Source organism: Alligator mississippiensis, chromosome 2, assembly GCF_030867095.1.
Source record: "Alligator mississippiensis isolate rAllMis1 chromosome 2, rAllMis1, whole genome shotgun sequence".
Lineage (NCBI taxonomy): Eukaryota > Metazoa > Chordata > Crocodylia > Alligatoridae > Alligator > Alligator mississippiensis.
Genome location: NC_081825.1, coordinates 86,452,158 through 86,596,336, shown reverse-complemented (window position 1 = coordinate 86,596,336; position 144,179 = coordinate 86,452,158). Strand labels below are relative to the sequence as shown.

Here is a 144,179-nt window from a genome sequence, read left to right as displayed (position 1 = left end):
CTCAAATGAGTCTAAGGAGGCAGTGGACACTGCCCAGTGAAACTGCTTGTATGGAACAGTGTCCAAGACGGCTGCTGATCTTGAGCCTGGCCCAGAGAGCAGAGGTGGATAGGTAGGCAGGCTTCTTCAGAACCAAGAGTAGGGGCAGCCACAAGCAAGCAAGAGGGGGTGGAGAGAGGGGGAGTGGACAGTGAGTGGGGATCTGGGGTGCTGGGGAGGGTTGGGGGAGCAATGGTCCTGATTTGGGCCAGCAGGGGAGGCAGATGGGGTGTTTACAGTAAGGTGTAGCTTGAAGTGGTTATACCTTTAGCCTGAGCTGGGTAACATGGATCAGAGATAATCCCGTCCTGGAGTCGTATTGTATTAAGCTGCCTGAGTGCTGAAAACTAGTTTTAGGTGTTAATTTGAGAACAATCCAGGATCCACCCAGAATTGCTGTGTAGCAAGTCCTTACATGCACTGAAAGGATTCGCACCAGCCGGTTACTTTCAGTACAGAGGTACCTAACAGGCCAACCCTTATGTAATAGAGAAGAAAGGAACATGTCTGAAACCCTTTCCCTTGGAATTGCAACTCTAAACTAACCCAAGCCCTTTCCTAGTTTAAGCATCAAAGTTGTTTTTGCCTTTTTCAGATGTTACTGGAGAAGAAATGGGTACAGCTCATTTTTTTTACATAATAGCTCAGTGCAGTGGTTTTCAAGCTGTGTTCTGTGGAACCCTGGTGTTCTGGAATAGGTTATCAGGGGTTCTGCAAAGAGATTGGGAGGCCTGGGTCACCTGCAGGCCTGGGTCACCCTCACAGTAAGGGCTGACTTGAAGCCATGGAGGTGCAGGGGTAGGGGTTCCATGGCAGAAGCGATACAAAAGGCTTCCAAACCTTTCAAAAGTTTGAAAACCACTGGCTTAGTGGCTAGAGCATTAACTTAAGAAGTGGGAGACCTGGTGTTAGTATCTTCCTCAGCTGAAGGAAGGATTTATATATGCCTCTTCCACTTCTCAGGAGAGTGTCCTAACCAGTAATCTAGAGCAAGGCTGGGGCAGGAACACAGCATTTCCTGTGAATAATAAGCAAGAAGGAGCATGACTGTAGCTAGTGGTCAGGGCAGTCTTTCAGAGAGGAGCAGTCCTCACTTTCCATCTCCAGTACAATTTATGCATATTTATTCAAAGATCATGTAGTGTAAAATATAGACATAAAATACATATTTCTGTAATGTATTTATATAATTGGAGCAGGAACACACCTCTTCAGAACCTGGGACACACCTCTTCACTTGAGTGACATCATCATCTGGAAATTATATTGTCTCTCTGGCCTTCTGACTCTTGCATTCCTTACTATACCGTAGCAGAGCTTCAACAGGAGGGAAGGAGAGTACCTCTGTTTTAGCCTTGGCTGTAATCTGGTAGTTAAGGCATTCAGAGACCAGGATGAGAGCCCTTCTTGGCCTTTGTGTGTTTTAACGTTTCCCTAGATTATTTTGAGGATGCTACTTGCTTTAAAAACAAATAATTTAACTATTTAAATCAAGAGGCCCTGAGTGCTGCATATTTTACTGAACCCACAAGCTGACAATGTTGGGCCAGCTTGGTTTCACTGAAGTCCTGCACTTGGGACAGAATAATTGCACGTGCAAATACAGACCAGGAAATTAACGACCAGGCTGCAGTACTGCAGACACGGACCAGGTTATAGTAGATCTTAAACTGAATATGAGCCAACAGTATGATCTTGGCAAAAAAAATAAAGCTAATTGTATACTGGCTTATATTAACAGAAATGTCACTTGCAAATCAAGAGAAGTGATTCTTCCTTTCTTTGGCTCCGTTGAGGCCTCACCGGGAGTACTGTGTCCTGTTTTGGGCCCTATGATTCAAGAAAGATGTGGGCAGATTGGAAAGAGTTCACCAGAGAACAACAAAAATGATTAGCAGCCTGGGAAGCACGGTGTATAAGGAAAGGCAGAAAGAATTAGGGTTATTTAGTCTGGAATACAAGACTGAGAGGGGATTTGATAAGTCTTCAAATACCTACAGAGTGATTATAGAAAGGATGGGGAGAGGTGTTGTTTTTTTTCCTCTGTGGGTGTAGGGGGCAGATCTAAGAACAATAACCTCAAGATGTAAATTTAGGTTGGACATTGGAAAGAGCTTTCTGACTACAAAGGTGGTGAAGCATTAGAAAAGGCTCCCTAGAGAAGTTATGGAATCTCCATCCTTGAAAATTTTCAAGAGCTTTGCTGGACTTGCCTTGAATGGGGGGGGTGGTCTAAATTACCTCATGAGGTCCCTTTTATGCCTATTTTAGTTCCTGTTGGCTTACTGAATTGGGTACCTTGAAGGACATAGGTATAGGGTTGCTGGCAACAACCTGCCATTTATGGGCATACAGAGCAGTAGCAGTCTAGATATGGGAAGGTCTTCACTGACAAAACCTGGGGTTGTTTGAAGTCTTTTATGTAGGTGCCTAAATTAGGCTTCAGGCCTATTTTTAGGTCTTGAATTTTCCTGAGGTTTTTAGAATTTGCCTCATAGAAGTTTTCATTAAGGATTCCCTGAAGTAATTTATAGCAATATCAGTTATAAGAAAATCATGGGCTGGGGTTTGTCCTTTTACCTTCTATTGCCTTTAGCTGACTTCAAGTTAAGTAGCCAGGGTGAATCTTCTGGCTCTATTTACTTCCTGGGTTTTGTATTTCCAAAAGCATATACATTTCTATAATTTCCTTTTAAGTGCTTAAATTTATTGAATGTGTCTGTTGAATAGATTAAATGACAACTTGATGCTATTCAAATAATTACTACCTTTTTCAAAATTTTGCAGGCTAATTATAGAATACAGCAGAGAAGCTGTGTGATGTTTGAGCAATGGCAGTGAATGAGGGTACTACTATCTTAAACTCTGCCTACCTGGCTGTGGAATACATAGACTCTTTCTTACCTGACAATCCGTTGCAGCAACCGTTTAAAGATGCTTGGAACTATATGTTGGATCATTATACCGAGTTCCAGATTGCAACCTGGGGATCACTTTTAGTTCATGAAATTTCATACTTTTTGCTCTGTCTACCTGGATTTGTCTTTCAGTTTATACCTTATATGCAAAAGTATAAAATTCAACAGGTAAGACAGATTTATGACTTTCTTCCCCCCCCCCCCCCCCCCGTGAGAACTTTACACACTAATTCCATATCTGAGAGGTGGCTAGGGTGGAAAGGGAAGAGAGAGAAATTGAAATCTGGTACAGCAGTGCATTGGGTAGATTATCCAATTTAAATCACAGCTAGTGCATTATTTTTATTTTCCAACAAAAGAATGGTTTAGAAATGTAATATTGTTCTTCCTGAAGAACACTCCCATCCTTATCAGAGCTTGCCTTTTTTCCCCTCCATTTATATACTCCAGCAAAGCCAGGGATTTCTTACAGAGTTCAGGAGCTTTTTCAGCCCTTAAATTCATAGAATGTTATACCTGAGGGCTTTTAAAAAAATATTTGTTTATGAAAGCAGCCTGGCAAGTCACTTTTCATCTGGAGCAGGCTTAGTGCTACCATGTCATCCTATTAGCTCACTAGTGTCCCATAAATTCCCAGGGTAGACAAGACCCAAACCTTTTTTTTTAAAGAAAAAAAAATCAGGAAAATTGCACATCCTTTTTAGAGAGATGCATTTATGTCACAAAACCATGAACAGGACATACCTCCCCACCCTGGCTCTAAACATGTTTTAAAGAAACAGGTGAACATGTATTCATGCAAGTAGGTGACTTATATGTATTAAAGCAGTGAAAATAGAAAAAGATCCTTCTTCATCCTAACATACATTCTTATTTTCTTATTGGTAAGTAGTGAGGGCACATGAGATGCAGTATGTTATGTAACAGATTGTGGCCACTCGTACTCTACAGAAACAGTCAACTTGAAACTTTGTCATGGCTAGAACTTTCTCCGAAAGCACAGATCTTTACTACTAAAAGAAATATCTATCAACTTTTAGTATAGCACCTGTCAAACAGTTGGGAAGCTTTATCCTGCAGAGGTCCGTCCTTGGGTAGAAACCAGTGGTGCACAGACACTCCAACACTACACCTCTGACAGTAGGTTAGGCCAGGGAACTTGCTCAAGGCTGACTTTTAAAATGGCATTGCATACTGATTATTGTTTCTTTTCCTAGGATAAACCAGAAACCTGGAAAAAGCAGTGGAAGTGTTTGAAAACACTTCTCTTCAACCACTTCTTCATTCAGCTGCCTCTCATATGTGGCACTTACTATTTCACAGAATATTTTAACATTCCTTATACTTGGGAAAAGATGCCAAGATGGTGGGTAGCTAGTTTTGTTTTTGTGTACTGCTATTTTAACAGTTCTAAAAGAATAGCTGATGATACCTTAAAATGCTATGATCTCATAAGGAACTTTTTGGTGCATACTGTCACTTTACCCTGGATTATGAATCACTAATGTATCTAATCATGCTCTTCTTAAATTGTAGCCATTGACTGCAGTGGGAGCAAGGTCCCTGTGTTTAGTAGCATTCCAAAAGCCTACAGTATTGTCTGAATCCTTGGAGGGAGCAGAGGCTTTGAATTAATTAAGGCCAAAAAAGAGAGGCCCAGTGTCTAGGAATAAATATTAACTTCTTTGGGTCCTTGAGATAATGACTTTTAAGTTCAGTGGTTTTGGCTCCTTTCTACAAGTAACACAAAGGAAAACATTAACAGCTTGTTGCAGCAGCATTGTGTTTCTTAGAGAATGTCACCTGCCTGCTCCTTAGTCTTTGACTCAACATAGTTTTAAGGAAAACCCCAGATGTTTTGAAAGTACCTTTTCATTACTTCACTTCAGGAGAAACGTAACAGTAATATTTTTACAGTAGTGGATGCGGCCTGACTTGCACAGTGTTAGGTGATTCTCTTTCTAATACCTCTCTGATGCTGCTTTCTCTTTTTAAAAAGCACTTATATGTTACAGTTAATGAAAAATTAAATATATTCTGTGTGTGTGTGTGTGTGAGAGAGAGACAGCAAGAGAGAGAATATTTTAAGAGTAAAACTAAAGCTTGAAGCTGTATATTAGCTCACTTCCATTTCTTTTATTGATGGACTGATTATAAATGACACTGATTATGTGTGCTGTTACCTAGTTACTAAAGAAAAACGTGTATCCCACATTTCTGGAACCTTTCTCTTAATGCAAGCACTTACTGGTGAATGCAAGAATGACTTGAAGGCTGTAGGGTTTGGCCTGCTGAAAAAATGTGCTGTTTTTCAGATGTAGCTTCATTGAACTGTAGCTAATTTGTAGTTTTACTTTCAAAGGTATGTTCTGCTTGCTCAGTGCCTTGGATGTGCGGTGATTGAGGATGCCTGGCACTATTTCCTGCATAGACTCTTGCATCACAAGAGAATATACAAGTACATCCATAAAGTGCATCATGAGTTTGTAGTATGTACTACTTGAATGTTTTCTAATATGTTTAATATAACAGTATTGGTACAACATAAATATAACGCATTTCACTTCAAAATGTTTCATTCTTTCAACATGGGGTTGGTGGGGAGGTTAGTCCAGTTTGTTGTCTTGGGCCATAGGCAAACAAACAATCTCCCCAGATATTTCATTTGTCTCATTTGGTCCCTTTTAAAAATGAAGGGACTGACTGGCCATTTTCAGTTCATTACCCACACCTGACACTTGATGATGTATTATTATTACAACATAACTGGTGTATTCAGAATAACTCTATTTTTCTGTATGAGATTACTCTCCAGCCCCACTGTTTTACTGGTGGGGGAATTAAATCCCATAGCTATCTAACTCGAGCAACGTAACTCCTAGAATTGGTTCACTGTCTTGCCAGCAAACCTATTCATAATTCTGTATGGGTATAAATAACATTGTGGATGCCTCTTATTTTGGACTATAATAGAAAATGGCACTTTCAATTGAGTGCATAATTGACTTTTCTTTTTTTCTTTCCCTAGTCTCCATTTGGGATGCAAGCAGAGTATGCACATCCCCTGGAAACACTGATCCTTGGAGCTGGCTTTTTCATTGGAATTTTAGTTTTCTGTAACCATGTGGTTTTTCTGTGGGCATGGGTAATATGTCGCTTGATGGAAACCATTGATGTACACAGGTGAAGAACATGCTACTGCATAGTGATGTCTATTCCTATGCTTTTATTATTTGCTTTTTCAGCCATATGTGTGCTAGTGTAGGAGGGCTTCTCCCAGTCTACAAAAACAAGCTAACATAGTTCAGGCCAGCTTGAGAAGAATTGTAGGCTTTTTTTCTTTCCAGTATTTTAGATTGCCTTTTTTTTTACCCAAAATGACTATTCTTCTTTTGTAGAGTTAATAGTAAAAGACACTGTTTTGAGAGAACCAAGAACTCCTCAAAGTTTAGGCTAAAAACTACATTTGTCAGATTTGGCAGAAATGTACCTCAACTCAGTCTCCATTTTTAAGGAAAGACTTGAATTTTTGGCATGTCACTTGGACAGCCACACATTCTGAATATATTACCTAATACTTGCTAGCATATGGGAGACTGGTGATTTTTTTTTTTTTTTTTTTTTTTTTTTTTAACAAAACATGAATGTTTAATTTTTTTTTTATGTTTCAAGTGACAATAACTTCAAGATGGCCAACATTGCTCCACAGGGAGCTTGCTCCAAGGAATACTACTTGTAGAGTGTTTTCATCATAGGTATCTAAATTTGCTTCTATAGCAAAAGTGCCGAAGTTCTTTCAGATCGGGCCTCTAAAATATTACTATGCAATTCAGCCACTTCACCCAGGCTGTCCAACAGAAATAAGGGTGTAGGGCCTTTTTTGATGCATGTTTATAGGGGAGAGCTGTAAATCTTGATGTGGGGTTGCTGAGTAAATAGTGTAATCTGATACCAAGCATAGTGACATTGGACTTAGAAACACTTCAGTGATATTAGGAGGAAAAAACCCATGCATTTAGAATCTGTCCATTCTAAAATAGTACCCATTCTTCAAGTGCTGAAATAACTCTGGGCATCCGTACATGCGCTCCAGGGTAGGGGAGGGAGGGTGGTTTAATTAGAGCAGCTCTTGTTCGGCGAGCTTTAGTTACAGCACCCCCGCCACCATTTTGAAACGCAGGGATGCTGAATGCATATGATGTGGAGGCTTCTGGAGCATGCTAATTAGCATTCTCCAGCAGACTCGATTAATTAAGTCTGTGGAGCAGAGCTCTGTCACGTGTATAGGTGCCCTCTGATATTACTTTTGTTGCATTCTAATAGCATCATTGTGAGCCTTTGTTATATGCAACTTACTTTAAACATAGCCAGAACTATACAAAAAGAATGCTTTATGTGAACAGCTTGACAGTCCACTGAAAGCTGTTTGTATCAGGGCAAAAATCTAGGTATCACATCTCCACTAGGTGGTGCACAGTGCATTTGGATATCAGTTCCATGAAGGAAGGAAAGTCCATCTTAAGAGGCATTTTCCTATTTTCTTTTTGTAGTAACTACTTCCATTATAGAATACTTTAAAACCCTTGGTTACCTTACAGCTTGATACTATGTACTAGATCAGATATGTACTGGATCAGATGCTGTGTATGATTCCACCCAGTTGTATTGGTGATTTGTATTTTGGTGTCAGATTGTCAGTCTGACTTTCTGAAAAAGCAACACTTTTAATAATAAATAATGGTATCTAAGATACAGAACTTCATAGTTCCATAGTTGGTAGGGTCGGAAGGGACCTGAGCAGATGATTAAGTCCACCCCCTGCCATGGCAGGAAAAAGTACTGGGGTCAAACGACCCCAGCAAGGTGTTCGTCTAACCTCCTCTTAAAGACCCTCAGGGTAGGAGCCAGCACCACTTCCCTTGGAAGTTGGTTCCAGATCCTAGCCGCTCTGACTGTGAAGTAGCGCCTCCTGATGTGTAGTCTGAATCTACCCTCTGCCAGCTTGTGACCTTTATTTCTAGTCACTGCTGGTAGTGCTCAGGGGAACAGGGACTCCCTCAATGCCTGCTGGTCCCCTCTGACTAGTTTGTAACAGGCCACTAGATCCCCCCCCTAGATCCTGCCTTCAAATGTTCCTACACACATTTTTATTCATAATCTCTTTTGAGGTTCTCTTGTTCTAATGAAGTCGTATTGCCCAGTGTTCAAGTAACTCTCAGTATTTTTAATTGAAGTTAATAGTATCTTAATTTTAGTGGTCTTCTAAAAATGTAGTAGTAATAGTAGAAAACTGGTGTTATAAATTGTATTTGAAACAAAATGTCAAAAGTATATATTAACGTTGTGATTTTTTTTTTTTCTTTCTCTAGTGGCTATGATCTACCTCTGAACCCTCTGCATCTAATACCCTTTTATGCTGGAGCTCGTTTTCATGATTTTCATCACATGAATTTTATTGGTAATTATGCTTCAACCTTCACATGGTGGGACAGAATCTTTGGTACAGACTCTCAGTATATTGCCTTCAAGGAAAAAGGGAAGCAGCAGTCAGACAAGAAGGTTGACTAAATCACTCACTCAAACTACCACAAATACAAACTGCTGCCATCTCTTTTGGGCTAAAACTGGTAATTTAACACTTGATCACAGAATAACGCAATATTTTGCTTTTCAAAAAGGAAAGCAAAATTTAAACATATATCTTGTACCTTGGCTATTAAGTGGTAAGGAAAGCCTTTAACTATCTTATGGTATCTTCCTAACTGGAATGCATTTCTATTTTATATGTGAGTATTGCATATATATTTTAATTACATATTTAAAGATGAAGCAAAAAAAGGCAAACTACTTGAAAACTTGTCATTTTTTGAAGGTTTTTACTACATTTCAAGAATGTCTATATAATGTTGCTCTATTTGGATTCATGTAGAACTCTATCTAATGCACTGAAATTGGACCTTTTATTTTTTTTAATTGCAATATCAAATACAGCAAACACTGAACTGGTTGGTACTAGCACTGTATTTATATCTTAAGCAAATGGATACACTTGTTTAGAAACTAGAACAACTCTTGATTTTAAAAAGCTTGGTCAGGACATTTTATAAACTGAAAATAATTCAACTGTTAATTCCAGAACAGTTAGGTATACCTGGACTTTTTGTAGGAACATTTCTGGTCTGACTTGGACAAGTAGAAAAGGATACAGATTTTTTTTTTTTTAACTTCAAGAGTCTTTCTTGCTGCTCTTTGAGGTTGCTCTGTCAGTGTACCTAGCATTTATATTACATTCCCCTCTGTATTTGTAACTGCTGAATGAATTGTTGCTATATTTGCACTGTGGCTGACAACAATAAATGTGATTTTGGTTTGATGTGTGTATTCTGTATCTTTTGTAATTATAATGTGAAACAAAGGACAAAGTATATATGAGGAAAAATTACCCCAGTTTGCTTAATATTAATAAAAAAGGATTATTCCTGAAATTTGCAGTACTTTCATGGCTGTGCTGTAAACATTACTGGGACGCTGGCATTAGAAGATATTATAAAGCAAAGATGTTTTCCCACCTTGTAGAAAAACTAGGGAATATGGGTTTAGGTTGTAGTCGTGTTGGTCTAAGGACATAGGCAGACAAGGTTCCTTGGGTGAATTTGATATCTTTTATTAGACCAACCCAAATGGTTGGAGAATAGTTATTAAGCAAGCTTTCGGGTTCAAAAGCCCTTCGTCAGGCTAAGGAAGCTTCAGCAGTTGGTGTGTGCTCTTCCTGGATGGAATATGGGAGAATTTATGGCCTTAAGACTGCATAGGGATACATAGGAGCAATTGCTAATGATTTTGGTTATACCATATATACATTTACCATCTTGCTGCACTCCCATTACAAATTAAGACATAACCCCAGTGAGAGCTAAAAGCTATATTCCCCAAAGGGACTTTGGTACTTAAAGTAGTAGTTAGGTTCCCAAGTTTAAAATGTAGTCCCTTAAAGCTCCTGCTCAGTTGCTACCTAATCCAGAAGTCTCCTGAACTTCTGCTCTATATGTGTAGAACTACCCAAATTCTGAGACCTGCTGAATTCCTCAGCCCCCCAAAATCTGGTAGGATTCTCAAAGTAGGCATTTCTGGATCTACTCTAGCCTGCAAGCTCTGAAATAATTTAGGAGGTTGTAGTTTGTACAGTTAGAGTTACGAAGAAGATAGGATAGCATTCACATTCCTAGGCTCAATAGGTTAGTGATCAAAACACTTACCTGGCATGTAAGACCAGACTATAAATACCACCTTTTGTCTTTGCTTACAAGGTGTGACACAAATCTATGACTTGTCACTTCCATACAAGAGTTCCAACCATGGCACCATAGGGATTGTTAAATGCATCTTTCAGCTGCTACAGTGGTTTTTATCTTGTGTAAAATGAATGAATATTTAAGTACTTTGAATAACATGCTATATTTACAGGTTAGAACAATCTTAAGACTTGAGACATAGGTTTTAAGATCCTGCTCCAAATATGAAATAAAGGGAATTGAGCATCTCTCACATCCAAGTAAGTGATATACCTGCCATTTTTTGCCTGAAACTACCAACCTAATTTAGGTCACTAACTGCAGAAGAGAATTCACAGTTGAGAATCCTGAGAAAGACAGACCCCTTCCTAGCTTGGAAGCCACCTAGCTTGCTGGCTTCTATGAATCTTTCCTAAATGTCTAGACTTCTATAATGTGTGAGGGGAAACTCATGCACCTACAGTGTAGAGGGCATTAAGTTCCCCTAGGTGCAAAAGCTCCTAAGAGTTGTATGTTGTGTTGTGATATCAAAATCATAACACTTTGTTTCAACCCTAAATTATACTGATTTTTAAGCTTTTCTACACTATGCAGACCTACCAAAAACTCCTCTAAATAATGAATGTCTATGTGTGCTGCCTCCCTGTGAATGTACCGTAAGTACCCTAACTCAAGAGAGGTTGTGGTCTTGGTAGTAGCCATAGCAGATGACCACTCTGTTCATCTGTGCTCTGTACTGAGGACATGCAAGGTGGTGTGTTTAAACTATGGCTTTGTACAGACATTCAGTTCCTCCTGGGAGAGTTGCTGCTCCCCCAGGACAAAGCATGTGTACACGGATGTTCAGGCTTTTTCTCCCAGAGTAAAAATGGCTGCTGCAGGAGAAAAATGTGTGTGGTTGTTCCCGGGTTAAATCATTCCCAGGGGAATTTCTGGGAAAGCAAATATCTGAAGTGCTGTGGCTTCTCTCGGAAGGCAGCATAGTCCTTCACCCTCCCTCCCCCTCCAGGGCTTCCACTGCTGCAAACGGTGTCACTTGCTGAACTCTGCTGCTCCATCAAGGAGGAGAACATGCCCCTTCACAACCCCACATTGTGCTGCAAGAAAACACGTGCAGACTATGGGCAGTCTGGGTTAGCCAGTCAGTGTTGCCCTAGGCCCTGCAGTCTCTGTTGCCAGACCAACTCAGGCAACTCTGTTGCCAGACCAACCTGCAAAGCCTGCTGAGAAGTGTGCACCTGCCTCAGCATTTGAATGTCTACACTCATCTCTAGGTAAGTTTCTCTACCAGGAGAACATACCTGGGAGACACTTCTCCCAGGTTATTTGAGTGTGTGTGTGTGTGTTGTCTAGGTGTACTATCCTTTGCTGATGTCATCAAGGGCCTCTAGTCTCTGCCATAGATTGAACAACTTGCCCAGGGCAGGAAGGGTGATTCATCCAGATCTGTACTCCCTGCATTTTTATTTTATGAAACTATCAACATGGGATTGCCTTCGGTAGTCAAAGTTCATTCTGCCAGAGCCCAGACAACTTCTATTTTCTCCCTGCATAATTCCTCCATAGTTGATACCTTCAGAGTGGCCACTAACAGTTCAGTATAGGTTTAAACACTAAGTAACTGCAGAAGCCTTCTAAGGAGATATTAAATTTGATAAGGTGGTCCTTTAGTTGTTGTTTGCCAAGAACTTTGAGATTATGGGTATGTGCTTTGGAGTTGGCCAGTGAGAATGTGGAGTGTTGCTCAAAGGAGGAGAACTTGAAGTTGTTTGTTTTTGCTTGTTGTTGTTGTCTTTAAAAAAAACCAACAAAAAAACATGCTGTTCACATGCACATTACTACCCTAAGAGGGAAGGAAGGATGCAAAGGCCTTACTGATACTGCTAAGGCAAAAAATCATGGAGCTTGAGCTGAAATGCTTGGTGCACAGATACCTGTAGTGAGGATGTAGGATACTATATTTCTAAGAGTTCTTGCAGCTGCTTATTTTTATTCCATAACAAGCTGGGCAGGCAAAATATTTATTTCTAAATATTTCAGAGATGCTGCTAGAATCAGAAAGAAAATAAGGCTAGGACAGATGTCAGTAGATTACCTCGGTCTAAACCTTTCCAGACAAGGGTTTGTGTAAGCTGCTGTTAAAACCTTCTAAGGGTGAAGATTTCTAGGTTAGGAAAAAGCCAGCAGCATAATGGTGTTATGTATTTATATGGCCCTATCTCAAAACAAATGCTGCCAACTCTTTTTCATTTTATAAACAGGAAGCAAATATTGTCAGTTGTATGACTGTGCACGAGGTGCCGAGTTAAGAAAAATGTTTAGAAGGCCTCTCTTTTTTTAGAGCCTGCCTACTTCTCAAAACCCAGTTCTCTCAATCTGAGCTACATGGATGAAGGTAGTGTGACCTGAAGATTCTTCCTCCTGAAAGGTGGACACTGCCAGGGGTGCTGGACACTGACCAACTATGGGAAATCTAGGGGGCAGAGGGTTGTTAGGCCTCCTCAGACAGCCAGGGCCTTTCGTGTGTTATCTCTGTTAGGGGTAGATTTTGGGGTCGGGGATATGCATAGAGCTACAGCCTGCCCTGGTACCCTATAAATACACCGATGCTCCAGTAAAGTTCAAAAGTATATTATAAACTTGTGTTCACAACAAAAACAAGATTAACAATAGGAAATATACATAACATCAAGCATTAACTACATACAGTGGTTAACTGCAATACACCATAAACAGAACTGCCCAGGAGCAGTGAAGGGCAGCATCAGGGCCTTCACAGGCTCACTGAGCTAGAGTGACAGTCAGGCCCTCAGTCTTTTCCCTCAGAGGGTACTCACTGAGACCGAGAGAGGGAAGGGTGATAATTACCGATCCAATGGATGATCGAGGTCCCGATCCAATAACGCTTTTACAGGTAACTATCCAATTATAATCCAATCTGATACGTCACCCCTCTCTCACTGCTACAGTCATTGCTCATATGCTTCAGACACACAGGTATCACCAACTAAGTAAGCTCACACACCATTCAAACCTCAGGTACTCTCAAGCCTCCATATTGCATTTGTGCGCCAAATCATGCCTCAGGATTTCTTAAATACTCAGCAAAATCACACCATGTGTCAGTCATTCCTACCAATTGTACGTGCACACGACAACCTACTATTGTGCTCTTGGCACTTAGGTGTAGCACACGGCTCTCTACTGCACCACACAAACTACTGCGCAGGCTCCCCAGATGTAAGTGGGTCACTGACATCATCAAGGTGGAAAGTCCAGCTATTCTAGAACCTGCCCACCTCTAATCAGTGTGCGCATGCTCAGGAGTGATCTCATGTTTGACTACACACAACACTCCCTCCTACCAACTACTGTATTTACTCCAATCTAAGACAAGTTCTCCCCAGGAAACTTGCATCTGGGATTGGGTTGGCAATGGTGGGGTGGGATGTGCAGCATTGCAGGTTGGGGGTTGGGAAGGAGCTGGGCAGAGGTACAGGTCAGGGATTGAGTTAGGGATGTGGCAGGGGATAAGGTGGCTGCGCAGGTTGGGAATCAGGCAAGGGATAGGGTGGCAGCATGGGTCAGGGATTCAGTGGCAGCACTGTCAAGGGATGGGGCAACAGCATGTGCACATGTGCTACTGCCCCATCCCTTGACCCATATTGTTGGATGGGCAGCAGTGTGCGCTGCTTCCCTATCTCCTGGTCTATACTACTGCTAAATCCCCTACTTGTGCTGATTCTGCATCTGACCTGCACTGCTGCTGATCAGCACAGGTCAGGAAGTGGGGAAGCAGCATGTGTTGGGAAGGGGAAGCAGCATGCACTGCTGTCCTGACCCATGTTTCTGCCAACTGGAAGTGTAGGTCAGAGGATGCTGCATCAGCAGGTGGAAGGATGGGAGGATTGAGCTGGGGATGGGTCAGCAGTACGAATGGGAAATCGGGTAGCAGCAAGGGTTGGGGATGGGGTGGGGGAGGCAGGCATCAGGGGTGTAGGCAGGAGTGATGGGGGACAGACAGCAGAGGTGCAGGGGCAGGGGAGCAAGGTGCAGGGATCAAACTGCCTCCCCTCCCTGTGGTTTGGGGAAAAAGGCCCTCCAATAATTTGCTTCCATGAATAGAAAAGTATAACAAATTTTCCATGTATAAAATCTAATTACTGGGGGGAGAGGGTGGGTATCTTAAATTCAAAGCTGACTTTAATTCAGGTAAATACATCATACCTTTACTGTCTCTGAAGTGCATGTTTTTGCTGGCTTCTGAAATGGTTTGTATTAAAACTATCCTGTAGGACTGACATGGCTTCATTTCTCTTGATATGAACAGTGGTCTCTTTTCATCGAAGGTGAATGTGCTTAAATATTCAGGATATTCAGTTAACTCACAGACTAAATCAATATTTAGTATGACATAAAAAGAAATGCAATTTTCACAAATCAGTTCACCTATGGGGCCAAAAAAATTAGTTCCTTGCTGCTTTTGTAAGCAAATCACTTCAAGAAAATTTAAATCTGAAATTGACATTTATTGCTTTCATGCTTCCACTTTCTGCTGCAAGGTTAGTTATTTCTCACACTCAGATTGGAATGCCTCATCATTTTCAGATATCCTGCCTTCCTCTCACTGAACATCACAAAATTGAGCTTGCTTTTGACGCTTTGTTTTTCAATGCATTTTAGTATGTTACTCTCTGAATTGCTAGTTTAGCATAGAAATAAATGGGCATCATGAGATCACAACTACTTGGTAATCCACAGATTTTACTTGGTAATCCACAGATTTGTTTATTCCAGAACAATGTAACAAAAGCAAGCTAAAGATCTATAACTCTGTATTTGGACTTTGTAAATGGTTTGACCAAATCTTAACCCAGTATTTCTCTCTGAATGATCTTGACCATCTTTGGAGTTTATCAGATTACTTTCATTCTATTTCCCCAGGATGAAACATATTTGTCTCTGATTAGAAGGTACTAAATTCTTTTTACAGGATAACTTGAACTAAACAGTGAGCCTGATGCAACAATGAGCCTCTTGTGTTTTGCCTGTAACAGAAAACAAACTAAGGCATTTCATTAAAATAATGTTTCCTGTTGCATGCAGCACATACTGAATAAGTAGTGGTGGGGCATGATATTTTTTTTATCAGCATCAGTTGGAAAGGGCCAGATTACTTGGGAAAGATGAGTCTGCAGCTCAATTATGACGATCACCTCAAACTAGAGCTTTATGATATGGTAATAATGAATACTATGGATAAAAACATATTAACAAAATAAGAATTGATGAATGCCAAAAGAAATATCAGTACCAAATGATTTTAAGTCATTGCCATGTACATGATCTTCAGGTGTGAATAGAGCTCTAGACTATTCTAGACTTCTAATTTGGCTTTATCTTAATTTATGACTATCAGTTTTCCCACAGATGGCATATTCGTGAAAGTTTCCCGTTTTCTATTTTGCAAATGATGTGTATGCGGGAACCTTGCACAAAATGCTGGATGTGGAAAACCTACCTGATATTTATGAAAAAAGGTGCTAAAAACTAAAGTTAAAAATTTTGGCTTGAATTTTTCAGACCCTTGCACCAGGATTCTTTTTGTAGTGTTGTTTTGATTGCAATTTGTGTGATATGGGGCTTTATATTTTGTTTTCAGAAAACTTTTTTCTTCTTTTCTATTTGACAAGTTTTTTTAATTACAGCCTGTCTTGTGTTTGTTCCTGGCAGTGATCTAGACTTATATATGATTCTGTGAGCTACTTTTATAGCGATATATAAATATGCTTTTATCAGTGAATTTATCATGTCATATGAAAATATTTTTTTTCATTTTTCAAATCTCTGCTTGTTTCTTAACGCTGTTTTGAAGCACTGTTCTGTTTCATTTCACTGAAACTGTTTCGAGACTGTTTTGACGCTTTTTGGCGTTTTGCCCATAAGCTATAACGGGGAATCATGAAAATGCCTATAACTTTGTCATTTCTTGCCTGATTCAGATGAAAACAGCAGGGATGGTAACTCCTGCTGAGGCCATGAAGCCTGCCAGCTTTCAAGAAGATAGGTGCTGGGGTTTCTGGGAAACTACACTTCGTGACAGAGTAGGGTTCCTAGAGATGGCCGTGATACTGCTAGGGCCCTGTGACCATGCCAGCTCTGCCCTGTGGGCACCTTCTCTTCTCACCTGCCCACCACGTCTTGTTGGAAAAGATAAAAGGGAGGCTGCCCTTGAGATTCAGCTCAGTCACAGTCCTAATGGACCCCACTAAACCCGGCAGGTTCTTGGGCACCTTGCTGGGACCTGTTCTAAGTAGGTGCCTCAAGTGGACACCCTAAGCCTTATGGACTAGATGCGTGGCTTCATCCATCCCTTACCATGCCCCGTGCCTTGCAGATAATATATTGATATAGTCCCTGTAATGAGTTCTCGGTTTCACTCTACCTTCTATTGTCACTGGGCTCTCTATGCCCCTGTCGCTGTGCCCTCATTGGTGCTGGGGCCTCTAAACAACATGGTAGTGTGCCCCAATGAGATCTCCTCCTTCCCTGTGGCCTCAGCCTGGTCCACCACTTTCAATAACAACAGGTAAGCAGCACAGTAGCACTAACAGGCAGCCAAACTATCACAGAACCTTTTTTTCCTTTCCTGAAGGAGCTTCTTCTTCAGCAGCTGCCAGATAATTTTCCCTGCCAGGCCCAGCTGTGGGGCTTAGATGTGCCCAGGGCTCTGCCTCCTTCCAATCAGCTGACCAGGTGCTAGTGGTGTAGGTTGTAGCTGTATTGGTTTAAGGACATGGCAATATAGACATTGGAATTATGACACACTACAACCTGCCAGACATCTGACTCCCCAGGTACCTCTCCACTTTTACTTGCTATATCCCCCTTCCCACCCAGCCTGTTCCTCACCCCTGATGCCTCCATTTCCATTTTCACTGACTAGCTTTCTTGCCTGTATTGCATGCCAGCCTCTGGCTTCTTTACTACTCTTTCCATCTAGGAAGAGCAAACACACCAACTTCAGGTGCTTCCTCAGCCTGTTGAAGGGTTTTTCAACCTGAAAGCTTGCTAAGATATATTTCTCCAACTATTTAGTTGGTCTACTAAAAGATATCGGATTGACCCACAGAACCTTGTCTGCCTGGTGTGTGATTCTGCAGCTCCGTACCTCCCCTACACTGTGGCCCATGCCTCACAGATGGCATCCCAGGCAGCTAAGTTGAGCTCACTTGGAGCCTCACAACTCCACTGCAACCAGTAAGCCTCAGGCCTCTCAAAGATCTTAGGGGTTTGGGCTTTCCCCAGCCAGAACTATGCATGTGTGTGGTGGCTGGAGGTTATAAGGTGCCTCCTACTCACCTTTCACCAGGGAGGTCCTCAGTCCTGGCATCTCCTGGGGGGCTGCCATACTGACAGCAGTCCCACCAGGCCTCCCAACCCTGGCAGGATGCAGTTTTAGGTCATGTCCAGGACCTGGGACCTTCTTCTTTCCTCATAGCCCCATCTCATACCTCTAAGTTTGTCCTGGCATGGGAGCTTGTTTTTCCCCTGCTGGCTGGTGATGCAGTGAGCGCTGCCTCCAGTTCTGAGAGTGGGGCATTAAGTGGTTCGGAAACCAGAAACCAAAAGGAAATAGATGTGGATGAAGTGAGGAGGGTGGCACTCTGTCTGCATCTGGAGCTTTGGGAACCTCAGCAGCAGGAAGTTCACCTTGAGGAACACCAGCTGCTCCACCAAACCAGGATCCAAAGAAGTGTGGTGGGGTGTCACAACGTCCCCAGCAATGCTGAACACCTGCTTGTTTGGAACACTGGTTGATGGACAGGACAGGTGCTTCCAGGCAACCGTGGCCAGATCCTGCCACATCTGTCTGCGGCTTGCCCAGTAGGCTAAAGTGTCGCACAGCAGTGGTTCCATGACCTCAGGATAGGCCGCCACCAAGGTCTGAGTGATACCTGCCTGATTGTGGGGTCTGGTGCCTCTAGAACCCACTATGGAAGCCATGCCCCTGGCCCACATTGGCAGCACCTGTGGTGAAGGACAGACTGGCTGGTGGATGGCATGCTGGCACAGGAAAGTGGATCCCCCTCTGCCACATCCTCCCACCTGTGCCCTTCTGCCTCCTGGACTCTTCACCAGGACCTCCATCCAGTGATCCAGGGTTTTGCTGCTGCATATGCTCCCCTTCACCCTTGGGTTGCACATAGCTGCCAGCACATGGACTGTACTGGACTGCAACGGATCTAGCTGTTTCTTGATGCTCTCCTTCAGCCACTTCACCAGTGTCTACACCTCTGGTGACAGCGGCTTGCCCCATCCAGGATCATCGATCCTCTGGAACTTGTGCATTTTGTTTTCAAGTTCCTTCACTACAGGGATCACCTGGCTCAGGAGGGCATCGCCACTGCTGAGGCTTTCGGTGGCCTCGAGGAAGGGCTTGAGGACCACTAAGATCTGGGAGATGCTATCCCACTCAACTTTAAGTGGACCACTGATTCCAATCTCTCCATGCAAGGCCATTTCATGGAAGACCTTCTGTTGTTTGACCAAACTGTTGAGCATCAGGTATATGGAGTTCCACCAATTCTCCACATCATGCATGATTTTGTGCTGTGGGACCCTCAGCTCTGCCTGTTTCCCCCACAGCATCTTGCCCGCTTTGATACTGCAGTGGAAGTAGCCTGCCACTTTTCTGCATTTTGAAATCAGGTGGCTGGTTGTGACAGCACCCTCACCATCAGCCCTGTCCCCCTCCAAGGCGTCCCTCACTATGAGGTGCAGCTTGCGTGCCACACAGCAGGTGCCAACAAAGTTGGCATCATGGATGGCCTTGACCATATTGGCCCCATTGTTGGTAATCATGAACCCACAGGTGAGCTCACCCTGCCCAATGAGCCACCCCTGCACCATACGGTTCATGGCCCCCATGATCTCTGTTGCCATGTGAGACTCTTCCATCACCTTGGCTTGCAGTAGAGCCCACTGACTGCCTGACTGGCTGCACCAGTGCTGTGTGAGGGAGAGGTATGCATGATCTCCACCCTGGCTGCTCCAGATGTCCAAGGTGAAGTGTAAGGCCACCTGCGAACCTGCCTTGCACAGCTTCTCCCTCAACTACTCCTTGCATACCTCATACAGGGAGGGCACCACCATCCTGCTGAAGGTGGTGCATGCAGACACTTGGTGGGATGGGGCCACGAGTGCCATGAGCTGCCTGAACCCTGGCCACTCAACAAAGGAGAAGGGCTGGCCATCCACAGCAAGCATCTCCCCAATGCGCTGGGTAACCTCGCTCACCTTGCAAACTTGCCCCCCTGTGAGCCTGCCTTTCTCCCACTGTTCCAGTGTGGCCTGCCTCTGCTTTGGGGGGATGCGGGCTTTTAAGCGAGAGGGGGACTTCTTTTTGGGCACGCTACCACTGGTGCCAGACTGAGGAGGAGCAAGAGCAAGGGGGTGGTGCCTGCGGAGATGCATCAGCATCCCCATGGTGCTCATGTGTTTCGCTCCCTTGCCCCTGCTGGTTTTGGCTCAGCAGTGGAGGCAGGTAGCATATGTGGGATCATCTGCCAGCATAATATGATCCCAGATCACACGACCCCCTCACTTCTGAGGTGCGGGTGCATGTGCAGATCTGCCTTTTCCCTCTCCTCAGCAGGCAGATGCATAGCAACAGGAGAAGTGGACTCAGCTGAGCCACTTGCCTCCACAACCTCTACCTCAGCCTCCTCCAAAGTGCCTTCTGGGGAAGGAGACCTGGCTCTAGGGGAAACTTGAGGGGTGTGGAGCACAAACTGAGATGATTCCCCCTCCTTCCCCAAAATTTCCTTTGCTATGGCACTCAGATCCAGCTCCAGATCTTCCTCTAGCTCTTCCTCTGGCACTGGAAGGCTCAGGCTGGAAAGCGAAATTGGGGTGGAGGAGACTGTCATGCTGGTGCTGCTTGTTGTTGTCGTGGTGGTGCTCGTGGTTGTTATTATGGCAGGTGTTATTGAAGGGGATGCAGACACTGCTCCCATCTCTTTGGTGCCACTAGCAGCAGAAAGTGGCATGGCTGCTAATAGTTGAAAAGAGGCTGCATCTAAGTTTTGGAGGGGTTGGGGGGACTTAGAACTCTCCCTCTGCCCCTTCTTCTGCCCCAGCCAGAAGAGCGGCCGCCTGCCTTTTCAGCATGCTTCATGTTTGGTGTGCTGGAAAATCTGTGTGTGTTTCTGTAATGTATGTATTTATGTAATATATAAATATATGTTCTGTAATATATGTTGTGCTTTCCTGCACAGTCTGCATTGACTGTCAGGGAAAACGCAGATTTCTTTTATGTGGAAAAAGAATTACAGATAATAACAAAAAGGGGATTTGCGGGGAGGAAAAAATTGAAAGGAATCGATTAGGAAAGGGTATTAGGTTATTTCAGAAAGGATTGGATCCCACTTGCTAGGAACATACTAGCAAGTAGGAAGTGAGAGCCTTTCTGATGCTCCTGGAGGACACAGCTCAGTAAGCTGACAAAGGCACAGCTGACAAAGCTCATTTCAAATAATGCTTTTATGCTCCTTCTCTGTCCCTCCCCCAGAGCACTGGGATTGGAAGGGACCTCAGGGAAGGATCAGTCACTGGCCAGCTACACGGTCAATATCAGGGAAGTCCTTTCCTCCTTTTCCCCCCTCTGTCCTTAGTTTGTATTTCTCTGCAAGCCCAGCTTCAGAACTCGAAACTCTGACATTTTTTAAATGTTTCAAGTGCTCTTGTTTCATTTTGAAGGTGTTTCAAAGCCTTGTGTTTCCTTTCTGTTTTGGTTTTTTGAGCCCGAAACGCGTCGAAACACCTTTGAAACGAAATGTCCGTTGACATTTTGCACAGCCCTAATGCACGCATAGCATGGGATGTCATGAAATAAAATGGTAGGTTATAGTACTTGCTCCCTCCAGGATCATTTTGGTCAGATTTCAGCCATTTTTAGAACATTTTATCAGGTGTACATGCCTGTACACTTTTCCTTTTGAAAGTCTTCAAAAGCATTTGGAATGTTTTTAATGTAATGTCTGGCCACAGCCTAGTATTTTAATGTACATCATTGTTTTATTTATACTTTATTTTGATGGTTGTATTCATCATTATTTATTCATCATTGTGAATCTGCATTCTTCTTTTACCCTCATGTAAACCCAGAACTTAATCCTCCACTGGAGCAATTCTGATACAAAGCCAGAATGAAAGCAAAATTTGATTATGCATTTTTTTTTTTAACATAATGTTTCTTCGGCTACTCTTACTTTTACAAGACCCAAGAGTGTTTAAAAAGCTGCAAATTTATTTACTACCTACGTGAACACATTTTAAACCAAAAATATAAGTGGTAGATAACTGGTAACTCCAAGATGGGACTTCCCTCCTCAAGATTAATCCATATATCATAACTGTCTCTACCATTTTCTTAGCTGTAGATTCAACAGTATTTAACCACAGCGAGTAAAATTCTGCCCTCATTAAATTAGCAGTAGTTTAACCACTCATTCCAGTGGGACCTGGATTTCACCAGTGCCTCTTATTCATATGGGGCTGTGTTTGTGCATGGTTGTCAGTATTTTAAACTGAACATACTGCTTGGTAGCAAATAGACCTATTGAAATTATATATGGAATGATCCTAGTATCTGTATAATCAGTAAAATAATAATTTTTAATAGCCTGATATTAAGCACTTTCCTTGGTAATTAAATATTTGAAAGACTTGGCCAGCTGCATGTGTAGCTGTTCCAGTTCTGTGGTTGCCATTATCAGATGGCACTGGACCGTCATGTGCATGTTATTCTTTAAATAAAGCGGTCCTGAGGGTTGATACATCAAGGAACATCCTTATTCCAGGATGTAAGTATTTTAATTTCATCCACACCACAAAAAAAATCCCTGGTTCTCCACAAAATGCTGTGGAGTCTACGTTAATGTCTCTTGCCCGTCAGCACAGGGTCCTGCAGACATTATTAGCTGAGTTTGGATCCAGGCAGTGTGTGGTCCTTCCGGGGAGTAGCAACTTTTCCTGTGGCCAAAGCCTTCCTTCAAAAGTCTGCTGCTTTAATGAGGCCCAGCTGTGAGAACTAACCATACAATCTTTTAGGGTGTGCTCTTGGAATATCGTTTAAGGCAGACTGTATTGCACTATATTCTGACTTGCCAAAAAATATTTCCCATGCTGTATACCTCAAGATAATATGTGCTTAAGAGGGGAAAACAATGAAGTGTAGCCGATTATGTTGTTATCCAAATACTTTCAGAGGAGACAATTTTAGATGTGTAAAGAAAAGTTGAAATGTACTCTTCTGTAAATAAATTTGTACATTCCAATAAATTAAGACAAATCTTCTATTAAATACCTAGATTTTATGAATTTAGGCTGAGTGCTTTATATCAACATACACTTTTAAAGTACTGAATGCTGGTAATTCAGATTTAGTAAAATGCTGTGAGAAACTTGGTGCTGAATAGTTTTAATGTGCAATCAAGATAGGTGTGTGATCTTCTACATGATCACAATTTTAATATATTAAACCACAAGCTACTACTGAGTGGTTAAGGGCCAAATTTAAACCCACAAAGCTTGAAATTCAGCAGCTTGGGGACAAAACTCTGACTAATAGCAGCCAGACACATAATCTTATATATGTTATTTGGAATTCCCACACTAGGAGCCTGCTGAATATTGGGCTTTTTTCTCAACATCAAGAAGACTAAACTTCTCTATTGGTCTTCCCCAGGCCATCAGTATGATCCCCCTCTTCAAATTACCATTGAGGGAAAGACCCTGGAGGTATTGGAGCGCTTCCCTTGCCTCAGTAGCCACTTTTCTTAGAGTGTGAGTATTGAAGAGAAGATCCAGTAACAGGATCCAGTGCACAAAAGCTTCCTTCAGGAAATGGCTTTGGCATGTTTTTATGGATCACAACCTTCAGAAATACACCGAGATCCAAGTCTACATTCAGTCATCATCCCCACTTGCCTCTCTGGATGTGAAATGTGGGTGACCTACTGCCATCATCTCAAGAGCCTGAGGCAGTATCAGCAAAGATGCCTCTGGAGAATCTTCCACATCATACGGGAAGATCACAGCATAAATACCAGCATCTTTGCTGGAGCCAATGTTACTAGCATTATGTCAGTGATCCTCAAGCACCAACTTTGCTGAACTGGACATTATGTGCAGATGCCCAGCTTGACTCCCAGGACAACTGCTCTACTTCCTTAGCTGCCTGAGATTTCACGGTGGCGAGAGGAAGCGCAACAAGGACAGATTGAAGGCATATCCTAAGAAAATGGACTGACATCAAGAGCTGGGAGGAGCTGGCTCCTAACCAACTCCAATGATGCTACAACCTCAACCAAGTGGCCACCCACTTCGTGGTAAAGGTTCTTGCCCTCAAAGTAGAGGAGAGAGAGCAGAGGAAGGCAAAGGAGAGAAATTCCAGCCTATGGTTTACTCTCCCCTGCAGAAACACCTGCAACTTCTGTGGATGGATCTGTGACTCAAGGACTGGACTTCTTAGTCAGCTCAAGACCCATCAACAAATCATGGTAGAGATCATGGTCAAATCAAGGGACTGCTAATGAGGACTAGACATTAGAAAAAAAGGTTTCTGTTTAACTCTGAGCTGAAGCCCACCTTTTGTCTCCATTGTGCCAATTCTACTGTTTCAACACTGTTTTAGTAGTCTGCGTCAACTAATTATAAACTGTTTTAAGTGCCTTAAAATCCTAAAACACAAACCCATTAACAGGATATCAGAATCCTATTCTGTGTTTAGCTCTGACAATTTTCTTTGCTAAAGATCTGTCAGCAATGATCTCCATGTCTAATAGTGAAAGTGGAAACAAAAAAGGAGTAGGCTGCGGCACAAGAATTACTGTCAGGAGGATCCTGGAGCTCACTCACAGTTTTGCCACAGACTGCCTGGAAGGTGCATAGGACACAATCTGAAAAAAAAGAAAAATATCACTGGGGTGCCTAAAGGTGGGACTTGGATGGAAAGTAGGCACTGATGTCTAAAATTTTGATCCTGAAAACTCCACTCAGCTGCTAACATCATAGCAGGAGGCTCCTTAACATTATAGAATTCTCAGGCTTTTACATTAAAGTTTCTCTGATTTTGTGCATACCTAGAATGCCCCACTTTTAACAGGACTGATCAGCCTGGTGCCTGATACTTAAACCCAAATAAGATCCAGAAATTAGGTGTAAATCCCCTGAGAGCTTGAGCTGGTAGATGTTCATAGAGCAGGCCTCCCTAAAGCCTGAGTGAGCCATCTGAGAGTGGGACTTAGGAGTTGTCCTTATCTTTAGCATTTCTCTGTTGGCTAGCTCTAGGCAGCTGTACACAAAGAATATTGACTTTAGGCTGCTCCCTGTTCAGTTTACTGTCTGCACGGCATTGCATCCTGTGGCACTTCACTGCCCCAAGCACTGCATAGGAAGTCTAGGCACCTAACAATAGTTGAGGCACCTAGCTTTTATGTACTCATGTGCTTATTGGATCCAATACTTCAGACTTAATTTCAAATTATGGATTTGAGGTGCCCAGTTTTAGACATCCAAGTCATTCTTTAGTTACCTAAACAAGTGATCAAATTTTTAGGTCAATCCAGTGCTCATGGAAAGATTCATACTGACTTCAGTAAGCTTTGAGTCTAGGCCTTCCAGAGATGATGAATACCTGCATTTCTCTCATAAGTAAGTGTAAGCTGAGTTCTCAACATCTCTGAAAACCAGTTCATCTTATTTAAGTATCTAAAGATTTATAGAGTTGAAGGCCAGAGGGAACTGTTACATTATCTAGGCTAATCTCCTTAAATTTTACTCAGTTACTCCTGTATCGACCCACAAACTTGAGTTTAATTGAAGCATAAGTATTTGCCTTTCTAGAAGATATCAAGAGATATCTTGATATCTTAATCCACCATTTCCCTTGTAGTTTGTTCTAATAGTTAATCATCTTCATCTTAAAAAATGATTCCTTTTTCTGCTGTGAATATGATTGGTATCAGTTTCCAGCCATTGTTTCTCCTTTGACCTCCGTACACAGAATTTCTCCCCTGTGAGGCAATTTGTAAATGGTAATTAAGGTGAACCAATTCGTTATGGTGAGCCAACTAGACTGGGCTCTTTCTGTCTCTGAAGCCCCTGCCACACCTGGCCACATGTTAAAGCAAATAATGGCATCATAAAACAAGGAATAAGCCACAGTTATTCTACAAAAATGTGCAAGCACTTTGTGGCTGATTCCTATCATGCCATTAATTGAACTTGTGTCTAGGTATGCCTCTTTGGCTGGGAGCCCAGATCAGCTGATGGGGATCCCAGCTGTGGGAATTCATAATCCTGGGCTCCCCCTGCAGTGGCAATAAGATGTGATGGGATCTAATGCTAATTCCCAGATTTAAGCCTCCTGCCATACACATGTGGCATCACTGTGTGGATCGCACATCAGATCCCATCATGCCTTTACCTGCATATCTGTCAGGGGCCTTATTGTATGGCATTTTGGGGGCTCTTTTTAAAATTCTTTCCCATTTTTCTGGATACTAGACCCTTATTTAGCATTTTGATATCTGACTCACCAAACTATAGAGGCAATATCAATTCCTCGTCTATGCATAAGCTCTTGTTTAAATAACCATGGTCATGTTTGCCCCAGCATTGCAATGGGAACTCTTGCTGAGCTGTCTATTATGATTTCTAGCTCCCAAATTCCTTGTTTCTAAATAAGTAATTATGTGTTTGGTTATATTAAATCAGAGCATTGAAATGGGTCTAAGGCTAACACCTATAGTAACCCAGAGCAATCTGTAATCTGTAGGTGTGCTGTTGTGCTCATCATTATTTACTACTCTGCTGATCTCTGCTTTTTCTGCACATTTTATCAGCTATGATTTTATATTTACTTGCACGTCATTGATGAAATGTTAAGCAGCATCAAGTCTAATGCCATCAATCTCTTCAGAACCTACCTGCAAACACCCCTATTCAATGGTTTCTCCCCACTAAAGGCTACTTTTCATTTCTCAGTTAGTTCTTAATACATTTAAAGTGTCCTTTCTTGATATTGTGAAGTTCAACTTATTGTGAAGGACAGGGACTACCTGTTCAGCTTAGCTTGGGGAATAACTAGAGGAGAGGGAGATGCAATTAAGAATGTTTTCTGACAAAATTCAGTAAGCCTGATAGGGGAGGAGGGACTTTTATAGGTCTGAGGTGGTAGAAACTTTTTTCTCTTAGTTTCTTTACTTTTCATTCCATCCAGAAAGAGCACACACCAACTGCAGAAACTTCCTCAGCCTGACAAACGGTTTTTAAACCCAAAAAGGTTGTTTAAATATTTTTATTCCAATATTTAAGTTGGTCAAATAAAAGATATCAGATTGATCCAAAGAACCTTGTCTGCCTTTTTTCTCTTAGGACATTTAAAATAAAATTGGGGGAAAAAGAAAGATTATTCTCTAAGAGGGATAAATTGCATGAATCAAGAGGCCCTGTAATTCCTGTGGACTCAATTTTGCCCCACTACTTACAGCAGGGAGCAATTACTCAGATGAGTAGCCTCCCAACCCTTTTGTGAGTAAATGCAGCTTGGTGCGAGTAAAGTCGTCACACTCCATCATCCAGTAAATAATGTGTCTTGAGATCATTAGCTATTTTCATTATTTATTACTGTGCTGTTATATTGAAAAGCTTGAAAGTTGGTGTCCAAAATCCATTTTGGGTCAACTGGAGCACTTTCTATATTTGTCTGCAGCCCTCTTACGGGGCTGACTTAAAATGGAATCAGAAGGCAGGGTAGGCGGATATATAGAGTGCAAACTTCTGCCAACCCAAGTTCACTTCATCAGATGCTGTGAAAAGATGCGCAGAAAACAGAGTATAAGAAGGAGAGAGAAAATAAAATAAGAAAGACAAAGTGGGGGGGCTGGGAGGGAGGAGAGAGTGGGGAGGGCAGCAGTGCTAGGAAAGAAAAGCAAATGAGCAATAAATCCATGGAGTTCCATAGGTGTCACAAAAGAGAAAATATGGTTCAGTATTTTTTCAAAGTTATATAACTTCCAAACATCAGGAACACAGCTGCTTTGAGTGACCAGAAAAGCTTAGTTTGCATGGTTAGTACAGGACCTCATCATCAGCAAAAAGACTGCCTGGGATACTGTTCAAGAACATGGAAACCCAGAAATATTCTATGGCTTCAAGCCCACAGACACTTATCTTTACTCGTGCAAGTAGTTCCGATACTGTGATTTGTAAAGTGCTTGAGGAAAGTATTTGCAAGAGTGGAGCCAAGATTATTTTGGTTCCATTTTGGTGTGTCAGAGAGGATAAAAACTGAACTCAATGACAGATGCATATCTCCCAGGGTGAATTTCTCTGGGGAGAGGTAAACTCAAGCAAAGGTTTATAACCAAATTGAAGATCCTTAGGTTTGGTGCAATATAATGGCTCTGGGATGCCCCCAGAACAGAGCTGCAGACTGTCTAAGGGGTCTGCAAAAGAGGACTATGATCAGTCAAAAGTATGTGAATATCCATAATTAGGATTCAAAGGGCTCCTCACATCCATTCAAAATTTTTTTGGGGTCCACAAATGAAAAAAGGTTGGAAGCCACTGGGCTAGAGCGAAGATCTACCTGTCTCTTCAGGGGTCTTGCTTTCCATCAGTCTGTTTTATTTCAGAGGCCATATCTGCTAATCTTATTCTACTGTCCCCATTTGTCACCCTTCCCGGAATAAACGTTTCTTAAAAGTCAAAGTCTTTCTTTCTTTTTATATATGTGTGTGTGCATGCATGTGTATGTGTGGGTGTGTATGCATATATGTGTGTGTCTATGCATGTATATAGGGGTGTATGCATGTGTGTGTGTGTGTATATATAGCTATATTCTATAGATATATAAAGGGCTTAGTCTGCTTGTCTGTGTGTTTGCCTGTCTGTCCATAATGCTCTTGGGGTGTGGTGCTCTGGGCGGGCCGGGGCGGGGCGGGGCTCCAGCCAATGCTGCCTGCGGGGAGAATTGCCCATCCAGAATGATGGCAGGGATGGAGGTGGGGATGGCCCAGCGCCTGATGTGGAGCTGGGTGGGGGGGAGAATGATGGTGGGGACAGAGGGGATGAAGGGGATGTGCAGGGCCAGTGCTGCTGGCCTGACTGCGCCCCCCCCCCCCCCCCTTTGCTCCTGGAGGCAGCAGTGGTGTGGTGCTGACCTTGCGTCCCCTCTGTCCCCACAGTCATTCTTGATGGGCAATTCTCTAGTGTATATAGATCTAGATATAAACTTAGATATCTCTAAAGATCTATCTATAGATCTATCTAGAGATATGTAGGTATCTATATAGATATCTATAGCTATATCTACAGATAGATAAATTATGTATGTATGTGCATGCGCGTGTGACTGTATGTGTTATAATACAGGCCCCAGTGTGCATGCCCATTATTATGGCTACACCAGCACAGCAGGGTAGAGGAGGACGAAGCCCCAGCACGGCTGCCTCCGCGCCCTGGCCCCGCCCGGCCCCGTGTCTCCGCAGCCCCTGGCAGCGCGGGGCGGGAGCGGTGCCGTAAGCGGCGCGCACGCTTGGTGCGGTGCCTCCTTCCCGCCCGCAGTGGTACGTCCTGCCTCTCCCCTTGGTGCTGCGGAGTAGTGCAGCCCGCCCTGCAGACACTCCGGCTTTGCCTCCTCCCTGCATGGCTCGGGCTTAGTCCGAGCCGGCGAAGGTGCGAGCGAGGGCGGAGAGCCGGCGGCGGCAGGTGCGGGATGGCGGCGGGCCGGGCGGCCGCGCTGCTGGCGCTGTGCGGGGCGCTGGGCGCCTGCGGGCTGCGGGGCTGCGCGGCGGAGGAGCCGGAGGGCGCAGCCGGGGCGAGCCGGCGGCGGCGGCTGAGCGCGGAGGACGGCATCTCCTTCGAGTACCACCGCTTCCCGGAGCTGCGCGAGGCGCTGGTGGCCGTGTGGCTGCAGTGCCCCTCCATCAGCCGCATCTACACCGTGGGCCACAGCTTCGAGAGCCGCGCGCTGCTGGTCATCGAGATCTCCGACAACCCCGGCGAGCACGAGCCCGGTAATGGCCCCGCGCCGGGCGGGGAGGGGGCCGGGGCCGGGGCGTCCCCAGCGCTTCCCCCGGGCGGCGAAGGGACGGGAGCTGCCCCCGCACCGCCCTCCGCTCCCGGCCACCGCACCGCACGGCGCGCGCGTGTTTTGGGTACACACACACACTGTGTGTGTGTGTGTGTGTTTTCGATATATATACATATATATAGTGTGCATGTGTATGTGGGTGTATACATATGTATGTGTCAGTATTTTGTGTATGCATATATATATGTGTATATATATGTGTGTGTGTGTGTGTATGTGTATGTACCCACCCAGCCACCCACATGGATTTACTTTATTTTCCTTCCATGACATATGAATTCTACAATTCTACATTTTTCAATTTACAATATATGTAGTGTGTGTATGTAGCATGTGTGTGTTTGTGGGTCTCTTTGTGGATATATATCTATATCTATATATACACACACACACATACACACCCCCTGCCCTGGAAACACACACACACACACACACACACACATATTGCATGTGCAGATGTATGTGCACATGTATGTTTGTTTGCATGTGCACATATAGGTATGTGTGTGCACTCATGTGTGCATGCATGCATGTATATGTGTGTGTATGTGCGCATGTATGTATGTGTGTGCGTGTATGTGTATGTGTGTGTGTGTGTGTGTGTGTACATGTGTACATAAATGTAAAAATCAGAATCCACTCCCAAAGCAGCATCACAATGCTAGTGTCCAGGAGAGTCTTAAAAGCATATTTGGTTCCAGGGTATAATTAGTAGTTGTAACAGTTATTTTTTGGGGGGTGAAGAAATGAACTCTGCTGTGTTACTGCCTGTACTAGCCCCTTTGATGTGGCTAAAGCTCAAGTGAGTGGAGTTGACCTGTGGGGTGAGCTGCTTTTATATGTGCAGGCAACACTGTTTTAGGCTGAAGATATTAATCCTGTTACTGCCTGCAATATGCCATTTCATATAGTTAAAGCTCAAGGGAGTGCAGCTGATGTAAAATCAGCCTACTTTACAGGTGCAGACAACATCTTCTAACCAATTTGGATTTACTCATTTGCATACGCTTTTATTTTTAAACATTATTTGAAAGGCCTTGTCTTGAGAGGTGCCTGAATCTGAGACCTGATCCAAAGCCTTTGAAGCAAGCTAGGAAGGTTTTTATTAGCTTCAGTAGGTTACAGATGAGGCCCACGCAAGCACTCATTTCAGTGGGTGCCAGGCATTGCTCAGGATCAGGTCCTCCATGACTTGGGGGTTACTTTTAATGGTCTTTTTGAACCTCAGGGTATTGTTTTTCCCTGCTTTGCATTCTGGGGAATTACATTGCTGGTGACATGCTGCAGCTACTAAAATCCATTAAAAATATGGCAATTTAGGATAGCTGGTATGAAGACAAAAGGCAAAATAAAGAGGAAAAAATATCAGGTAATATTAACATAGTTTTGGAATGTAAGTAAAATACTGAAATGGGAAAAGTGGTATATGTTTTAGTTCTGCTGCTGTGGCTATCTTGACAGTGAGTATGATGTTTAAAAAAAAAGGTAAGTGACATTTCATTATTACGTAGGTTGTGGCTGTGTTGGTTTAAGGACATAGGCAGACAAGGATCTTGGGGTAAATCTGATACATTTAAATCATTTACATCATTTACATTAGAGATGTACAGCATTTGGGTAAATCTGATACATCTAAAACATTTCATTATTATGCACTCATGTGCAGGTGTCATTGTATACTTATGAGAGTTACTGTTGATGTACTTTTTAGTATTATGTAGTTTTAAACTTCCCTTCTGTTTGTGCCAAAGAGGAAGAAAAAGGCTGTTTCGCATGTGGTGGTATGAGGGAATATGATTTTGCAGTTATGTCTGATCCTCTCCCATTGAACTCAGAGGGATTTACCACTAACATCAGAGAAAATAGGATCCAGCCTAAATCAAAAAATCAAATTCCTCTCTGTGTCTGGTAACAACAATGATGACAATAATAATAGTGGACTGTGGAAAAGAAACATTCCTAGGGTTAATTCTGGAAGAAATGCCTGCGGTAAATGTTAAGGGTGCTAAGCATCTCCTTGCGTAGGCCCTTATTTTTATTAAAAATGTAAGGAATAGTGGTTTACTGCACCATCATTTCTGACTCATAGCTATCCTCAGGTAAATACAAGGTATCACAAATGACTGTTTTCTCCTAAAGGTTAAACAGGATTGAAACCTGGCTGAATTAATTGTGTGGAAAAAGCTTTAATATAGTCAAAGAAGGTTCTGGGCACCTCTTGAAGGGGGCTTTGCTCTGTCAGCTTCCGTTACCTTCAGTTCACTCGAGACATCTTGGGTCTGGATATATGCAGGGACTACAGAGTTCATCCTAAACCCATTGACATTATTGCAGATGCTGTTAGTGATTTCAGTGAGTTTTGGATCAGGACCTTGCTTCCCAATGGCTATAGCAATAGGTATATTAGAAATATGCTCTATCATCTCTATAGTAAAAAAAGCTGAGTCCTGTATCAACCCTGTCAGAAATAAGGCTTGTGCTTCAACTCCTTATTTTACTTGTTCTCATCAGCAGTCCCCACATACTGGTAATTCTTTCAGAGGAAGGGAAGACTTGCATGAAAAAGGATTATTCACATTATTATAGTTTCTGGGCTTGCTTCATTTACTGAAACCTTCATTTAATGATAGATGATTTACAGATTTTTGTGGCAGGCCAAGGAGTGGTGACCCGCCCTATTCCTACAAAAAAAATCCTGAATCACTGGATTTCTTTAAAAAAAAAAAAGAAAGAAAAAACAGTGGCCAGTGGATTAGTGATCTGCAGAAAGCTGATAATCATAGAGCCTTGCTTAGAAAGCAAGACTGAGATTTGAATTATCCAGTCAATTGTTGAACAGTGCAAACATTTTGTATTTGACTGTACATTTTGGGAAGTTCACAGGTCTTATGGAAACACTGCTTATACCCTGGAGCTGCAAAAGTATCATTTTAAAAAAGTTTCTCTACATAGGCTTTTAATGATTTTGAAGGAATAAAGAAGTAAAATGCACCCTTATTGATTTATTGTGTGCAGCTGAACTGGCAAGCTGATTATAATCAAGTGTGTTCTTTGCCTTTGGCCTTGGATACACAAAGGGCTGCACTGATGTAATCAGTCTTTACACTGGTAAGAAAAGACATTGATACATGTCACCCAGCCATACACCAGTGTAGCTGACTTGTTTTTACTGTAGAACGATTCTGCCATAAATCAGAGGTAAAACTAGATTAATAAAGGAAAATAAAGTAAGTCCATGGATATTCTGGGGTTTCTCTTTGTAATAGACAAGAAGGCTATTGCCTATTCCCATGCCACCTATGGGTGAGATGCTAGAATAACACTTACTGTGGGCAACTATTCCTCTTAGCTCATTTCTCTTCCCTGATTACAGTGAAAATTACACCAGTGTACAAAACTTGTGTAAATGACAAAGGTGTAAGTGTGTCCAAGTTCTTGTCAGCATCTATACATATGCACACGCTGCAGCATCACGAACATAGCATATATTACAAATGTATCATGGTAAGTGCCCAGATCCATATGAATCCACAAGCACATGTATTGGCACATGCTTTTAAGGAAACTATTCATGAAAAGAAACAGCTTAATCTAGGCACAATATAAGAAAGCACATATGAGAAATGGAAATGATATTTATACAAGCAGATATCAAATTACCCATGCAGCTGGAATGATTCCTTAAGGATTAATCTTTTGCTAGGATAAATATAACTTAGGAGGGTATTTTTTAGAACCCATAATATTACATTAGAGAGAGGAATGGCTATGTAGAAGTCAGTCTTTTTTTGCATAAAATGTAAAAAGTATCTTGGCAAATCTTTGAAACACAGATTATTCATTTAGAAAACCAGAATGGCCTTTTCTGAGCTGTTCCCATACATCTGCTTAACGTCAAAGGTGGGAGAATGCCAGAAGTATCTGATCATACATTAAGTATTAGCACATTATGCTGCCTTTGTGCAAATGTGAGTACTGTACAATTAGAAGAAATGAGAGTGAAACTTTCCCCTATATGATTTGAGACCATGAGACTGGATTCTAATTAATATTATTTAAAAGTACCATTTGTGGTGGCCATTTCTCTTGATTAGTACAGCATTTGATTGGGAAAGCTGATCACACTGGCAGAAAAATGAGTGGCTGGGCAAACAGAAGTAAAACCAAGAGATGAAGACAGTTCAGGAAGCAGTTCAATGTAGAGAAGAGAGTCAGTGTTCATAACATTAAATCCACTGGCAGGCTCAAGAAAGGTGAGAGAGAGGAAGAGCCAGATTCAGGAAAGACAAATTCACTGACTATACCTAGCAGAGCAGTTTTATTGCTGTTAAGTCAAACCCAGGCAGGGAATGATCAAGGACATTGAAGAGAGGTGGTTAGGTGAGAAACATAATTTTCTCCAAGTTGCTGCTGAAAATGGTAACATTGATGTGAGACAATAGCTGGTGAGGTCAGATGAAGGAACACAGAATCTCAGGTCGGGGTTAGTAATGCAGTAGGTTTGAAAGTATAGGAGACAAATATAAGCTGACAATAAGTAGCTGATTATTTCTATGGTGGAGAAAATGCGACCCCACTAAAATCAATGGCAAAACTCCCATTGAGTTAAAAAGGGCTAGGTTTTCACCCAAAGAATCTTGCCTTCTTAGTAAAACAGGTTGGGATATTAAGGTGAAATGTACTGTACTGTAAAAGAAGGCTTTGGTTGACAGATTAAAGGGAAGACACTGAAGGAAAGGTATTATATTGCTTTTTTTCTAATAGCTACGTGTATTTTCTCCACTTTGTGTATAAAGAAATAATTTTGTTTATTAATTCAAGGATTTTTTTTGCTTAAGTTCATTTGCTGTATACTAGAAGGGAGCATGCCTCTGTAGCCCTGGCAGGGAGGACCTCTGCTCCTGCTGACAAGATTTTTACTATTTTTTTTAACCCATGACTCTAATATTAAATGCATAGAAAGTCCAGGGAGTAACTGAAACGGAGCATGCCTGCATAGCATAGTGGTTATAACATTACCCTGAAATAGGGGCACTTGGGTTCTGATGCATTTTGCTCCTGCTTGCTTGCTTTCTCCAACTTGAATGCAGTGGGTGGAAAGTATAGCTTAGTGATAGGCACTCTTTTGGGAAAGATGGTATGTAGGTCAAATTCCTTTAGTCTCAGGAAGGCCTATGACCTTGGTCTGGCCAAGTGTTAAACATTTTAAGGGTAAAAGTGGGCAGTGCTCCCTTCATGCAGCTGTTACGCTGTCATTTTTTAAATCAAATTCAGTGCTTCCAGTGCGAGTTAGTTTTGAAAGTATGTCTAATGGATTAGGTCCTTCTAGGTCTTAAGCATCTCCCCAGCACCAAAGTCAGTTGTAATGCAACTTAGGTTCACAGGTGCTCAAAATGGCACACTTCTGGGTTTACACAGAAGCCAAAACAGAATTACATATGAAGCTTTGGAATCCAAATTGCAGGCACCAAGCAAATGCACAAGACTGCATATTTATGTGCCTAAAAACTGCCCAACTCATATTTAGGTACGTGTGAGACCAAACTGGATCGCAACCTAGGAATCTAAATTCATACACTATTTTTTTTTTTGTCATTCTTGGCCTACATAACCAAACCCAGTGGTGATGCCATAATTATTTGCTCCTGCAAACTTGTAGGTACATTTTTAGTTAAAACTGGACAAAATTAGGCTTACAGTATCTGTTAAGGAACAGGATAAATGAAGTTACTGGAAGCCAAGGAAGAAGGCCCCTCCTGCTGCTGTTGATGTCATCAGACAGTTCTATTACCTGGTTGTGACATGTTTAATAGATGTTTGGGTCGGAAGGGACTTATTAGATCATCAAGTCTGACCCCCTGCCCTGGGCAGGAAAGAGTGCTGGCATCAAATGACCCCAGCCAGGTGTCTGTCCAATCTCCTTTTAAATACCTCCAAGGAAAGGGACAGCACCACCTCCCTTTGGAAGCTTATTCCATATTTTGGCAACCCTCACTGTAAATAATTTTTTCCTGATGTCCAGTCTGAACTTGCTCTCTTTCAGTTTGTTGCCATTATTTCTAGTTACCTGGACGGGCGCCCTGGTAAACATCGTATCCCCTATTTCTTGTTGACCCCCGCTCATGAGTTTGTAGATGGCCACAAGATCACCTCTCAGCCTCCTCTTGTGGAGGCTGAAGAGGTTCAGGTCCCCTGAAGTGCGGTGCCCAAAACTGGTCAGTACTCCAGCTGCAGCCTGACCAATGCTGCATAGAGGGGAAGTATCACCTCCCTGGACCTGCTTGTGATGCACCTACTTATTCAAGAAAGGGTGCGATTAGCTTTACTTATTACCTCATCACACTGGTGACTCATGTTCATTTTGGAGTTGACTATGACTCCGAGATCCCTTTCCACAGTTATGCTACTTAGCGTGGTGCCTCCCAGGCTATAGGAGTGTTGATGATTCTTCCTCCCCAGGTGCAACACATGACACTTAATGCTTGTTAAACTGCATCCTATTCTGTTCCACCCACTTCCCCAGCCTGTTTAAATCAGCCTGGATTCGCTCCCTGCCCTCTAGTTTGTTTACCTGCCCCCATAATTTGGTGTTGTCAGCAAACTTGGACAGGGTGCTTTTACTCCCTCGTCCAAGTCACTAATGAAGATATTGAATAGTACCGGTCCCAGGACAGAGCTTGTGGGACACCGCTGCCTACATTTCTCCAGGTAGGAACGGACCTGTCTACCACCACTCTCTGGGTACGTCCCATAAGCCAATGTTCTACCCACCAGACTGTGTAATAATCTACATTGCAACTGTTTAGTTTATTTATAAGAATTGGGTGTGACACTGTCACAGGCCTTTTTAAAAACTAAGTAAATAACATCTACCTCTATTCCTTCATCCAAGTATTTTGTGACCTGGTTGTAAAATGAAACCAGGTCAGCCAGGCAGGATCTGCCTGCTATGAACACATGCTGCTTGCCCCTTAGCATTATTTTACCCGCTGGTCCCCCACAAATATTAACAAGTTTCTCCAAGGTCTTGCTAAGGATAGAGGTGAGGCTAACTGGCCTGTAGTTATCTGGTTCCTCCTTCCTCCCCTTCTTGAAAATAGGGGCCACATTGGCCCTTTTCCAATCCTTTGGGACCTGTCCTGAGCCCCACGAGTGCTCAAGCAGTTGTGCCAGCGGATCTGCTATGACTCCAGCTAATTCCCTAAGTCCCCTAGGATGAAGATCATCAGAGCCTGTTGACTTAAATACCCCTCCAGGTTCCCCTTCACTAGGTCAACACGAACAGTTGGTGGGTTGGTATCTATCCTGGGCTTACCTAAAATCCCAGTGGGATGTGTATTTGTATTCATGTCCAGGAACATGGATGCAAAGAAATAATTTAGAAGCTCCGCTTTGGCCATCCTATCTGTTACCAGTTGCCCTCGTCTATCCTGAAGGGGCCCTAAATTACCCTGCACTTTCTTTTTGCTTCCTATGTACTTAAAGAATGACTTTTTGTTATCCTTAACTTTTGCTGCCAACCTAAGCTCCATTTTTGCTTTGGCTATCCTCACTGTTTCCCTGCAAGCTTGAACCAAGCAAGTATACTTCTCCCTGGTGGCTGCCCCCTGCTTCCACAGCCTGTATAAAGCCTACATCAGGCACAAAAACTTCTATCTTGTCCTATCATGTTGTAAAATTGATTGAATCCTAAATTAATTGGAAGAATGGCCTGTTAGAATTTCTGCATAACAGCTCACTTGATAATGTTTTAAAATCATTTAATAAGTTTAAATAATTCCATGCACAGATGTTAAAAAATGGTAATAAGTTTTATCTTACAAAAACAAATATCTTTGTGGGAGGACAGAATGACCTGTAGTGCCGTGTGTGGGCAAGATCCCATGCTGCATCTTCTGAGTGATGCAGCACAGGAGGCACAACACAGAAGTAGTGAGGGAAAGATAGTTTTATACCACCCTTGTACCATCTGTGCTGTAAAGGGGTTGAAATGCCCCCAAGTATAAATTAGAGCAACCTAAAGGCTGCTCTGACTTATGGCATCTTCTCCTAGGCTGCCTACAGGCTGTATTGCCATGCTACAAGCAAGCACTTCTTGCTTAAATGTCTCCCATTCAGATCCTTCCCTGTTCTTCACCCAGTGGGTGTGTCTAAATGTGTCCCTGTCTGTGCAGTTGGTACTGTGTAATTTAGTACGTACTTTAGTTTGATTAGTACTGTGCAGTCCTGGTGGCCCATGGGTTGTTTTTGACCCTACTGAGCAGTAGCAGCAGCACAACGGTTAGTGCCTGCTGATGCTACATTGCTATAGCTCATTGCTATGGCGACATAGCATCTGGTGTGGATGGGCCCAGTGAGTACAAGCAGCAAAGAGCTACTTCCATTAGCTTTATTCTGCTTTTATACCAAAGAAATTGTGGCCCATTTAACACACTAATGTGTGTATTAGAGTAGTGTCAGAGTAGACTATAGGGCATTTTTACGTGTGCTCCCGACACAACACCAGGCACTTTTAATTAGAGAGCCACACTAATTAAAAGCACCCACGCATCACATCTATCAGCAGGGCAGTGCATCCCCACGCTGAGAAAATGGTGGTGGGCACTTTGAACTTAAGCACATTGAATGTGTTTTATTTCAAAGTGCACAGCTGCCATTTTCTCAGCGTGAAGACGTATTGTGCCATGGATACATGTGATACACAAGGCTGCCAGAGCGCATCAATTTACTTGCTCCAGCAGACTTGATTAATCAAGTCTGTTCTGATGTGCTGGATTTGCAGCATGTCAGAACAGGCTCCCTGCATGTGTGTAAGTGCCCTAGGAGTCAGGGAAAGAAACAGGTTATAATGCAGCCTGTGAATTCAATTCACACACCTGTTAAATTATTGTGTGATTGATCATAGGTTGCAATATCCACCATCTCTCACAGGTGAAAGGATGCTAATACACTAGAGATATATATCTCTCTATAAAATATTGTATAGAGAAAGATGGCATCAGATGACCTGAACTACATTCTCTTTGTTACCATGATAGTATCAGAACATCAGTTACTAATATTTCTAATTTTGTTTACAGTTAATTGTGTTTCATTGGGCATGTTTATACATGCTATTAATGTGCTGTAAGCTTACTGCACAGTAAAATAAGGCACAGTAAGCTTTCCCTGGGAATGCATCTACACGTGCACCCATCAGGAGCAAATTTGCTCCTGACAGGAGCAGTTCAGTACATGGCTACTTCTGCTCTGCCCCGCACAGTACCCAAGGGGAGCTCCAGGCTCCCTCAGGTGCTGGCCCTGGGCTGGCAGGAGACACCTAGGCCAGATTTGTGCTCCAGGGGACAGGGGGAGCTATCCCTTCCCTTAAGCAGCTGCCCTGAATGCAGGGCTGGGATGCAGCTGCTCAGGAGAGGGATCATTTTCCAGCCCCATGCTCTGATCTGCCAGTCAGGACACAGGACTGGGAGGCAGCTGCTCAGGGGAAAAGACTGTTCCCTCACTCCCTGGTGCCTGTGCTGATGGGGAGCAATTTGCTCCTGGTCAGCTGTGTACATGTGTGCTATTACACAGTAGCTACTGTGCAGTTAATCACTGCACAGTAGACTAGTGCTGCACATGTGTAGACAGTGATGCTTTACTGCACAGTAGATTAGTCTGCTGTGCTATAAAGTGTCTCATGTAGACACGTCCACTGTGCAGTATTTTTTCCTCCTCTTTTTCCTTCTGTTCATCTAGATGTAGAAGTCCCATTTACTATTTGATAAGATCTATTTTAGTAAAGTACCTTTGAACCTAGACAGTAGAGAGAGGTTCATTTTATTGTATGTGTATTCATTTCAAGCAGACATCACTTTTTATTAATAGGTAGTATTTAGTATTATTGTCCTACCAAGAAGTAATGGAGGATATGGAGATGCGCCTTAATTAATATATGTTATGAGTCTGAGTTTATGCAAGTAGAAAGCTGAGAAATTCAAGAAAGTTATGGCAACACCAGTGGTGCTTCTGGAGCAGGTGAGTAGCTACAGGGTCACCAAGTTACACCGCACTTTCTTTGTAATTGCTTGATTCTGTCCTTGAGCAACTTATCATTAGCAATCTTAATTGTACACATATGCCAGCTCACCTCCCCCACAGTGACTTTGTTAATTTTTCTGTTTGTGAATTGTGATTTTTTTTTTTACATTGTTTCTACATAGGACCCAGTCTTTTCTTATTCATTCCTCCTTTTAATGAAAAAAAATCTAAGGTAAATGTGTTTCTTATCCTAATGAAACTCATTAAAAATATTGCCACTCACAAAAATATAACCCTTCTCATTCCTACTTAAAAGCTAAGCCCAGGGCAGTAACATTAAACATTTCCTAGGGAAATGAGAGCCCTATGGAAGAAATTTTGGGAAGGGCTAAGAACCTGTAGCTCCCAATGAAATCTGGGCTTTGGCCTAGGTAAATAAAGTGCTGCAAAATACAAAAGGGCTGGATCATACCTAATGATCTTCATGCTTATGTGATTCTTTCTCTATATGGGAATATCACATCTTCACCAGGATGAGGTAGGTGCTGATGCAGAGAGTGCCTGGGGCACTGCCTTAAACTCTCCTGCCATGCCTTGGTCTTAAAAAAAGAAAAGGAGAGTCCAGTGATGGCACCAGTACCTCCATGGGTACACTCTCGTTGGGATGGGTTCTTCTTGGGGCTTCTCCTCCCTTACACCCTGTTCACATGCCAACCACTGATATAAAGATGACAGTGGTCTGTAACTCTGGCTGCTATGGTTGGTTGCCCAAAGGTCCAGGGCTGGGTTTTTGATGACTATGAATCGCAGCTCAGTCACTTCTGCCATGCTCTCTGGTCAATTCTGGGTTCAGGTGGGAGATTTTAGTTCAGCTCTCACAAAAAGAGAGTAATCTCCCTAGTTAGTGTAAATCAATGGCATTTCCCTCCTGGAGTGGAGCAGGCTTTAAAGTATAGCACAGTTAAATAGTTCATAGCCCTTCAATCAGTTTTGTCAAAGTAACAGAGTACTCGTTCATTCATGACATCAGATGCATATCAGAGCATTATTAAGGCCCAGTACACAAAGTCCGGTCCCCTTGGCTGGGGTAATCCTCCCCCGGACTCAGGCTTGGTTTCATGCAACAAATCATCCCAAAAGAAATAGGCGCAGAAAAGCAAGAAAGCAACGAAAAAGAAGAAACAAAATTAACTAGTGGTAGCCCTTCTTCCGGACTCAAATCCTCAGGTTCTGGCAACTTACATCAGCTTCTGTGCACCCCCGGACCTGGAGATAGCAAGCGCTGATAAATTGCTGCGACATTGTGGCATACCACTCTTTTGGAACCACGAGAGAGAGCAGAGTATAACCTATGTCTTTACCTGTAGGTAAGTTAGGATTGCCTTCTGCCTTTACTGGGTTATGTTTGACTCTCCACCACTCTTGCTCCCAGGGCTTTCCTGGGAGGGATTGACTGGTCCACCTGGTCCCAGTGCTACAGGGAAGCAGAAGTTTACTGACTTTGAGGAAACCTTCTCTCTTTCCTCAGGCCATTCCAGAGGACTGTGCAGGTTCAGAGAATTTATTTTCTGTGAAGTAGCTGACAATAAGTGGGTGTAGGATAGGAATTAGGCTCACAGGGTTTAGTAAAATATCCTGTGACTGTATTAAGTGTAGAATCCCAGAGACAGAAACTGTCTAGGAAAGTTCCTCAAGTCACTAGATGATAACATCTGGTAAAGACATAGGTTATACTCTGCTTGGATCTGAGGGGACAGAACTTCTGTTTTTTTCATGGAGAACGACCTTCTTGCAGCAGAGAAGTGCAGAATTCACTCCAGCAGGGGAAATGCAGAATTTCCAGGTTCACACATGCATATTTTTACAGTCTCAATCTGGCCCACAAGAAACGCCTGTTGAGACTTAGTTATTCTAAGTGCTGCCAACTTTTTTGATGCATGGTACTTTACTTAGAGTGCCTGTTCCTGTAGACAGTTGACTATTTGAGGATCTTAGCTTTCATTTGGGGAGGGGAACAAAAAAGTAAGTTTCTAGTTCTGGTTATGATGATGGGGAGGAAACAAAATTGCGACCTGAGTCCTCTCAAAAGGTTCATAAATAAGTAAGGCACTCACTTTGTATTTTTTTATTTTTAAACTCATGGTTTTTAAGGCTTTCTCTTGATTTTGGGGGCGGGAAGTGGCTAATTCATGATGTTTGAATGGTTTGTGGCTGGGAACAGTTTATTCCTACTTCTTTGTAAGCAAGTTTTGGGAAGCCTTGTGTTAATATTTATGCAGATTATTCAATAAAAAAGCTGTGTAAATTAATTTCATTTGCATATCATAACTTCAGCTTATAGTCAGCCCAGTTATGGTGAGCCAGGCATTTATGAAAGTGGGATATGAAATAGCATAGCTGATCCTGGATAGTGGATGGGCCCTGTGAGTCTTTCCCTTTTGCTAGGGTTTTTCTTACTGCCTTTGCTTTCCTGGTTGCTTTTCCCAGCTCAGATCCACCTGAGAAAGGAGTGAGAAAGATGGTTGCCTTATTGCTTACTTGCTAGGTACCACTTTTGTCGCTGGCAGCAGTCATTCTAATCTATTCCTGGAGCACCAGATAGTGCCTGATATCTTAGCTGGTGCAAGAGAGTATGAGAAGGCCATCACATGCATGGCTGATGCCACAAAGCTTACTGTCAAAAGATGGGGAAGACACAGCTCTATAAGGGAGAAATAAGGTACTTTGAATATGACTACTCTTTTTAGGTAAGTTGGACTCTTTTGAAATATTTTTCTATATGTCTTTGCTTTTATTTTTTGTGTAAATAATGGTAGATAATGTTCAGATATATTAAAGCATATTTTCCCCTCACTCCAAGGGTTGGTGTTCCTTATTCCTGGTGCAGTTCAGTGTTGTCCATCACCCATGTTTGCTGCCTAAATTCTCCAGATCAAGCTTGTTTAGCTCATTCCAGAATTTGGGCATGTGCTTGTGCATGGGGTGGTAGCTGGATGCTGTTGCTGCTATTTTCATAGGGAGAATCTCAGGATGGTTAGGTTGGTGAAAGGGGGGCTGAAGCAGCAGAAGGAAACTCGAAGTGTGGTGGTGACTGCTGTTGGAAGGGTATTGGAGCTTCATATTATTGTGTATGACTTTTTAAATCCGTAGATACAGTCTGCTTCTGAAAACAAAATACAGTGGACAATAAGCTGAATATGAGCCAACAGTGTGCCCTTGTTGTGAAGAAGGCTAATGGCATACTGGACTGCATTGGTAGGAGTGTTGCGAGCAGATCAAGGGAAGTGATTGTTCCTCTCTATTTGGCACTGGTGAGGCCACATCTGGAGTACTGTGTCCAGTTTTGGGTCCCCCCACTACAGAAAAGATGTGGACAAGTTGGAGAGAGCCCAGTGGAGGGCAGTGAAACTGGTTAGAGGGCTGGGGAATGTGACTTATGATGAGAAGTTGAGGGATCTGGGCTTATTTAGTCTGGAGATGAGAAGACCGAGGGGAGATTTAATAGCTTTCAACTACCTGAAGGATTGACTGTACTTACTGGGGGCAGATAACAGAACAAGGAGCAATGGTTTCAAGTTTCAGCAAAGGAAGTTTAGGTTAGATATAAGGAAAAATGTCTCTCTAGGAAGTAATAATAGGCACTGGAACAGGCTACCCAGAGAAGTTGTAGAATCTGTCCTTGGAGGTTTTTAAGACGTGGGTAGACAAAGCCTTGGCTGGAATGAGATTAATGTGAACTTCAGAGACATGCATTTTATAAAGTGTGATGAATTTGTAAGCTACCACAAGGCATACTAAAGGAAGCTGACCAATGGAGTTGTGAGAGCCACCAAAAGTAATTTGGCTCTTGTGTTTATTTTTCTTGGGCAAGAAGCTTATAGTAAAAAAACTTAATTCCTTTCATCCAGGAGAATAATTTCTGGATCAATTTGTAACACTTAAAAAAGCATATACAAAAAATCCAGGTCCAATACATGAAAGTCTGCTCCTCATTTTTCTTAGGGTATTTTCCTGTGAAAGAGAAGATTATGTGAAGTCAGGCTAAAAATGTGGCAATACCTGTATTACCAAGTAACATATTTTGGGTGAGGAAAAGATGCATTATTTTGTTTTCTGTATTTAATTAGAACAACTTTTGAGCCTTGTATGGTCCTTTTTCTCTGGATTCATTATACTGTATGTTCTTGACTCAGCACATACTGGGTCTTCATTCTAGACAGGCCTTCAGTCACATAATTCTGGTCCAGAGTTTCTCTTTAAACAAAATGAGTATGTGCATGGTACCAACAGACCTCTTACAAGTTGCTGCTACAGGAAGTGAAATAATCTTCAAAATAAAATTTTAGCCAAAAGTATGTAGAATTGAAAAATAGAAATAGGAAGAAAGTGAATTAAGGTGTGGATAAATAAATGCCAGTGAGCTAAAAGGGGCCTAGGCTTACTATGTGCCGAAAGCTCTTTATATGGTTTTTGTCATGTGTGCCTGCTCTCACCCTGGGGTTAGTGGACTGTTAAATCACAGTAGCATAGCTCAGCTTCATTGAGGAATAAGTTGTCCTGTCTAAACTATTTTATCTATGGCTGCCTATATACGTGCTTGATGGTGTTCCACTTAGAACGTAGGAGCAGACTTGATAGAATGCTTTAGTGTCTCCACGGTATCACATGTATTAAACCCCCATGTGTTTTAAAATGGCTGTGGGGTGCTTTATCTAAACCTTGTCAAATGAGGTTTAGATAAAGTATCCCACAGCCATTTTTAAACATGCAGGGGCTTTATACACGTGACAGTGAAGCAGTTAAATTAGAGCAGCTATCTGGGAACCACTCTAATTAAAACGCCACCCCTACCCCTGAGCACATGTATTGGCAGCCCTATGTTTGTCTAACCTGCTCTTAAAAACTTCCAAGGATAGTGATTCCATAACTTTTAAAGTAATTTGTTCCAAAACTTAACCACCTTCATACTTAGGAAGCTGTTCTAGTATCAAGCCTGAATTTTCCTTGTTGCAGTTGAAGACCATTACTTCTTGTCCTGTCCCGTGATTGTAAAAAATAGTATATCACCATCTTATTTATAAGCACCCTTCTTGATGTGAAGATTATTAACAAATCCCCCATCAGTCTTCTCTACTCCACATGCCTATATAAAGAGACTGTAGGCTGGAAAAGCTAAAGGGCTCCAGAATGGTTTTGATGACTGGTTCAGGATTTGAGATCATGCCCATGATCCTCCATTTTAAGATATCTAATAATGGCAGGGACACTAGACTGTTGCCCTTGTTCCCATTTCTGCCATCAACTTGGGTAGGAAGGGCCATATTAAGCAAACAAGGCACATGCCTAGGGCCCTGAGCTATGGGAGGGCCCCGGTTCTTCCCTCTGCAGTAGCAGTCTGAATGGCCATGGCCACCTCCCTTCCCTTCCCTTCCCCCTGCTGCGGCAGTGGCTGATTCCTAGTGGAAGCTCCGAGCCCTGCTCCCTGTGGGCGGCAGCGCCGGGGTGGGGAGGGCGATCTCGACCAGCCTGGGGCCATGAGTTTGTCTAGGGCCTACTAAAGGATTAATCCAGTCCTGTGTGTGGGAAGCTTCTTATGCCCTGTGCTACCTTTTTGTACCTGCTTCAGGCCTGCCAAATCTTGCCATAACAGAGTCCAACAAAATATTTGTTGGCCTAAGGAGAAATTGTAGCTTCAATTTAGAGACATATGCATATACCTGAAAGATCAGAAGGGATCCCTGAATCATAAGCCCTATGGAAATGTGGTTCTAAGATCATAAGATTTCTTTTTAAATTATTGAACAAGTGTTGTTCAATTTTTTTCCAAGCCAGATGGACTTTTATACCAGTCCAAGCAATAACTACTTTTTGGAAGTCATTCATATTGAATCAAGCATAAGAGTTTGTTTACCCCAAAATGAAAACATCCAGTATCGGCTGAGAGAATCATCATTTTCCATGGGAGTTACGCTAATGTGTAATTGTATGACGATGAATAAGAAACCATCCTATGACAGAGGTGCAGAACTGTTTTAAGGCCAGGTAGAAAATAACTTTGTTTAGTTTGGCGAGTTATTTGTCAAGATTGTTTGGTTCTCTTTGGCAGGCATGTCCTGGGAGGAATATGAATTGTGTGACCAAATAGGTTGTTCAGTATCTAACAGCAGTGATTCTGTAACTCACCAACTATCAGCTTCCATAAAAGTAGAGATAAGATAACATGAATCAAATATAATTCAAGAGGTTTACTCTGAAACATAAAATTGATGTTAAGAAAAATCATTAAAAGTACAAAATATTTTCAGTGTGAAGAACTTAATTTACTTTCCCATACCCTACATCCCATTAGAGATGGATAGGTACCAGCTGTGAATTGGTGAGAGTTTCCTTCATGAAGCTTCTAGATAGAATGAATTTAATTAAAATGACACCCTCATAATGGAGAGGAAATGTACACAATGATCTCTACTGGATTTCTCAGACAAAAGTCTGAACTGCATGTTCCAAGCACATTTATCATTTGAAACAAGTATTGTAAATGACTTACAGGCAAACTGACAGGAAATTAACTGGTTTTGGTCAGCTCTAGTTTTTGGTTAGCATAGGAAGTAGCTCTGGGAATATAAGTAAAATTCAGGTGAGCTGAGATCCTCTATCTGCTACTCTATAAAGGCAAACATCCTTTACTTCAAAAGGAATTTTATCTAGGCGAGAAATACAGGATCAGGCCTTTTGAGGCAGACAAACACTAGTTAATCGTTTTTTTTTTCCAGAGCTGCTGAGGATTGTATGCTTTAGTTAGGTCAGTGGCACTGCACTTCAGAATATGAAGCCAGGGGCACAAAAATCCTCATGACAAGTAAATGGACCTGTGTGCTTGACTTGTAGGTATCCCTTTGAGAACGTGCCTGCACTGTACTATTACAAAAGGAAGATTTGGAGTGCTACATTGATTTATACAGTTTCTTCCAATTTTATATTAGATTTTTCCTTTTTCCTACATAAGGAATACACAGTTAATGCCTCGTCAGAATAACACCTTCATTTTTCCGTTGTTGGTAGATTCTACATACAGTATTGTTTGGATAGTGCTTTCGATAAAATAAGTTGTTGAGTTGGGTTTATTGTTCTCTGCTACAGAATTAGCAGAGAGAAATTGGACAGGAAGGCTGTGGTTGTCATTAAAGACATTTGGTTTTGTATCTTGACTCTGCCACAGCTGTCTTTATGGGTCCTTTGGCAAGAACACCATCTCTCTCTGTGCCTCTGCACAATGAGGAATAACATTAGTGGATTAGGCTGTGGCTTTGCTGTGAATTAAGCATATGATATATTGCTGCATAGCTTTGTCATCTCTGATATACAGTACAGTTCCCTCTTTGCTTCCATTTGTTGCATATTTACTCTTGCCCTATCCCCGCAACAAATTTATGATAGCAGCATTGGCAGACATATGGTAGGGAGGAGCTGCCACTTCGTGTCTCCCTGACTGCCTGTTCTTTGAGGGGGAGTACAAGGTATACAGCATGTTACTTGGTCAGGTAGCACGAGAGTAAGGGATGTCTTAATTCTCTTACAGGCTGCTGGATGGGCATCTAGTGTAAATCACAACCAAACCCTACGTATTTATGGTGTGCTTACCTGCTATAGTGATTAGTACCCCAGAAGAGCCTATAATTAAACAATAGGAAGACCAAAAACTATGTTTCAGTGCTTCATGTAATATGGTGTGTAAAATAAATGTATTGCTTTAGTGGTAGCCAATACAAAAAAAAAAATCACCTGCTTGCATCAAGCCCCTGGGAGGAGAAGTTTCAGAGCACACAGGCTCATTTGCCTTGAACATTGAAGAATTGTCTGAAATAGCTGTTGCCATAGTGACAGAGAGGCTTAGCAGTCTGAGACTGATTTCATTGGTCTGCTGCTAGCACAAGTTGCTTGTTTGAGTAGCATTAATAGGGTGTCTCCTGCTGCTTTCTATGCTGAGACCATCTGGCATTAGTAATAGTTAAAGGTGCATTTCTTTTACAAAAAAAAAAAGCCTAATGTGATGCGATTGGTGTTTTTAAAATACTACTTATAAGAATTAAGAGTCTTTAAAAATGGACTGGGGCTTTAAAAGGACCTAAAGAGTCACGGCATGTATAAGGGCAGAGAATAAAAGGGCTGGTTCTAGGCAGCACCACAGAGAATTTTGGAAGTTTAACATTCAGTCAATGCATGTTTTAAAATATTCATTGCAGAAACGTGCACTCTTGCACGTTTCTTTAAGTCCAGTTCTTGTAGAGCTACATATCTCCTTTCAAAAGAATCTTTGTCAGTGTTCATGGAAAATAGCTTGAGAAGTACACATCAAATGTCCCAAATAAATGCTGAACAGTGGCAGCATTATCAGATATTAGTAAACTGTAGCAGAAACCCATTACTTGCTTTTATTAAACTAAACTAAATGCTTTTAGGGACCACATTTAGTATTCAAAAACATGTATTTATTTATTTTTTTAAGTTGACTAAAGATAAATCCTTTTAATTTTTTTACCTTTAGTGATGTCAGCAAACTTTAATGTGGAAGATGTTATCATATTTCCCAATCTTATTGATTTTCATCAGCTGCTTTTGAATTTTTCCTGCTAATTTATATCATAATTCTTAATTTTTGTGTGGATTTACACTCACTGATGTCAGTAGGGTTGCAGGAAGAATAAATTAGCACAGAGTTCGGGTTTGGTTTTGTTTAAAACCAATTTCAGTTTACTTCTTGATGCTGAAAACATGAAAGCCATATGTAATATGAATAGAAACATTTTTCCCAACCCAAACTGATTATTAAGAATAATTGGCAATATTACTTTGCACTAATACAGATTTAAAAAATCTGCAGATCCAGGTGTGTTTTACAGTGGCTAATTGTAATCTGTTTGGTTTAGCGTGCAATACTTACATAATCAAAAAGGCCTGGGATCTGCTTCATAAATCCTTGTTTGCCTTTTTTCTGAAGCTTTGGCTTTAATTTCAAACACATTTTTTGATTAGAAAATACACTTGAAATGCAAGGCTTTACAGTTAAGTCTGCTGATACCTTGCACAGTCATTGCTGCTCTACTTCCTCATCAAGGGCTTTAATGGTGATCCCCTCTGATCCCCTTTTGTATTCACATGGCAGTTCTACTGATAATAATCCTACCACAATAAATATAATTGTTGATTCCCAGTGTATAACAACGAGAGGCTTTATTAATTATAGGTGGACTTAATTTATATTTTCAATTTGGAGAAACAGAAATCAGCACCTTAGATTGCTGTTTGAATTTATTTGAAAATAAATATGCTATAGATTTTTGATCGTTCACTGCAGGGTTCCTTGTAATTATATCTCCCAGGTTATTTGTTTCTAATCTCTAGAAATTGAACCCAGACATATTAATAAGTAGACTGTTAATTTTTATAAATGAACCATGGACTGTTAATTTTTAGCCAGTTGTCCAGTTTTGCCACCATATGCCTAATTCAGTTAACTCTTATTCCTCCAATAGTCCCATTGAAATCAATAGTACTATTCACAAATTAGGGTGCTAGGAAAAATGCTAGAATTGAGCTGGTTAAATAACAAGATCAAATAGTGGTTGGTAGTTTCCTATAGTATTAATTTGTTAAGCAATAAATAGGGCAGAAATAAGTAGAAATTTGCACAATCTCAGAGCCTGATTGGAGCTGCAGAGGGAAGTTTTTAAGTTCATTGCTAATATGGGATGAAGTAAAATAATTTATCATATTTGTATCTCCTTTTCTAATCTGTTAGAATAGTAAGAATGAAGATTTATGAGGCAGAAATTCCATTGTACTGATTCCATTCTATTACTTTAAGCTTATTTCACATGCTGTATTACAGATGTCTATATTTTAAAAATAAATCATGCATACCTATTCAGTGGATTATTCTGTCACATAATGTCACTCCATATTATGGACCTAACCCCACAAACGGACTCATGTAAAGTAAATTCTTACTTACTAGATCAGAAATTCTCCCTTGTGCAAAGGGTAAGCACAAGATCTGTGGGCCACTTATAATGTGTTTAAGTGGGACTTATACTTCGCAGGCTTTATGCTGGATAAATTACACCTTTATACAGTATGTATTGAGCTACCGTCAATAAAGTCGATGCGTAGAGCAGCTCATGGAAATGGGCAATTGAGCATAATACTGATCTTTATTTTAAAGCTAAAGAGCCCAGGCACAACTCCTAGCTGCACTATGAGCTTTCTTTGTAACCCTGAGTAAGTTATTTTGGTTTTTTTTGTACCTCAGGTCTCAATCTGTTGTTGTGAGGACCGCACAGAATTACTGGTCACATAAGCACCTTAGAGTAGCATAATCCGTGTGTCTTCCCCACACTTAGTATCAGGGTGATTCAGCATCCTTCAATCAGTTTTATGCAGCCTAGTGAGACTCCCTACACAGAAGGTCTTATAAGGCATCATTTTTTATCCCTTTCATACCTTTTCCATGCATCCAGAAATGTACATCCTTAGCGTAACTGAGAACCAGGCCTTTTGAATCTACATAAAGCAATATTACCTTCCTTTCTGTTTTATCTACTCTGTCATTATCTTCTCACATCAAGCACAGCATCTCACAGCCCTTTTTCACTTTATACCTGAATTTACTTTAAATTAACTGAAAGATGTTTCCCAAACCTTTGGGTCCTGAGCCTAAATTAGATTTATAGTACTATGCAATATACAAGACCTTGAATATTATTCCACCTGCCAAATGATATATTGAAACCAGTAATATTTTCTTCTGGTTATGGCAGCAGATAATTAAAGTCCGAAATGAGGGGCTTTATTTATTTGTTTTTTGCAGGGGGAAGGGAGGAGAATTTCTTCCTTGAACCTTACCTTATTTCTAGAAACAGAATCTTTATTTAAGCTTCTAACTAGTTAGATATGGGACTTCCTCATGTTTCCCTGAACAAGACATAAGACCCAGATGTGGGGGTGAGAGAAGGTAATAGACCAGTATGGCTCTTTTGAAATACCAAGACATGTGTGAGTATCTAAAAGTGGTGAGATGAGGGGGAGGATGAGGAGGGAAGATTTTATTTTATGAGGAGGTAGATGAACATCCAGATCTGAGCTGTTTGAAGTATGCTTCTCTCTGTCCCCTGAGAGCAACCCTCCAGACCACTAAAATGGGAGGGAGGGGTAAGTGGGTAAATACATGACCTTCTAGTTATCTACTTATTATAAACATTTGGGCTAGGGACAGACATTCAAAAAGCCTGAGCCTGAATTGATTCAATCTTTGTAGGCTAGTCTAACCTGGTTAGGCTGAACCAGATTGTAACTAGACATTCTCTCTGGAGTGAGGAAATTCAGGCATATGCCTGCAGTGGCTCAGGCTAGAAGTTGGGGGGCACTAGAGCAGCCCTCCCGTCCCTTGCATAGTGTTGAGCTGAGTGGGGGCATGGCCAGGCTCTGGCAGTACACTTTGATTAGGGAGGTCTGCCTGCACCATCCCAGGATTTTCCCCACTGGCTGCTGAAGGGGCAGGAGTGTTGCCAGCCCCCTGCTAGCACTCTGAGGCAAGGGGGGAGTGGGGTGCGGTGAATGCATCTGTTGATGATACGGAGCTTTTCAGTCTCCCTCCCTGGTTCTTTATATTGTCTGCAGTAAATTGACAGGTGAGCAAGCCAGCAGGGGGATGATAACTGTGTTTATTACCCCATCAGCAAAACAATAGCTTCTTTCCATTAGTTCAAACTCTTCTTAAATAGCTTACCAGCTGACCTGTTGATTAGCTCCAAAAAGCCCTAAGCGGTCACTATTTTGTCTGCCTGTCCCAGTGAAATTGGAGAACACACACACACACACACACACACACACACACACACACACACACACACACACACACACACACACACACACACACACGTCTTGGCATTAGCTAGCATACCATATGCCTAGGGTCCATGGGGCTGAGGGGGAAGAAGAGGGTAAATTCCTACTTGAGCAGTGAGGGAGATCTTGCTGTGCCTGCAGACCCTGCTGTGCCTGCAGTCTCTGCTGAGCTCCAGCCAGGAAGCAGTGGGGGGGGCCAGCCCTGCTGTGGAACAGAGAGCTCTGCCCAGCCCAGAGAGCATGCTGGGATCCTGACAGGATTTGTTTGATCTTAAACCAGCAAGGGGTCTGGGATAGACATTGCATAAACCAGTTTGAGCCAAATCAGTTAAGTCTAATACTACATTCAACCAGGTCTATCTCAAACCGGTTTCAGCCATTTTCAAACTGTTTTATGTGCACAGAGCATCTGTTCTATTACAGGTTTCAGCCAGTTTCTGATCACTTAAACTGGTTTATATGTAATGTCTGTCCCTAGCCTTGAGGTTGTGACCTTTCTGAACCTCCAATTCAATTTTTAAACTAAGAGCTACATGAAGTATTCTGCATGTATGTCTTCCTGGGATGGCTTAGTTTGAAAAAAAAAGAAATATAGTATTCTTTTTGCCTTCTCCTTCCATCTCTCTCTTCTATATGTCTCTCTCCTGTAACTCTGATTCATAAATAAATCTTTCCAAATTGTGGTAACCATGAAGCAGTGGAGAAGGACAAGAGATTGAACAGGAGGAGTTATAATCGTTACTGCGGATTCTGTAGAAGTTTTTAGAATAGGCCATGATTTCTGTTTCGGTCGGCCTTGAATGCTGCAATGTAAGATGTGGGATGGAAGTAAAACATGGGCCTCATGTCAAACTTTATAATATCTAGGAGGAAGCCATAGCTATAATTTAGAACAAAACAATTTGTAAGCTCATATATTATCTATTTTTAACATTGTGGTTCAAAGCAGCACTCACCCATTCTTTAAGGATACTCTTTATTGGAATCTGGAGAAAGTCAGAGCAGCTGCCAGTAAGTTTTCTGGAAGGAATCACAAATGAAAAATGTTGGAGAGGAAGATACTGTGATGTTACATCAGCAGTAGCCCTGTCATTAAACATTCTTTTCACAGCTCTGAGCAGAGCAAAATCGCACCTGCACATTTTAAGTACATAAAGGAAAGAGACAACTAACATCAGCTGTTCAGATGATCAGGTGATCACTGCAGTCTCTGTCATTCTGGTTAGTGTGCAAACAGCCCAGTGAGAGCAGTGATGAACCCAGGGCTTATGTAATATACACCCACTGAAACACTGAGTTGCCTAAGGATGATGTCACTTAGATTGCTCTTAGTTTCTTACAGGAAATGTTGGTATCAATGACTTCTAATTTATTAACTGAGAAGCTCATAGGCATTCTCGTCTGGGTTGGAGGATCCACTTTGATGTGCCATAAAGGAGTGATTTGATCTTGTAACCCCTGTCCTCCACTACCTCTTCTTTTTCCTGCCCTATTGTTATGCACTTTCACATCACGTCACAAATAAAATCGTAATCTCTTTCAGAATGTACCTTGCTCTTTTTAGCTATTATAAAAGGTGTTTATCACACTTTTTAACATAGGGCATATCAAGAAATGCACAGAGGTATCAAGAAATGCATATGAAGAGTTGTTTTTCCATTTCCTAATGTTGTTGTTCCCCCCTCCCCCCCTATTAGTTGCTATACAGTGATCAATATATCTTCCAGGAGAGCAGTTGAATGTTATTGTAATATTGTTAAAATAGAATCTTCTAGCATCATTTTTGGAATTTTCAAATCAACTGAGAAACCTCAAATCAAACTCATGCTTAAGATGAATAGAAGGTCTTTTCCACCTTCAAAATATAATGGCTAAACCAAGGGCTAAAAAAATTACAGTTACCTCTATCCTGCAGCTAGTTTTACTGCAAAACCTTAGATGAATGATGGGGACTGACATGAAAATTGCTAGCCTTTTTGAAACCTTTGTTCTCTTTAGCTTTCAAATCAGCTTTTAAAGAGCTGCTCATTGATTACCATATTGATCAGTACAGCCTTAATTTACAAGGTGACTAGCTTTTGCTTCTGCTCTAGTGTCAAAGCAGAAGACTTACATTTTTCTGGCAGGCTGATGGAATATTTTTATTTCCATTGTCAACTTTTATTTTTTTTTAAAGTTTCTGGTTGATCCTTCATCTTCTTATAAACTAGAATTGCTCAGATGAGTAAGGCTAAGCAGGAAAAGTAAGCACGTGAGTAAGGCTTTGCACTGTAGAATATGCAAAGTAGAGCTGTTGGGAAATGCTTTCCCTGTCCTAATGTTATATTTTTTTATTATTATTTCATTACGTCTGCCTGTACTGTATTTATTGATTACTTTTTTATTACTTTTTGATACTTTATTGTATTGATGTAAACCAAGCATTATGTACATGTGTGTGAGTGAGAGACAAATGCATTCACCCACACCAAAAAATTAGCCAATATCGTGATAGAACAGCTCTTATGTGGGAAATCTGTGTTGAGTTCCTGCTTTGCCTGATGCAGAGAATGGATATGAACTGCTGTACAGACCCTAAATCAGAGATTCCCAGTTTTTCTGGGCATATAACCCCACTTCTAGATAGTCTGCAATGGTACTTCCAGTGCAAATCCAAATTTTCCAGCTGAATTTTCCATGAGATTTGTGAACTCACTGGCAAGTGCTGTGACCCCCTTTAGGGTTGTGACCCTTAGTCTTGGAACTGCTGCCATAAATAGTGGACTGTAAAGTCAGTTTCTGTTCCTTAATCTCTCCTATTTGGTTTGTTCCATAGGCAGATCTAGGATTTACACTGCCCTTCAGACAATGCGGGGATAAGAGTGAGATGTGGCTAGAGCCCCTAGGCCAGCTGAGGACACTGGGCAGCCAGGTAGACAGCAGGTGCAGGAAGGAGGCTGGGGGTTGTTTCTGGCTCTGGGAGCGCCAGTCAGTCCTGCCCTGCTTTGGTTAGGCAGGCACTCAAGTTCTAGCCGGCAGGCAGCCTCCAGACTGAAGCACCCTTGTGCCCCAGCCAGCTCGGGCAGTGTCTATACATGCACTACTGCAAACTAAAAAATGACAGGAGTTACAAGTACTATCCTGTTGCAGAGTAAATTAATTTACTGCAGCCTTGTAGGGGTGCATGTGTAGATGCCAAGGTGTTTATGGTGCAGGTAATTAGTCTACTGTGCAGTAAATGTTTTGTGTAGCGGTGCCCCTCTGTGTGTATGTGAAAAAACAAACAAACAAAGCTTGTTAGGATTTTTTCCCCCTTTAATATTTTTTTTTCTGTAGCTAGAAGCTGATTCAAAATCCCAATGGGAGAGTTTGAATTAGACCAGTGGTTGTGCACCAGGATGCCCATGGCACCCTGTGGGGCCTTGGGATCCTTTCAAGGATGCCACAGCATGCCACACAATGGTAGTACTGTTAGGTGTGCAAACATGATTCACAAGATATGCCCAGAAATTTCAAACAGGATTCCGTAGTTTTGAGCTGTTGTGGGTCTTTCTGAGTTTTTTGCAACAGAAGAATTGCTCTGTTCTTTTTCTGTAGTCAAAAAATAAGAGAAAATGAGCTGGCATTTCCAAAGGGTTGCTTCTAGTTTAGCAAGGGGTACCTTGATTCTAAAAAGGTTGAGAACCACAGGGTTAGAAAAATAGGTGTTTAAAAGTTATATTATTTGGCTAAGACTGAGCACAGGTTGTGATTAAACACTGTATGGGCATGCATGGAAACTAAAGTCTTGGGTGTAATCCTGATCCCATTAAAATGAATGGCAAAACTCCCATTTACTTCCTGGGTACCCATTTGGATGAAGTTTGAATATCTACTTCTAGAGCTAAATACTTTACAACTTTGCTTCTAAGCTTTTAATAGGCACTTTTTATTTTTAAATCCTTACAAAGGCAGTCTTTTTATACACTAGATTTTCTTCATCAGCAAGGGTCTCTTTTTTCCCTTTTTTCTTTCAATGTCTTTTTAATGTGAAAAGAGAGGCTTGAAGGTTTGTTTGTTTAGGAATATCAAGTCTTCTCTCTCTCTCTATTTTGTTGGCCAGCTTCCTGGATTGCTCAGAACTTTATTGGAAACATTTTTTTCCACCCTCCATTGAAGAGGCTTAATCCTTTAGAAAGAGACATTTTCTCTGAAGTGTTTTGGTTAAATGAGTTTTAACAAAAACAAGCAAATAAGCAAAACCAGCCAACCAAGGAAAGCAAGTTTAAATCAATATAAATAAAAGCAATATTTCTCTTTTTAATAAATCAGGTTTCCCTATCTTGGTACATGAAATATTATTCTGCCAATGCTGTGGTTATTGTCAGAGGCTTTTTGAAGGTGGATTTCTTTTACATAAAATGTCCAACATTACTTTATAATGTTTTAGGCCCCTTTTACATAACACAAAGAAAGGGAAAGCCAGAAACCCAAAGGTTTTTGCTTTTCTTTTTCTTTCCCTGCTCTTTTGTAGGTCATATTTCAATTAGACTGGTACATACCAAATGTGTCCTGCCAGTATACTGTATGTGGAGATGAAAAGTACTGTCAACAGACTGATGGTGATCTGATTGTTCCACTGTTGACTTGGCTCTATGAGTAGGGACCTACAGAAATTACAATTTCACAGATTTTATGGAAATTGTGAAATCTGGCATTGCCCACGAATTAGGCAATGCCTGCAAAATCTGCGGAGGAAAAACAAAACTTACTGAAAATAAAATGCTGGCTCCCCAGAGGGAGGAGCCCAAGATGGCTGCTGCTCCTATTCCTAGCTGCTGATTGGCTGTGAGGGTTGCCCATCATAACATCCTACCCCTTTTCACCAATCAGTGGTGAGGAGCAGGGCCGCATGACAACCAGCCCTCACAACTAATCAATGAAGGGTGGGGCCACCAGGGCTCCTTGGCTAGCGAGAGGCATGGGGGGGGCTTGCTGCAATCAGCCCATGAAAATGGCAACTGGCCCTGCAATCTCTTGGAGAAATCAGCCGGCCGCCTTCTTGAGTTGGGTAGACCCCCTATTTTTGAGCACAACCTTTCCCCCTCTCTCCCACTGCTGGGAAATAAGGGCACTCGTCTGGTGGTTTCTCCACCTCTGAGCTACAAGCCTTCTTTACATCCGTCCACCTGGCTACTGTCTCCACGACTCCTCTCACCAAGCCTTCTTACAGCGTGTCGCAGTCATGAGGGTCTGAAACAGCATAAAGCCTTCACCTGTGACTTCTCTAAAACTGACCCAACTTTATGACATCACGATATTCCACAGATTTCTGGCATTGTACAGGTAACTTGTGACGAAACCCTTTAGGGTTGTGACATATTTAATGGCTATGCATTCTTGTTCCTGTCTGTGATTTCTTCTACTCAGCGGATACATCTACACAAGATGTTTACTACAGAGCTGCCTAATTAGTTCTGCAGTAAATGCCTCAGCATCTATATGTACAGCCCTATTAGGCGGCAGTAAACTTTAATTAATAAACTCTGCTGTGGGGTAGTACTTCCATTCTTGTTCCCATCTGTGATATTTTCTACTCAGTGGGTGCGTCTACACAAGCTGTTTACTGTGGAGCTGCCTAATTAGCTCTGCAGTAAACATCTCAGCATCTACACATGCAGCTCTATTGTAAATACAAGTGGTACCCAGCAGTGGAGGTTTTTAGCACACAGCAGCACCCATGTAGATGCTGACCTGGCTGTCTGGGGCACAGGGGCTTCAGTGCAGGGACTGCCTGCCAGCTAGCTTTGCACTGCAGCACCCTTGTGCCCCAGCCAGCCCCTCTGCAGCATGTTGAGCCAAATAGGAGCAGCCCCCGGGCTGGCAGGCTGGCCCTCAGGTTTCCTGCTGCTCTGTCCTGGCTCAACATGCTGCGGTCCTGGGCGCATGTTCAAATGGCGTACTTAGGAGCAATAAACTCTGGTGCGATATGTGCCAGAGTTTATTGCTGCATATTAATTGCATTTGTAGATGTGCCCAGCAAATGCTATGGTTCATACAGAGGCTGGATGACTCCAGGGTAACTACAGAGTAGAGTGGTCAAGGAACAAAGAGTCCAGAGGTGCTCTTTCCTGACTACTCAGGATGGACAGGCCAGAATAGGCAGTTTGCACAGACTGCCTCATCAGCTCAAGAGATTGCATGATAATATTGCCACCTTACAAATTATGCTAAGGTCTGGCTGTCAACAATAGGTAGTATGAAGCACCCTCAACCCTTCTATAAAAAAGGAAAGCTGCAGAGATTCAGAAGTCATCTGCGGAAATGGTGGAAGGATTGAATGGCACTCTTATGATAGTTCCGTACTTCTTTTTTAGTCCTGAATATATTGGGCATGTGCTTCAGTAGAGAAGTAGGTTGAGATGTAGGAAAAAAGGTCATATATTATAGTTATTATGCTCATTATGTTATATATTACCTCATCCCTAACCTATTACAGGAAGATTGTCCCAATAAAACTCATATATACTCCCTTCCTGAAATTAGCCTGTGTAGTTCAGTTTGCAGGTTCAAGGCCAGTGTATGCAGCATTAAAGTTAATGGTAATTAAAAGGGAATTATGTGTTTTTTTTCTAATAAAAAATACAGGATTTTGCACATTAAACTTTGGAATAATTGTATTGTCCAAAATTGCTTGTGTAGAGATTACTTGTGCACCATAGAAATTTCCAAATGCTAAATAGAGTAGAGCAGTTTGAGAAGTTCCCATTTCCTTTGGTTGTAGGAGTAACTATTTCTCTCATATGTGGCCAGCTCTGTTGATTGTGGATTTTTCTGTCCATTATGCCTAGACTGTCAGGGTACTGTTCCTTTTCTCCATAGCAACAGCAGCAGTGCTCAACAGAAGTAGGATTCCCCAGGCATGCAAGCAAAAACATCTCTGGTTACTGTAACAATTTCCATCTCAGTAACAATTTGAATTCAGCCTGGAATTCTCTTTCTAGGTTTGATACCTATTGTATTTTTCCATATACCCCAACACTTAGTGACTATTGCTGGCAGGGTGTGCTTTTTCCATAATGGGTAATTATTATTTATTTTGGAAAATTAATATACGTAATTCCTTTAGTAGTCATTCTTGACTCCCAAGCAAAATACTGCTATGAAGAATACGCACGCACACAAGATAGTTCACTTTACCCAGCATCTCATGCTTAGGAATGTAAGATTCACATTCATTTTGCACAAGGTTCTACTTAGAGAGAATTAAAAATAAAATTCTTAGATCTTCTTTTGAAACCTCAAATTTGACACCTGGGTGTACCTGTATAGATCATCTGAAATATATGACATAAGGGTTCTTTGTATGAATTATTAAGTACTAGCTTAAAAATGTAGAGGGATTGCAAGCCAAAAAAGAAAGAAAAGAAGGTAATGGGGGGATGATGGAAGACTTGATATGGCCAGGTGGTGTGCCTCTAAGTCTAGGTGAGGGATAAAGTAAAAAACAAAAAAAGGAACAGTACCTTTATATCACATGATTCCTAAAGGGGTGAAAGGGATTTGTATCTCTGAGAAATAGGTTCTGTTTCTGCACTGTGTATTAGATAATGAGGCTATAGCCTGTCTGAGGCTCTAGGCACTAGTGACACAGTGATTTCTACTAGTTCTGTACTGGAATAATTCTAGAAATTTCTTAGGACCAAAACCACATCTCTTATGGAAATATATGTCACCACAAGTAAATACAAACCATATTCCACAGCCAAAGTTTGGTTCTGAGTGGGCACGTCTACATGAGATGTTTACTGCACAGTTGCCTAATTAAATGTGCAGTAAATGTCTCAGTGTCTAAACGTGTGGCCCTATTAGGGCGAACAAAACTAATAAACTCCACAGCAGGGTAGGACTTATAAATACTGGCTAGCTGGGGCATGAGGCTGTTTCAGTGCTGGGGCTGCCTGCCAGCCAGCCCCACACTAAAGCATGCTCATGCCCCAGCCAGCCCCTCTGCAGCACACTGAGCCCAGTCGGAGCAGTCCTGGGCTGGCAGGCTGATCCCCAGGGCTTCCTGCCAGCCAGGACTGCTGTGTCTTGGCTCAATGTGCTGCACGCTGAATGTATGCACCCAGGAGCTTCCAGGGAGCAATAAATTGTGGAGCAATAAGCTCCAGTCTATTACTGTTCCCTAATGGCACATGTAGACATGCCCACTGAGGAACGAACAGAGGAGGAGGCACTGGCTGCACTTAGGTGGCAATGATAATATCATGAGTGACAGAAAATAGCTTGCTTGTTGAGATGATAGGATTCACTAGTGTGTAAGAACGTACGAACTGCCATTTGCCAGGTTACACCATAGGTCCATCTTGCTCAGTATCCTGTATCACACACTAGCAGAAAATGGATGCTGAAAAGGAAAAGCGAACAGGGTATGACTAGAACTTTCCCCTTGTTCGTCTCCTACATGCAGTCTCCAGCATTTAAAGTCTAGGGAGATCTGATTCAGAGTCTGTACCTCTGACTCCCATATCAGTAACTACTGATGCATATTCCTCCAACAATTTGTCCAATTCATTTTTGGATCTGGGTAAACTGTCAGCTTCCACAACATCTGGTAACACTCTTTAATGACATCCTGTGTGAAAAAGAACTTCATTTTGTTAGTTTTAAACTTACTACTTATTAGTTCATTTTATGACCCCTAGTTCTTGTAAACCCTTATCATGCCCCACAACAAGGAGAAATGCAAAGTGTTGCACCTAGGGAGGAAAAATGTCCAGCACACCTACAGCCTAGGGAATGACCTGCTGGGTGGCACGGAAGTGGAAAGGGACCTTGGAGTCCTAGTGGACTCTAAGATGAATATGAGTCTGCAGTGTGACGAAGCCATCAGAAAAGCCAATGGCACTTTATCGTGCATCAGCAGATGCATGACGAATAAGTCCAAGGAGGTGATAATTCCCCTCTATCGGGCGCTGGTCAGACCGCAGTTGGAGTACTGCGTGCAATTCTGGGCGCCGCAATTTAAGAGGGATGCGGATAACCTGGAGAGGGTCCAGAGAAGGGAAACTCGTATGGTTAAGGGCCTGCAGACCAAGCCCTAGGAGGAGAGACTAGAGAAACTGGACCTCTTCAACCTCCGCAAGAGAAGGTTGAGAGGCGACCTTATGGCTGCCTATAAGTTCATCACGGGGGCACAGAAGGGAATTGGTGAGTATTTATTCACCAAGGCACCCCCAGGGGTTACAAGAAATAATGGCCACAAGCTAGCAGAGAGCAGATTTAGACTGGACTTTAGGAAGAACTTCTTCACAGTTTGAGTGGCCAAGGTCTGGAACGGGCTCCCAAGGGAGGTGGTGCTCTCCCCTACCCTGGGGGTCTTCAAGAGGAGGTTAGATAAGCATCTAGCTGGGGTCATCTAGACCCAGCACTCTATCCTGCATATGCAGGGAGTCGGACTCGATGATCTATTGAGGTCCCTTCCGACCCTAACATCTATGTATGTATCTATGTATGTACCCCTACCCAGCATCTCTTTTCTAAACTGAATAGCTCTACCCTCTTTAGTCTCTCTTTCATACTGCTAATCATCCTTATTGCCCTTCTTTGGTTCTTCTACATCCTTTTTGAGGTGTGAGGACCAAAACTAGGCACAGTATTCCAGGTGTGGATACACCATGGATTTATAAAGGGGCATAATGATACTTATGTTTCACTATGTGTTTAAAATTGCCTTCTTAAAAATTCAGTTTTATTTGCACAGGGACAGCGAGGCTGATTCAAATCCTAGTGGGGTTAATGGGCATCCATTCTCTGATGTCAGTGGAATCTGGGTGAGCTATTCAAGAAGCAGAAATAAAAAAGAAAACAACTGGAAGGTGGCAGAGAGAGAGGGAGCAATTGGAAAGGGAATGCTAAATGCACTCAACAGGCTTTACGTTATACAAAACATAAACTGTAATAAAATAAAGAATTGGCCATTTGTATTCTATGTGGAAATTTCCAGTGGGAAAGCATATCTACATTGTGCAAAAATAAAAAGAGACCTTGAAGAATAGGAACATAAAACCAAAAGGTAATTTTCTAAAGTTTTCTCATATGCTGGGAGAATAAATAGAGATAGGGAAACAGGATAGAATGTTTCTTGACTAAGCAACATTATTTTTCCGTAACTGTTAGTGAAAGGAAATAAAAGAATCTACATATTTTAAGATCTGGGAAGACTCCGTAGATTAAAAAGAAACCAAAGAATTTTTCTGAGAATGAGTGTGTTGCTATGTGAACAGTTGTAATGCAACTGAAAGTGTTTGCCGAGTACACACCGTTCTAGGGAGGAATGTCTCAATGGAATATTAGAGGATGAGGACTAGTCCTTCCATTGTCCCTCTTGAAAATTACCTAGACTAGACATGACTTTTTTAAAGCTGCTGAAGGAACATTGGTGGTTTTATTATAATTGAAAGTGCTACAGGTTTTAATATTTAATTAAACTTTATTATAATGAGTAATACCCAGAATGATTGCTGGCATGGCTGTTTTCCTGAGGAAATCCAAGTGACAAATTTATTCAGAAAAAGGCTTGAATAATATGAGGCAAATCAGAGTTGTGACTTTGAATATATGTAGATCCCTGAAGTCAGAAATAGTTGTAATTATTTATTTCATTGAGTATGTGCAGTAATAACAGTAAGGCTAAGGATCTGTTAAGTCACTAATTCATCCCATGGTGACTGCTTTTATACCGCAATCCAAGGTGTAATTATATCATGGGCTGGTTTACCGTCACTGCTTTAATCTAGCTAGCTCAGGTAACAACAGCAGTGAAGATGTGGTGGAGTGGTTGACAGCATATAGTGTTGAATCCTCAGGCGATCCTGGGAACACACTCAGATTCATGTGATGTCCATGCATCACTGCTGTGGTTGCCCAAGCTATCCCTTCTGTTGATAGTACTGTACTTAGTCCAGATTTGTTTTAAATGATCCAAAGGCAAGTCTTCTATCTCTTAAGAGGTTCCTCCTACTTGAATAGAAAGGTGTTGTTAGACAATTTTCCTACATGTTCAGTCTCTATCATTATCTTGGTTAAGATCTTCTCTGCCCTTTACTACAGAATGGCATTTTTAAAGGAATATAAATGGTTTAGCATCCTAAATCACTTTTGAAAATGGAATTTAGGAGGAGTCTGCATTTAGGCTTCTGCAGTGGATGTGCATTGATTAACATCTTTGTGCTTTGGTTTTCCTTTCTATAAAATATACTTGAGTAGCTATTTATAGTTTGTAAATTGTGTAAGATTGCTTGTAACAGGCAGGTAGAATATTTGGATAGAAAACAGGAGTAAATAAACGTTTTGTGTTGGAAAGTGCCATGGCACTTTTTCTCAGGTCACCAGCTCGTCAGAAAGGTGGTACCTTCAGTAAACAAATGACCTCGATTGACACAGTATTGGTTTAGTATTGGCTCAGAGATGAATGCCATCTATTGAATAATCAACGCCTCTTCAGTCCTTGATATACCTGGGTATTCCCTCCAGTTTGAAAAAATGACCAGATCTATTGGTGTTTACCTTGGGAGAACTGATGAGATCATTTCTAGAGATGGTAGGACTAGACTATCTTTGGTTTAGTAATATTCCTGGGTAATATCTCTCAGATTCTATTTAAGAGCATCAATAACTTATTCATGTCACTGCATTGTAATACTGTTTACATTTTTTCATAGTGTATGCCAGTCTAAGTAAGTGTAATTAAATTTATTGTACGAAATGTATCACTTATATCCAAGTTTTCCTTCCTCTCACGAAAATCAAAATTTTGGACATTAGTAGAAATCTTACTCATAATTGTTCAGAGTTCTCCCCTCTCCTCTATTTTTTCCTTTCATTACTGAACTGGAAGGAAAGTCCTGTCCTTTTGATATTGCCCTGTAAGTGCTAAATTGCATTTGATGGCTCAACACATAATATATAGTCACATTTGTAGTTCCAAAGCCTTGTCTCTGTGGGATTTCCTGTGGAACCAAGACTCATAAGCTGTTTTTGCTGATAAACCCCATGGAATTGCATTTCACTGGCATGGGCTGTAAACAATGACTTAAGAAGTGTTTACAGTTAATTGTTAAGCATTATAATTTTTTGGCATGAACCAGAAAAGGAAGACCTTGGAAAAACTCTTTATTTAATTGTAATGAGGATGAAATTGTGAAGTATACAGTGTGTTGATTAATTTGACATTTGAATGTGCCCCAGTTAGTGAAATTCAATTGCTCCAGCTCTTTGTTTAAAGGGACATTTCTCATCATTTAAGAAATCATTTACCTTTATCTTTAAAGGACGATGATGTACCAAAATATCACTTGGAGAAAAAAAAAAGTTACCTTCTTAGCAAGTGCACACACTCCCTGTGCATATTTGAATCATATTTATGTACATACAACAAAAACTGCTTTTTTGCTCTTAGAACAGCTGGGAAGGTATAAGCTGGGTTTTATATTGCTTAGGGAGCAGCTACAAAATTAAACACTGAAATTTGATTACTAGATTTTTATGTGATGATGCCATGGTGGTGAACGTAATATGAAAACATAAAGAGGCAGAGAGAATATAACTTGTTTTTTACATGCCAGGTGGTCTGCAGGGAAAGCACTTAAACAAAAAAAATCGTCTTTCACTATGTAATTTAAGCAGTGCTGATGTCCTTACTGAGGTATGTATTATACCTCAGCAATCCTCATAGTGCTTGCAGTCCTGGGACTCCATTAGGCACTCTATCAGGGATATTAATAGGGATATGTGTTATCACTTGCGGAGAGCTCCACTATCAAATAAAGAGAGGATATATTTAATCATCAATAATATGTGAGCAAATGGAACAGTGTTACGAGAGACATCTTACATGTGTCTCTGGTGCACTAGAAACCAATGTGATTTTTTTCTTCACAAATTTTCTTTGTGGAAAAAATACATTAAAAATAAATTCCTTATCTATTATCAATTGCTCTCTAAAGGTGAATACAAGCATTCACTGCACCTGGTCTACATTTACCAAGCTTACTTTAAGCTGAGTGAACGTACACCGGGAGCAGCACATACAGCCATTTGCTGATGCCAGGAGCCATGGATGGGGGCATGGATGGGTTGGTTGGGTAGTGGGTTTGGGTGGGGTGGGGAGGGGAGTTAATAGGTCTGCAGGGTGGAGGGTCGGTGGGTCTGTAGGGGGTGGGAGGGTGTCCATCTGGGGATGGGAGGTTCAAGGGGCTAAAAATTTCCATCTCTGAGGTTGCACTTCAGACATGTACAGGCACTCAATAGATTGGGTTAACCTCTTCAGTTGAACTAATTTATATTAGGCCTGCCATTTTTTTGCCTGATTTTACCTCGCCAAATGCCTGCACAGTTGGGCATTTAGATTGACGTAATGCTTAATGTAACAGCTGTATGTACCCTAAGAAATGGAGCTATTAAAGTATCATTGAAAAGCATAGATGGTATTAGAAACATTTTTAAATAGGGTGGTCCAAATGCCTAGGTCTGAGCTACAGGGTGCATGCTATTCCAACACATACCTCCAGCAATTGTGCCAAGCTGAGCATATCCTGAAATCTGGAAAAATAATAACAAAATAACAGAGTTTAAAATGAGGCTGTGGTGTGACTACACCTGGATACCAATTTTCCTTCTGAATACTTCAAGAATTGAAAGAAGATGACAAATTTTTATAAATACAGAGAAGACAGATGATAGGGCAGGGAAGCACCTTTGAGACTAGCTGGTTCAGAGACACAGTAGCTTTTATAGGCAGCAACCTACTTCATTAGATGCTAGGAGTGTTTTTAATTTTTTTTTTCTGTGACCTGAAAACAGTAGTTAAAGTGCTTCTCTCTAGTTGGAGTCCAGTACATATCTGGATCACATGAAGAAAGTTAGTGTCATGGCTTGATGTGGATGGCAAGAGAAATGGCTATCAGACTAGTGGTGTTTGTGGAGTCTGCTTGTGGGACTGGTGGAGGTGCTGGTTACTGGGTTATGGTTAGGGCGTTTGGGGAATGTTGGATGGGTGCCTAATTCTCTATTTTTTGCCTTTTTTCTCTCTTCCATGTATATAATACGTAATACTTGAGGCAGTGCTACTTCAAGAGGCTCTGAAACTGGCTTCACAGGCTCATGAATCTGTTTCTCAAGTGCAGAATGTTTCAGTATAGAAGTAAAGGCAGAGGAAGTGTCAGTTATTACCAGACCCAGGGAAAACCATGGATTGAGCAGCAGCAGGAGGAAGTGAGCTGCACCTACCTGCCCTTGACTGCTGGGTCTTGTAGAACACAAGATTCTTCCTTGCCTCCTCTGCCCCTTTGCTCTTGGATCCCATTGTGTTTGTTCACTTACAAACCTTAAAGATGAATGTGATTTGTGCCTTTAGGAATTATTAGAATTTACTATTTCTTCTCCCTCAACACCTATTACTCTGTGCTAATATTCTTGTTCCTCTATAAAGCATTTCCTTCACTCCCATCTTAATTTTCTTCTCAGTTATTTTCTTATGAGTAGTTGGATCTACTCTCATGAAGTACAGAGCACCATCTGGGAGCCCTATGCCCTGAGTGGGGCAAAGTCAGGATTCCCCAAAGCTAAGAATGAATATCACTTTTTCATTGTCTTATTTTCAGGAAATCCTGACTGTGGACTCCTAAAAATGAGTGACGTGTAAAGACTACGGTAATATTGTGACTGCTGTATTTTTAAAGTGATTTAACAGAGGAAAATGATTAAGATAACACACATAATATTATAATCCAACTCTAGACAATTTCAATATATTTTCATTACTTTGAAAAGGGTCCTTGTTAAAGCAGTCATTTCTACTTTCCCCTAAGCTGTTAGTTTAATTGCCCCTTTTATATCTTCTCATTTTAAAACTGGGAGCTATTTATTTATTTATTTTTTAAAAAGGAAAATAAATTGAAAAGTGAGAAGTGCAGTTTTGTCCTGGGAGGTGCATGGATGAAACACCTTTTGTGTTAAATACAACAATGTGTAAATTGGAGTGATAATCCCACATTTTTAATTCATTAAAGAAGCAACATGCATTTTTTTTCATACCCTCATTGCTCACACTCTCTGATGTGAGTTGCTGCTCAACAAGGTAAAAGGGGCACTGTAGAGAAAGCATCAGCTTCTGTAAAGTACGAGGAATGGTTGAATTCACCCTTCATTGACCTGTGAATGATGTGTGTGAAATTCCTGCACAGCTTTGAATAATCCATCCCTCAGATGTGCAGATCTAGTGAGGTGGTGGTATCTTTAAGTTAAGATAAATTATGTACATTAGAGACCTTCACACTCTGCTGATCATACCTTCCCTCTAAAATTTTCCATGGTTTCTTGGTACATTACCAGCTGTACTGTGCAATATATGTGATTAAATCTTTTTTCTCACATCCATCCTCATACCATCAAAAACCCAAGCATGCTTATGTGTATGAAAGAAAAAGACTGGTCCTGATTTAACTGTTCTTATGTGGTGCAACTTTAGTGTGATATAGTGCTGCCTTCTACACTGAAGTGGGACTAGAGTCCATCCCAGGGAGAATTCATGATCTGGTTGCGTCTGTCTCAGCTTCCAACATAGTTATGGCTTCCCTATGCACCTTAATGAACATAGCCACAAAAGTGCTTCTGGGCAAAAAAGGTAATTAAGCATGGGAACAACCTGGGAAATATGGAGTTCACAAAATACTGCAGGATATTGCTGCATAATACACCTTTTGTATGCTCGTCTTGGGGTGGAGGGGAGGGGCTGATATATTCAACATAGAAAACATGTCTTGAGGGGAATCTGTCTTACTATGTTATTATTCTGAAATGAAAAAGTAACTGAAGTAACTTCCACTGTTTGTTTTACAAATCGATTATTTATAGAAAAAACATATGTATTATATAGTGAAATCAGTAGCATAATAGGGTTTGTACTTTATGGTGTGTTGCCATCTGAAATTGGTTAAGTATCTCTTCTTTATGCCTATTATCCCTTTAGATTTTATGTTTAATTACAGTCATGTCAGATGCAAAAAGGGAAAGAAGGAAATCACAAAATAAGAAAAAGAAAAGCCCACCAAAGCACAAACCAAACCACCAAAATGAACACAAACTGGACGCATTAACATGAGATGTTTACTGTGGAATTGCCTACTGAGCTTTGCAATAAATGTCTCGGCGTCTACACATGCAGATCTGTTAGGTGGCAGGAAACTAATAAACTCCACAGCAGGTTAGTATTTGTAAATACACGTACTGTCCAGCTGCAAAGTTTTTTTTGTGCACAGCAATGCATGTGTAGATGCTTTGCCAGCTGGCTGGGGCATGAGAGTGCTTCAGTGCAGGGGCTGCCTGCCAGCTAGCCCCATACGGGAGTATCCTTGTGCTCTAGCCAGGCCCTCTGCAGCACGTTGAGCCTGGCAGGAGCAGCCCCAGTTGGAAGGCTGACCTCCTGGGTCCCTGCCAGCTGGGGCTGCTCTGACCTGGCTCAATGTGCTCTGGTCCTGGGTGTACATGAAAACACGGTGCCCTGGAGCAGTAAACTCCAGTGTGATAAGTACTGGAGTTTATTGTGTTGCATTAATATACATGTATAATTGCATCCACAGACAAATAAAGGAAAGTTTTCTACATAGTGTAAAACTATGGCTACTATGACATGTAACAAAAATCGGTAAAGAATTGGGATATTTATTTTTGTGGGCTTTAATTCATTATAGCATTTAAATGTCATATTATCATTAGATCCATGATTTTAGGATTTTTGCATTTTTCTCTTAATATTTAGTACTGTTGAAAATGAAGTATTGGCATGGTGTTTTGGTCTTGGATAGTGACACCTTTGTAAGTAGTCAGGGAAAGACTTTTGTACAGTGTGACCTGGAGGTCCTAATACTTAACTGCACCATGAGCTTCTCCATCCTATAGAAAATTAGGATCAGGAGACCACAATGATACTTTAACAGTTACTCAACATACCGTCCTTCTGGGTAGGGCTGCACTTCTTTTAAGCTTATTACAGAACCTCACTTTTTATGTGTGCATTTTAGATTATTAAAACATCAAAGCAATATCACAATTTTATGTTTAGCTCCTTTGCTTATATTCACTCCCTATATATTCAGGCTTGTAGCCTGGGAGTGGGCCCTCTGGAATAATCTCTGTCTAACAACAGCGTTTTGTACAGCATTATTTCTGTCCCTCCTGCTTTCTCTCTCTGTAAGAGGGTTTAGACACTTTTGTCAACCATTAAGTTTTGAAAAGGAAAAGCACCAAGCCCAGCATTTGTTTGAAAGGATCTGATCATAACAGTATAACAGGGCAGCATGCTTGATTAGAATAGGAAGGGATTGCACACATATGTTAATATGAAACAGACTCTTTATCAGTAAGAATTATGCTTGGAGTTCAGATTCATAATAAATCAGACCTGCAGAGCAGTATGGAGCTGTAACACAGGAACTGCTTGTAGCATTGAACAGGATACAAGCAAAGGGCGACATTCTGATATACTTATTCACACTGAGTTGCTTTAATTTCCAGACCACAGGGTAGGCCAATGGTTCTCAACCTTTTTATCCTTGAGGCATCTCTTGAAAAATGCCAGCACTTAGTTTTTACTGTTTTTTTGACTGCAGAAAAGTAATAGAACATTATTGCTGTTGCAAAGAACTCAGGAAGACCACAACTATGGGTTCCTATTTGAAATCTCTGAATTTATCTTGTGGATCATGTTTGCAAAGCTAACAGTGTTAACATTTCATGGTACCCTGTGACACCCTGGAAAGGACCTGAAAGCATCCCAAATGAAGATCTCCAGGGATCTCTAGTCAAGAAAGGTTTAGCTCTGTATCTCGAGTGGCTCCAGTTAGCATATCAACCGCAGGGATCAAATCAAATTACTGGTTATTCAGGGTCCTTACCATCCCAGCAGCAAGGATGGTGAACTTTCTTCAATCTCTTGTAGTGGTGCAGTAATTGAACATGTAAAATCTGGCCACTTTGGTACATGAAAGATAATGGAAGATAGAATGGATTAGAGAAAGAGAAAAAATGATTTTAAGGGTTTGTATTTGGGTTAGGTAAATTACAACTAAATGAGAGTAAGAGATACACACACAAGTAGTAGAGTGAGAAGAATTGTTTAAGTTGGTCAAAGAATGGAGGATAATACCAGCAGGGGTATTACACAGTGTAATGTTCTCCAAGGAAACATAGAGGAGCTTTGCAGCTAGTCATTTAAAAATATACAGGAGAAATAATTTGGAAGTGCTTTAAGAAAGAATTCTTCTTTTTTAAGGGGTGGACACAGTGTCCTACTATGGCTTTTCTTTCTCCATTTTCTTTTATTTCTGTATTTTTCATTCACTGGGAAGAACTTGACTTGCTTTCACTTCTCCCTTCAGCAGTCAAGGGAAAGTTTCCAGGGGCTTATACAAATTTGTGCAGTGAGTCCTCAATGAATACACTGATTTCTCTGGTTTAGTTTGATTTACCCACAATATAGTGTATACAGTAACAGCTCTCTAGGTGTGTTATGTTAAAAAATAACTTGCTTTCTCACATCACTGACCTAGTGATGTGTAGGTGAACTTGTATAATCAGAGATCAGAAATTGTAAAATAAACTAGTCAAGCTAATACATTTTTCTACTTTCTCATAAAACACTGACAGTTCAGCATTGATCTGTCTGGGTCTGAATTCATTAACCTAATAAATAACTCCCTATTAACTATAAAGGCCAAAAAAGCAAACATCAGTGGAATATCACAAATTATCTTGCTTTCATCAGTGCCCATCAGTGTACTCAGGTGTAGTGAAAACCCATAAAAAGTAAACAGAAAATTGCTTAGCAGTACAGTTGGTGTTCAACCCTTCAAAATAACAGACTTAACTTGATGTTTTAGGGAGCTGTTTCAATTCCCATAGTTACAAACTGGGGAGTAATGTTATGTGAATGCAGATAGTTCTCCCCCAGTAGTCACCTAGTTTATCTCATGTTAATTACAGAAATGAACAAGAAATACTCTTTATTACTGTGCAATAGGAAGAGGGTTTAGACACTTTTGTCAACCATTAAGTTTTGAAAAGGAAAAGCACCAAGCCCAGCATTTGTTTGAAAGGATCTGATCATAACAGTATAATAGGGCAGCATGCTTGATTAGAATAGGAAGGGATTGCACACATATGTTAATATGAAACAGACTCTTTATCAGTATGAATTATGCTTGGAGTTCAGATTCATAATAAATCAGACCTGCAGAGCAGTATGGAGCTGTAACACAGGAACTGCTTGTAGCATTGAACAGGATACAAGCAAAGGGCGACATTCTGATATACTTATTCACACTGAGTTGCTTTAATTTCCAGACCACAGGGTAGGCCAATGGTTACTGTTTCCTTATGCAAAAGGAAACCCATCTCTGATTTCATAGGCCTCAGTGAAATTTTGCTTGAGCTTTGCAGTATGCCCCATGGCTTGTCCATTCAGTTCACTTTGATATGCATTTACACTTATCTTCTTTTCTATATTTGGGTTTTCTTTTGTATCCCCATTCCTAATTTTTATTCTTTCCTTGGGTCCCTATCTAAACATATGGCCCATCACTTGGTTTGGTACCACAGGCAGTTCCTGGTAAAAACTATTTCCCATTGTTGCCCTTAAAGGCAGTTCTGTAAAAAACTTAAACATAGACTTTGTGGACAAACTATTGCGAAGTAAAATGAGCTTGACTTGCAGTGAGTCAGTTCATCCCACTTTTAACTTTTTCAACTCAGTGAAGCCTACTCAAGGGATGGATTTGTCCCATGATATCATCATCTCAGTTGAAATGTCATAAATACCACATTCTCATTTTGAACTTGGACAGAGCACTTCTCAGCAGTCTCGTGTATTTAATTGCATTCTTGAGTTAACCACAACTATCCAATTTGCTTCAGTCATTATTGAAATATTTCTGCAGAAAATGCAAATATTAGTTTCTCTTCACTAAATGTATTCGTATCTTATTTCTAAATATGTTTTAAATAAATCCTTCTTTTTCTGTTTTTCATGTAACAAAGTTTTCCTGACCCAAAGCACAGACTAGTAGAACAGGAGTGAAAAAATATATAAAGTCAAATCAAGCATCCTTCCTTTCTCTGTTTCATCTGTTTACAATGAAAAATCTTTAGGCACTGTTTCTTGTTCTGCATTTGTACATCATTGAACACGATGTTTCAAATGACACCTATAGTGCTACCTTAGTACAAATAATTCATATTATTAATACTTATAAGAATACTATAATTTTTATTTGAACCATTTATCAAGATGAGCTGATAAACAGTTAAGAGTGGATGTGCTGGTAGCTAAGCTTAGTTATTTTACCTTTCACAGTAGCTGCTCTTTGGTCATTATGAAGTCATGTGTAATGTCAACATTAGTAAGAATGAATTTACATGTTCCTTGACCTGTCAAACCTTTGATGACTTTGGCCAGATTCTTCTTCTTAAACTGTGTTCTGTTGGTTTCTGTGACATTGGCTTCTGCTTATCTGTTTAATTACTCCCTCTGGGTGTCCTTGGAGGATCTTCCTCACCCCTCTCCATCTTTTGGTTGCAATTCCACAGAGCTCTGTCCACAGTGTCTCTCCCTTCACCCTCTAAATCTTTATTCTGGATAACCTTATCTTTAAATAGAAATTCACTTATCATCTGCCAACAATTGGCAAGACTACCTCTCTGGTCCAGATGCTGGATGTCTCCTCTCTGAATTAAATTCTTGGCTTTCCTTGCTTGTATCTTCTCACAGAGGTCTAGCTGTCAGCACATGACTAAAACTGTCCTCTTAATCTTCCCTCCAAACTCTCCCCCTTACTTTCTTAATCAGTATGGATAGTAGCACCATCCTACCCAGGACTTGGGCCAAGTTGCATTTAAAATCTTACAGATTCTTTTATTGCATAATATTCTATGACACAGCCTTTCCTATACACCTGTTCAGCTGGGGGTGGATGGGGGGAACTTCATCCCGTTTATCATCATTTTTCATCTTGGGTACTTTAGCATTGCATCCTAGGCTAGGGACAGATATTAGACATAAACTGGTTTAAGTGATCAGAAACTGGTTTAAACCTGTAACAGAACAGATTTCAGTGCACATAAACCAGTTTGAGAATAACTGAAACAAGTTTGAGATAAACCTGGTTGAATGTAGTATCAGACTTAACTGATTTGGCTCCAACTAGTTTATGCAATGTCTGTTCCAGACCCCATGCTAGTTTAAATTAAATCAGATTCCTCCAGCATCCTGGCATGCTGTCTGGACTGGGTGGGGCTCTCTGCTCCATAGCAGGGCTGGCCTTTCTCCTGTGCTCCTTGGCTGCAGCACTGGCAGTTTCTGCAGGCATCTGCCTAGCTTCTGCTCCCCCACTCCTCTCCCTACTCTCTGTTAGGCAGGCATTCCCCCTTCCCCTACAGACACCTCTCAGCATTAGCTAGCAGACAACATGCTGGCTACCTCTGAGGTGTGGCACATGGGACAAAGGCAGAATCAACAGATAGCTGATAATACCCCTGTGTTCTCTTAATGGGGTGATAAATATTCCTTGCTGGGCTGTTCAGGAGGGGGTGTACCCCTCCCTAATTGTAGCATCCTGCTGAGGCCTGGCCACACCTTCTGCTTAGCACTCTGGAAGGGACGGGATGGCTGCTCTAGCACCTCCTGGCTTCCAGCCTGAGCCACTGTAGGCATGTGCCTGCATTTCTGGGATGTCTGTCTGGTTACAAAACTCATTTAGCCTAGCCAGGTTAGACTAACCTGCAAAGACTGAATCAGTTCAGGCTCAGGCTTTTTGAATGTCTGTCCCTAGCCCTAGTGTTCATTCAGAAAGCAGCTGCAAGGATAGTTCCTTTATTCCAGTGCTTCCCAAAGATTTGTATATTTTTGCCCCACAGTAATTAAGTAATGAACTCTCATGCCTCTTACCTCAGCCCCCACCACAATTGCTGCTGTTTTTCCTGCTGGTGGGAATCAGTGGTGGGAGAAGCAGTGGTGGCAGCTGAAGTAGAGGGGCATGAGAATCACTGAAGTTGGGTAGGGAGTGATGGGAGAGGCACTGTTGATTGCTGCATGTGCCCCCCTCTAGTAACTCTTGCACTTTTCTAGGGGTGCACCCAAGTGGTTGGGAAATGCTACCCTAGTCCATTGTTTTGACTTAGTAACCTCTTTTTTGCATCCTTCCACTGACTCCTCCTCTTTAATTGCATGAAAAACAAGCTGGGTGCCTTTATTTTCAGGATCCCTTATGGTCCTTTCAGAGTCTCTATCCTACCTTTCTTCTCATTCACTATCAAAATGCTAACTTAGGATACCTGTCTCCATCACCTGTTGTTAAAGTTTCAAACAACCATTTGTGCTTTGTCCCAAGCACAACAGAAGCATCCGCAGAACTAATTATCCTCCATTAAATTTCCTTCAAGCACTACTTACAAAAAGCTTGATAATTGTGAGGCTGTTCTGGTGTGCTGTACCACTCTCTGACCACTAATGCTTATTTGTTTCCTTGTACTCCTCTACTCTATGACTAGGGATGTGATATGTGGTGGTAATAAATATACTAATAAACAACATAGAAAGCATCACCCTTTAGATCAGAAGTACTCAACCTTTTGGCCCCATGGACCAGATGAGTAGCTCACACACCTGTATCATCTAAAAATTTCAGATAGTGTGAAGTATTCATCTCTGCCACAATCCTGTAGAAATTGTACCAAGGAAATAATCAGAATAACCTGACCTTTTAAGTATGACTGTCATTTATTTTTTAGATTTCATTCATATATTGCTTCTTTTGGCATTAGAAACATTACTTTTTTGAAGATATTTAAGCATACTTGAAAAGATGTTTACAACTATCCTGTGAATAGGATAAGATTATATTGCAAAAGACAGACAATAAAGCTCTTCTTGAATGTGGAATTACAAAATGCTTATGGCATTCAAAGCAAGGCATGGGACTTGAACTCACGGTCTTTGTGAGTGAGGAACTTGCTGAGGAACAAATATGAAATGTTTGCAGCTATTAAACCATGTTCAAAATGAATACTTGTATTTGCTTAAATACAAGATGACCCCCCCTCCCCCATTCGTATGTGGGGGGGGAAGCCCCTCATCTTATAATTGCATACAGGGAAGTCCTACTAAATACATGGTCTGTCATTAAACCTCTGCCAAAAAACAGCATGTGCTTAGCAATGGAAACCATCTATGAAGCTGATTAAATGCAGCTGACACTGAGCACAACTATAAAGCATGTAGCCCACATTAGGCAAACATGCTGATGGGAACCTACTACAGTAGTAGGTTAGTACAGCCTATCTGAATTAGACATGTGGTAGTGATTATTAAGTGCAATCCCCATCACCACCAACTCTTTTTCAAGTCATGGTGAGTCATGACATTGCATACAGTTCACCCAGAATCCTTTTGCAGCCCCGCTCCCCAGTCTGGCACATATAATCAGTGTACCCCTTCCTTCCATGAGGTGAAGCTGGACCAGGTTACGCTGCATTTCATCTGCATATACATTTTTCTAGGGTCCCAGGACTCTTGACAAGAACACCTAGCTCCAGTCATGAATGGGGACTAATTAGTACACAGAGCCTTTGTGGCAGGTATCTGAGCAGTGTTGAGTGTGGTGTCACTGTGTCTTGAAATGCTGTTGACTCTGGTGGGGACCGGCCCAGTGAACTGTATGGTAAATCATGAGCCTTTGGCTTTGGACTAATATCATACATAGTTTGTACTATATATAAGTAGGTACCAAAGTGCTGCCCAAAAATTTGTGTATGAAGTACCTGTGCTAAACTTGTAGTAGTTTCAATAAAAGGTAACATGCATCAATTCTGGATGAACTAAGTATATGGGTGATCTATGCAAATTGCTACAGCCATGTTTAATTTCAAGGTTATTATTTTCAAGTTTTCTCCCTGCTACCAAGTGCTCAGGGAGAGCAGGGTCTGACAGTAAGAAGAGTAGAAAGGGACTGCTAAGGGAAAAAGTTGGGGGGAAGCAGAAGACAAAGGGCTACCTGATCCCTTAGATTTATATTCCCTCCCGTAGCAGTGGGAGGGGAACAAAATTTAAAGCAAATCTCTAATAATCAGATTCTATACCTGGAAAATTATAACAAATTTATATAGTTTCTATATATAGAATCTGTTTATTGTGGGGTTGTCTTATAATCAGAGACATCTTCTATTTGAGTAAAACCAGTGTTAAATAACATAATGCTGCTGCAGTGGAGTCAGTTGGATATTAGAAGAACAAATTGCTTCTGTAAATTCTCTAGCTGTCTGACCTATAGATGTTAAATTCAAGAAAAATTGCATAAGGCAGAATATGATGCTTAATTTAGAAAAAAATGAAAGTTAATTAAGAGCTCATGAGCTGACACACTGAACTTTAGTTTTGTAGCAATTGTATATGACACCCCATTGTTAAACAATACCATTATTGACATTTAAAATTAAATGTTAAATTTTAATTTTAACTCATGTAAGTCAGAGCTATACTTGAGGTTGTCACCATAAGACAGTGACTTTAGTGGTTTACTTTGTTCAGACTCATTAATATCATTGGGAGTTGTTGGTGTGATATAAAGGAAGAAACATTTATTTAGATTTATACTAACCTCTAATCCACTAACATGATATTATTATATTATTCTTCCCCACCATCACATAATAATAAGTGTCTACCAAGTAGTAATAGACCAAATTCTTAGACCAGCCCTTCCCCAGGAGCCTGATTAAAAATAATGGACTGTGTAATCTGCCGGGCTCTAGCAAACCGAATGAACTCTTGTACTCCTCAGGAGAGGAGAGAGGGGAGACCAAATGAAGTTGTTCCAAAATGAAGAAACTTTTCTGGAGAAAAACGACTCCTTCCTGTTTAGAGAATGGGAATGAGCCCATAAGTGTCCATCCTACCCTCAGATACATCTGTGCTATTTGTTTTAAATTTGGTTTGAGCTCATGGTACATTTCTGAGGTTAAAAATCGCCTCCTCAATAACTTGGAGTATAATTAACAGTATAACCAGCAATGTAAAATAGTCTCTGAGCCAACTCTGGCACTGCTTTAGTGATATTAGAGATTTACATTAGAGATAAATTTAGTTCATGTGCAATACAGTACTTTAGGAGACTAAAGTTAATACTAAGACTCCCACACGGCATGCCCATTGCTGGTGCATGTATATTGGCTTCTGTTGTGGGGTGTAGCACTGTCTGTGTTAGCCTTGCTGTGTGGGCTGCTTTGTCTCCTTAAATTTTATACCACATTTAATCGAATATGAGGTGACCCCCCCAATAATGAGATTCTGTGTATGGAAAGTTTATAAATTTGTTATAATTTTCCAGGCATAGGATTGAATTATTAGAGGTTTGCCTTGAATTTGTGCCCCTCCCACTGCTACAGCTGGGAAAATAAATCCAGGGATCAGGTAGCCCCCTTGGCCCCTGCCCCACTAGCTTCTTCCCCCTACAGTCCCTCCCCCCGCATCCCTTACTGTCAGACCCTGCTCTCCCTGAACACATGGAAGTGAGGAGAAAATATGAAAACACTGACCTTGAAATAAACATGCCTGTAGAAATTTGCATATAAGCAATTATTACAGGTACCCATAGACTTAGTTCATGCAGAGTCAGTGCAGTTTACTTTTTTTGAAACTGCCGCAGGTTTTGGCACAGGTACTCCATAAACAAACTTTTAAACAGCACTTTTGTATCTGCTTATATATAGTATACACTATGCATGATATTAGTCCAAAGCCAAAAGGCTTATGATTTATCATATAGTTTATTGGACTGTGCCCCAGCAGACTCAACAGTTTTTCAAGCCATGGTCCATAGCTCAGCACTGCTCAGTATGTGTGTGGTGTACTCCAGATACTTCCCCACCGCCCCTCTCCGCCCCCCCCAAAGGATCCATGTACTAATTAGTCCGCTACTCATGATTAGGACTACGAGTTCTGGAAACCTCCAAAAATTTATATGCAGATGGATGCAGGAAACCTGGTCCAGCTCTACCTCATAGGGCATGATCCTGGTGTAAAAAAATGACACTGCAAAAAAAAAAGTTGCATGGTGCATGCAGCAGCAGTGCACATCACCAGAAAGGGAGCCTGGCCAGCCAGAGCTATGCTTTGGTTGTCTGTTAGGCACTGAGCAGCTGGGTCAGCAATACTGCTGCCTTAGGAGGCCCCCAGAACCTCAGATAAAGCTGCTGAGGCCAGCCCAGGTGCTGGTTCCAGCCTCTCCTACCCCACCCAGGGCAATTTGCCACACACCATAATGCAGGTGCAGGAGCATGCCCAGGGACAAATAGCAGATGCACAAATATGTGCTGCTGATGTTTATCCCCCAGGAAACACATGCTCCCACTCATGGGGATGCGCCCATAGGCCACATCCAGATGAGCACAGCTGTGTGGTATGCGCCATATCTGTGGTGCCACATACCACATGTTCCATTGTTTTTTGCTCTGCAAGGGAGCAGTGTGATATCCAGGGGTCAAAAAAACCTGCTGAAAAAAAGGCAGAGTGGCTCACACAGCATCAGTGTGTGCCACCCAAAGCTGGAGCCTGGATGGCTGGAGTTGGACTCCACTGTTGGCCGGGCTCTGCGCAGCAGAAGCAATGCAGCTGCAGCCTTGGGAGGCCCCCAGGGCCCCAGGCAAGACTGCTGGGGCCAGCCCAGTGCTGGCCCTGGCCTCCTGTACCCGACCTTGGTATGGGACAACTTGCCATGCGCCAGAGTACACATGGCACGGGCATTCCCTGGGGACATGTAATGGCAATGCAAGGTGTGCTGCTACTAGTTGTCCCCAGGGAACCAAACATCCACACACATCTGGATGTCGCCATAGAGGGCAGGGTCATACTAATCATATGTGACAGGCTGAGAGAGCAGACAAGAAAGGGATTTTGAAGGAACTGTTTGGGGCCTTGTTTAGTGATGTTTGCCAGACATTTAAGGCTGGTGAAGAAACAGAAATCATTGGAAATGGGAAAGAAAGGAGCATCTTAGTTGTGAAAGTGAAGAAGTCAAAATGTATTCAATGTAGTGGCTCACCATGACTTGAAAATGAGTCAGCACTGCAAGGGACAGTAAAGGGCATGGTCATCTGTTCTATTCAGATGTGCTGTACTAAACTATCCTTGTGGTAGCTATGTGTTTCATACTCATGCTCAGTGTTGGCTGCATTTAGTTAGTTTCATAAATTGGCTTCTGTTACTGAGCATATGCTGCTTTTGGCAGCAGTTTAATAAACAATGTATTCAATGAGGTTTCCTTGTACACATATATAAAATGAGGGGCTTTAACCCCATGCTGACGGGGGTGGGGTGGGGTGGGGAATACTCATCTTGTATTTGAGTAAATATGGTATTTTCCAATTCTGGAAGGCTTAAAATAGTGCAACATTACTATGAGATATATTTATAAATGTAACTTACCATTGTTGAAGGGGCAGGAAGGGTGACCCATGGTTAGTTCCATGCTTTTCACTGATATTCTGCGTGACCTTGAGCAAGTCACTTTGTCTCCCTTTGTAGGACCCACTGAGGAAGTGTACTTTTTGAGGTGCATCCCAATTTTGTGTAACGTGTAGTTTCTTTAATACCATGGATGTATTAGTGTCAGTGGGGTGCTGGGATGAATTAATGATCATGGAATTAATTAATGGAATGGAATTAATTAATGATCATTTTTTTAAATAACGGAAGAAAAACAATTGTATTACGTTAATTTACATATTGATTTGCCTGTCACACCTCCACAACTAATTAAGTAAAAAATCTTCGCCACTATAAAGGTCTGTAGTAAAACTGCAACACAGAACTATACCTATGTAACTAGTACTGACATTTTTTCACTCAATTCCATAGTCCTATAAATAGTAACATGACTACATTTCATACCACATATGTACAAATTCCAATTTTCAATCTTGGATGCATCTGTATACATTCAATCCTGTATACATCTGTTATTGGTCAGAAATTAGTTCTCAGTGTGAGCAAGAAACCTGGAATATTTCAGCTCAGGACATGCATCTATTTTCTGAGTCGTATATGTTCAAAGAAAAAGTCTCAAAATCCTGTTTTTTAGTAGGAACTGTATTTGTTTATTCTCATACAAGTCAGAAACTGGCAAAAAGATTTTAATCAACCTTTGTCTTAAAAAATATCAAAATTGGATAGAAACCATTTATGGAAAATTTCAGCCAAAAAAGAAATCTTTGGAACGAGGTCTTGAATTTACTGTAGTTAGAGGAAAGATTCCTGTTATCTGTGATGGACTTTGCATGAAACCTCAAGACTCCCATTTAGCAAAATACTGAGCATGTGAATGCATCCCACTGAATTCAATATGTACGCTCCTGTCCTTTGGGTTTTTACTGTATCAGAGTCTAAAAATGAACCCAGGGCAATGAAACTATAAAGCAGTCTCAACATCATTTTAATTACACTTTTGGTTACCAGCAAATCTATTTTTAAAAAGGTGGTTTTACAGTATTTTCCTGTAATATTTTTCAGTTAGAAAAAAAAGGGTTAAGTTAGTTCAAGGAGTGGGGGTACTTTCTTTTCTTTTCTTTTTTTTCTTTTTTGGCTAAGGAGAAAGTTGAAAGACACTTTTTCTTTACTAAACTAATGTAAGAGCTATACTAATATACAGTATGGTAATCTTCAGTCCCCGAGCCTTAAAGTTCCTGTGCTTTTCATATTTTAAGACATTCTTTTCGATTATTTTTTATTTCTTATTTTGCAGCTAAGTTTCTTTTCCTTTAGTGACTTAGCAGACAGCTGGAAAAAATATACTGAAACTTGCTTGTGGTACTTGTTATAATTTCATCATGAAACTTAAGTTCAAGATGAAAGAGAAAGTTATGCATTTGAAAAAGGGGAAAATAAATAAAAGGCACATCAAGAACTAAATTGTCAACATATCATGAAATGATCTAAGCATTTCGAATTTATCATTTACTGAGACAATAGCTTCATTTGACATACGGGGATTTTTTTTAACATTGTACAGTTAAATAAAATGAATTGCGGTATCAGATGGCATAAATAGGTTAATAAAGATCAGTGACTATTGGGTTGTTTCCTATTTCTTCATTGGAATCATGTGGTTTGAATTTAGTTTGCAAAGTGTGCCAATTCTGGTTTTTTTTATGTGATTTTAAATATCTGTAAATGCTATTTCTTCAGTCAAGAGCAGGTGTGCTTTATATATAAGGAATACTTTGTGAACAGTGTAATATGGAAAAATATTTTCATGAACTTGACATGACCTTAATGCCTAAGTAGCAGAGTCGAGGACACTATGTGTGCATACTACACAAGACCAATATTACATAAATATACTTATATCAAAACATAGTAGGTCGAAAAAATGTGAAGTTTGGGTTCCCTTTGTGCCACAGTTTTTTCTTTGTTTAGCAAATTAGTAGCTTTGGTTTAAGAGTTAAATTGATTAGTTAAATGCATATTTTAACCATGCACCACACCTTTCCACTTTCTTGACTTAAGCAATCATTTCTGTAAACTTTCCTGTTGTCCTACAATATTTAATTTACTGCCTCTAAGTGGGTCATTGGCTCCCTAATACTCAGAGAGAAGTAAAATATGGGGAACAGAATATGACAGTGAGGGTGGAGCTAGCAATAGAGAGATAAAAAAAAATAAAAATGAAGGGGAGTACATCAAGAAGACAGCCAAGTCAGGAATGATCTTTAAGGTTATTCAGTACCTCCTCCTTCTCATGTGGGATCCGTCCTGACAGTAAACAAAATCTTGGCTCTACTGAAGTCAATGAGAGTTTTACTGCTGATAGCACTGGGTTTGATTTCACCCATGATATTATCTAGAATGCAGAGCTGGAATGGAAGGCGAGGTGGGAGAGAAGAGTGGAGAGGTACAGAGAAAGATAAGCAGCTAAGGAGAAAGATTCACTTCATCTAGCTATTATGAGAGGTACCAGGGTTGTTTTTCACAATACTTAAGATCAGTCTTAACATAAATTCAGCACTGCATGCAGGTTCCCTAGAGTGTCCTCAGAGGCTGCTAGAGTGCAAAGTGAGAGTCCAGAGCTCATGTCAAACCTTTTGGTGATTTTAGTATTAATTAAAATTTAATTAAGTATTAATTAAAATTTAATCTAGCAAGATTGTGTATGTGTGTATGCGTGTGTGCGTGTAATATATACTTGGGTTTGTAACACTGTACAAGTACTTTGGTAATTTTGCTTGGACCTTAAGCTGTCATTTCCAGATTGGATTTCTGCAGCTTTTTAAATTAGGCCTTTCTGTGAAGAAATTGTTCAGGCAGCTTTGTCATCTTTTTGATTTTCCTTACAGGGATTGTTTGGCCATCTGCACACTGTGTGTGCTTGTTTGTGCGTTAAAGTTGAGATAAGCTTACGCTTCTCTCTTTCCTGGTTCTGTTTGACATTTTCCACCCACACAGTCTCCAGAAATGCGTCATCTATAGTCTCATCTGCTGTTCTGACAAGGGTGCAGTTGGCAAAGCTGTTGAAGAGCATGAAAGGATAGTAAATAAAATTGATTTAAAGAGCTAGGGGTCCTAATGCTTCTCTTGTATCTACTCAAAGTATTGGCCTTTCTCATTTTCCATTTCCTAGGTACTAATTTAGAAAAAGACAAAGTAGCAAAAAAGACCAAGGTTGATTTTGATGAAATCTGCTTCCATGCTTGTCATGCATTTCCTGCCCAAGATTTGTATTAATCACACAGCTTTTCACTTCATCCAATTTCTGTTTTTATAAGGTAATTTACTGACACTGTTACCTCGTTGATAAAATATGCAGATCTGGATGTTGTTTGAGAGCAGGGGATACAGAAAATGCTATATCCATGGAGCGGTCATTTTTGATTTGCTATTCAGTACATTTGTAGAAACTTTATGAAAATTTTTATTTAATATGACTGGTAAAAATGTCTGCAATGCTTTTTCAGTGGGGAAATTGGGTTTTCTGTTAAATTAAATAGTTCATGAAAAGTATCTGCTTTCCATGGAAAATGTTGACTACTTGTCAGAAAGTTATGGTTTAGAAATGCTGCCAGGATACTTCACAACTTAGAATCATAGAATCATAGAAAATGAGGGTCAGGAGGTCATCTAATCCAACCCCTTGCTCAAAGCAGGGCCACCCCCAACTAGATCATCCCAGCCAAGGCTTTGTATAGCTGGGTCTTAAAAACTCCCAGGATCCCAGACTAAAAAATTGGCTAAAATTTGGCCTCTTCCATGTTTCAGGGGTGTACTTGGTAGGCATGTTGGTCTGAGACAAAAAGACATACAAAAAACTAGAACTCTTGGTTCCAAAATGATACCTTTTATTAGACTAACTGGAAAATGGCAAGAAAATTGTCCTTTTCTGCAAGCTTTTGGGATCAAAATCCTTTCGTCAGGCTCTTTTTTGCCTCCCTGCCTGCCATCTGACACCTCAAGGGGAGGAATTCTACCTGATCAACACATCAAAGAGCTACTCAGCACAGCTCACAAAGACACTCATATGGACCCAGAGGGACAGACTTCCATCTTCAGCTCCCTCTGTGCAAAAATGAAGTTTATTTCCTATCTTTGGGGACTTTTACCATCTTGTACCATCTACGCTTTTCCCAGAGCCTGACGAAGGGACTTTGATCACGAAAACTTGCAGAAAAGGACAATTTTCTTGCTATTTCCAGTTGGTCTAATAAAAGGTATTATTTTGGAACCAAGAGTTCTAGTTTTTTGTATGTCTTTCTGTCTCAGACCAACACAGCTACCAAGTACACCTCTTAAATGACTTAGGGCACAGCAAACTAAAACTCCTCTGAGGAGTTTTATTTTGCTGCCCTACAACTGCAGAGTGAAGCACTGGGCTCTGTGCAGCTCAGGGGCTCTGCAGGAAGCCCATGCACGCAGCCTGACAGCAGCCTGGGAAGGCAGGCTCCTCCCAAGAAAAGTGATGAGCCTGATCAATTTTTTTTTCCCCTGGAGCCTGCCTGCCTGCCTGAGCTGCGTTGGGGCCTGGTGCTTCCCTCCATGGCTGTCATGCCCCCTGAGACTGTCTGAGCCAGGTGCCTGCAGGCAGGTAGCACTATGGGGGGCCACCCCTGCTGCAGAGGGAAGCACCAGCCCCCGCCTGGAGCCCAGGGACTACTCTACCTACCAGCAGATTGTCCTCCCCTCCATGCCACCAGAGAGGCAGGTATGTTTGGGTGTATGCATGACATGGGGGTTTAAAGGGCCCTAAATTGAAGCAGTGTTTTTAAAAACCCATTGCTTCAATTTGGGGCCCCTGTTTTGTCTACCCCTTCCCCCCCCCCGAGAAAGTTTTCCCTAATATCCAAACTAAGCTTCCTTTGCTGCAACTTGAGACCATTGCTCCTTGTTCTGTTATCTGCCACCACTGACAGCAGTTTAGTTCCATCCTCTTTGTAACCATCCTTCAGGAAGTTGAAGGCTACTATTAAATCCCCCCTTAGTCTTCTGCCGACTAAATAAGCCCAGTTCTCTCATTAGTCAAATGCCATAGCTTCCTAACCATTTTTGTTGCCCTCCGCTTGCGCATGAAATAGTCCAACTTGTTGTTTGACTACCTAATGCCCTAGTCTCCTCTCTGGCCCCAGTTATTATTGCTCTTTAGGCAACAAACTGACATTATCAATGGAAAAAAAATCCTCAGCTCTTCTACTGAATAATATTCATTTATGCAGTCATGCATTACCCATTACAGACTCATAAAAAGACTTTGGACTTAATTTTCCACTGCTTTACACCACATACTCTCATTTGCACCTGTGTAAAATATTGTTTACAAATCGGAAAGCAAGTGTACTATGGCTTCTTGGTTCCACTGATTTTTTTAGGGGCGCAGCCTTTGTGGCTTCCTAACACCTCATTGTCACCAGTGGGACAGGAGAAGCAGGTTTCTAAGGCTCAAGTAAACTGCCACCATCTTGTACCTGAAAAGACACCCCAGCCATTCAATGGTGTTCTGCACACGCCAAATATTGGAAATAAGGTGATGTGGCTGCCTTAGGACGGAGCTGAAGACATACCAATAAGCACACTTAAGGCAGATGGCCTAAGAGTAGTGAGGGGATGCATACTCAGTGCTGCTTTAAGATGGCTCCATGACCCATTTCCTGGATTTGCAGCCAGGAGTGGGCTATGCTTATGGTGGCTCCCCTCCATGTGGCATGAAAGGGTTCAGACATGCCCATAGTGTTGTACAACTACTTTTAAGACAGAAACTGTTTTCACAGTGTGACAGAGCACCTTGCTGCCTGTCACTTTAAAGGCCAAAGAAGGCAGCAGGACATCCAGCAGGTGTAGGCCAGTCCTGATGAGGGGGTTACATGACCATAGGAGTGCCAGGTGATTGGAGAAGAGGGCTGAGTGGACTCCATCTTAGCTAAGGCCCTCAGGGCTGATCCAGCCATCTGCTCCTGGCAGCTGGAAAGGCACCACCCAGCTGAGTGGGTCCTCAGGAACGTCTTGAAGGCAAGGGCAGGAGCTATGAGGATGGTAGGAGGCTCCTGGTCCTCGGTCCTGGGTATGACTTGAAACTGCACCCTGCTAGGGAAGGATGGCCTGGTGGGGCTGCCTGTGGTAGGGTAGCTCCTCAGAAATGCCAGGCCAGTTGCCTCCCCAGTGAAAGGTGAGTAGGGGCACCTTATAACTCCAGCCCCACTACCTGGTGGTTATGAACAGACAGTGGGGCCAGGCACACCTAAGGAGAAGCACCTGAGCCTCTGGGGGGTGTAAGACCCCAAGCCCCAGGAAGGTGGCATAGTATTGGCCCCAGAGAGGGGGTAGAGAATCCCCACAGGTAGAGGGGCAGGAATAAGTAGAGTCCCACACAAAATAGGGTTTGTTGAGGTGGGCCTGAAGGATTGTGTGTAATGGGTGTAGGACAGGGCTTGCTGAGGCAAGCTTGAAGAACTGCTCCAAGGCGTGCAGAGTAGGGTCAGCTGAGGCAGACCTGAAGGGTTGCACATGGACCAGCCCCAAAAGAGTGTTAGTAAGAGCCAATTGCTCAGAGACGAGCTAGTAGCTAAAGTCAGCCTAGTGTTAGGCAGAAGGGCCGTTGCCATGTAGAGTAGGGTGCATGGTGGCACCTGAAGGGCTACATGGGATCACCCAGAATGTAAGTAGGCAAGCCTGATGGCCCAAAAAAGGCTGCTCATGGAGCAGGGTGGGTTGAATGAGGTCCTCTGAATGGGGGCAGAGTGAATGAGGCCCTGTGAGAGTGGGTGGAGTGAATGAGTTGACTACAAGAGACCCAGCAAGGGGCAGAGTTTGGCTCAGCCTGTGGCTGGAGCTACTACAATTTTTGATGCCATCTGTGAGGCATAGGACGTGGCAAGGGAAGGTCGGAGCCATGTGTATACCCCATGGCATTGGCGCATTAAATAGGCACCCTCCCACTTATTACATCTTGTATATCCCAACAAGTCATGGCAGGAAATACAGGGTAGACTGCCTGAGACAGAGGGGCAGCTGGTACAGTGACTGGCCACAGGTAGGCTCCTTTGTCACACACAGGTGTAAAGGACCTGTACTGTAACTGGGGCAGGGTGACCAGGGCAGCAGCCCCCAGGGCAAACTGGGAGTAGGGAAGGAAAGGGGCATGTAAAAATAACAGTTTTTGGCTATTGCTGCCCCATGCACTGCTGAGGCCCAGGAAACCAAGTTTCATAGATTTCATAGACATTAGGGCTGGAAGGGACCTCGGAAGATCATCGAGTCCAGCCCCCCGCCCAAAAGGCAGGACGTCAGCTGGGGTCATAGGATCCCAGCAAGATAAGCATCCAGTTTCATCTTGAAGGTGTTCAATGAAGGCGCTTGAACAACCTCCGGTGGCAGGCTGTTCCAGACCTTGGGGGCTCGGACAGTAAAGAAATTCTTCCTTATGTCCAGCCTGAAACGATCTTGTAGTAGTTTGTGACCATTCGTCCTCGTCATCCCTTGGGGCGCTCTGGTGAACAAACGTTCCCCCAGATACTGGTGGTCACCCCTGATAAACTTGTAGATGGCCATCAGATCACCCCTGAGCCTGCACTTTTCCAGGCTAAAGAGCCCCAGGGCTCTCAGCCTGTCATCGTAGGGTCTGCTTCCCTGACCTCTGATCATGCGCATGGCTCTTCTCTGGACTCTCTCAAGCTTCTCCACATCCTTTTTGAATTGTGGAGCCCAAAACTGGACGCAGTACTCCAGCTGTGGCCTCACTAAGGCCGAGTACAGGGGGAGAATGACGTCCCGGGATTTGCTTCAGAAGCATCTATGGATGCAAGCCAGTGTTTTGGTCGCTATACTAGCCGCAGCATCGCATTGCAGGCTCATGTTCATCTTGTGGTCAATGATGACCCCCAAGTCTCTTTCTTCCATAGTGCTAGCCAACATAGCACTGCCGAGCCTATAAGAATGCTGCGGGTTTTTTTTCCCAAGGTGGAGAACCTTGCATTTATCGGCGTTGAACACCATCAGATTCTCATCCGCCCACTTGCTGAGCCTGTCCAGGTCAGCCTGGATCATCTGCCTGTCTTCTGGTGTGGATGCTTTGCCCCAAAGTTTGGTGTCATCAGCGAACTTGGCCAGTCCGCTTCTGACTCCAGTGTCCACATCATTAATGAAGATGTTGAACAGTATGACTTCCATCAATTACTACCCTCTGGGTCCGACCCCGGAGCCAATTTTCCAGCCAGTGGATCGTGGGGGACCCAAGGCGACAATTGGCCAGTTTCTCCAAGAGACGATCATGGGACACCAGATCGAAGGCTTTTTTGAAGTCAAGATATATGACATCAATCTCATCTCCCTTGTCCAGGTGATAGGTCACCTGGTCGTAGAAGGAAATGAGATTGGTCAAGCAAGACCTACCCGCAACAAACCTGTGCTGGCTATCCCTTAAGATGTTGGCGTTGGCCAGTCCATTAAGGATGGCCTCCTTAATAAACTTTTCTAAGATCTTCCCCGGGATAGAAGTCAGGCTGATGGGCCTATAGTTAGCCGGATCCACTTTCCTCCCTTTCTTGAAGATAGGCACCACGTTGGCCTTCTTCCAGTCTTCGGGCACTACACCAGAGCGCCAAGAGTTTTCAAAGATCCACGCTAGAGGCTGGACTATGATGCTCGCCAGCTCCTTGAGTACCCTGGGGTGAAGATTGTCAGGGCCGGCTGACTTGAAGGTATCCAGCTTCTCAAGATGTTCCTTCACAAAGTCAGCATTAATGGAGGGCAGGGGATCACCCTCACCTGGACTTCCCGGCCCTGTAGCGGGCACGGGCGTCCCATGGGGCTGATGAAAGACCGACGCAAAGCTGCCTGTTATGCTTCTGTACAGGACCATATCAGATGCAAGGCAGTAGTCAGTCAAACCCAAATCTCTTATCCTGTTGCCAGTGAAGTCAATGGTAACATTTAATTGGTTCAATAATGTGCCTCTAGATAATAGAAAAGAAAATGTTCATTTTCATCAATATACCTTGTTTCTTTATGCATTAGCAGGAAGGAACCTCTGTGATTCACTGCCAATACCATAAAATGGATGGCAACATTTTAATGGGATGAAAAGACCACAAAATAAAGATGGATTTGCTGAGCTTTTAATGTTGCTCAAAGGAAGAAAAATAATCCGACTGCACTGAGCATAGCTGTTTGGTTTCTGATCCCACTGTTGCTTGTACTTTGATGTGCTTGATTTAATGGTGGCAGACTGGGTATAATTGTAGGAAATAGCTATTATTCATCCTTTTGTAAAGAATATGCCTTGTTATTTTTAACTAACCTTTCTGCCTGTCTGCATCTAGGGGGTAAAAATCAGGGAGCATTATATTATATCAAGTTGCACAAAACAGGATTGGCATATGGTGAGTTAATTATGCAGCTGCCTAGTTAAAAAACTTCAGGTTGTTCATACTGAAGTTACTTCCTACCCTTTAGGCCCTGTTCAGTGGCAGAAGCTGAACCTTCTGTTGTGCTTTTCTGGGTACTTCAACCATTACCCCACGTCTGACTTCTTTATTTTTTTTTAAACGTCTTTGACCAAATCAGCCAGATCAGTTCTGAATTCTATAGACAGAGCAGACCTCAATCATTCAAGTCTGTGTGTCACTACCACTGGCAAGTATCCTATCTCCCAGACTCTTTAACCTGGGGTTTCAGATACTCCCAAATCCATGGTAGACATCCTATGTGCAAGCCCCAAGCCTGGATGCCTTGGAGTTCAGATGTCCCCTAGTTTTGCTTACCCGTAGCCGAAAGGCGGAAGGAGCAAGCCAGAGGGAAAGCCCAAGAGCAATCCCCCATCACCGTACATTGTATAGCCAAATTCCTGACTTTGGAGGCATTAGAGAATCTCGCAGGGGTCAACCTGCTCGCACCGAATAGACCTACCTTCACCCTCAATTACACTGGGTCATTCAAGGCTGAGAAGAAGAGAATCTCCCCTGCCAGGTCGATAAAACCACCTGAGCAGAAACCATCATCATGGTATCTCCCCTGCCTTACTTCCTTCTCTGAGTTCAGAACCTGAGTGCTCCTCACAGGATGAACCCTACTGGCAATTCTGAGAGGGAACTCTGAGGCTGTTACCATTTCTTTATGGTTTGGCCCATATAAGGAACAAACAGGCTGTTAGCATTTGATATGTGGCCCAAAGCAGCCCCTGAAGCTATTACAGAATATAGGCTAAATAAAATGGAATTCATCTGCCTTTAAAAGTCTGTTTTGTGGCTTACAGCTGCATTGTTGTTTGCAGCTTCCAATATCAACGTCAAGGTCCATTTGGTATTCTCTATCTAACAGTCCCAAATGCAGATACAAACCCAAGAAACAAACTTTTTCCCCTCTGCTATTAGGACAAAGGATTTACCCAGCTTGGTGACCTGATATCATTATTCTTGAGTCAACAAACTGTAATATTATTAATCTTTTCCTCTTGCACACCAGACTTGATTTGCTTAGCTTTTACATCAAACTGGCTTCCTCTCCTTGGCTTACTCTAAATTATCATCTCTTTTCCTGTTTCAGTGTTTAACAGGATGCTGGAGACCATTTAATAAATGGTTTCTATGCTGGAGCTGATATGAAAGAGGAGACAGATTGGCTCAGGAACCTTAGTATGCTGAAAACATCCAGGCCCAGGCAGTTTTGGTTTGATGGATGAATAACTTAAAATGCAGGCTATCAAATTAAAGAACAGGTTAAAAATGAATATTATATATCGTAGGAAGGCTTGGAAATCTAGAGTGAAGTGATCTTCAGTAGAGGTTGCTTAGCAGTACCTTAAAATTACATCATTCTTAATACCAGCTTGCGTTTTCTCTCCTTCACTTCAGGTCTGACTTCACCTAATGGTTCCCATCTCAAAAATATTTGAAGCAAATATCAAAACTGTATCTTATGCTATTTTTTAGGCAGCTTAAAGCATTGGTCTTTTAACTCCTGAAGCTTGAGAAGAGATTGGCAGATAAAATCATGCAAGAGTTGAAACAGTGCATAATGGCAAGGGTTATCACAAAAGACCAGTTGAAAAGCAGGGATATCACCTAATTTATCAGAGTCCTTTGTTACTGTATATGTTTTTTCTCTCGATTCATCATCAGCCCACTTTTAAAGGTAGGGAGTTCTGATTTGGAAGACTCTTTACTTGAACCAAAAAATTGTACAACAGCAATTGCTAGTGATTTTTTTCCTTCTTCTCTTAAAAAAAATAATAAAATCCTGACACTGTAATGTGGCAATACATATTAATAGGGAAGCTAGGAAGAACAAACTTCTTTTCTGATTGGTATATGACATTGTATAGCACTTGGGAAAGAATGAAAGAGAGCTTTCTTACTAGGTCATCTCCTATCTTGAGTGACTAATCATAGACAAAAGAACCCCTAACAATATTGGATGTTTCAAGAAGATGACAATTTATTTCTCAGTCTTTTCTAGGCACTGTATACTAGTACTAGTACTGTGTACTAACAAAGGTGAAAAACTGAAAGCTAATGTTCTGATTCAGTTTGTTTCCTTAATTGGTCTTTACAGGTTGATGATTGTTTAAAGTCGTTCTTTTTAAAATAGGGTAACTTTGTCTTGCTGTAATTGATCAGAAAGGCTACTTTTCACTTTAAAAAACCCTTCTGTAGACTTTCTGATGAATAACATTCACTAGAAACAATAGTGAGTACTTACGTGTGTTTATGCAGGAAAAATTGGCTAAGTGTTCCAAAGAGTACTAAATTGGCTAAGAGTAAAAGCCATAATACAAGAGTGTCCACATGGGAGGCTTAGAGCAGCATAGCTGCAGTGGAACAATCAATTCCACTGTAGCTAGGCCAGGCATTTTACACATGTGCCTGAAAACAGATGTGCTTTTGTGGCACCGTAAAGAGTTTTATGGTGCCAAAAAAGCCAAGAGAATAGATGTTATGGCCCTTTGGCATGCCACAAGCACCCAAATTTGTGATCATATCTAAGAATAGTTTGTGCTGCCATTTTGTGGCTGATGTCTGTTTCCTATGGTGAGAGAGCAGTCAGCCCTGAGCAAGTGCTGTCAGGGCTTCAGGGGCCCAATCCTGTATGCCCTTTCAGTCCCTCTGCAAGGGATTCCCTAGGCACATGTATTATGCTGCCACTCCCCAACACGTACCTTGACTTGGGAGTTATAGCATGATACACATGCTTTGTTTTTTCTGGTTGCAGAGGTGTGCCCCTAGTTGGGGTGTAACACCCAAGGCTGTTGTCCTACAGAACAGGGCTCCCAAAGCCCCAGGAGGGCAGAGGTCCCAGCAACATTTTTAGACGGCACTGAAATGAAGCAACTGTGTCAGGATTCATCCAGGGGCAACTGATTCTGCTCCAAAGATTACATGTATTTATATTCGTATAGACAAGCCATTAGTTACTGAGGCTAAGTACAGACATTCAAAAAGCCCCTGGTGGACGTGCTCTAATTATTGTACTTTACTTAAAGTGCTATAAGTTACAGGGGGAATTAACCAAACAGACATTTGCCAGTTGGTGGAGGGGGCTCAGTGCCTGCCTACACTGGCCAAGATCAGCAGGTGGGGGGCACTCCCACATACCTCCCAGGAGGCTGCTGGAGCAGCTCCTCTGCCCAGCCCCACCTCTCTGCCAGCTGGCAACTATCAGCAGTGGCTGGTGGGGAGATGGAGGGGAAGGGACCCCCCCTGCCATGAGACTCCCCCACAGCTTGCTGGTTGGGGTCTCAGAGGGACTGGGCATGGGAATCCTTTCCCCCAGCCTTGACAGCTGCACCTAGGAGCTGCAGCACAGGGCTGCCTGGCCTGGCTTTTCATTGTGCTAGGAACTGGGGCTTGAGGCAGAGGGAGCCCCCTTGCCACACAGACCTGGCGTGGCTCCCCCCCAGATCCTAGCCAGCAAGCTGTTGGGGGGGGGCGGGCAGGGCTCATGGTGGGAGGGGTCCTTTTCTCCACCCATCCCCCACCCGAACCTTTTGACAATGGCAGCCAGAAACTGCAGCATGGGGCTGCTTGGCCTGGCTTTTCATCATACCGGAAACTAGGATATCTGCGGTTGGAAACAGCCTCTTTTTTTCTCCATGAAATCTACAATGGTGATTTATTCTCCCAACTCTGATCAATGCAAAGTGATAGAAGAATAGTTTTGAATGTATCTCCTGCTGCTATAATATAGGACAGAAGTAGGCAAAGTTTGGCCTGCGGGCCAGATCTGGCCCACCAGCTGATTAGATCCACTCTGCAGACAGGCACCCACCAATTAATTGGATCCAGCCCGGGCAGCAACTACTCCATGTGGGATCAAGTCCTGAGCCTGGGGCAGTGCATGTTGTATTCCCAAAAATAATTGTTTACCTCTGATATAGGATTTAAACTTCAATTTAGCTTACAATTTTTTCTTGTTTTTCCTATGCATTTATTCCCTGCATAAGGAACGACATGTTAGTCCCAATACCTTTGAAGTACTTTGGCTGTCAGATATTTTTGTAGTTCAAGTGAAATCACAAATTCCTTCGTCTGCTGAAGAATAAAGCTTGTCAAGAGAACTTGAAAATGAATTATCTTAAATACACGTCTAGACTTGGCATATGTATGAATTTCCTCTTCATCAAAACTTTTTTTGATAATGATAAACTGACTGATTGGTGTTTGGAATGTCTATGTAGAACTAAATGGCCACAAAGTAGATGGTGCTACCAAAAGAACGGCTTACCACAAGACAGTGTGCTCAACCCACTTTTATTCAACACCTACATTAATGATCAGGGACTTCCTACTGAATATCAGTGTTTCATCTATGTTGATGATCTCTGCATTATCGCACAGCAGAAAAATTTTGGGGACACAGAGAAGATCCTGGAGAGGGCACTGAATGAGAAGCCAGATTACTGCCTCAACAATTATCTCAAACCCAGCCCTAGCAAAACTCAAATCTGTGCTTTTCATCTGAGAAACCGTGATATGAAACGACACATAAATGTCACTTGGGGTGACCAGAGGTTCGAACATCAGAAATACTTGGCTTACTTAAGGGTAACACTGGATTGTACACTTAGATACAAAGAGCACATATTAAATACCAAAGCCAAGGCCAACACATGAAACAACATTCTGCATAAGCTCACAAATTCCAAGTGGGGAGCACATCCAGCCTACACATTACTCCCTTAGCACTTTGTTTTTCTGGGGCTGAATATACCTGTACCACCTGAGGACACTCAAGTCACAGTTACATATTGACACTACCCTAAATGATACATGCAGACTTAAAGCAGGCTGCCTAAAACCCTCCCCTCTTCCCTGCCTGGGGAAGCACCCCCATGCAGAAGGAAAGTAGCAGGTAACATTGACTGCTAGGTACAAGAGTGAGATGGACATCAACCAGCGCACAGTCATCTCTCATTGAGAAATAGCTGCACACCAAGCAAAGATATTTGTTCAGTCGGTCAGTTGTCATCGTCATGTGTCCAGTCCACCCTTTCTATATGGTCTGCTCCCAATATTCTGCACAGGACACTACTTCTGGTGTTGGTGTTGCCAAATTTTGTGGGCAGCATTGTGATGCTACAGGGCATCTCAGGAGATGAGTCATGGTTTGCTTCTCCTGACAAACACACTGGCCGGTTGTTTAGAGGTCCCATGATTTCATGAGAAAGTTGTATTTGCTGAGACCCACTCTCAATCTGTTCAGGCTCTACCATGTATGCCATTTATAATTGGAGTCAGATGCTAACTCCTCACTTTGGGTAATTGCTCTCTGGCTCCATTCAACAGCTTTGTAACCTAGTTTCTCCCATTCTTTTTGCCAGAGGATAGTTCTGGCTAATTCTGGTGATGAGGTGAATGGTATGGTAGAGGATAAAAAGCTATTTCTCGATGAGAGATGATGGTGGGCTGGTTTGGTCTGTCAAACTTCTGCACCCGATCCCCTCCTGACTCAAGAAGGTTACAGTCTGCTGACATCCCAGGTGCCTTTGCAGCCCTCTGCTCTCCCTTTCCCACCTCTCGCATATTCAGCTACTCTGAGCTGTCAGCCACATGCAGGCAGGGAGCAGGGCGGGGGCAGGGAGGGGTGGGCTGGGGAGGGAGCATCTGTAGCTCTGTATTTTCCTATCTTTATACAATGTTCCTAGGCAGGATGTGTGTGTGTGTGTGTGTGTGTCCAGCCTGGCCCTGACCAGGGGCATGGCATGGTGAGGCAGGAAGCAGGGCGGCTGGGCAGTGGGGGGGGGAGGTGCTGGCAGAGACCCCAGCCAGTTGCTAGAGGGGTGTGGGGCTGAGGTGGGGGACTGTGCTGGCCAATCAGGGATGGCCTGGCTGCTGGGAGCCATGTGAGTACCACCAACCTGCTGGCCTTGGTCTGTGCATGTAGCCTGCATGCCTCTCTCCCCACAAGAGCAAAAATATGTTCTGTTTGCTCCTAGCTGAACCTGGGACTTTTAGAGTAAAGCGTAGAACTTAGACCACTTCTTTCTTGGGCTTTTTGAATGTCTGTAGCTAGCCCTAATCTCTTTTTTGCCTGAAGATCTAGTAATACCACCACTCTAATGCCACTCCAAACTAAAATGGATAAAAGGTATTACAAAAAGACAAGACATTTTTTGGAATTTCTAAATAACTAAGGCAAGAACTTAAACATGAAAAAATACTGTGCAAATATTAACCTAGTTTCTTGGGTTATTTATCACTTTTTTAGATTTTGTTGAATTATTTTTTTACTCACTTATCTCAAAATTTTATTACGTAGTTTGAATATGATAATCACCACACTTCTGTATTTTTAGGAAACTGGAACTTTGTATTTCTTGGTTATATTTTTCCCATTTAAACAAAGGCTTCCATTAAATCAAGACAGTTAGAAATGGTTTCATATGACTTGTTATAGTTTGAAGTGTCCTTATTCATGTATTTGCATGGCCCTATCTATGTGAAAAAAGCTTGAGTCTATCATCTACTGACATCATTGAACCTACTCTAAATATCTGATGATGTAGTTCAAGTAAGTAAACATCAGATAACATTGACCATTTTGCCAACTAAAACATTTTCAGACACATCTCCCTTAATCAGTTATCAGGTTCTGATATACAGTTCAGGACTGATACAAAGCTCTCTAAGAGCTGTTTCAGTTGGAGGGGTCGTGCCTCCCAAGAGAAAGAGATGGCACAGATGGCATCTATGGAGAGAGCCATGTTTATGAGACTTAACTGCTTTGAAAAGTTTATTGTAGTTTGGGAGGAGGAATTTTTAGAATATTTTTGGTACTTAAAATAATCCTTACATATTTCTCTTTCCTTCTTCTGTTCTGTTCAACCCCTCTTCCTGCCTCTTTTTTTTCTTTTCCCCTTTATTATTTATTTTGTGAAAGATATGTACATAGTTCATATGTGTGTACACACACACACACACACACACACACACACACACAAAAGTGTGTATATTATATATAAACTATGTACATATATAGGCAGACAAGGTTCTTTGGGTGAATCTGATATCTTTTATTAGACCAACTTAAATAATTAGAAAAAAAATATTTAAGCAAGCTTTTGGGGTTTAGAACCCTTCATCAGGCTGAGGAAGTTTCTGCAGTTGGTGTGGGCTCTTCCTGGATGGAATGAAAAGCACATTTTCATTCCATCTAGGAAGAGCCCACACCAACTGCAGAAACTTCCTCAGCCTGACGAAGACCCGAAAACCTGAAAGCTTGCTTAAATATTTTTTTTCCAACTATTTAAGTTGGTTTAATAAAAGATATCAGAGTCACCCAAATAACCTTGTCTGCCTATGTCCTTAGACCAACACGGCTACAACCTACACCCATGTATATATATAGAATTTCTGATTTTTGTATTGCATACAAAACTATGCATTTAAGGATCTTAGGACACAGGTAATCAGCAAAGCACCTATTTGTGGTTGTCTAATCTGAGATATCAAAAGGCTTGGCTGTTTCTCAGAGCACCCAGGCTACCTGACAACTAGAAGCGGTAGGAAGTGTAAAATGAATACTGGAAATTATTCAAGGAAATTACAAAGATTCACAGTTTCTCTGACCAAGTAGAAGAAGATGGTAAAGCACTATTAAAACTTGGAAAAAGAGGAGAAAAGAGAAGAAAGATTGGACTAAATGACAAGGAACAGGTGCTACAAAACTCCATCGTAGGCAGTTTATCAGGGAAGCTAACAAAATCAATGCATTTCAATGGTCAATTGGGTAAATAGAATAATAAGGCATCTTCTGAAAAATATTAAGAATAAAACATCTTTGGGTAACTGAGGTCTAAATAGACTGAATTGTGATGAAGAAATAGTCAACAGATATTAAAGTTCATGAGCAAAGCAGGAGGATCCATCTGTTCTGATGTGTTGGATGGAATAGGAAGTTAAAGATCTATTTTTTTTATAAAGAGAGGCTTTGAAGCAGCACCTTTTTAAATTAAGCACCTTTTTTTCAAATCAATGGGCCCCAATAATTTCTACCTAAAAGCCTTAATGGCACTAGATAGGGATCTATCTGAAAAATTAACGGGAATTTTAACAAATCTTTATATAAAAAAATGCAAAAATTCTAATGGATTGGAAGGCTGCAAATGAAGTCCAGTGTTAAAAAAAGCAGAAGGGGGAACCAAAACAATACAGACTACCTAGCTTAATGCAAATCTAAAATAACTGAATGGTGAATTTTGAACTTTAGCCTCTAACTCTTTGCTAATAAATGTGTAATTGATACCAGATGTACGGTTTCATAGAAATTAGATCTTATTCCCTACCCTTCCCTGCCAGATAAAAAGGACAATAGCTTAGTTTAATAGTATGAGAAGTCTTATTGATAAAGGCAATTGTGGTGACAGGGTACCCTTGCATTTATCTAAATATTTGACTTAGTATCCCGTAACACTTTAATTAAAAAACAAGCTAGCATTATGTGGAATTAATAGAGCATTAATTAGATAGATTAAAAATTGTCTCTTTGACTGATCTCAGTATATCTCTGTGAATGTCCCCTTGTTCTCATGAAGGTTTGGGAAAATTTATTCCCAGTCTGTCTTCTGTATAAGGTGCTTTCTAAGGTAAATAATCCTCATTTCTTCAATCTCTCCTCCTATGTGTGATGTTCCATGAGAGATTTCCATGAAATCCATTGTAGTTTCCTTTTTGAAATGGAGCAATTATGAGTGCAGATGGTGTTCTAGTAAATCATTATTCACCATAATTACTGTGCATGTTTACTTTGATGCCACTGCCAGCCTTCTTGGTGCTTAAGTGGTTAGGAGTGCTTGGTGGCCATTTTGTTTTTTCTGTTTCTCTGGATACTCATACCCTGGAGTGAACAAGACTTGTGTGACTTGTATGACTTACAAGACTTGTATGACTTGGTAAAGCACTGGAACAGGTTACCCAGAGAAGTTGTGGACTCTCCATCCTTGGAGGTTTTTAATACCTGGCTAGACAAAGCCTTGGCTATTATGATATAGTTGGGGATAGTGCTGCTTTGAGCAGGGAGATGACCTCCTAGATGACCTCCTGAGGTCCCTTGCAACCCTAACTTTCTATGATTCTGTGATAAACTGTGGAAGGAAGTCATGCTGGTATTTAAAGTACAGACCTAGGAAATGGAGCAGTTGGTTTCTACTTCTGGCTTTGCAAGTCACCTGCAGTTGTATTCGATGAGTCTGTTCTCCTTGGCTAGGGACAGACATTACACATAAACTGGTTTAAGTGATCAGAAACTAGTTTAAAACTATAACAGAACAGACTTTCAGTGCATATAAACCAGTTTGAAAATGGCTGAAACCTGTTTGAGATAAACCTGGTTGAATGCAGTATCAGACTTACCTGACTTGGGTCAAACCAGTTTATGCAATGTGTGTCCCAAAGCGCTTGCTGATTTAAGTTAAATCAGACTCCCCCAGCATCCCATCATGCTCTCTGGGCTTGGCAGGGCTCTGCTCCACAGCAAGGCTGGCCCCACCCCTCTGCTCCCTGGCTGGAGCTCTGGCAGAAACTCGTAGGCACAGCAGGGTCTGCTGGCTTCCCCATGCCCACCTTCTCCCCCCTCACCACTTGCTGCTTAAGCAGAGATCCCTTCTGCCCATCTCCCACAGAAGGGACCATAGCCAGCATGTAGTATGCTAGCTAATGCTGTGTAAGGCAGATAAAACAGTGTCCACTTAGGGCTTTTTGAAGGTAATCAACAGCTCAGCTGGTAATGTCCCTGCATTCCTTCCTTTGGAAAAAGCTGTTTAAGAAGAGCTTGAACTAATGAACGACGCTTTGTTTTTTGATGGTGTGCTAAATGCTGATAACAGAGCTAATAAATACACTGTTATCAAGGGCAGGGTTCCCTAATCAGAGCACCCTGCTGGTGCCTGGCCACACTCCCTTCAGATCAGTCCTGTGGAAAGGAAGGGAAGGCTACTTTAGCACCCCCCAGCTTCTAGCCTGAGCCACTGCAGGCGTGTGCCAGCATTTTTTCAGTCTAGAGTGGATGTCTGTATGGTTACAAAGTGATTCAGCCTATCCATGTTAGACTAACCTGCAAAGATTGAATCAATTCAATCTTTTAGAATGTCTGTCCCTAGCCTTTTACCCCCAGTTTGAGATGATTTACACCAGATGAGAATATGACTTCTGTAGTTTTGCTGGAGTAAAACTGCCAGCCTTATTATTGACTAAAAGATCTTATGAAGAGGTTATAAAGCAAAACAGCTAACTGGGGGAATGGGTCAATGTGTGTGTGGGGAGGGGGGATAGGGATTCACATTGGATATTTTGAATAAAATGAAGCATCTTCATTTAGAAGCAAAACCCCTTAGACTTTTCTTCAAATTTAAGCATGTGACACAAGAAATCTCAAGGAACAATTTGTATATACAGAAATGTCTTATCTGGTATGCAAGAGGTCATGGTATAAATAGCTCCATGCTTGCTAACATGCTGTTGATGGATTAAGATTAAGCACAGGCCAGAGTCATAAAAGGACACCACTGTGCTCTCTTTTAGTAATTCCTAGGCCTTGCTTATGAAACCATTTCTCTTGACAAGTATTTAGTCCCATGAGCAGACCCTAAATCACGTATTCAGAGCATATAATTAGGTGAGCTTTTGATCAATTTGAACAGTTATAGCAGAATAACAAATTAGTCCCCATTACTGAGCTGAATAAAGATGAAAATGCCCCTATCCTGAAACACTTAGAAATGTATTTTACTAATAGGAATTGGGGAGGGGTTAGTTAGTTTTTAAACATATGCCTAAAAGTTTGCAGGCATGGGCAACTGGTGTCTCCCAAGTCTGGGGGGGCACCAGATCACTGATGGGGAAGGGGGGTGTCCCCCAGCGGCTGATTGCCGGCCAGGAGGGTACCCTAGTGGCTGATCACCAAGTCAGCGGCAAAACCGGAAGTATGCTTCCAGTTTTGCGGCTGGTGCTTCCAGGGGATGCATGACTGATCTCAGGGGGTTCACGTGCATCCGCATGCACCCCCTACGCATCGCCACTGTTTGCAGGCGTAGGATCCAAGATTCTCCTTTTAAAAAATATAATAAATGAATATAAATTCTTCATGTGTCTTGGGCTATAAGGCATCTCCTGTATATTCCTTATGTATCAAGAGATGCTGAGATATTGACTAACAAACACTATTAGGAAATACTATTGTTCTTGTATTTAATGAAATATTTATCCCATATTTTACCAGTCATAATGCACTCATTCTTTAAACTCTGAACCAAATACTGCATAGTATTACAACTCACTAGGAGCAGTAGCTATTTATTGAGAGCGGTATTGAAAAAATATTGCAAAATTAAAATAACTGTCCATAGGGTATGCCTATCCCTAGCATATAGTGAATTTCAGGAATTTAAATGCTTTTTAGACACACTTTTAAAACCATCATAAGCAAGATCTCTATGGGGCATATTCAGATTTCTGTTTTACCAGTTTAAATGAAGAGTAACATAATGTTTATGTTAAGATTCTGTATTACATTGACACACTTCATTCAAATCTGGTGTCTTTTCTCAGTGCTTAGAACAATTACTGAGTAAAGATCTCTGTTTAATTTGTTTTCATCCTTTGATCATTTAAATCTACTATTCTAAGAGAAATCTACAATTTAGGACTTCAGGATTAAATGTGGGGTCTTTGGCTAGCTACAGTAAAATAGCATGTTATATTTGTAGTTAACACTTACCTAACCTGACCCACACCTTGTTCATCCATGGACTTTGAAGAATATTCTATGCACATGTATAAGGGATGTTCCTTTTTGTGTTGCAGGGGAGCCTGAATTTAAATATGTTGGAAATATGCATGGGAATGAAGCTGTTGGAAGGGAGCTGCTCATCTTCTTGGCTCAGTACCTGTGTAATGAATACCAGAAAGGAAATGAGACTATTATCAACTTGATCCACAGTACGCGGATCCACATCATGCCATCCTTGAATCCTGATGGGTTTGAGAAGGCTGCATCCCAGGTTTGTAAGGAAATGTATATGAGAAGTATGGTAATTATGTAGATCAGTCTGAGACCCTTATTAATTTATCAGTTCTGCAGTGACATTGGAAAGTGCAGTTTAACTACATGTTTAGTGATACAGTACCCTTAATAAGTTGAATGATAGACACAGGCAAATAGTACAGTTTTACAAGTATGAATTTTAATTTTTAAACTGTTTTACTCTATTTGTGCCCTATAGTATGGGATCCTGCTCCTCCCTTACAACAAAAACTCTACCAAACAAGTTCTGTGCTCAAGATGTTTTCATAAAACAGCCAATTTAAGTGAAATATTGGAAAATTAGAAAGGGGAAGTTTAATTTATGGGCATTCTCTCTGGAAACATAAGTTCTAAGAATTATACCCAGCAGAGTATTTTATTTCCAGCAGAAATCCCTCATGTAGGCTTTGTGTCTAACCATGGCAACTCTAAATTAAAATGGTGGGTATCATATACTCTAAAGAAGCTTCATCTGAACAAACATTTAGCCAGAAATGACTCCACAATAACTTAGATTAGTAGATCAATTGCTCATCAGTATATGCATAATAAGGAACAGAGCCTGTATATTGTGGGGCTGGGGTTCTTGTGAATGGTCATACCTAGGTAGAGGTAGGTAAGAAATGTTTTTTTTGCCCTCTGAAAAAAAGCGTCTGATTTCCTGAATGAGATAACATTAAAAATCTTTGTGTACTGAGAAAATAATAAAACAGTTTGAGTCACTCAAAGCTTATTGTTTCAGTTTTTTAAAGTATTTTATTTTTCATTTTGGCCTTTTAACTATTTTCCTTTTTTTGTTTAAATTTTTGGAAACAGAAGTCCATTTTGAGCAAGAAAAATGGATTTTTGTGTTTTGACTGTGTAAAAAAATATTTCCACAATTTGGAAACTTAAAAAAGTCTAACAATTTTTTACAAGACTGACACTTTCTTAGAAAAAATTCTGATAGAACAGCATTTTCCCATGAAAAAATATTTTATGCAAAATACTCAAACAATTTTACTATGACTGCACCTTTAATGAACAGTATGATTTCTGGTATAAAAAAAATGTGTATCAAAAACCTCAATTTAGGTCATCAATAAAATGTTTCCATTATATATTAAATGTCTTACTAATTTTGAGATTAGTTAAGTGAAATTATATAAAATAAGCATGTCTCAGTTCCTTTTCAATCTTATTAAACTGATTCTCATGGAAATGAACTACTCATGGCTTTTAATGTTGCCTTTAAAATATTTTTGATATTACACCTCCCTCTAGTGGCAGCAAAGAGGGAACACCAATTTCCACAACAGTGACAGTGTTTCTTACAGTTCAAAGAATAGATAGTCCGCTTTCTCTCTGATAGCTTGCCCTCCGCATGCCTTTTCACAGCATCTGATGAAGTGAGCTTTTGCTCATGAAAGATAATGCATCTCAGATTCAGTTTGTCTATAAGGTGCTTCTTCTACCCTGCCTTCTGTCGAGTCCTATTAAAGTTTTATTGTTTGAAAGCACTGGTTTAAATAGGAAAGAAAGTTTCCCATCCGTAACTTCAAAATGAGTCAATATTTTTACATAATAGCGTATGTATTTTATTTTAGTGGTATAATGCTACTGTGCCCAGCATGCTATGGAGGGGTTGATACAGACCCTAAATTAAAAGAAAAAAGAAGCTTTGCTTTGACTTGTTCACTAGGTAACATCACAATAAGAAGTTGTCACAATAATCACCAAAGAGCAATTATCACTGGTCATCTTCATGGAGCACTTATGCTTTTTGCCCAGGATGCAAATCCTGCTCATTATACCCTTCCTCCTTGCTTAGAGCAGGTTTGAATCTGCATCTCTATGACTTCTCAGTATTGCTTTAACCACCAAGTTTCAGGCTAGACATTGTCTAGGCCTCCTTTTGAAGCTAGATTCAGCTGGGAGAGGAATATATGAGGAGTAGGGCTGTGCTAAGCTTTGATCCCAGATTTGATTCTGCAGAGATTTGGCCCCATTCAGTGGCCAAATCTCCAAATCAAATCAGAAGACCCTTTAATCTCTCCAAATCGAATCAGAACCTTCCAAATTGATTTGGAGAGATTCGGCAATTTGGATATAGACACAGCTTTGAATGTTTTTTCTTCATACCTCAAGGTACCAGGCGGCTTGTGAATGCTGCAATGGTGGTGCAGATGGAGCGTCCCACAGGAGCACAGGGAGCTCCCCAGTGCACTTGACAGTTGACCTGAAGCATTTCTGGGTCTGCTGGGGAGCACACTGGTAGGTCCCCCGTGCCTCCTCGGCTTGGTGACTGGTGCCTCCTGGGTCCGGGATGGAACCTGGGTTCCCTCCGTTCCCTCTGCAGCCAATTGCCAAGCCTGGGAGGGAGGGAGGGAGGCGCAGGGGGGCCCCCAGCGTGCTTGGCAGTGGACCTGGAAGTGGACCAGAAGTACTTCCAGTCCACTGCCAGGTTCACCGCCAAGCACACGGTGGGGTATGGGGGTGGGGGGGCACACTCCTGTGGGATGCTCCATCCATCCCAGCATCACATCATTCATGAGCCGCACCTGGTACCTTGAGGTATGTAGAAAAAACATTTAAAGCTGTGTCTATGGCTGAATTGCTATTCTCCGAATCAGCATCAAATCTTCAGATTCGGATTTGGCCGAATCGAATCAGGGCCAGTGATCCGAATCAACAAATCGAATCGCTATCCCCAGTTCAGGCCGAATCTGAATCCAAGTCGAATACGGCCTGTTTTGCACACCCCTAATGGGGAGCCAGGAAGAAGAGAACAAGCCAGAGGCTTTGTGGCTCAGTGCGATGGATGCCCCTCAGAAAAGGGAAAAGATTCTACCCTAATCCCTTGCTCTACATGAGTCTGAAACATATCCACTAGTCTCCATCTATTTTAGCCAATAAATTTTAAATGCAAGGTACAGTGATTGAACTTCCGGACTGGCCAGGCAATAAAATGACAAACAGTGTAAGTGGTATTTTTGGCATCTATGTGTCTGGAAAACTGTTTTTGGAGAATAAAATTAAATAGAATTTTCTAATGTCAGCTACAGAAAATATGAGGTGATTATTACTTGATTGGAGCAGTAATTTCAATGTCTTTGCTAGGCTGAGTTTCAGTGGGTGAGTGGCTTTGAGATTTTATCTGAATATACCCACTCAGATTCTCATGCCCATTGTCAAAATCTACATTAAATGCATGGTTTACACTGTGCTGTAAAGGACAGCTGTGCATGCTGTTGTACCAATTGGAGAATTCCATAATCAGGCCCTCTGTGATAAAATTACTTTACTTCCTACCCTCAGACATTCTAATCTATGGACTTTAAATGAGAGGATGCCAACTGATCTCATCTGTTGCAATGAAGCATCAGTAAAAATGGGTACTTTTAAACAGCTAGGCCTCCATCTTTTCCGGGCTTTAAATAGATACCTTAAAATAGTCTGTTTTGTCTATATGAGCAGTTCAATCCTTGAGTTTTGACATGATTTGCTTTTTGCATATGGACTAACAAGTGCAGTAGAGTTCCTAATACCAATAATGCATTGGTACTATAACATAGCACCCTATTCACCTTAACATGCACTTTGTATCTTCATATTTGAAGACTGATTTTCCAGGATATCTGATTTAGACAGAAAAAAAAATGTGTTCAAAAGTGGGCATATTCAAAATGCCACACAAGGACTTTACAGCACTGGTCAAAAATAAGGGGATGGTTATGCAAAAACTGTTATTGAAATGTTATTGAATTTCAGTTGACTGAAATGTCAATAATATTTCTGTATAATGCCCCCACCCTCATTTTGGGGTAACCAACCAACCTGCACATGGCAGCCTGGGTAGGGAGGAGGCGGCGAAGTGGCATGTAGGGCAGGGAGCAGAAAGCAAAGCAGCATATCAGGAAGAGAAGGGGAGGCTGTGGACTTAATTAGTGGCACACCTGCCAAAAAGGCTGCCCCTCACTGCTTTAGTAGGTCAGTGATAACATTAAGATAAATAATAAAAGGTTGCTGAAGAAAGAAAGATGAAGAGTCTGATTTTTGTTTAACACTAAGGGCCCATAAAAGGGCCTTAAAGTGGGTCTTTGTGACTTTTAGTCTACTTTAGTTACCTTTGCTTCACTTCACCAGTGGATATAGGCTGGCGTGAGAATGGCCACTCCTGGATATCAGAACAATAGTTGCTGCTTTTGCTCCCACAGAGCTCCAACTATAATCTGGCAGAGTCAGAATTCCTTCGGTCTTCTGCAATTCTGCTCCTTAGGACCAATGATACAACAGTGCCATGAATTTTATGCTGTGCTTCCATGAAGCTTGTACTGTTGAATGATCAACATGCAGCAATCTCTGCTGATGATTTAAGACCTCTTGTTTCCCTTTATTATTTCTTTTTCTTTTCGTTGCAGCCTGGTGAACTTAAAGACTGGTTTGTTGGTCGAAGTAATGCTCAAGGAATAGACCTGAACAGAAATTTCCCTGACCTAGATAGAATAGTCTATGTTAATGAGAGAGAAGGTGGTCCAAACAATCACCTAATGAAAAACATGAAGAAGGCTGTGGACCAGAATCCTAAGGTACTTTCTACCAAAATCATTAGAATGCCTAGCTCATCTGTTGGGTTTTCTTTAAGGGAAACTTCTTGCAAGGTCTTAGATCCAGAAGCCGTACGTTCTTAAATAAATCAAGATATGGTCAGCATTTACATTATTTTGTTTCTTTCTATGTTCTGGTTTACATTTACATTTACATTATTTTGTTTCTATCTTCTGGTTTTAAATTTCTTGGTTTTGGTGCACCATAATTTCTTTTGTTTGGATGTTACTGGATGTTGTTGGATTTCTTTTCTTGAGTGGCGTGTCCACGTCTGATAACCCACAGATGCTTCTTTAACTCCAAGCTTAATCTCTTTCCAAAGGTAGAGGTCATGGAGTCCTTTTTGATATCTATGTCTCCTGTATCTCTCTTTTTTATAAGTTGACCTTAAGTGCATTCTGCATGCTGACAATTCTGCAATGCTACCAGAATTCACTTGTATATTGAAGTTTATTGCATTCTTGGCTATGCATGCATCTAATTTGTGTTTAACAGATAATGTAATATGTAACTGTATATTGTTTAAAATCTCTGGAGGGATTCTCCCTCCATGTGATATTTGCTTGCAGAATGTATTCAGGAGCTGCTACTAATGTGGTGGCGTTCATGTTTTTGGGGCCAGAAAATGGCTTTTAAAATCTGTTGATGAAAAGTGATTACAAACTCTGCAGGTGTGATTTTACTTTGTTAGAGACAACGTTCAGTGGACAGAGTGCAGTGAGTGCTATTGAAATCAACATTTATTTTCTTTTTTTTTCATTTTGCCATTATAATTCCCATCCCAAATGGAGTAGGGCAACGTCAAATACAAACATGCAGTAATATGTGCTCTGATTCTGATGTAAATGTATTACATTTCACATTGATGTAAAATCCATTGAAGTCAATGGAGTTACTTCAGACTGATGACTATGCAGTGATCTGGCTCCCAGTAAAGCCAATGAAAAATTTCTGTTAATTTAAATGGATTGGATCACAGATTAATTCAGAAAAAAACATGTAGTATGTGTGTAAGTTGTTAGACAGCTGAATATGTTATTACATTGAATATCAAGAGAGAATTGATGCAAATTACTTTTTTTTTTTTTAATTATAGCTTGCTCCTGAAACAAAGGGTATCATTCACTGGATTATGGATATTCCCTTTGTTCTCTCAGCCAATCTCCATGGAGGAGACCTTGTTGCAAACTATCCATATGATGAGACTCGTAGTGGTATGTGTTATGTACATTGATATATCAAAAGATACAAATGACATGTAGTTGTCTCTCCTTAAATGGGTACCTATAATTCAATTGGTAAATATCATGTAATTATATAGTAATGACCCATTAATTCCCTTTAGTTTTTTCCCAGATATAATTACAATGTAACTTTGAACTCATGTTTTGAAATAGAGGGGATGAGTTCAGTGGAGATTCATAGCAAAACTAATATAATGCAGTGGAAAATAAGATGCATAAAATTTCCACTGTTTGCACTATAATTTTAGTGAAAATATATAAAGGATTAATTGGAAAAAACCTGAAATGGTCCCTCCAACAGGATCTCCTTTCTCAAAAGGGAATGCCAGGCTTTGGATACCTATAAGTGAAGATGTACTAGAAACTGTAGACTAAGTCTAGAAGCCCAGTGACTTCCTACATGGTACAATACCACAAATTGGTTGCATGAAATTTGAACTCTATTGAAATCACAGGGATTTGTTTGTTGATTCCTGTGGATCCAGGGTTGCATTGCTTGCGTCCCTGACGTTTGACTCTTTTTATCTTCAACAAATAATAGAATTTAAGTACACCATGTTTGGCAATTACCTTTTAATACATTGCCACCTGTTGATGAGGCAATGTCTCCCCGAGCGAGGCAAAAGAGGGAAAGGGGCCAGGAGGCTTCCATGGCTGACCAGAGAAATCCAGGGCAGCCTAAGAGCCAAAAGGGGAGCACATAAAAAGTGGAAACAGGGTGAGATCACTAAAGATGAATATACCTCCTCTGCTTGTGCTTGTAGGGAGGCAGTTAGGCGGGCCAAAGCTACCATGGAGCTGAGGATGGCAACCCAAGTAAAGGACAACAAGAAATTGTTTTTTAGACATATAGGGAGTAAAAGGAAGGCCCAGGGAGGAATAGGACCACTGCTAAATGGGCAGAAACAGTTGGTGACAGATAGGGGGGACAAGGCTGAACTCCTCAACGAGTTCTTTGCCTCAGTGTTCCTAAGTGAAGGGCACGACAAGTCTCTCACTGGGGTTGTAGAGAGGCAGCAGCAAAGCGCCAGACTTCCATATGTAGATCCTGAGGTGGTGCAGAGTCACTTGGAAGAACTGGATGCCTTTAAGTCGGCAGGCCCGGATGGGCTCCATCCGAGGGTGCTGAAGGCACTTGCCGACATCATTGCAGAGCCACTGGCGGGAATATTTGAATGCTCGTGGAGCATGGGCCAAGTCCCGGAGGACTGGAAAAGGGCTAACGTGGTCCCCATTTTCAAAAAGGGGAGGAAGGAGGACCCGGGCAACTATAGGCCGGTCAGTCTCACCTCCATCCTTGGTAAAGTCTTTGAAAAAATTATCAAGGCTCACATTTGTGAGAGCCCGGCAGGGCAAATTATGCTGAGGGGAAACCAGCATGGGTTTGTGGCAGGCAGATCGTGCCTGACCAACCTAGTCTCTTTCTATGACCAGGTTACGAAACGCCTGGACACAGGAGGAGGGGTGGATGTCGTATACTTAGACTTCAGAAAGGCCTTCGATACGGTATCCCACCCCATACTGGTGAACAAGTTAAGAGGCTGTGATGTGGATGACTGCACAGTCCGGTGGGTGGCGAATTGGCTAGAGGGTCGCACCCAAAGAGTCGTGGTAGATGGGTCGGTCTCGACCTGGAAGGGTGTGGGCAGTGGGGTCCCGCAGGGTTCGGTCCTTGGACCGATACTCTTTAATGTCTTCATCAGCGACTTGGACGAGGGAGTGAAATGTACTCTGTCCAAGTTTGCAGATGACACAAAGCTATGGGGAGAAGTGGACACGCCAGAGGGCAGGGAACAGCTGCAGGCAGACCTGGATAGGTTGGACAAGTGGGCTGAAAACAACAGGATGCAGTTCAACAAGGAGAAATGCAAAGTGCTGCACCTAGGGAGGAAAAATGTCCAGCACACCTACAGCCTAGGGAATGACCTGCTGGGTGGCACAGAGGTGGAGAGGGATCTTGGAGTCCTAGTGGACTCCAAGATGAACATGAGCCGGCAGTGTGACGAAGCCATCAGAAAAGCCAATGGCACTTTATCGTGCATCAGCAGATGCATGACGAATAGGTCCAGGGAGGTGATACTTCCCCTCTATAGGGCGTTGGTCAGACCGCAGTTGGAGTACTGTGTGCAATTCTGGGCGCCACACTTCAAGAAGGATGCGGATAACCTGGAGAGGGTACAGAGAAGGGAAACTTGTATGGTCAAGGGCCTGCAGACCAAGCCCTACGAGGAGAGACTAGAGAAACTGGACCTTTTCAGCCTCCGCAAGAGAAGGTTGAGAGGCGACCTTGTGGCTGCCTATAAGTTCATCACGGGGGCACAGAAGGGAATTGGTGAGGATTTATTCACCAAGGCGCCCCCGGGGGTTACAAGAAACAATGGCCACAAGCTAGCAGAGAGCAGATTTAGATTGGACATTAGGAAGAACTTCTTCACAGTTCGAGTGGCCAAGGTCTGGAACGGGCTCCCAAGGGAGGTGGTGCTCTCCCCTACCCTGGGGGTCTTCAAGAGGAGGTTAGACGAGTATCTAGCTGGGGTCATCTAGACCCAGCACTCTTTCCTGCATATGCAGGGGGTCGGACTTGATGATTTATTGAGGTCCCTTCCGACCCTAACATCTATGAATCTATGACTAACAAGTAATCAAAGATACAACAGTTGACATAAGTATATAAGTAATCATAGGCTGTTTGTGTCCTGTAAAGTAAAGCAATACATGTAGGGAATACTTTCTTTTTATTAAAGATTTGACTGATATATTTAAAAAAAATACAGTTCTGAAAATAAAAGTAAGGCAAAATAACTATATTATAGTTTTTCTTGCCTGAGCATCTGTAGACTGGAGCAGTTTCAGTTAAACAAATGGAGCACACTGCTATAGAATAATTCAGTCAGTTATCATACAATGTTGTTAAGATATTAATTAATGCCATGCTAGTATTGATATTAATAGAAATGGGAATTATTATTATGAAAATGATATAAGTAGCCACAATCAGTTGCAGTAAGTAATATATGAATTTCACAGTGTATAGTTATAGCTGGTACCTTATAGAAAAGTTTTGGACAAATTCCGTGCACTTAAAGTTTAATCTCAGCTATAGTTCCAGTCAGTCTGACTTCTGTACTAATCCATGTATCTTCTGGGTTTTTTTCTAGGAAGTGCTCATGAATACAGCACCTGCCCTGATGATACTATTTTTCAAAGCTTGGCTCGGAGTTATTCATCTTATAACCCTGCCATGTCTGATCCAAACAGGCCACCGTGTCGTAAAAATGATGATGACAGTAGCTTTGTAGATGGAACAACCAATGGTGGCGCTTGGTACAGTGTTCCTGGAGGTCAGTTCTACTTCACTGTGTAGTACAGATACTGTTACTCTCTGAGAAGCATCAGCAACTATGGTCCCTTTAAAATCAGGTAGTTGGTGATTGATAGATTATGGACTAAAATTGTAAATTAAAAAAAAAGAAAAAAGATCTTCCAAGATCATCCATAAAAGGCTCAGAGTACAAAATATTCTCCTGGACACATTTGCTATGGTAGATGCAAAACTCCTAAAAGCTACTGGATGGCAAACATGGAATTCCCCATGCTTTGAGCTTGAAACATACAATAAGAAAAGAGAGGAGGTAGGCAGCATGCCTCATAATAATATTTCATAGTTTCATAGTTGGTAGGGTCAGAAGGGACCTGAGCAGATCATCAAGTCTGACCCCCTGCCATGGGCAGGAAAGAATGCTGGGGTCAAATGCCCCAGCAAGGTGTTGATGTAGCCTCCTCTTAAAGACCCCCAGGGTAGGAGCCAGCACCACTTCTCTTGGAAGTTGGTTCCAGATCCTAGCCACCCTGACTGTGAAGTAGTGCCTCCTGATGTCTAGTCTGAATCTACCCTCTGCCAGCTTGTGACCATTATTTCTAGTCACTCCTGGTAGTGCTCAGGGGAACAGGGACTCCCCCAATGCCTGCTGGGCCCCCCTGACTAGTTAGTAAATGGCCACTAGATCCCCCCTTGGCCTTCTCTTGTGGAGGCTGAACAGGTTCAGGTCCCTTAGCCTCTCCTTGTAGGGCCTGCCCTGCTGCCCCCGGATCATGCGAGTGGCCCTCCTCTGGACCCTCTCCATGTTGTCCACATCCCTCCTGAAGTGCAGCGCCCAGAACTGGATGCAGTACTCCAACTGCAGCCTGACCAGTGTCACATAGAGGGGGAGGATCACCTCCTTGGACCTGCTTGAGATGCATCTGTGGATGCATGATAAGGTACGGTTAGCCTTCCTGACCGCATCCCCACACTGTCAACCCATGTTCATTTTGGCATCAATAATGACTCCAAGATCCTTTTCTGCCTCTGCACTGATGAGAAGGGAGTTCCCCAGCCTGTAGGTATGCTGCTGGTTCTTCCTCCCCAGGTGCAGCACCTTGCACTTGTCCGTGTTGAAACCCATCCTGTTTTCATCTGCCCACCCCTGTAACCTGTCTAGGTTTGATTGCAGCCTATTCCTCCTTCTAGCATGCCCACTTCCCCTCCACAACTTAGTGTCGTCTCTGAATTTGAACAGGGTGCTTTTTACCCCCTCGTGAAAGTTGCTGATGAAGATGTTGAACAGTGCGGACCCGAGAACCGAGCCCTGGGGGACCCCACTGCCCACATCCCTCCAGGTCAAAAAAGACCCGTCCACCACCACTCTCTGGGTGTGGCCCTCCAGCCAGTTAGTGGCCCATTTGACTGTGATATTGATCTTTTACCCAGCATAACTGGCAGTCTCGGAATAGTTCAGCAATTCCATTCTCCAGAAACAGTTTTAGACCATTTTGTGGCAAATAAAAAAACTCTCCCATACTTTTGATGAAAAAAAGCAAAATATTTTAATCTCCTAAGAAATACATAAGTTATAACGACTCAGAGAATGAATGTAAAAAACTGGATTTATAAATAATTAAACAATTAACTCTGATATAACCCTTGGAAAAACACATGCTCAATAGTGATTTATTAGATTTTAACAGGTAAAATCTCTGAAGAGTCTTATATTCAAGCTTTAGTTACGTTCAAGCTATGGCCTTTCTCTGCAATTGCAGGTATGAGGGGCTGCAGGTTGTGTTGTGTCTGAGCAACTGACCAGAAAGTCTCTTTAACGGCTGCAATGTTCTGCTGAGCCCAGGCAGAATAAAGGAGGAAGTTGCCTAATTTGAATGAAAATAAAATGAAGAACTCGACCTGTGCAAGTGGGCAAAATTGACTGGAACAAGGAGATGGGAAGGGACTTCAGTTTCTCCTCTCCCTCCTTCCCTTCCCTCTCCTCCTTCTCCCCTCCCCTCAGCCCCAAGGCTGAGAAGAGGAACTCTCTCCTCTCTTGTGCTGAGAAGTCAGGCTGCTGCCCTTGTACTGGCAGCTGCCGCTTGGTCTGCGCTTGGGTCAGCCCCTTCCCGGCAGGAGGGGGCTTATTCCTCCAGGCACTGTCCCAAGCGCAGAGGGAGGGGAGGCTGCCCAGCAGCCTGACTTCTCAGCACAGAAGGGGAGAGAGTTACTTTTCTCAGCTTCGGGCTGGCTGGGAGGATCAAGGAGCCTGTATTGGGGCTTGGCTTCCCCCACACCAGAGCTGGGAGCAGGGCTGGAGTCCACTGCCATGTCCCCTTCTGTCTCTGGGCCAGCTGAGGGGAGGCGAGGAAGGAGGGAGAGGAGAAGCTGAAGTCCCCTGCCACGTCCCCTTCTCATCCTCTGGGCCAGCTGAGAGGGGGGCATGGCTCCCAGATCTGGGGGTAGAGCCAAGTCTGGCTGCGGGCTTCTGCCCCCGTACCCCCTGCCAGCCTCAGCCAGCCCACAGGCTGAGAAGGGGATGTGGCAGGGGACTCCAGCCCGATAGCAGTGGGGCAGGGCCATGGCTAGCAGCTGGGGGCACGGCAGGGGAGGTGGGCTGGGCCGGGGTTATTTGTCCTCCCTCTAGTGGAGGGGACAGCACGGGGCCTATTCCCCCACAGGGTGTGAGTGCGGCGGCAATGTTGGGCAGATCTGGCTGCCAGTGGGGGTAGAGGGGAGACTAACTCTCCTCCCTGCCTGCTTCTGCATCAGGGGCCATGGTGCCTGAATTGCTGCTGCAGCAAGGAGAGAGAGCGCTTGGCAGATCCGGCTTGGGTCCTTACTGGTGAGATAGAGAGGGGGAATTAAACCCCTCCCTGGCCTGAGAAACTGCAGGCATATGCTCACAGTTCCTCAGTCCAGAGAGAATGTTTGTCCTGTTACAAACTGGTTTAACCTAGGCAGGTTAGACTAACCTGCAGAGGTTGAATCAATTAAGGCTCCAGCTTTTTGAATGTCTGTCCCTAGCCCTTCTGTTTCGTCTGGGGTAATGTTGTAACTCAGAACGCTTTGCAGAAAAGGTTTGAGTTACAGCCGGAAGCTGCACTTCTGTCTGCACCCTAAGGCTGCCATAGAAGCTGGAAGGGACATGTTTGCTATCGCTGTTACAGCTGAGGACAGGAGGTGAGGGCATTGCCCTGATTCAGAGTCAAGAAACAGCTTCTCCCATGCCTTCCCCAGATTAGATGACTGTGGTGTGGGGAAGGTGGGAGGGGAAGCACTTCCATGAAGGTTGACTTCTTCCATGGACAAATTGAATTGCCCTGGCCCTCTCCAGTTTCCCTGAGACTGGGGGCACCCCAGTCTGGAGAAGGCATGTACATCATTGCCCAGCTTTTCCTCACCTGTTCTCCAGACCAACTGGTCATGATCTGGTTCACTGCCACAGTCCTCTCCCCATCTGGTGTGCGGCTGTAGGCTTCTAGCTCTTAGAGCTGTACATGGAGGAGCTCCCCTGACACTGTACTGTAAGAGCTGTGCCCACAGCCTGCTGCCTTTCCTTGCTATGGAGAAGCAGCTGCCCACTCCCTAGATTGGGAGACCCCAGACTATGGAGTTGGTGGGGGGCATGCCCCACTGCTCCCATCCTCTCCTCAACCAGTCCAGGAGGGGACTGGAGCAGTTAACAGATCTTCTCACCCTCTGCCTAGCCATTTGAGGTCTGGGTCTGGGAGGAACGGAGCAACTCTTGTTCCCCATGTCTTCCCCAGGCCAGGATCACCCTAGTCTGGGGAAGGCGCACAGACTAGGGGAGAGGTTTAGCTGAAGACTGAACACCTAGGGCATGTCCTAATATGCAGAGGCGTGCATTTCCAGGGGCACAAAAAGCAGCAGTACACATTTGTGCTGCTGCTTTGCGTCCCAGGGCATATTCCAGCATGCACCAAATTGTCTCAAGTGGGGTAGAGGAGACCAGGCCCAGAAGCCTTACCTAGGGTCCTGGGGGCCTCCTGGGGTAGCAGTGGCACCAATCTGGCTGCACAGAGCCTGGCTGGCAGCCAGAGCATGGCTCTGGATGTCCAGGCTCTGTTTCTGGTGGTGCACACTACTGCCACGTTGCTTTTTGTGGCTTTTTTTTTTTTGCTAACAGGGCATTCCAGTATCAAATTTGGGCATTGTGCTGCAAATGTGCAACTGTGTGCTACACTGGAAATTCTCCACATGCGATTTGTTGTACCACAAACCACACATTCGTGCTTGTCTGGACATCCCCCTATAGTGCTACATTCCCAGAAAGATGTCTACTGGTAGAAATGCCTTAGAAGTCTCCACTGCTAGAAATGAATGCTGGTTTGAGGCCATAGGCAAGAACAAGAGGAATAATAGTGGATCACTAACAAGCTGCATGCCTGCTGTTCTTGTTCAGTTTTAGTTTAACTCCGATTATCATTTACAACACAGTATACCAAGGAGTCTTGCAATGGCACTTTATCAAGTGAGTCTATTAAGATTCTTGTATTATCATACAGATAGTTCAAAGGAGCTCACACTGCTCTATAATTAGGCTACTATTTGAGAGTCTTTCTATTTTTTCACAGACATGGTAAGTTGTGCCAATTTTCTTAGGTTGCCATTTGCCTTATCAATGCTAAAGACATTAGGCTTTAGCATGAGAACTCTAGGAGGTTCATGTTTTGCATATTGCAAATAATTCTGTATACTGACTTATATAAATAAGTATTCACATAGAATCAGTATTCATATACTGACATTAACATTAAACTAACTCCTAAGCTAATTTGTTACACAGAATCTCAGCAGTGCTAACATCTGGCTGATGGTATCTATTTATAAAATAAAAAAATGGAAGATACAGTCTTTGTTCAGATTCTGAATTTGTTTGCTCCAGTGTAAAGCTTGGTTAACCCTATTAACTATTTGTGGGGGTAAAATAAAATAAAGGAGCATTTTTTGTTTATTTTGTAGAAAAACTCCATGGCAGAAAGACATGGCCATATATAAGCAATAGGTGTAGTCTGAAATGTATAGAACTGCTTCAGCAGAGGCACAACTAGTTTACAACATGGATCGGTCTATGTCAAAAGTGTCCTGCCATTGGGAATAGCCAGGGTTGAATCCAAAGTGGGGTACAGTGGCACAAATGCAGCCCCCCTTTCAGTCAGTCGTGCTGTGGGAGCATCAGCTGGGGACTTAATTTTAAGTCCCCAAAGTGAGTGAGAGTCCCCCTGTCTTCTCCATGCTTACTGGCACATCTGCCCCCCTCCACTGCTTACCACTGCCACTGTCTCTGGCTGCTTTGGTGGGGGCAAATGAAGGAGCTCCAGAGTTTCTCCTGCCTGCTCCACTTAGGCTCTTTGGGGAGCCAGGCTTAGCCAGGGACAGCAGCAGCAGTCCCTGCAGTGTTCTCTGAAAGCCTGGGACTAGGCGCAGGAGAAGAGAACCCTCCTGCTACCGCAGCTGTCTAACCAAGCCTAGCTCCACATGCAGCCTGGCTGGAGCAGGACAGAAGCAGCTCTGGAGCCTGTTCCCAGGTGAGCTGGAGACAACAGCAGTGGTGGGCAGGGGAGGGAAGTAGAGACTACTGTGCACAGATGGGAAGGGAGGGGGAGGAAATATTTTTACCTGCTTGAGGGACTTAAAAAAAGTCCCCTCTGCTACCCCCTGCTGTTCCTCCAGTGCAAACTGCATGCTCTGGTGTGGGAAGGGGAGCCTGGATGCAAGGGTACAGCCATTCCTGTAGTGCAGGTCATTGCTCTTGCACCCTCCTTTCTGCCATTCTGGATCCTGGAATGTGTCAGCAGATCCAGCACCCAGGGGATTAAGGAAGCAGCCACCTGGTATAAAGACCTCCTCATGCTCCTCTTCTTGAACCCCTGTTGCTGAATGCTGCTGTTTTTCTTCACCAGTGGCAACTGGAAACAGTAAATTTGGCAGGAAGAAAAGACCTGGGAAAAGGGTTAGAGGGAAGTGTGCCTACCTCTGGCAGCTACTCCGTAAACCCATTGCATGGTGGCTATGTCAGTATCCCCTCCATAGCAGCTATTCCCAAATGCCGGGCACCTCTCCCAGAGGACACTTCTGGTAAATACCAGCCTTGAGCCCTGCCATTCTGGCACCTCCTCTAAGTCTGTGCCTGGCATTTGTGCCCTGCTTGCCCAACCCTAGTTCTGCTGCTTGCAGACCTTCAGAGAATGGAATCTCCTGAAACCCAAGGAGAGAGGGCATCATGCTCTCCTCTCCTTGAGTTGGTTGTTTTGCTTTGGCAGAATCTCAGGGCAGCAAGGAGGAAGAAATATGTCATGTAGAGCATGTGGCCACGTTCACTGAGGCAGCCTTAGTACCAAATGTATCCTTTGAAAAATATTGTCACCTATATCCAGCAAATATATCCTGATTTCATCCTCCCTCATATCCTGCCCCAGTTATGACTATAAAGGGACACTGTTTGAAATCAGGTCTCCTTTGGAACCCCTTCCTCTCTCCTGTCTTTGAAAACCAGGGCAGAAATGGCAGCCTGTAGTGCTCTTTCAGTTTTGGAATGGCCCATTTACCCCCCAAAGAAGCTCCCTGAGCCGAGGAAAAAATACAAACCTAGAACATGTAGGACACAAGCAGCAGGGAACCTTTTCTTTGTTTCTTGAGTAAATTTTCACTGGCTTTCTGAGGACCACCTTGGCTGTCTTCTTTTGGTAGTCATAATGTTTGGGGACTACAGGCAGCAGCTGGTTGTGCGTTGGTGACATTATGACTCAATTGCATTGTCTCTTGCAGCTCCTAGGCTCTCCTTCACAGATTATTTATTTCAGAACAAGAAAGAAAAGAATTAAATAGCACCATTCTCTAATTCAGGGACTGCCAGGCCTAATCTTGACTGCAGGGTGCCTTGCCTTCTGGATCCAGATCCAGATCCAGCAGTTGTAGGGTGAGTGGTGGTGGTGGTGGCAGAGCGGGATTAACTGAGCCATCACTTGTCCTGCTCCAACCACTGCTCATACACATCCCTAACAGGGCTCCATAGCTGGGAAATCAGCAGTGGGCCCCATGTCCACTCCCCCACGTCCAACTTCCCAGCCCCTCTAGGCAGTATCTTTGACACCCATCACTTAGTGTATATAGCGGTCCTGACTATGAGGACTCTTGGATTCTATTGCTCTTTCCACTGTCTTTTCTCTCACTATCATGATTTACCCACTTGTAAAATGGGGATAATACTAACCTTTAAGTCAGGAGAGCCGTATCAAAATGTCTTGAACTCTTGATATAGGAAGCAGGGCTAGGATATATCTGACTACAAAAGGCCCAACTCTCATGGCTTTGCATGCTGAAGTGTTATTTGCTGTCTAAACATTCTTCTTCGTGATGACTGTACCATTAGTGCACAGTGTAAGTACTGCGCTCTTTGCAAAATAGCCTGGTATCTCTTCCCCTCATTTGGCTGGGGCCAAACAAAACAAGTGGGGTAGTAGAGGCTACCTATTCAGTATTTTAGTTACATAGGCAGCATTCAGTATTTAACTTTTTACTTATGTGTGTCTCTGTGAGCAGGGTGGAATCAGGCTGGATTATTTGGTCAGTAGTGGTGATACAGATAGCAAGAGGGAGATGGATAAGGAACAATTTGCTTTTAGAAAGTGTAGCACCCAGGTGTATGCCATTTGCCACTTAGGAGCTTCTGGTTAAGGGTAGTACTGGGATGGAGGAGAGCTGACATCAAATCTGACTGTGCTATAGCCTTCCTTGGGCAAGTCATTTTCTTCCGTTAGATCTAGATTGGGCTTATAAGAAAGGCCTTGGCCTGTAGATTTCAACATGTCAAAAAATTGGACCTATACCCAAGAAGGCTGGTCCCAATAGACAAGGTCATAAAGCCTGGGAATAGAGAGAGTTGGGTGGAATGGCACTGCCTACCTTTTGCATAATAGCCCAGTGGTTAGAGTACTTCTCCAGAAAGCAGGAGATCTGGATTCTAGGCCTTCCTCAGCCTGAATTGATTAAATCCACATGCAAACAGAAAGACTAGGGACAGACATTCAAAAAGCCTGAGCCTGAATTGATTCAATCTTTGCATATTAGTTTAACCTGCCTAGGTTTAACCGGTTTATGACTGCACAGACATTCTCTCTGGACTAAAGAAATGCAGGCATATGCCTGCAGCAGCTAAGGCTAGAAGCCAGGGGTGCTAGAACAGCCCCTTCCCCGCCCCCCCTTCCACAGTCCTGAGCTGAGGGGGGGCATGGCCAGGCCCTGGCAGGACACCCTGATTAGGAAGGGGTGTAAACCCCCACTCTGCCTGCACTATCTCAGGCTTTTCCCCACTCACTACTCAAAGGGTAGGAGTGTTGCCAGACCCCAGACCCTGGATAGCACTCTGAGGCAAAGGGGGTCAGGTGCAGTGCATGCATCTGCTGATTATATGATGATACTGAGCTTTTCAATATCTCTTACCCTGCCTCTTCATACTGTCTGCAAACGTGGCAGGTGAGGGAACCTGCTTTTATCAGCCCATCAACAAAACAAAAGCCCCTCTCATTAGTTTAATCAGCTCCATTAGTTTAAGCAGCTTCTTAAACAGCTTTTTCCAGGACCTAATGCAGTCCTCTTTCACAATATTTTTTTATTATGTTTTCATTTAATTTATCATTAACTGCTGTTCACTATAGATTACATAATAGTCAGCTTTTACTTTAACAATAACTGCACCACACCTAGAAACTGTTCTCAGTTTCTTTTTTTTCAAAAAAAAAATGCTTTCTGCCAAGTATGCAGCAGTCAATATGTCCCATCAGAATACAGAGGTCAAATGTTCAGATGCAATGTTCCAAGGACTTTCCCCCCTAACTTTCTTCTTCCTCTCAAGAAAAATTGTGGGCCTGGCTTTATTTGTTTATTTTTTCTCTCTTGCTTTGGTTTAACTGCACTAATTACTTCAGTTATGCTGTTGGGAAAGAGGAATCAGTCCCATTGTGTTCAATGAAGACTTCCTTTAATTCCTGCATTACTAGGAATTTCCTTTTCTTGAAAACTGTGCACTCAGAGCAATGCAAATCTTCTGAACACACCTCTCTGCTGATATTGCAGGAATGCAGGACTTCAATTACCTCAGCAGCAACTGCTTTGAAATCACTGTGGAACTGAGCTGTGAGAAATTCCCACCAGAGGAAACTCTGAAGAGATACTGGGAGGACAACAAGAACTCACTTGTCAATTACATTGAGCAGGTAGGAGAAAGGAAGTTTATAAAACTCTAAGGCTAGGGACAGAAATTACACATAAACCAGTATAAGTGATTTGAAACTGGTCTAAACTTGTAACGGAATAGAGGTTCAGCCCACATAGACCTGTTCCAAAATGACAGAACCTGATTTAATATAGATCTTGATGGATGTAATATCTGATTTAATCAGTTTAGGTTAGAACAGTCTATTGAACTTCTGTGTCAGATCTCCTCCTGACTCATTACCGCACAGTCCCACTTACACACCTACCCCACTAACCTTGCCTTGCAGGGCAGGCAGGCTAGCCTTGGCCTGTGCTCCCGCTTATCTGCCCCTGGGCTGTCACAGAGCCAAAGCAGCAAAATCTCTATTCCCCAGCCCTATGTCGTGCCTGCATCTGTCAGCCAAGCCGTGCAGTGTGGTAGGGGAGTGAAGGTCCCTCACTCTGCCAGAATTGCTGGGGGGGGGGGGCACGCTGCAGGGGCTTTCTCTGCTTCCTCTGACTGCCCTGGTGTGACTGCACTCTCTAGCCTCACCCCCTGCTAGCTGTTAGGGGCATCGGTGATGCGTAGGGGGTGCACGCGGGTGCACGTGCACTCCCTGAGATTGGCAGTGCACCCCCTAAGAAAAGCACCATCAATACTGCCTGGCAGTGCCTGTGGGTGGTCATCAATTGCCACCCCCTCCCCCCTGGCTGCCGACAATGCTGATGGCATCTGTGGGTGGTCGCTGACCACTGGTTGGCACTTGCCACCCTCTCCCCCACTGCTGATACCGCTGTGGCCACCTGCAGGAGCTCCCCACTCGGCCCACCCCTACCACTGACACTGCTGTGGCTGCCTGTGGGAGCTTGCTGCTGTCATGCTCTCGTTGCCAACACCACCACCACTGCCTGCGTGCGGTCACCGTGCCCCCCACCCTCTGGGGACATGCATCGTTCATGGTTAGGGGGCAGAGGGGAAGCGGATATGAGGGGAAAAGTGAAGGTCTTCTCTCCTGCCCTAGCCCCCCTGACCCACCCAGAACCACTGAGGAGGGGCACACCTCAGGGGCTTTCTCCACTCCCCCACTGACTACCCTCCCTTTTTGTTTGTCTGTACTTAGCCTTAATGTTTTCTTTTGACAGATAGGGATAAACAGTGGTAACTGTCTACTGTATTAATCTGATCATATACCATAATTGTGATTAATTTATAATCACCGTTTAACCCATAATTTGCTTATGGGTTAAACCCCAGCTGATGCTTTCATACAGCTGAAGCAAAGTTGGTCACAAGAGGGAAGACAGTAACTATTGTATCCTAGTTCTGTGGCTAGACGTGCATAAGGGTGCTATGGCTGCCAAAGCTGCTGACATTAACTCTAGACACATCTATTATGATTACAACTTTATTTTAAATTCATAGACTCTGATTACAGGTGAGCCTGAACCACAATCCTGAATCCAGATACCTTAGAGCAGTGGTGCCCAACCTATCTGGCCTTGTGGGTTGGGTGAGTGGTGTTGGGCTCGGTTACAGACTGAATGCCTTGCGCCGGGTCAGACTGTGTACAAGATCCAGTGAGGGCTCAGTTTGGCCACAGAATGATCCTGCATGCTTGATTTGGCTCCGGAGCAATCCTGTGCACTAGCCTAACCCTGCATGCCAGATCTGGTCATGCAGTGACCAGAGGTCCTAACAGTCTTGACTTCAGAGTCTTTTGAAATCTTTTTGTGAACACAGAACAGCAGCAGAGTTTCCCAGTGCCTGAAGAAGAATGTTTGTGCCTGAAATCTTGCAAATAACTTTTTTCCAACTATTTAGTGGATCTAATAAAAGATACCACATCTACCAAAGAACCTTGCCTGTTTGTGAATATTGTACTTAAAGCTTGTTAATATTTATGACTAAAATTTAGAGATGTATGCCTGGAGTTATGACAGCAGAGATATAACTAGCCAAAATAACTGGTTTGCATAATAGAGACATTTATTGTAGAATAATTTACATAAGGAAAAATGCTGACATTTGCCAGATAAAATATTTACAGTGAATAAAATTAATCTGAGTCTGTATGTAAGTTTTGTGTGTAATGAAGCAGCAAGGTATTTGTATTTTAGGGTTTTTCCCCATTGCTACAGGATCCCACTGTTGACTGTCTGGGAACTCTGCACATTACTCTGCATGAGACTTAATTTTTCAAAACGCATTGGAATGTAGTCTGTCATGGAGCCTTCCTGGTTGTATATATGTATCAGGTCTTGAATTGCCATCTTTCCTTGCTGCTGTGGAGTTTCAAGCTTGATCACTGAAGCTCAGTTGTTCTCATAATTTACCCTTCTGCTGGCCTTTTCTGCAGTGACTCCAGATTGTCAGAAGCCAGGGTAGAGATATGCCTTACAGATTAACTGAATCAGAGATGCATATGCTGATATACATCATGACTGAGTTATTGCTCACAAAAACTGATGCTTATCTGATTCAGTTAGTCTATAAGGTGCATTTCTACCCTGGCTTTTGCCTGATTTAAGATTTGCATTGCTAGCTACCTCTGTCTAGATTCTCAGTGATGGCAAAGGAGTGCAAGTTCTATTCAGTAGCTTAACAAGAGGTGGGCAACTGGGACATCAGCCCTGGGTACCCACTTCGAGCATGTGCAAAAATGGCGGCGGCTGCTGCTGCTGCTGTTAGTTCAGCCACTGCCACTGCCATAGCCAGCCCAGCCTGCCTCCTGTTGCCACTACTGCTATCCATGGCACAGACCCTGGTAGTTGTACCTCTGCTAGAGAAGATGTAGATCTGGCTTTTCTGTTCTTCTTACCTGCTCTGCGACAAACTATATAAATTAGACATAAGTTATAAGTACCGATAGTGGCCAAAAAAGTGGATGTTGGATGTTAAGCCACTTGCTTCTCTACACCCATCAGAACTAGAAGTAGGTATGTGTTCCCTTTACCACAGGAGGACTTCTCTTCACTGGCCAGTTATATTTCTTTTGATGTGCATCATCTTATGTATATCTGATTCAGTTAGTGTATAGGATGTATATCTACCTTGTCTTCTGACAATCTGGAGTTATTGCAGAAAAGTCCAGCAACACGGTAAAGACATAGTTCAGTACAAAAATGGCTATGCTGCACCAGACAACCTGGGTCACAATTTTTGAATGAGGTTACTCCATCACCAAGGTCAATGTGAGTTTTACCATTACGTAAATGGAAGCAGGACTGATTATTGTTAAGGATTTACTCCTATATGGGGCTGAGCGACTAATGGAAAAGAGTCAATGAAAGTGGGAGTTGAAGCTGCCTACATTTTACATAAAATTCTTCCTTCTTTGCAAGACCAGACTTAAGGGGTAGATCCAGTAAGAGACTTAGACATCTAGAGTAAGACTTTGAATGATTTAGGAGCATAGTCCAGGATTACAATTCTAAAACCTCCCAGTTAGTGCCCATCTGAACCTGGATGCTCCTTTTAGTTTCACTGACTGCTTTCCAGGCACCTAGGAGTAGGCCCTTGTGCATGTCCAGAACTGTTCCAGACTTGACAGGGCTGATCAACTCAGAACCTAGGTCATGGCTAAGCCTGACTAGGGTCCAGAAGCTAGGTGTTCTGTTGCCTAAGTCCAGTGAGAACCTTAGTCTCACAGGTGTTGTCAGAGTATGCCTAGCATGCTTACATGATTGGACTCCCTAACAAATACAGTGGTGGTTGCCCTTACTTTAAAAGATGGCAGGAAGAGGAGAAACAACTGGTAATAGTACTAAATTTCTCCTTATAGAAGAACAAAATGGCTAGAGTGCTCATTCACCAAGCAAGAAACCTGGATTAAGTTGTTACCTTGGCCTGAAGTGTGTAGATCCCGTATTTCCCACAAGCATGCCTTTGGATGATTACTCTTAACTGGGGCATTCTCCGTACCTCCTGTTGAAGCTGTGCTACTGTACAGCAAAAAATTCAAGATTCACTGCATTAGATAGAGACAGTTTTGTTGTCTAGTGATTAGGATATAATTGGTCTAGGGTAAGGGATCTTGAGTTATGGTCTCTACTCCTTACTGACTTAACCACTGTTGGGTGAATTCTCTCACTACTTGGCCCTTATATAAAAGGTCTCACTACCTCATCTTCCTCTTCTGTTTTAAAGAAAAAAGTAAGTTCCCCTCAGTCCTTGGAATGGTGTCTAGGCACCTATATATATATATATACACACACAGACACACACACACACACACATCTATAAGAGAGGGTAAAAAGTTATGGATCTCAAGGCTAAGTACAGATAGTCAAAAAGTCTGAGGCTGAATTGATTCAATCTTCACAAGTTAGGGCATAGACAGAAGAGTAGCTCTCTGCTATAACTCAAAACACTTTGCAGGAAGTGTTCTTAGTTGCAATGATTTCCTGGCTTAAACAGAAGTTCACTGTTGGGTCCAGAGGGATGTGGGGGAGGGGGTTGGAGAACCTAGCTGCTGGCTGCAGCCTGCAGTTGGTTTCCCCTCCTCCCTCCCAACCTGGGCACTGTTTTCAGAATGGTAGGGGGGAAAGGGAGTGGAGGGAGCTCATTCTAGGTGTTCCCCAGCCATAGCTAGAGGGTGGAATGGGTGGGGTGAAGTGCTCACTGAAAAAATCCCAGACCAGGCTCCCTCCACTCCCTTTCCCCCTTCCCATTCTGAAAGCAGCTCTGAGGCTGGGAGGCAGGCAGACACCAGTTACTGAAGATGCTATGTTTTGAAATGTCTTCATTTGAACTCTTATGCAATGAAGGTTCAGATTTTCATAGGATCAGGCCCTTTTCAGCCATACACTTCTGTTTGGTCATGGCTGTAGAACACTTTCAGGATCTAGATCAGGCAAAAATTGTCACTTCTGTCTGTGCCCTTAGTCTAAGCTGCATAGATTGAACTAATAAGCAAGTGAATAGACATTCACTTTTGATTCTGGAAATGCAACTACATACTTGCAGTGGCCCAGGCCAGAAGCTGGGGGGCATTAGAGCATGTCTCCCTGTTCAGCTGGAGCAGCCAGCTTGAGCCAAGTCTATCCTGCCCACTCTGCAAGGGAGGGGCGGTTTGCAGGAGAGGTGCAAAGCATCCTGGGATGCTGGGGGACTGTAAGTTAACTTGTATCTGGAGGGGATCTGGGACAGAGGTTTAATAAATTGATTTCACCTAAATCAGTTAAGTCTGATATCACATCCATCCAGATTTATGTTAAACCAGTTTTGGCCACTCAGAAGCCACCAGTGTTAGTGGTTTATGTGCACTGAACTTCAGATTCGAACCGATTTCCAATCACCTATACTGGTTTATGTGTATTTTCTGTCTGTAGCCCAGGTGAACCAACATGTTCCTGTAGCCATTTGTAAGATGCCAGGAGAGGCTAATTCACCCAAGTCCTCAGCCTTTTCCTAGTGGTCAGATAGCTCAATGGGTGACTGGTGCTGCCTTAGTCGGGGGGGAGGGGGGGCATGTCCCCCCATGGCCAATCTCACTAACTTTGGAGGGGTCCCCCCACGGCCGATCGCAAGACAGCCGATCGCTGTGGCCAGTAGCTACAGCCGCTTTGGGAGCGTTACGGCACTCCACTCCCTGGCCAGTGCTTGCAGGGTGGGCACCGGTGCTCCTGCCTGCCCCCCACATCTGTCACCTAAGCGGCAAGCGTGACCAGTCAGGAGGTGCACCGGCACTCTTAAGGGTGCATGTGCACTCCCGTGCGCCCCCTATGAATTGCCACTGGCTAACTCTATGTAGCTGTGCACTGGCTGTATTAATATTAGCCAGTTCCCTGCTCAGTATTCAGGCTCCATTCTCAGGCATGTAGCTCCCCTTTTTTTACTGTAAATGGAGGTATCAAAGCAGACTTCTGGATTCCTCTCCAGGGGCCCAAAAGTTAGATGCTGCAGTACCTCACTTTTAGGCACCGGTGTCCTTTATTTGGCCCTAAATTTGTGTAGTTGAGAAAAATAAACAACATGTGCAAAAGCTCTCGTTTGGGCTGCCTCCCAACTGCTTTCATCATGTTCATTAATACATAATAATAAAAGGATTCAAGTGAGTGCATATTTCCCTTCATGGTTTGCTGCATACTTATGTTAATGCTGCATAGCACAAATGAATTAGTCACATCAACAGCTGAAGTCTCTTGGCTCAGTCACTGGGTGATATTCCATTGATATTTAGAAATTATCCTTGCTAGTTATTTTCAGCATGTAGTGTTGGGATTGGGATCATGCAGTATTTGATATGTTGCTGACCTGAACAGCTGTCTTTTTTCTTTAGAAAACATCTAATTTCCCATGTATTGTTGGCTTTTCTAGATACATCGGGGAGTGAAGGGATTTGTTAGAGATCTTCAGGGTAATCCAATTGCAAATGCTACAATTTCTGTGGAGGGAATAAATCATGACATTACATCAGGTAAGCGACACACTTGAGATGATTAAGAAATAAACAACAACAAAGGGTACTAGAAAATATCATTATACCTCTCCACCTTGCAATCTGGTGTCAGATCATCTTGGGTCTTATTACATATTGTTAACTAAGCATGCTACCTCAAGCTGCTAGGTGGAAGACGACATGAGGTTTGGAAGGAAATTTCCCTCTGGCACGGTATTCCATATTTACCATCTGCCATCCTTTCCTTTTGAAGCAGCTGATTCTGGCCAGTGTTGGAGGCAAGGCTACACTAGACAGATCACTGGTCCAATCCAGTCTTACACTCCTCATCAAGGCACTGTTATGAAGCTGTGTTGGGTAACTCAGTAGATGGCACTCTTCCTTCTGAGTCTCTGGGCACATCTACAGTGTTACTGAGCAGTCATTTAGTACTTGCTGTAGTCCTGGCAGTGCATGGGTCATTTCTGACCCTACTGTGCAGGGTTGGCTTGTTGCTACTGTGCAGTAGCATGGGCATCACAGTTCATGCCTGCCAACACTATGTCACCATATAGTACTGAAGCACATAGCATCTTGTATAGAAACACCCTCTGTATAGCTAACATATGCAGAGTTCTGTTATGAAGCAGTGTCCTTCCACTGGCACTATCTTGAGGATGAAATCTAAAATGGAGTTTTTAGTCCCTTGTGATCATTAAAGAACCCAGTGGGCTTTTGGCTGGAGGAGGAGTATTAACATTGCACACTCTTGGGCACATTCTAATTTAGGTAATGATATTCTGCCTAGATAAGTCTCCCTGATGTTTTGGTATTCTTTCCCTCATTTGTTTATAAAGATTGTCTAGCACTGGTATCTTTCTACCATTGCTGTATTTCACCCTTGAGGTAAATTTCTAGTTGATGCCATGTAAAGTGTTCCCTATATATTAACACTTTTTAATTTAAAATGACATTCTTATGCAAAGTGCAAATTAAATTAATAATAATTAATGTCCCACACAGCCAGGGCTATCTTATATGGAGCCCATTTCCCTGGCAATGTGTTATTTTTCCATCATTGTTTAAGATTTGCCAATATGTTCATCTGGTCTTCCTTCCTTGTTATGCTCATGCTATAACAAAGTGGGTAGGATTACTACCAACCAGAAAAGTGGGCAGTATCTCAAGCAGTAGCTTCCTCCTTTATATAAGAATGGAAAAAGGTATGAAAGATAGAGGACAGGAAGACAGGTGCCAAGGATCAAGAGGAGGAAAGAAGTGCTGAGGGAGAGAGGATTGTCCTATATTTTAAGATCAATATCTATCATCTTCTGAGCTACAATGGTGACAGATCCAGGTATGATATTATCTGGCATACTTCTATGGGGATAAGGACATCTAAGCCATCCACATATATCCTTATTGCTGTGCATGTGCAAGACTGTAACAGTAATACAACACTAAAAAATTGAAAAAACAAGCAGTTAAAATCAGGACATTAAAAAATATAGTGTGAATATTCAGCATCAGTTCTGCTCCTTTCTGTATGCCTTAAAATTCAGTCCCGTTGTAGTGCCAGGTAATATAATTGACTATCATTATAATTTTGCCCAGAATATCTTTGTCATATTTCAAATAAGAAAAATATGGGAGCAATTAGTTTGATGCCTCTTAAAGCCAGTAATCCTTTAAGTGAGGATTTCTGAACTGGACTTTGACCAACTCCAACTACACTGACATTTTCTAAGAATATTTTTCTGAGCAATTAAATAATACTTCCCTCTGTGCACAACAGTTTTTTAAAAGTTCCCATATAGTTGCAAAAGGGATGAACAAGGAATGAGGGAAATAGTGGTGTAAGCAATGTTAGTAGCCTTAAGTGGCATCAATGAGTAACCTTCATTGTGGCAGAGTATTGTCATAAGTTTTGCTTGTCAGATAGGTATGAAGAATTCTCTAAGAAATGCAATGTAATAACATTAAATGCTGAGGAAATATGACATTATTGTATTCACTGGGCCTTATTTTTTATTCACTTATATAAAGGAGCTGTAATGAAGAGGAGGATGTGTGTCATTGGGATCATGGTTTTTTTTAATGGTTCACTGTGAAGGAGAAAAGGTTCCATTACAGTAACCTAGCCCCTGTCTCTGTTTATTGGTCAGTGTGTTGAAACAATACTTCTCTCTCCTCTCTAGAATATTCTAATCTATATGAATGGGGATTTATTTCCATAACTCAGGCTGATGCTGATGGGAATTACCTGTGCAAACCTTATATACAAAACAGATTTTCTAAACCTAAAGATGATAATAATGACATGGAAAGGAATCCCCATTCTGTATTTGAATACAAGTTATTAATAGAATCATAGAAATTAAGGACTACAAGGGACTTCAAAAGATCATTGAGTCCAACCCCCCTGCTCTAATAATGAAAGGCTGGTTTATATTTATCACAATACATGGAAAATAGTTCTCTCGTGAATAAATTTGAAACCATATTTAAAGTCTGAGCCAATATTTACTGAGGTCATTAAAACTTTTCTTTTAGCTTCAAATGACATTGGTTCAACCCTTGATGAATTCCTTTAGTTAAATAAAAAAATCCACAAGCTGTTGCATAATTAGGTATTGAAATCTACTTTGTTATTTCTGGGATTATATTTTTCAAATATATTATGTAGCCAATGTGTTGCTGACTCCTTTAATTATCACCTCTATAATATCTTCAGAGGAGAAAATCCAGTATATTTGCACTTGAACCCCAAATTTGAGAAAGTTCGGGGAAATCAAAATCCATACTGGACATCAAACTGAAGGCTGATTTAAAGGAGCTGCACTATGGATAACAGTATACTTTTTAAACTTGAACAGTCTTAAACGTTGTCTTTTTTCCACTATACTTTCAACCCTCTAACACAAGAGAGGGTTGCGTTTTTACATAAAAGAGCTTCTTCAAACTCTTTGAAGAAAGGTTCAGTACAACTTAAGAGTACAAACTTACTGGAGATAGGCAAGCCAATATTATACTCTCTATTTATCTAATGTTTCTCTGGAATATTTTCAGATCCACAGAAATACACTTCAAACAAACAAATGAAAGGATAAATAGGTATACAAAGTTGATATATACATGGTAACTTTTTTTAGCTTGTGAGAATTAATTTTATGTATTTTTTTTCTTTTTCTTTCTCTTTAGCCAAAGATGGGGATTACTGGAGATTGCTTGTGCCTGGAAATTACAAACTCACAGCCTCAGCACCAGGCTATCTAGCAATAACTAAAAAAGTGGCTGTTCCCTTTAGCCCTGCCATTGGGGTAAGCATTCATTTATTGGTTGGTTTGCCTTATTTATAACATATACTCCATTATTCTTTCTTCAGACTCTATGGACATCTACCAAAGAGTAGCAAAGCTGCTCTGACACACTGTAATTACTGAAAAGGCTAGGACTCTTTAATTTGGAAAGGAGAAAGCTGAGGGGAGATATGATGGAAGTCTATGAAATCATAAAGGGTATGGAACAACTGAATGGTGAACTATTGTTCACCAAATCTAGGAACTAAGGGGCACCCACTAAAATTAGGTTATGGGCTTAAAACTAACAGGAGAAAGAATTTTTTTATGCATTGTATAGTTAACTTGTGGAATTCATTACCACAGGAGTGGGGGGAGGCAGATAGCATAGCCAGGTTTAAAAAAGGACTGGATAAATACATGGACGATAGCCCTGTCAATGGCTACTGAACAGAGTGGTTGGAACTGTTTCCTCTGCCACCTTTAACTCAATAAATGGTGGATGCCAGGGAGGGTATTGAACAGAGGTTAGATCATGCTAGATGCTCTTCCTTGGTGTGCATTTATATGTGTGCTTTACTGCAGAGTTGACTAATTAGCTCCTTAGTAAAGCATCACAGTCTACACGTGTGCTGGTATTAGGGCACAGACAACTAATTAACTCAACCATAGGATAGTACTATCTCTGAAAGTACTGTCCTTTGACAGAGTAATAAACTGCGCTGAAATGCACATCTAGAAAATGACTGGGTGGGGGCCAGACTCCTGGCTGCCGCCTAGCCACATAGGTCTGCATGTTCAGCACTCTTGTGCCCCAGCCAGCCCTGTTGCTGCCACTCGAAGCCAGGAGCTGACTCCCTGAGGGTCCTGTCAGCCCAGGCCAGCTCTGCCCTGGCTTAAAGTGCTGCTGTCCTGGGTGCACATGTAGATGCTATGTTCAGGAGCAGTTTACTCCAGCTCAAAGTGCTCTGGAGTTTATCATGTCACATTAAGTGCATGCGTAGATGCAGCCCCTGTATAATAGCATCCACTTTTGTCACTGTCACCAGGATACTGGCTAGATGGACCAGTGGTTTGGCCCAGTATGACACTTCTTATGTTCTTATTGGGCACATCTACATGTGACATTACATTGCTGTAGCAATGCACTACAGTGATGTAACGTCTGCGGGTGTCTACACGTGACTAGCAGCTACTTTGCTGTAGTGACATGCTCCCTGGTATAGCATGCCACTACAGCGAAGTAGCTGCTAAAAATAATTGTGCCCTGTGCAAAAGGAAGTACTAAATCATGATGCAGTAACAACATTGCCATAGTGACATGGGAAGACATGTCCATAGTCTTCTAATCTAAATTAGACATTAAATATTCAGTTAGAGTGTAGATTTACCTATAACTTTATGAAGAAGGCCAGGACTAGAACTCTAATAGTGCTCCATATAGGACTTAGATGGTATTTCAGTGCATCAGAGCATCAGTCTTCTTTTGACCTTCTGCACCCTTAAAAGGAAGAATAATACAAATTCATCCCTGGCATAAATCCATTTAGACTTATGCCCCACTTCAGAATTATTTCTGGATGATTAAAACAGCAGTCAGTTTACTGCTGATACATTTACTAGGTTGTCCTATAAAACATAATATCTAAAATCAGTTGTCTTATGTCAGAAAACTCAGTGAACCACACTGGTGGTAAAATGTAGCACACATTTTGCTTTGCCATGCAGTGAACCATAGTCAAAATTTTGATCTAGTGGTTTTATTCTATGCATAGGTGAGTAGTTGAGACAGTCACAATGGTAATACATTTCCTTACCTAGTGCTGAATTTTCAGCTACCTAGGGCCAGATTTTGAAATATATTTGGATTAGTACTCAAACACCTATCTATCTTATTCCCAATGACACTTTTGAAAATTCCATTAGATACTTAACTGCAATGTTGGGTGTCATAATTCTGTTTAAAAATATGACTCCTAATTCTTGAGGGTCGTTGCAAAGCTCAGACAAATATGAGAATACATCCTCTATTATTTCTTTTTCTTTTTGCTCTTAATGGATGCAGTTCCCCTGCTGAGAATATCCTCTCAGATCCAAGTAATTACTTAATAATGCCTTTCAGGAAGTTTGAGAGTCCCTTTCCTGGTGTGCATTCACAGATGCATATATTTAAAAAAAATCACTCGTTCATTGTTTCTCTCACCTAGGTTGATTTTGAATTGGAATCATTGTCTGAGAGAAAAGAAGAAGAAAAGGAAGAGTTAATGGAGTGGTGGAAGATGATGTCAGAAACCTTAAATTTTTAAGTGAAGCTTTGAAATTACACCTTTTAATCTATGACGTGTTGACTTAGTATACTGTACTGTGGACAGTCCCTATACTTTAGATTTTGTGCAATTCACAGTATTTAGAGGTTTTTTCAGCAATCTTTGGATTAGTAACCTGATTTTAAAAAAGCTACTAGTTAGACAAATAAGTTATTACATTTCTTTCATATTATTATAGAACATTCATTTTCCTACATATATGATGCAGAAAAACAGAGGGAGCACCTCAGCAGCCTAAATGGAAATAAAATTTTCTGTTTGTCATTTACAAATTCAAAGCGTGTAGATTAACTCTTGATTATAAAAAAAATGTATATTTTAAGTTCCAAATATCACCAAAAATATTTGGTAGTACTTATAAGGAAATGACCATTCTGTATTGAATTAGCTAATGAATGTCATTGAAAAGGGATATAATAACAGTTTGGTGTTGTAAGTAATGTTTGACAAGAAGTAAAATAGAATATAAAATGTTGTATGTGTCTGCTGTTGGAGCTATTTAAGTGTATAAAAAAATACGTATATGGTTTTATGTTAGTAAGTGGAAAAAACTTGTTTAAGAGGATCTAAGATTAATCGCTGGGAGTGATACAAGTTTATTCCTTCATCTGTTAATGATCCTTCAGCACAGAATTTGGGATGTTTTGGACACTTATTAACCAAATTAAAAATTATGAATGGACAAAGAAGAATTGTTGAAACATGTGCATTTTGTTAACATGCTTCTTGTGTTTGCAGTGTGTTTCAGTGAGAAAAACGTTCAGTGTTTCAGGTGACGTGTGTGCTGACTAGGTGCCTACTTATGGAAGAATGTCTAAAGATTTCATTGTGAAGAGGATGAGCAGCAACAATCTCAAACACTCATTGAAAGATAGCTGAACTTTCAGCTGGAAATGGGTTGGAAATATACTGAGAATGTAAACACACTCTAATTATACACTCTCTCCAGTCAGGAATTAATTGTCTTTTAAACTCTTGTTTCTTCTACTGTTGTTTTAACCTGAAACTTGGAGTAACAGAGGTAAGTAATTGACATATACTAAAATTTTCCAAGCTAAAATATATAATATGCATATACATATGCATATATATAGTTTCTTTTTTGAAAATTTAGTTGTTCAGTTTTTTAAACTAAAGCGTTTTGTTTGATTATTTAGACCTGGAAAAGTGAAATGTCAGAAATGACAATATCCATATAGACTACCTTAACCGTAGATGATATAATTTTGACATAGATGCACAGAAATCAAGGGAGCTATGCTAGTTTAGTTTATACCAGTTGAGGACCTGTCTGAAAATTTAGACTTTTTTGCTGTGTGTCAATTGGTTCATGAACAGGTGTTTGAGATCTTTTTCTATAAGCAACAATATGTAAGAACTAAAATATTTTATATCTTTTCTCAAAGATTTCTCTAGTGTTATTGGCCTACATCAGGGGTATCAAATGGATGAATGGCATGAGGCTGGTCCACAGGTCCTGGACCACCTAGAGCAGGCACTGTGTTCAGCATGCATCCAAGAGTAATCCAGCCAGGGTGGCCACTGCAACCAGGCCATGGACTGGCCCCATGCCATGGGCACATGCTGTGCCCTGTGTTAGTTTGATCGGAGTCAAGGGCAGCACTGGGGGCCAGATGATGAAGCTCTGCAGGCCATATCCAGCCCTCAGGCTGTGTGTTTGATACCCTTGGCCTATATTCAGTCAACAGAAGGTCGTTGGAACTCAGCAACTCCAGATCAGGCCATCATTGCCTAATTTTGTACATAATTAAGTCAATTCAAAAACATCTGCTTTGGATGGTTGAAATTAACAAATCCTATCCTTGGACTTTTGCAGTTCTGAAAACAAATGTGGCCTTTGACCTTCTAAAATGCCCAAGGGGCTGAAGTGAGAAGTAATAAAAATGAATAGTCCTGAATAAAAATTTACTCCATAACATGCAGATCAATGTTGCAGTTGATATTGTATTCCAAATGCTAAGGGAACACTTCTGGATATAAGTTGCAATGATTTGTTAAATGCTGGTATGTTTAGTACCTATTTCATAGTTAGGGGTCTACTCAACTTGAGGCAGCAGCCGGCTGATTTTGCAGGGCTGTCCACTATTTTCGAGGGCTTATTATGGCAGCCCCCCCCCCCCCATACCTCTGATTGGTGGAGGGGCCCCAGTGGCCCTGCCCCCTGCTGCTGATTGGTGGAGAGGGCTGTCCATCATATCACTATGCTCCTCACTGCTGATTGGCTGAGATGGCCTCTGTCATGAGAACCTGCCCCTTGCCACTGATTGGTGGAGAGGAGGTAGGGCTGCATGGCAAGCAGCCCTCTCAGCCAATCAGTGGCTAGGGGCAGAAGCAGCAGCCATCTTGCCTGTTTGTCTTCATGCTGGCAGCCCCTTTCATGCCAGGCTGTGTGGCTGGTAGGATTGCTGGCTGCCAGTAGGGAGCCAGCATTTTATTTTTAGTAAGGTTCCTTCACTCCCCCACAGAGATTTTGTGGAGATCTCTTAATTTCCATGAAATCTATGCAGTTGGGATTTGGGTAGGTCTCTAATCATAGTTAGGATTATATTTAGGATGCAAATGTAAAGAATCACATCTATCTTTGGCATTTTGGTGATAAAATATAACTCCTCTTCCCCCCACAAATGTGTGCAAATATATAAGGTATGCATAAATGCACAGCTATACCTACTATATAGTAATTTAAAATTTAGGAGATGTTAAATTCAAGCCCAACTTTTATGTATACTTATGTTTATGGAAATCCTGATCCTGTGTTCAAATGAGCTGGGCAAAGTCAAAACAAATAGTTTGCAAAATAAGTTAAGCAAAAGACTGCTCATACTTGGCAAATAGGTGCAGAATTGTTTTCAGACTTAAGCTTTTGTAATAAGGCAAGTGTACAGAAAACAAAACCCCATAAACTTTAGGCCAGAATATAATACAATTATACGGCGCAATGCCTGTCATGCATCCAGTCTTCCTGTGTGGTGGATTCTGTGGTATAATTATTGCAGACATTATATCAAACTGAACCTCATAATGGATTTCTGATCCTTGCTTGTATTTCATGAATGTCATAATCAGGTCTATTGTTTCATGCATTTGTAATGAAATGTAATTTCCCATAAGCAATTGTCTTGTTTTCCTTTAGATGTCTGCTTGCTATTGTAGCATTAAAGCAGGTTTATGTAATTAAATATTACAACACCAGAACCACTGCCACAGTTCTTACTGTAAGTAAAATTGCTTAAGAACAGCATAACCAGAACTCTCAATAACTAGTTCATTGTGTAGCTTTTCTGGTTAAAGAGTTGTGCTGTAGGTCTGTGTATGTTGCAATGGAAGATTAAAATGTTGTGTGATGCAGAGTTCTTTGGTTAAAAAGGCACATGTTGTACTATTGTACAATAAATATACAGGTCTATTTAACATGTAAGATGTGTGAATATTTTACAGTGCAAAGTGTTATTTTTTGGCAATATAAGTGAAATATGCTATATACATCTATAGTGAGGAGCCAATGAATCAATTATTTTAACACGCACAAACCAGTGGGGGATTACAGCATGTGTCCCACAGGAAGCAATCTCCCAAATTCATAGCTCTGGACATTGTGCCAGAACAGAATCCTTTATGCATTGCACAGTGTCTTACATTTTTTCCCACGCAACCTCTTTAGCCCCATGGGTAGGAGCGAGATGCTCTGGACCTATACAATGTTGTCCTGAGAGGGTGTATATGTATGAGTCTCTTCCCTAATACTTCCACTCTTGTTCCTTCCATACACGTTCCCAGGATTGGTTGTCTGTTTATGCAGCTGGGTGGCACTACCACACCCCTCATAACTGCAGGCTCAGGGGTCAGGGCTTTCCCTTTAGTACTAGTGATGAAGTAAATACAATAAATTCAATAGAAACATCATCTTTGTGTAATATTTTCCCCCTTACACAGAAACTGTCCTAGTAGCTGTTTATGAACTGGAGCACAGCACTGACCATTCCAGACCTTTTCTGAGCTGACAAGTAAGATGAATGGAAAATTAAACAAAACCCACAATATTTCTCTCAAGAACTGTGACTCATGTGGGACAAGCTGCCAGGTCTCTCCCTGCTCCCCACAAAATCTTTTTAGTGGGTCTAATAGGTGTTGAATTCTCATATTTAATATAAATGCCCATGACCAGAAAGATATTGTTGAAGTAGAAAGGACACAGAAAAGAGGGATATAAGAGTTTAAGGGTCTGCAGAAATGACATTTAAGGCCAGATTAAAAGGTCTAGAAACTCTGAGCCTGATTGTCTTTGGCACCTGAGCTTACACCACCAAGAATAGCTTTCTGGTTATTGCCTAGTGCAATGAGATTTAGAGAGGCAGCTCCCTGGCCCCACCAACCCAGACACCTTAGAAGATCCCACCCTGACAATGAACTTAATACTATTGATTAAAATAGTTAATAATTTGGTCGCAAATTCAGTATTGATATCAACTGCAGTAAACAAAGAAGACACAAAACTATTTCCCCCTCTTTCCCTTCTGACTTCTGAGTATGTAGGATGCACTCCATGTTTTTCAGGTTTTTCTACAAGCATTAGGGCTAACACTAATTTTAAGGGGAATGAAAGTGGAGGTTCTGATTTAATCCTATGCCTCCAGGAGCTAAGTGTTTTAAAAACACCAAATTGTATAAAATTCAGTAGAATTGCAAGAACCAGCAATATAGCTGTTTACCTTGACTGATAATTACAAGCAGAGATAGCAGAGCTGACCTGGAGGCCTTTCAGCACTGAACTCTCCTCAGCTCTTTTCCTTCGCTTTGCATATAGATAGACCTAACTATTGAAGTGAAATCAGAGGATTCTGATATACGTTCTTCTGATGCAATCGTCATGTCCGCATGATTCTTTAGCATAGCAAGACTGCTGTAACTTTTAATTCTGCTTTGTTCAGGGTAAAAGTTAAGGTGATTTAGATAACTGGTGGACGTAATAGATTATAACAGCTAACGAGTGCTCCTGGGCAAGAGTTGCTTCTTTCCTTCAAAGCAGCTAACATGTATGTTGGCCCATGCCGTTTGTCTGCAAGATACTGCAAGATTCAATATCCTTTATAACAATCCATACATAAGCCCTGTTTCATATCCAGAATTAAATATGAGTAAATGAGGATAGTAGTCCTATGTTCCTTACCACTGTATTAGTTTTGTGTTAAGATATCACAGATTGTTGCACTGAACATGCCTGGTAGGTGTTGACATAGAAACTACAGAATTTGGCTTTGGATAGAAAACATTTGGTGAATTTGGCACCTGGGAATGTATCGGAAACAATTTGGCCTTATAAAATAAGCATGTTCTCTAGAGCTTTTTATAAATAAAATATTACAAGCTAATTGGGGCCCTAGAAAAACAGTGCAAAACAATATATCTTTGCATTTAGAGCCTGATCTAAAGCCTTCTTACAAACTCCCACTGACTTCACTGGGATTGGTTCCCTCATGATGTAGCTCAGCCACAGTTTACCGTGGCTCATGAGGCTGCACTAACAATAAATATGTTTCATTTTTTCTATATAGCAGACGAAAAATATTATAACCTTAAAGTTGTTTCACAAATGAATTTTTCCTTTCTCAGTGTATTTCTTCAGAGATGATAACCAAGGGCTTTCACTGTCTAATTGCATCACTGCTCAATCAATCTGGGCATGTTGAGCAGACCTGGATAACTGTTTCTTGTGGTCACCATGAGACTTTCCAGTAAAATGCTATCCACAGTTATTACTCAATTATGCACAACAATAGCTTTGTACAGGAGGAGCAAAATCATTTTGTCTCTCCTTCCCTCAAGTAATTTAGCTAATCTGTTCCATAGGGAGAAGTGTTTTTTGATTATAACCAATCTCTCCTATTGTCTCAATTGTTTTCTCCTAATTCATCCTAATAGTAGTGTTTTATAAACTTAAGTTTATTGTTGTACCTTCTCTCTCAGATAGGTATCATCTTTAAACAAGATCAGAAAAGTTACAGGTTTGACTGGGCCTCAAGGGTAAGGTCCCACCCAAGCTGGAGACATTATGATAGTGCACTGCCTCAGGATGAGCTCATAAAGACTGTGGGGAGATACTGCCCCGCTGAAGTCACTGACAAAACTTCCACCGATTGAAATTGCACCATAGTTTTTTCATGATATACCAGAAATGGGTGCACTAGCGAGAGCTTTGGTGATCACAATTACAGCAGAAGTTTCATTTTGTACTTTAGATCTCCAGTCTAGTACCAAAGCCCAGATAAATACAAATATGATGCTATTCACAGTACAAACAATAAGTAGAAGCAGGCGGAGGCTTGTATCCCCACACAGCTGTGTTTTAAGAAGCCTCATAAGGCTACAGAGGGTGAGGATTAGAACACAAGATTATCTGCTGTAAACCCCACGCACCATCCACCAGGCTATATCTTCTAACCTGGGGTTGTTTCTTTTTCTTTTGGAAGACAAAGACCTCAAATAATAAAATGGCACTCTAATCTTGACAGGCCTATTAACTACACAGGGATGATGTAACTACACAGGCCCACTCGGAAGCTATAAGCCTCTCTTAATCAAAGGGAAACTGCGAAGTGGGCAGTTAATGATTAAGGGGAGCAATACATGAAATAGGAAGATGGGAGTGACGGTCGTAGATTGATAATGATGATTTAAAGGAGAGACATTGACCAGAGAACACAGGCCAGTGTCTACTTCCCCTCGAACATATCCAAGGAGCCAGTGGATGCTACTCAGTAGAATTTAGCCCTGAGACATGCACATCTAACCCTTACCCAGTGGACCCTATTCCATTAGAGGAAACAGACAATAATAAAAGGCATGCCTCTGGCCCCAATTGCCGCTGTCTTATAGTACTGAGCTCCCTAATGAGTAGTATAAAAAAGAAAAAAGGAATAGTTACATGCCAGTCGTGAAATGCAAATAAAATCAGAACACTTGTACACAGAGGTAATTACAGGCTAAGTTTCAGTTTTGCGGCCAGGTTTCCCGTGAAGTGTATTCTGTGATTTAAACATCTAGCACATACTGGACTTTATCAACACATGTCTTCCACAAGTCTTTTAACAACTATAGTCTGAAAGCTTAATTAAATAAATGTTAAATCCCATGGGCTAAATCCGATTAAGGATTTATGCATAATTGAGGCAGCTAAGTCCAAAGTGATGAGCCAAGAATCCCCAGCTATCATCAATATGTGAGGCATCTAAGATCCCTAGGCACCTTCTTGTTTCAGTTTAAGGTTCCCTCTGTACCTGCAAATCTACCTACCTCCTGTCCCAATCTGAGTGCCTTGATCCCATCTCTTATCAAAAGCTGATTAGGATATAGAAGTCCCTTTACCTAAGTCATCTGTGGCGCCTGATCCAGTAGGCAAGTTCAGTGTACACATAAGACACACTGGACATGTCAATACACATGAAATTAATATGACCAAATAAACTCCAGCACAGTTTGTGCTAGGATAGTATTTGTATCGGGTAGCACTAACTTATGGCAGAGTTAATTAGTTTATTCTGGTCTGATAGCTCTATGTGTAGATGGAGACATTTTACTGTGGAGCTAATTAGTCTACTCCACAGTAAACAACTCATGTAGACGTGCCCACTGACAGCATAAGTCTTCCCACAAAATACAGCCCTTTCTTTTTGATAGAACTTTCTTCTAAGAAGCTGAAGATCCAGGTTCAGTTCACTTTTGGGCCTCAATGGCTTCAAACCCAGATCACCCAACTTCCAAGGGAGTGTAGCAATCACTGTGCATGTCTACATTTGCATTTACACCAGCTTAAATTTACTGCACAGTAAATTACTGCACAGTAAGTGGGAATATCAGTGTCTACATGTGCAGGCAATCTGGGACTAAATTTAGTCCCAGGTCAAAGCAGCCTGCCATGTGTCCCTGTGGCCAGTGTGGGACCACTAGCCTATGGCTGCTAGCCCTTGGGACTAAATTTAGTCCCAAGTTGAAGCCAAAGCTGGCTGCTAGCACTTGGGACTCAGTTGACTTCCAAGTTGAAGCCAGGAGAGGCAGCCAGCTAGGAACCCTGGGGCTGGGCTCAAGCCAGCCCCCTAGTGGCTGGGCAGACCCAGCAGGGAGGCCTCCAGGTTAATGCACAGTAATCAGGCATAAATTTGATACCTGCATGATGCAGGTATCAAATTTATGCTCAAGTTGGCATAAATCACCATATTTACTGCACAGTATGGGCATGCACATGTAGATGTGGTTACTGACACATGTAGATGTGGTTAATTTTGGTTACTGTGCAATAAATGCACACGTGTAGGCATGCCCGCTGAGTGCTATAGGAGGGCTGCAATAGACTGGTTTGGATGGATGAAAGGGAAACACTCTCCATCTTCTTGTTGAAGCAATGCCAATATCAGGCAAAGGATTAATGATTGAATTCTTGGTTCAGAGAGAAAGAACAAGAGGCAGTATGGCTGTAGTCCAGTAATTAATGCACTCATTTGGTGGGGAGATTGGTGTTCAGGTCCCTACTCCCAGGACTGTTCTTATATTTGACATTTAATGTATATTGGATAAAATATAGAAACAGTCCAAGGAGCAGGGAAACCATGTCTCCACACCAGGTGCTGGCTGTTGATAGGATGAATTCATTTGTGCTATATAACATTTATCATAAATGTGCAGCAAACCACAAAGGGAAATATGCCTTTACTCAAATCATTTTGTTATATGGTATTAATGAATATGATGAAAGCAGTTGAGAGGCAGCTTGAATCTAAGCCTTTGCGTGTGTTCAGTTTGCTCAATTATACAAATTTAGGGCCGAATACAGGATTTTAGTGCCTAAGTTAGGTGTTTCAGTGCCTAATTTCTGGGTCTTTGGATTGGATCTAGAAACCTGTTTTGGTTCCTCCTTATATAGTGCATAGGGAAGTGGTTCCAAAACAATCAGCATACTGAGCAGGAGCCAGCTAAAGTCAGTAAGGAGCTAGAGCTAGCCAGTAAGAAAAAGGTTGAGGCCTGGGCTAAGTCCTAAATCTCAAACACCCTGTGAAGGACTGTAGGAGTCTGATTTTTGGAGTTAAGAACCTGGAGCCTGAATGTTTCCTGAATGTGGGTACTTAAAAACTTTCTTTCAGAAACTGAGTGGGCTTACTTGTAAAACAGAGGAAGAAAAAATGATCAAGTCCCCCCTTACATAATAGTCTTCTGGTTAGAGTATTTTCCGATTTCTTCCTCTACCTTAGGATATTCAAACGCACATCATTCACCTCCATAAGAGTGCCTAGGTTATAAACTATGCTGGATGGGGGAATTTCTTCACCTTTCCTGTGACACTGCCTGAAAACACTCAAGATTCATTAAATCAGGGAGAGTACACAGGATGGAGCATGAATCTGTGGCTGAGAACTGAAGAAACTCAGCTGGGAGATAGAAATGCCAACTTCCAGGATTGTTTCTGTTTCTTATCTCAAATACTCCCCCAAAAAGACTATATCCTGGTGGCTAGGGAAGTTTCCTTGGTGATGAGAGATGTGACTGAGCAGAGCATTGAACCAGGGTTTTGCACTTCTTGGATGAAAGCTCTAAGCAGTAATCTATATAGTAAATCAGTAGTACAGCCACAAGAACCAAAGTCCCTACTCATTCCTTTGGAATAAAACCTCATGCTGTGGAACCTGGGAGGATCCAGAAGTGGACCGGAAATGCTCTGGTCCACATCTGGGTCCTCTACCAAGTGCACTGGGGACCTCCCACACACTCCTGTAGGATGCTTCATCTGCCCCAGCATCTCAGCATTCACAAGTTGCCTGGTACCTTGAGGTATGTAGAAAAAATATTTAAAGCTGTGTCTATGCCCAAATCATCGAATCTTTCTGAATTTCTCCAAATCAATTCAGAGGGTTCTAATTTGATTCAGAGAGATTAAAGCGTCTCCTGATTCAGTTTGGATTTGGAGATTCGGCTGCCGAATTGGGTCGAATCTCTGCTGAATTGAATCATTGACCGAAGCTTCGCACAGCCCTAGTATTTAGGTAAATGCTTTGTTGGACTGGTGTCATAGTAGCCTGGAAAAGGCAGAAATTGATGTGTCCTAGCTTCTGATTTGGCTTGCATTGTTAGGTCCTTCTGCATGTGGCTGTTTCTTATCCACAACCTGAGACCAAATAGGAAGAATAATAAAGCACTGGTTTTGAATTTTCAAAATACTTGTGCCTTCTTCAGCAGACTGCAAAACTAAATGAAGAGGGAAGTTACTGCTAAACCACCTCACACCAGGACACGATACATTCCTGCTCAAGTGAAAACAGAGACTTTCTTCTCTGCTTTCACATTCCATATAGACACAAATCTATACTACAAGCTGTAGCATCAAATGCCCTTTTATTGCAATGATAATATGTCATCATAGTTGCAGGACATCGAACATTGATTTGCACAATCTTATCATTTTGCAATGTCTTAAAGTTAGACTTAGCTTTAAAGCATTTTCTCCACTGAGAGAAATCAAAATTTGGAAGACCTTCTGAATTAGCTTAGTGAATATTTGCTTGCCCGTACCCTGGATTTACAGTACAAGATGCCAAGATAAATCTAAATTAATAAAGCAAGTATTCAGTACTGTTAGTTATACTTTTACATAAGTTTCTGGCATTTTACATTGCAGCAGTTTTTAGCTACATGGTTGCCTGAAACAAAACCTACCAAAATTAAATATATTTAATATTCAATATTAATTATGTATTAATATATACATTTAATGCAAGCATTATCACAGGAATATAGAAATTGGTATACTGGAAGTTTTTAGCTGAAAAGCAGCTAAACTAGAAAACATTTTCATGAGGACCTTTGAAATTATTTTCATTCTATAGTCTTACTTTAAATTGGAGACATTACTAGACAAGATCAAAACAAAATATGCAAGTACTGTGCGGACAGTAATACATAGATGAAAATCAGAACATTGAGTACAATTGTCCAAAGTAATCGGAGAACCAAACAAATATTCACTAAAGTGTCTATTATTGAAACTCAGTGAAACGTGCACTCTTTAGTGACTTAAATTCTTTTAAAATGGTTAATGCTTCTAAATCACGTAGGCACTTCTGAAATTTTTCACTTCATAGCAAAATAATTCTTAAAGGTCTTAGGTTCTAATATCATCATCCATCCTTGCCAGAAACATTTCCCTATGTTTTATCTTTTTACCCAATGTAGGAGAGAAGAATGCTGAATGAATCAATGGGCAGGTCTGAAAAAGGCCATCTAATTTTTCTTTAACTAGTTCCTTGAATGATTATATTTTTGTTGATTTCAAATGTTAGACCCAGTGATTATAATTAAAACACTTGCTCCCAATTTTACCAGTATTCCCTATTACATTACATGAATAGGAAATAATTCTCAACCTGGTAAACCAGAGAAGAAGGCATTTCAGTTTAGCAAATAAAGCAAAACAAGGCCTAAAGCTAGATAAATTCAGAATCAGAAATAATATGCAGTTCCTCTACAGGAAGGTCATGTATATACAAAAAGAGAAAGGATAGTTACCAGCCTTTCAAAATGGCCTCCTTCATTTTACTATAAGGTGAGCAGTTTGAAATGCTCTTTCTTTTGGGGTACTAAGGGCTGGATCAACACTTACAGGTAATTAGAGGGGAAAATAATATGGGATGTTGCATGAACTGCAGTACAGCACTTAAAAGAGCACAACTGCTTTTGAGCATACTAAAAAAACCCTGTCTTCTGTTACAGGGGACTTAAACTTTCCATGATCTTTAGACTCCAATAATGGACACCAGGAATTAAAGTCCAGTGCTGAGAACCTGTGGAGATTTTTTTAGACTGTATTTTCTTTTTTATGTGAGAATTTCTTTGATTTGCCATTGAAAGCATTAGCTAAAGACTCGCAGCTGTTATAAACACACACTGCTCTTCAGAAGTCAGTGCAGCTATAGTTATATTTCTATCAGCTGTGGATCTAGGTCAACTCTTCTGTGGTTCTGTACAGAATGAAAACACCATTAATAAGAAATGACAACCACTATGCAGCAATGCAATCAGAAAATTAATGTTGTTCAAAACAAGCAAACAAAAAGCTTCTATATCACCTCTGAATAACACACGTGCCCCAAACCAACACTGGCTTACAATCCCATTAAAGTTATGGAAGAGGAAGAACCAACAGAGAACATCATTAGGAGGAGAATGCCTTGGAAACCATCAGTTTTGCAGCTCCACAGGTATGCATCTTCATGACATGTATTTAGGACATTGCAGCTATTCTGTCAAGAAACAAAGATCTGAGGCTTTTTCAGATTCTTGTATGAATGGGCAGGGCTGGCAGTCGAGAGAAAAAACCAAATTTCTTAGAGTAGGAACTTTTTAGAGCAGAGCCTTCATTTTGAATATATACATATTCAGGGTTTATAACAAAGTAGGTTGGTTTGGAGACGGATAATTTGTTTTGTTTTGTTGCTCAGAAAATTGTAATGTGGTAAGGGACTTGGTTTGAATTAATTATTAGTGAGTTAAATGTTCAACTCATTTTTTGGCTTGAAATATATCCAGAAACCTAAAATTAAATAGAAATTTGCAAATCTTATTTTATAAGGGTGTAAGAAATGTAAAAGCTGAGCCTTTGTAGAAAGACATCAGGGCCAAGACAAAGGATAGATTTTACAGATCTTCACTCCTACAAAGGATCTTTATGCCCTTATATAGTTCTACTGAATGGTTCCCTAAAGTGGTTCCCTAAAGTAAAATGGTTCCCTAAATGTTTTCTTAAAGCTAGTGTGAGCATCTTATACCCTCTCTATTGGGTTTGACTGTGCAAGCGTTACCATACCAATAGGGCAGTATTTAGGACTTGTCTATACCGGGACACTCAGGAAAGCTAAGATAAAGTAACTAAGATTTAAAGCTAATGTGTTAAATCACATTAAACCATTATGGGCATTTTTACGTGTGCTCTGGGACACAGTGCTGGGAGCTTTAATTAATGAGCAGCACTAATTAAAATTGCCAATGCACCATGTGTATCAGCATTCCCTGCACTGAAAAAATGGTGGCAGGGTGCTTTGAACTAAAGTTCATCAAACATTTTATTTCAAAGCACCCAGCTGCCATTTTTTTCAGCCCAGGGACGTGCAGGGATGCCGATACATGTGCCATGGAAGGCGGCTGGAGCACATCTATTTCCATGCTCCAGCAGACTTGATTAATTGAATCTGCTCAAGTGCATTAGATTTCCAGTGGTTGGAGCAGGCTCCCTGCACATATATAGAAGCCTTATGGTCCTGATTGAGTTTAGCTTAATCTACTTTGGAAGTGAATTAAAGTAGAAGAAATAAATGCCACTTAAATTCTGAATAACTGCACAGGGATTGAATATGGATTAGTTGACTTTTACA

The 144,179-nt window shown here is 41.9% G+C and overlaps 2 protein-coding genes across 3 annotated transcripts in view; both read left to right on the top strand.

The window, feature by feature from the left end:
* The window catches only part of MSMO1 (methylsterol monooxygenase 1), a 13,606-nt gene extending 4,276 nt beyond the window's left edge, over nucleotides 1–9,330 (top strand). For both annotated transcript variants that reach the window (XM_014594049.3, XM_014594039.3), the window contains exons 2-6: nucleotides 2,827–3,125; nucleotides 4,175–4,323; nucleotides 5,320–5,446; nucleotides 5,986–6,140; nucleotides 8,327–9,330. In XM_014594049.3, coding sequence (XP_014449535.1) covers nucleotides 2,871–3,125; nucleotides 4,175–4,323; nucleotides 5,320–5,446; nucleotides 5,986–6,140; nucleotides 8,327–8,525 — 885 coding nt within the window. In that variant the 5' untranslated portion in view covers nucleotides 2,827–2,870 and the 3' untranslated portion in view covers nucleotides 8,526–9,330. The remainder of the gene's footprint in view (nucleotides 1–2,826; nucleotides 3,126–4,174; nucleotides 4,324–5,319; nucleotides 5,447–5,985; nucleotides 6,141–8,326) is intronic.
* A 19,529-nt stretch (nucleotides 9,331–28,859) lies between these two features.
* Nucleotides 28,860–134,181, top strand: CPE (carboxypeptidase E). Its single transcript, XM_059721903.1, has 9 exons — nucleotides 28,860–29,337; nucleotides 100,176–100,372; nucleotides 104,796–104,963; nucleotides 106,079–106,196; nucleotides 109,385–109,567; nucleotides 118,624–118,763; nucleotides 125,063–125,162; nucleotides 128,325–128,443; nucleotides 130,630–134,181. The coding sequence occupies exons 1-9, from the start codon at nucleotides 29,037–29,039 to the stop codon at nucleotides 130,726–130,728; spliced, it is 1,425 nt and encodes a 474-aa protein (XP_059577886.1). The 5' UTR covers nucleotides 28,860–29,036; the 3' UTR covers nucleotides 130,729–134,181.
* Nucleotides 134,182–144,179: the final 9,998 nt, after the last annotated feature.

Excerpts from the sequence above, each read along its gene's own strand:
- CPE (XM_059721903.1), top strand. The coding sequence starts at position 29,037 with ATGGCGGCGGGCCGGGCGGCCGCGCTGCTGGCGCTGTGCGGGGCGCTG. Across the intron at positions 104,964-106,078 it reads CTGTGGACCAGAATCCTAAG|CTTGCTCCTGAAACAAAGGG; the intron begins GTACTTTCTACC and ends TTTTAATTATAG. Across the intron at positions 109,568-118,623 it reads TTGGTACAGTGTTCCTGGAG|GAATGCAGGACTTCAATTAC; the intron begins GTCAGTTCTACT and ends CTGATATTGCAG.